At 42.4% G+C, this 144,179-nt stretch overlaps 2 protein-coding genes across 5 annotated transcripts; one reads left to right on the top strand and one right to left on the bottom strand.

Moving 5' to 3' along the window:
- The first annotated feature begins 10,642 nt into the window (after positions 1–10,642).
- Positions 10,643–12,953, top strand: HMGB2 (high mobility group box 2). Its single transcript, XM_072123841.1, has 5 exons — positions 10,643–10,804; positions 11,395–11,551; positions 11,638–11,786; positions 12,078–12,252; positions 12,438–12,953. The coding sequence occupies exons 2-5, from the start codon at positions 11,402–11,404 to the stop codon at positions 12,600–12,602; spliced, it is 639 nt and encodes a 212-aa protein (XP_071979942.1). The 5' UTR covers positions 10,643–10,804; positions 11,395–11,401; the 3' UTR covers positions 12,603–12,953.
- Positions 12,954–14,078: 1,125 nt separating this feature from the next.
- On the bottom strand, positions 14,079–117,436 carry GALNT7 (polypeptide N-acetylgalactosaminyltransferase 7). 4 transcript variants are annotated; one of them, XM_072123861.1, is made up of 12 exons: positions 117,047–117,436; positions 72,628–73,085; positions 41,095–41,261; positions 38,033–38,163; positions 37,277–37,356; positions 33,315–33,497; positions 30,489–30,606; positions 25,244–25,366; positions 21,558–21,776; positions 20,503–20,601; positions 19,817–19,945; positions 14,079–17,914 (listed from the first exon to the last, which is right to left on the bottom strand). In XM_072123861.1, the coding sequence occupies exons 1-12, from the start codon at positions 117,170–117,172 to the stop codon at positions 17,777–17,779; spliced, it is 1,971 nt and encodes a 656-aa protein (XP_071979962.1). In that variant the 5' UTR covers positions 117,173–117,436; the 3' UTR covers positions 14,079–17,776. The 4 variants fall into 4 exon arrangements, with proteins under 4 accessions (XP_071979962.1, XP_071979955.1, XP_071979974.1 ...); XM_072123854.1 differs by lacking the exon at positions 33,315–33,497 and adding an exon at positions 33,650–33,832 and having other exon boundaries at positions 117,047–117,435; XM_072123873.1 differs by lacking the exons at positions 33,315–33,497; positions 117,047–117,436 and adding exons at positions 33,650–33,832; positions 116,600–116,758.
- Between the last annotated feature and the right edge of the window lie 26,743 nt (positions 117,437–144,179).

Here is a 144,179-nt window from a genome sequence, read left to right on the forward strand (position 1 = left end):
CAGTGCACGATTCTGTGTAAATGACTATAGTTTATGAGGATCTGTGAGAAATGAATGACGGACAAATTGGATGTTATTCTCTGCAGATTTTTGCGGCTTGTTTGCGGGGTGCTTTAAGGGAAAACACACAAGAAATTAAAATTCAGCAATGCAGTTTTTTTTCCAGTACACGGCTGCACTAAATGCAATACCTTTTAATGGATCAGCAACCACATTTGTTTTGTTAAATAGACCATATGACTGTTGCATTAAATTTATTACGACTGTTTTTTTACTCCTGTTGTAAAATGTCCCTCCATGCCTGCCCACAGCGTCCCTGATTTACTAAGTTCTTAGATTTGGGGCGCTTCTCCACCAGGTCGGACTCTGATTTGGTGAAGATTGTAGCTATAGTCACCACCAGAAAACTGTCGGAGACTGTAATACATACAGCAGGCTGCAGTGTTCACACCCACGCCTGCTTCCTTCCCGCCCCTCTCTCCGCCCTGACATGCCCAATGTGGCGTGCAGGGTGGAGAAGCCCAAAAAATGGCGTAAATGGGGCTTGATGTATGGCCTCTTCGCTAGTTGTCTGGTGGTGAAAAAAGCAAACAATGCCTCAAATTGCATCCTGATTACTAGGATACACTTTGGATTTTTTAAGGGACAGGAAGAAAACGGATACCAGGCGTATGCAACTCGGTCATGAAAAAGCGTACGTTAATGTCCTTTATTCACGGCAGAGATTCAGCTCGGTTATGGGCATTAAGCCTTAAGGTATGCTTACTCATAACTTTTAACATTTTCTAAAGGTAAATTACATAAAGACATACATTTTGTACAGTGTAGAGTTTCAATTTGCAGTGTGTCAATTTATGGTAAATGATTTCACCCCTTAGGCTCCTTGCACACGGTGAGCATACAGTTGGGAACAGGCGCTGCTCGCCCCTCTCCTGCCATAGAGAAACGGTCTCCCGGCGCTTTAATACGTAAATATATGAGACATGTCCTATATTTTTCCCTGTACGGTCAATACAATGTAGTAAGACCGCATATGCTCATCACACCGTCACCGGGCGCCATAGGTGTCTATGGGAACCAATATCTGTCTGGATATCAGTCTCCCACACCTGTACAAGTGGCCTAATGCTATGCTAAGCTAAAATATCCCATAAACTGACCTGCTGTGTAGATTATCCATTTTCGTTGTGGATTTCACTTTTTGCAGTCGCAAGATAGAAAGTAACATTAACTTTCCTAAATGAAATCAAGGGACTTCATGATCCATAACCATTTTATTGCAATGCAAAGAATGAAACGCAGCTGAAAACCACAACGGAAACTAGTGATTTTAAGATTTTCCAGTTATTTCACATCTGAAAGATTCTCATATGTAAAAGTGGATGTTTTCTTCCATTTCCCACTGCTTATTGCTCATATTGGCATCCATTTTCATGGTTCCTCATAAACTATAGTCTATAAGTAATGGTTTTGACTATAAGACATGCACTACCTACTAACAGATGGGTCGCACGGTGTGTTAAAATAAGCTCCTTGGTCACTGATCTCTTTAAAAAAATATGCATTTAGTACAGCTGTGTGCCATCTTATAAAAGAGCCTTTACGGTTAGGATTCCACAATGGACACCAAACGGCTGCACTTAATCCAATACTCTTTAACGGATCTGTGCCCGCTCCCGTTATTTTAACGGTCCGTGCGAATGATCAGTTAAAAAGTAGTAACTTCCTAGTCAGAACCTTTTTTTTTACTAAAATTTATGATGATCCATCAAAAATGTACAATCTATTGAGGTAAATCGTCTGTGAAAAAATGGAGGTTAACGTGTGCAGGCAGCATTATACCTCCTCTGTGAAACAATGAGAGTTCAAGCAGTTACAAATTGCCCAAAAATTTTTTCCATGTCCAGAACATGAAAATTACAGGAGTTAAAAAAAAGTTCTGCTTATAGATCACACTTCTTGGCAGCAGAAAGTATCCTGCATATAAAATTATATATAAGCGAATTACTATGTATGTAATGTAACTTTGTAGAGTCTTTGCTGTGAACAAAATATCTTTGCTTTTACAGTTTTTTTTCCAGCAGAGTTTCCATAGATTCAACTTTCAAAGTTTTACAAGAGCAGCGATGAATAGTTGTAACCTTCCATGCATGATCCTACAATAAATGTGCGATACAGCTATTCATATGGGTGCACGGCTGTGTGTTTATATATAAACGCTAGGTGTTGTGTGCATATGGCTGTTCATTGTGTCTCTGGTGTGGAAACTAGGTCTGTCCTGGAGACAATGCACAGTGGGAGACTCCTGAACACTGGGAAGAAAAGGGTGTGTGTGTGAGGTGTGGACTGCAGGATGCAGATCATGCTATGCAGCTCAATGGCAATATAAAGAAACAAAAGCTGAAATGCTAAAAAGGGGCAAGGTGAGACTTCTGAAGGCTTCGTCAAGTCTATTCACGGCTTCGCATGCTTAGTTATCCGGGAGCTAACACTTAGAAAAGGCAAATGTTGTCAGAAATACATTATACAGCATATACATTCCAAAAGTTACCAGCACAAGCACTATGAGCAGAGGTGGCTTGCCTTAAGGCCTGACCAAAAACAAAAAAAACATTGGGGTTCATTTATTAAGGGTTTTGTGCCTTTTGTCTGGCATTCCCAGAGTTTTCTGTTCCGACAGATTTACATACTTGGCGCTAAAAAAAAAAGGAATCTCTCCGACACTCACAACTTTTTTTTGGGGGGGGCACAGCTTTTGAATCCCAACACTTTTCCTGCACTTCTTTTGGGCACATAATCAGACAACAAAAAGCAAATCCACCAACTTCTGAACCCCCTAATGAATGTCGTGTGTAATTTGTGACGTCGATTTCTTCTTCTTAAGTTGCACCAAATACATTTAAGCGTTTTTTTCCACAAAATAAGATAGGCCCTATCCACAGGATTGGGCCTAACTTGCTGATCAGTTGGGGTCTCAGTGATGGGAATCACTGAACGGGGGTCAGCAATCGACAATCTCCGTCAGCTCCATAGATATGAACCTGGCAGTCCGACCATATGTGACCGGCTGCTTCTAGTGATCACTGACCCCCAGCGATCAGCAGGTTAGGCCCAATCCTGTACATGGTTGGCGCACATTGCCCGCGGTCAGTAACTTTTATTTATGTATTTACTGTTACATTAGAGATGAGTATATTGAAATAATTTATAATTAAAGTTATCATAATATAAGAAAGTTCTGTTCCCTTTGCATTCCCTTCACATGTATGAGAGACATATACACAGTTAAGTGTGTTCTTCCTGTTTGTTGGAGACCATATTGCTGAAAATACATAGCGACATGAGACAAATTCATTACATCCTCTTTAAATTCTATCGTTTTATGTATCAGGAAAACATTTTCAAACATCCAGTTTTTAAAAGGTCCTTAAAGGAAACCTACCACTTGGGATAGGGCTTATAAGCTGGACATGCCGTGCACCAGCTCAGGGTGAGCTGGTGCCGGCGCTTATCTCCGTTATGTTTTTAAATAGTTTTAAAGTGTTTTAATAGTTTATTAATGTTTATATCCTTACTGGCTTTCCCACACCGGGGTCCGCGCTCGGCGCACCATGCGCGCTACCACTTCCTATTCAGATGCACGCACGGTCGCGCGCATAGTGCGCTGAGAGCGGACCCCGGTGCGGGAAAGCCAGTAAGGATATTAACATTAATAAACTGTTAAAACACTTTACAACTGTTTAAAAACATAACGGAGATAAGCGCCGGCACCCTGAGCTGGTGCACGGCATGTCCAGCTTATAAGCCCCATCCCAAGTAGTAGGTTTCCTTTAAATCAGGTAAAACAACCTCAATATACTTCACCGTATCATTTATTTAACTAATATGAAGCCAAATTGGAAGCTGTGAGAAAAACTAAGTACCCCCATGAATCAATAGCTTATATGGTCATCCATGGCCAAAAACTCACGGCTGAAACCTGGTTTCTGTTGTGGCTTTTACTCACAATTAAAATTCCCCAAATAGAATTGTCAGCAATGATTGACACATTGATGAAACAGTTTATAAATTTGGCACATCCTGCAGTCTGTGGAGCTCTATCAAGAGAGATATTTTTTTAAATTCAGCTTTGTGAGAGGCTTATATAAGGATACACCAAGGTCACAACTGTTTTATAAATTTGTCCTGAGTTGTTGCTCCATTTTGTACATCATTCTTATTGGAGGGACATTTTTGCAACTTTAGAAAATGTCACAGATGAATCTGGCTTTACAAACCAAATCTGGAGTGAGTGGCTTTAACAAATATGTCAATGGGCAACAAGTATCAATCGCTACTTGTAGTTAAAAAAAAGGTGCAAACTCACAGGAATGAATAGATGTGATGGCCTGCTGGGCCCTTTCATGAGTTAGGTGCACACTGTGCCAGCACAAGGGGTATCAGGGCCAGCATGGAAAACACTGGCCTTGATACATGTCCCCCTATAAATCCAACAAATTGCAAATGAAAATTTTTGACTTTCTGAAGCCACAATATTGTAACGCATGAGAAACTTTCTACTACTAACTTTTACTAACTAAAGTTACATGATGATAAAGTTACTCCTGTAACTGCTGAAGCTGCTCATTGACCTGGATCACCCAGGTACCAGGAGTGTATATTTTTATTATTTGATGTCCCTGTACATCTTTGATTTTAAATAATAATCTTTATTTATTTATATATATAGCTCCATCAATTTTTGTAGAGCTTAACAGATTCTGGGGAACATACAAATAAAATAAGACATTACAGAGTAACAACAGTCATGTTTTTAGTATCATTTGGGGTTTTACAAATAATTTTAATTGTTTTGTGTTACAACTTTTGAAGAAGTGGAATGCACAAAAACCTTTTCATTATTTACATGCACCCCATCTGCGACTATTCACTAGACCAGTGGTTTTCAACCGGGGTTCTATTGAACACTAGGGGTTCGGTGAGTTGGTCTCAGGGGTTCAGTGGAGCCTCCGCCACGCAGGTAAAGACACACACATATATGATCTGTCACTAAAGAAGTGTTCGGTGAATGTGCGTATGAAACTGGTGAGTTCGGTACCTCAAACAAGGTTAAGAACCACTGCACTAGACTGTACTGAACTGTACTTAGTGTACAGCTTCTGATCTATGCAATGTTGTAAACAGTAAAGAGCTTAGGATCTGGCTATATATATTTTATCAACACTGCAGACCTATACAATGTCCAACACAAGCACAATACAGACATATGTAGGTCCAGATCCACACTGCTTCTCCCCGAAAAGCAAAACCCCCAGGTCCACTCCTCACATATGCAATCCAAAAAAATATTTGATGGCAATATATAGATAAGTGTTCACTATAGCTTGTTAGGAGTATAATCTTTTCTTCCATAATGATATCAGAGTTCTTCGATTGTGCTCATTTTTGGCTCAGTCCTCATATAGTTCAGGTTTCATTGAAAATGATTCAAGACCCCGCAGGGCAGACGTGTAATACACATCCCTTGGGCCCAAATTTACTCAAAATTTAAGAGGATTTACTTTTTCAATTCACTCCCCATTCATTCATATCATTTACTTAAGTGGACTGAACTAATCGGGCAGTAATAGCTTTTAGTGCTTGATATCATATGATACAATAGCGATGGCGAACCAAGTGTCTGGGCGTCCGATAACTCCTGCCTGGAATTGTATGTATATCTTCCTCCTTGTGCTAGTGGTGTCTTGTTTCCAGTCTATGACTATTAGGCCCGTTCCACACTTGCGAGTGTGATGCGATGAACTCGCATCACACTCGCAACGCATGCTGCCGGGAACGCATGGCCCTGCACTGCTGCACACCCGAAAGTGTGGAACGGGCCTTAGTCCCTTGTTGGACATATACATGAAATGTTAGATTGACTACATGTGTGGCACCGTACCACCGCCGTGCCGTCATGGACGGCTGGGTGAATGAGCCCTTAGGCTACATTCACACTGGCGCAAGGGGGAGGTATATACGGCCGTAGTATATACGGCCGATATACTACCCCCATAGACGGCAATGGGCGCACGTGCGGCACTGTACCGCTCTGTACCTGGGAAAAAGATAGGACATGTCCTATCTTTTCCTGTATTACGGCGCCGTGCGCCATGCATCCCTATGGTGAGGGGCGGGGGTGAGCAGCGCTCACCTCCTCCTCCTCTCCCCGCGTGCTGCCGTGTGCCCGCCATGCTACGGTACGTCGTGTGAATATAGCCTTAGTCGGTATGTGTATTTTGGCAGGGAACCCACTCCTACTCCCAACTTTTTTGGTGATTGAAACAATAGTGTCAATATTATCTAATCCCACAAAACTGTTGAAGGAGATCCGCACCACAGCCCACCTCAGCTCTTTTAAAACAGTAAGGGGACTATGAATATGACCCCAAGTGACCCAAGAAAACCCCTTAAATCTACATTCCAATAATAATAGTGTCGGTACCCCTCTCTCTTTTTTTTTTTCTTAAGAAATATTGGATTACAGAGGTGGAGGGGCAAATTTTCCAAAATAAAATGTGGCTAATGCATCTAATCTTATTGCACATGAACCCACACTTTTAATAAGTAAATTGTGTACATGTATGAACATGCTTGTTTCGCCTTTATATTAGGACATTGATGGGGTTGCCCTACAGTTAATATACAGGGTAGATTTTCGCTTCTCCGAAAGACATGTGGATTCTCTTTGTAGCAGTAAGTGACTTGCATAAAGCCAACTCCCTGCTTGTGTCTGAGGACATGAGTGAGCAGGAAATGTGCTGGGTTTCAGTTTACACAATTGTAAGTCAATGAAAGAGTAACACAAGCCTGGGGGGAGGAGTAAGGAACAAAGAAACAGGAAAAGCAGCTGCCAGCTCCGCACTGGACACATTCCCAGAGTTTGCAAACATCTTCACTAAAGTCAGCGCCAGATTTATTAAATAAAATATAATTTTTTTTCTCGTTGATACATAAGTTCATACATGCTAGATAGAAGATCTAGGGGACAATGACTCTTACTGTATTCCATTATCCCTGCTTTCCCCTGTGATCACATTGTGCTGACATGGACCTAATTTGAGTCATTTTCTCCCTTCCCTGGGTCACCCCCGGCTCCATTGCGGACAGTTTATGAGCATATGGTAAGCACTGGCTACATTGTATTCTGCACGATTGTCTAGGCCTCTACCAGGCTCGTTGCCCGTGTGAGGAGGCATTGGGGACGTCGCTGCTTTCTTATTAAGATTTTGTGGTAATTGCTGTAGTTGTATTCTGGAATGAATATGACGTGTTACAATTTGTGATTTCCGAAAATTAAACTCTGAAGATATCTCTGTCACAAAGAGTCATTTCCAGTCGTCAGCCTGGTCATGAATGAACGCCGTACTCTTATGAATGTTCAAATCAGTCACATCCTACCATAGTAAAACTGGAAATCTCATATTGAGAAACATAACAGGAGGTTAAAGGGGAATGATCAGAAACATTGCTGCAACAAGGCCCCATTCACACGACCATATGGGGGACGTATGTACGGCCAGAAGCTAGTGGCCATACATATGTCCCCCATAGACGGCAATGACCGCACGGAGCGGTGCTGCATACCGCTCCGTACACGGGGAAAACATAGAACATGTCCTATATTTCCCTGTGTTACAGGCAGTGTGTAGTGGATCACTAGGGAGAGGGGAAGGGTCACATCTCATCCTCTCCATGCCCGGCTGTAGTGGGAATACGTTGGTGTGAATGCACCCTTATGTGTATGGAGGCTCAATATGGGACGGAAGGATCGATCACGTTGAATTTCTATATATGATCACTTTGCGACCAGCAGAGGTGTCTCTCTCCACTCCAAACACTTGCACGCTCTCTGCTGAGTCGGAAGAAATAGATGTCGTCTGAAAATTAAAACTATTAAAGTTGACTTGTTGACTATTGTTATTTTTGTCCGTGTGATATATTCTACATCCCGCCATTTTTGCAATGAATCAGTGTGGGAGCCTACTGTCCAAACTACAAATACTCCTGCAGGTCCAATTCCTGTCCGGGTATAGCTTATTATTAACATGAGATAGTTACTGGGTATCCTCTAACGTCTGTAATGTCTATAGAGGCTCTTAAAGGGGTTTTCCAACAAAGAAAAGTTAGGCCCTATTCACAGATCATGAAAACGAGGGGTTCAATGGGGTCCCATGTACCTCCATCGGACCCCTTAGTCACTCCGTCGGATTAATGGAGCAGACCGCCACACATGGCCGTTCTGCTCCATTAATCTCTATGGAGCTGACAGAAATTGGCAAGAGCTGCGCTGAGTGGAGTTGTATATAACATATCATAAAAGATGATATTTATCTACCAAAAAAGCAGCTTATCCTAAAAACTGTTAGCCCCCTGTACACATTGCTATCCTGCTGTTGTGATCATTTTCCCATCATTTGAAATCTTATGGTCTCATGTATCAGATCGTAGGAATGTAGAGGGTCCTGCTTCACATCTGAAATGATATAGAAGATAAAAAAGGAAATAATGAAAAAGTACTGTGCATGACTGGTGTGTATGGAGCCATAGAGACCCAAGTACAAACTCCATGCACACAGCTCTCACATACCATGATGATTCCTGGAGTCGCGCATACACAGCAATACACCACATAATAATCTTTCCCATGCCTGTATGTATCTTTGGAGGCAGGGGCAATTCATCCCCTATCCACAACTGCTTGGCCTGTGAGAGATTACAAGAACGAGGGTCCTTGGTACCCCCTTATCTTAACAGCAGCGGTTATGAAGGCTCCAATCATTTATATGGTACTTAGCTATTTCTAGCCATCCCACAAATTTGATTTCACCAGTGTTTTATTCCTTTTTTTTAAGTTTTAACAATAAAGGTAACATAGAATGGAGACAAAGTCCCATATATTCACGGTAAGCGATATACCTAGTGTTCCATACATTAGACTGTAAGCTCTTGTGTTACCCCCTCAACCTCATAGATTGTAAGCTCTTTTGTCACCTACTCATCCTCATAGACTGTAAGCTCTTGTGTCACCCCCTCATCCTCATAGACTGTAAGCTCTTGTGTCACCTCCTCATCCTCATAGACTGTAAGCTCTTGTGTCACCCCCTCATCCTCATAGACTGTAAGCTCTTGTGTCACCCCCTCATCCTCATAGGACTGTAAGCTCTTGTGTCTCCCCTCTCATCCTCATAGACTGTAAGCTCCTGTGTCACTCCTCATCCTCATAGACTGTAAGCTCCTGTGTCACCCCCTCATCCTCATAGACTGTAAGCTCTTGTGTCACCCCCTCATCCTCATAGACTGTAAGCTCTTGTGTCACCCCCTCATCCTCATAGACTGTATGTTCTTGTGTCACCCCCTCATCCTCATAGACTGTAAGCTCTTGTGTCACCCCCTCATCCTCATAGACTGTAAGCTCTTGTGTCACCCCCTCATCCTCATAGACTGTAAGCTCTTGTGTCACCCCCTCATCCTCATAGACTGTAAGCTCTTGTGAGCAGGGCCCTCACTTGTATTGTTTCATATGACTGTTGTTACTCTGTAATGTCTTATTTGTGTATATCCCCCAGAATCTGTAAGGCGCTATGGCATTTGATGGCGCTATATACAGATCATTATTATATGCTGGGCGTCCAGATAATAGTGTATTTTATAGACTGAATGTACCCAGGCAATAGGGGCCTAGGGGTGTATTTACATTCTGAAAAACCTCATGTGAAGTTGTATTTCCCCCTGGATGGATCCTGATATAGGGTTTCCATCACGAAAAATACTGAAACTGCAGAGAGTGGCCATATCTAGATCATCTATGATGAATACAGGCTCCACAGCAGAAATACACATCAGATTTTATTATAATATCATGTGAGGATACCCTTATTAACACTATGTAATCTATAATGGATTTAAGCATCAAAACCGTCACATGTGAATACAGTCTTAGATGGCCGAGCCTTGCATTAGAGTGATGTGTATTATTGGTAAAGGAAGCACTAGATATATATTTATGCATTTAATATCCCTCCACAGAAGTCTCCTGGCAGAGTTCGCTTCATATATGGGTCACATGCGAGAAAAAAACCCACAAAAGACGAGCAGGACCACAGGACGGTCAACGCAGGAAACCGCTGCGGTGTGAACAACTACGTGTGTGCGACCGAGGAGACCGCTAATGGAGATACGTAGTGTATAGACCAGGCTATGGCAGATAACATAGGCTCAATACGAGGGGCATGAGGCGCCACACGCTCTATTGTTTCTCTATAGCGTTTATTATTGTTGCTTTTCGAAAAGCGCGGCCGAGGCCAGCTACAGCCAATCGGCGACCAAACACGCCGCAGGAACCAATCATCGCCACACCCGCGAATTTTAAAACCTCCAAGCAGAACCAATCAGATGAAGCGAGCCCGCCCCCCGGCTCTCTTTAACCGGTTTTAACTAGAAGAGAGTTCAGCCGTTTCTGCCCCTCCTACGACGAAGGGGATGTGGGCGGGATCGGCAGACAAACATGCTAGTCAGTAGCACCCGCCTCTTTTAGTGACGCAATAAACATTTTAAGCCAATGGTTTTTGGTGGGCGTCTCAAATGTGCTTCCGAAAAGAGCCGCGCGTCCAATAAGTGCGCTGGGGCGACTGTAATCGCAGTATTCAGCAGGTTGCTGTGAGAGGTACAAGTGTGGAAAACAAGGCTGTATTGCGTCCCAGTTAAAGCATTTCAGTGCAGGAACACACCCGGAGCGGTCACCCTCTACTGCCTCACAGCTCAGGTAAGTTAGCGCGCTTTACTCTCTGCTGTAGTTTTATACTATAATCCTTTCTCTATCGCTTTTCTAGTTTGGTTTATGGGAACTTTTATGCTGTTTTGGTTTCTGCTTTTTGTGGTGACTCAGTAAATTTCGTTACTTTTAACTTTTAGTGTTATTTGAGGCGATATTTCTCCTCATTACGCAGTTAGCCGGGGAGGTCAGCCCGGCCCTGGTTTTCGCTCTGCTGCCGGTATAAGGCGCCTCATGTCTGCCTGAGGTAATGGCGGCGGCCGGTGTGGAGTAATGTCGTCTCCTCAGGGCCCCGGGTTATTCTATGTCAGAGAGGAGGGGCGGTCACGTGTTTGCCGCCTTCGCACTTATTAACGGTCGTTAACCCGTTGCTGGCTGCTCTCTGCCGCGGCCTTGAGGTGAATGGCGACGGTTAGTTAGTGATTTGGGCGGGAAGCCAGCGCTACGTGTGCGCGCCTGGACGAGGGCGGCCATGCCTCCACCTCAGCCACTTCCTAGTCCGGGCTCCTCCCAGATCCCGCCCTCTTATTTTCCCGGGTTTTACGTCGTCGTGTTACTCATCCGCTCCTTCTCATCTCCAGGTACAACATGGGTAAAGGAGATCCTAACAAGCCTCGGGGGAAGATGTCCTCCTATGCCTACTTCGTGCAGACCTGCAGGGAGGAGCACAAGAAGAAGCACCCGGACTCCTCTGTAAACTTCGCAGAGTTCTCCAAGAAGTGCTCTGAGAGGTGGAAGGTGAGGCCCAGGCACTTATCCTGTAATATTACTCACACATCCTGTCGTTGGGACTCGCTTACAATGTATTTTTATTATTTCCTTAGACCATGAATGCCAAGGAAAAGGGCAAGTTTGAGGATATGGCGAAAGGTGACAAGGCCCGATATGAAAGGGAGATGAAGAACTACATCCCACCAAAGAACGAGAAGAAGGGCAAGAAGAAGAAGGACCCCAACGCACCAAAAAGACCACCGTAAGTATCTGAGGCCTGAATATGACAATCTCTCTTCTTTTGTATTTTTGAGCTGGTATAAGAATCTACAATGCTCCTTGTTACTCTTGGGCCTAGTCTGGAAATGTATAATGTGGAAGATCACTATAAAAGGACATGGAAACATGTGACCCACCTAATAGCTGGAGGTCCTGTAAGCCATGTATGTGGAGATGCCTGTGGATGTACTTAACATGGGGAAAGCTGTATTTAATTGTATGTTGTAATTCATTGATCCATAGTTAACATCTATGCTTTTTCTCCCTCTTGTAGCTCTGCCTTCTTCCTCTTCTGTTCAGAGCACCGGCCTCAGATAAAGAGCGATACACCTGGTCTGTCAATTGGTGACACCGCAAAGAAATTAGGAGAGATGTGGGCTGAACAGACGCCGAAGGACAAGCAGCCATATGAGCAGAAGGCTGCAAAACTAAAAGAGAAATACGAAAAGGTAAGATCACTTAATCTTGGATGATAAATGTACATGTTGGCCGTGGTGTTTTCTGTATCCCGGAGTTACCCTGTAAAAACACTAGCTCACTAGTTAGACTATACCTTGTGCCTTCAGAGCTGGAGTTGCACAAGTGACTTGTAATTTAACTCAAGCCAAACCTTACACAATCTTTGTTTTTGTAGGATGTTGCTGCATATAGGGCAAAAGGCAACAGTGATGCCGGAAAGAAAGTTACTAGCAGGCCAGCAGCCTCCAAAAAGAAACCCGAGCCTGAAGATGATGACGACGATGAGGAAGATGATGAAGAGGAGGAGGATGAAGATGATGATGAAGACGATGATGAATGAATGCTTTGCCCGCTGTATAAATTGTGTTGAAGCTTTTTGTTTTGTTTTTTTTGCTAAGAATGTGAACTCAAGTGCAGCTCATTTTGTTAGCTTGGTTATACAAACTGTACAGAATTGTGTATAGGTAATGTGATTTCTTTAGGGAAAGCCTATATTTTAATATAAGGAGTAGCTGGAGGGCTGTTAGAGTTTAAAGCTTCTTATGTGGGATGTTTCTGCATATTTAATGGATTCTAAGGGGAGCCCAATGTTATGACACCCTATATACTTTAGTCCTGTAGACCTGGTGCATTGTACTTTTTTCTAACTTTTTTAGCAACCTTTTTTTTGTAATAAAATTATATATAATTACTTCTTGCTGTTTGCCTTGTTTGTAGTGCGTAAAATGTTGGGTTTCCCCCACACCATGGAGAGATAATTTGGCTTTCTCTAGCAAAATCACTAATAGACAGCAGTGATTGTGAAAATGCATTTATTGCCCTTAATAGAGATGGTGGTGGAACACTTTTTTTTTTTTCTTTTTCTCTTTTTGGAGGGGGTGGGGTTCTCAGAAGCCTTAAACTGCCGGAATTCATAAAATGATGAATGTACATGCATGTCCTACAACATGTTTTCTCAAGTGCTTATTTTCAAATGGTTAATTAAAAAATACTAATGCAGATGACAGATGTAGGGAGGCCACATGACTGACAATCTTAGTTTTTTTTTTTTCCACCAATTAAATTCCTGTGGAATAAAGTATACCTTTCCTCCTTTGTTACTCCCCTACATGGGCCAGCTCCTGCTGTTGCAGAGGAGCAGGCCTTTTGTGTTTATTCAGAAGATATCAGGCCTTCAGGAGTGTTCAGTCAGTACCATATCCACAATAGAGCTGATCTTTCCTGGGTTGAATGTTGGCCAAAATTTTTCACCACTAAATGTGTATGATGGGGAGGCAGGGATTCCTAGTATATGCAAATTTATTGCCTGCAAAAAGAATAAAGCTCCTGTTTCGTTTGAATTTTAATATCTATGTTTTTCTTTGCTTTGGGGAACGCTCCTGCTCTATAAGATGCTGCTTGCAGATAAGACTACAATCTGTTCTGCTGTATAAAAATCTTAACCACAGTGGTGGCACTTGGCTCTCCTTTACCAGACAGGACATTGTTACATTACCATCTGATTTATAATTGGAGATACTACTTTGAGCGCCTTGGAAGAGTAAAACAATGGTAATTCAATTGTACCCCTCTTATTGGTAATCTCTCAGGAAACTGCCAAGCAATGATCTGCTGCTTGAAATGAAGCATGTTGTGATGTATAAGTGGGTATGGGCACTGCTCTCTACAAAGGTTTTCCTTCACATCTTTTCATGGATCCTGTTATTAGGGTTTCTTTTTAGTGTTGTATATGGGTGGTCTATTTGGGACCCTAATCAAATACCTGATTACAAGGTGGGAAAAGACCCAACCTATAACACTAAAGAAAACACAGACAAAAAATTTAAAATATTTATTCTTGCACCTAGAAAAACAAGCAACCCCCAAATTAACAGGAACACCCCAATACCCATAGTAAAATGCATCAGTATCTGTACAATTTCTACAGAAACATACAGTGTATCAAAATCTGCATAAATCAAACTAAAACATGGAGAAAATGCATAGTGGTGGTCTCATCATGTAAAGCATAAAAAGCATGTGGTCTCTTCCAGACAACAGGACATCACAATAGAGCAGGGGCCTGCAACCTGCACGACTACAACTCCCAGGTGTAAGTGCTCAGGGCATGCTGGTAGTTGTAGTGTTAGAGATGTTATAGTGCTATGGCTTGCAGACCACTGGACTGTCTCACTATACACATGGAATTCACAGATTACATACAACGCGTGTGTCCTCTACATCTAGTGTATGTCATCTATGCAATATAAACCATAGTCTTTGTAGCCATCTCCAAAATTCTAAGGTTGGACATTCCATCCTCTGGGATGTATATAGTGAACGCTGCATTATTCAGTGGGATTCTCACACTAAGGACATTGTACATATACAGAATATCCATATAACATTGTAGTATTAGCCATACAAGATCAGACCGACAGTCACCAATAAGTGACCCCAGCACAGGAGGGTCATATCACATAGGATGCCCATGTAACCATCACTTATAATAGTCACTATCATCTTTGGTTTTCTTGTTGGATATTAGACAATATAAGGTTTGTATTGCTTTCAGCCTACTCTGTTGTCTCTTGTCAGCCACCTGTGTACATTAGGAGTAAGGTATTGTCCCTGTATATGCTTTATCATCTTCTATTAGTTACATCCAAGTTTCAGTATCTCATGTTATTCATGTCCTACGTTCTTTCTGATGGTAGACTGCCCAAACTTACTTCGCGGATGCATATTTCTAGTATAAGGACCAGGTTTTCTAATTTCCAGGAACTGCAGGATTCACCTGAAAAAGAACATATGAAATATGCTAATGGCTCCGAAAGTCTAATTAAATATGCACACCTTCAGTCTCTAAAGTTGAGCCGGGTCCTGCCTGTTGATCCTGAAACAGCTGGTGCAATCACCGACTGGTCCTGCCCTCCGGTGACGTCACAGGCTGTGGGGGCGTGCAGATTTCTGAGCCAAGAGCTCTGGCTAATTAGCATATTTTACATGTTCTTATTTGTGTGTATCCTGCACATCCTGGAGATTTAAAAACCTGTTCTTGATACTACAAAATATATTGGTCAAGTACTATTATCAGGAATTCAGATCAGAGATCTGTGCATCCAAACATTGATGTGTATTGTAAGTAGAAGCAGAATTGTACATTTTTTTTAATATTCCGGTATTATAGCTACATTCAGAGCACACTGTGTGCTGCACAGCCCCTACCCCCTGCTTTGAGTCACTGCTATAGCAGCTTCTGTTTATATACTACAGCAGTTGTTTAAGGGCTAGGGGCTGTATAACCATAAAGGTATGGTCACACAGCTTTCCAGGGCCAATACCTAACACTGTAGTAAATGAGATAAATGTGTCATTGTGCAATATTTTCTGCAACAAAAAAAAAGTCTATTGTGCATTTGTTCCCAATCTTGGAGCCTGGATGTAGGGCTGAGACTTATATATACTTTGCTGCAGACTGTACAGAGAACAAAGGTTCCTGCTCCAGCCAGTTGTCTTACATTTAGGCAGATAATAGTGGGAAGTAGGATGGGGACACACAAAGAAAGAAAATCTAAGTTTCTGTTTTACGTTTATTGCCAGACAAATAAGGACAAAAGGACTGAGGAGATGTAGGGGGGGGGGGGGGGCTATTGTTTAAAAATATTATTTTCTGTATTTAGAATATTCTGAAATTTTTGTATTAGTTTTTTAAAGGGGAGACCATCAGGTCATTAGGACCACATAATCGAAGCAGAAGTTTACAATATGTAAATCACCAGACTAAAGAGTGTCATGGGCTCCAGCGACATGTTCCCTCCATCCTGCTTATGGTGATGTTTGTTCATGATCAAAACTGGTTTGATTCTAATATTAGGCTGCGTAAGGACAACGAACACATTGTATTCCCTCTAGAGAAGGATCGATTTTACAAACAGCTTCATGTTAAACCCAGCTCGATATTAAGATATTACAGAATGTTTATGGGGGTAGAGTCATTGCTTCCTGGAAGCTGGATAACATTTTAACACGTGTATAAATGACAGTGAGACAGATGTCCTAAAATCCTCAATAAATAAATAAATTACTAGCACAGTACCATGATGGGGCTAACGACCTCTAACCTCTACATCAAGCGGGATTTATTACCTACAAAGTGTCAGAAAGTAGCACTTATACCGCCGGTCACGTGATAATGCGGAGATCAGACGCCAGATCTCGCTGTCAGTCCTACACCGTGTGATATTATCCATTATCCTGCAATCGTCCTGTTATTTGTTATCTGATGACGGACTGGGAGTCACAAGACCACGGGGAGTATATATTCACGGTATAAATCCCACCCACCACTCACAAGTTGTAGTATAAAATATGCTGTCACATCTGAATAAAAATAATATATGTCATGGAATTTACCATAGAGTCTAAAAGGAACCTCACAGAACTGCAGGCGTCTTATTGAAATATCCTCCATGATAAATGTATGGCTGTATATCACACACAGCGCACTCTGCCATGGATTTATAGCTCATTGTATCAGCCCGCCACGTGTAACCCTCCAACAGCAGCTTCTGGATACTCCTCTGTCTTGTATATACTACGAGCAGCTCGCAATGTGTTCCCATCACCACAGGGGAGAACGTTACCGTATGAGTAAGACGCATGCGCCGCCTGCCTTGCCATGGAGTAGTGCGTGCCGTCACCACAATGTATTTAGTTATGAGACAGTTTAACCTGAGATTAGCTGAAGTCCACGGCCTCAACTTTTCCAGTGTCGTAAAACAACACGAAAAGAACATGATATTCTGTCACTAACCAGAACCTTGTGCGGAGTGTGAGGACATGTTCGGAGTGTTAGGAGTGGACGTAGCGAGGCTATTATACAACCTGCACACAAAGTTGCGCCTTTAGAAGACGTCAATGATAATTAAGTGCGGGCTCCCCATTAAGAATTATGGCCGATCCCTTACACGCCCTATTGCATCCATCAAACATTCGGCAATTCTCTTCTCCTATGACACACGGTCATCATATAGATATACTATACAAAAAGAAATAAAGAGGCACTAAGATTTTTCAGATTTTTCCCCATTCAAAACAGCAGCACGGACTAAAAAAAAAAAAGAAAGAAAGAAAGAAGCCACCATCACGCAAAAGAAATCGTGGCAATGCTTTGGAAAAAGGAAAGTCAAAATCAAATGGAAATCTAGTTAGTCACCGAGACGCGGGAATCAAATGATTTTTCAAGTGTGTGTTTTGCTTTTTTTTTTTTCTTTAAAAAAAAAACTACCTTTCCAGCCCCTGAGTTATAATCCCAAAAATTATTGTCTTTAGCTTTGTTCCTACAAACAGAGCTAGAAGCACTTTACAAACATTATCTTGGATCAAGATGATGTAAACGTGTAAAAAGTTTAAGGTAAAAGCAGTCTTGTAAACATTGACTGCAGGATGACCCCCGTCCTAGTCCTGCAGATAGGTCTTCACTCTGGACGTTGCGTCTTCCAGGTCTCGTCTTCACGTCTTGTCCTTCCAGTTTTATACACTAAGGATGTTGTTCATTTCCCATTTCTGTGAAGTTTTGCTGGAGTCGCAGTCTGACAAGAACACTTTGTGAAGAACCTCGGAGCGATCCAAGCACTTCCCGGAAGGGATATGGGTGAATCTGTGTATGTTCTAGGGGACACAAACAGGGTTTTCATTTTCACTTCTACCAACATTAACACATTTCATGAAATGTATCTTACCCAAAGCTCTAGCCCTCGATTCTTTCTTTGGTTATGTACTAATGCCCCCATAATAGCTATAGAAGCCAGTGAGGCAAGAAACAAAAATAATACATTTTTTGACTTGGTACCTGCGCTGACAGAATAGTGTGTAATATGTGATAGTCGGATTTTGAATGAGGGAGTCTAATATATCGTAATACAGGTGTTTGGTTCATGCGGTGTACTAACCTCAATTCGGCGGTGTTTTCCAATTGTTGGAATCTTTGTTCGAAGTTTGCTTCTTGTTGTATTCCTATTGTGGCCACCTTCTATGCATGGACCGATGACATTAACGATGTGGGTGCTGTTTTTTCACTGTTGCACGCTCTTACTCCTCTAAAAATCCACGAAATGACAGATCAGTATGCAGAGCCCCGGCCGGCGGCTCCACTGAATCTGTTTGAACGGAGGTACTGGTGACGTCACCTCCAGCCCTGAGGAAGAGAGCCGTAGCTCTCGACAACGCGTCGGTGGATTTTCAAGTTTGTCCAACTCGACTATCCGTACTGAAGGTGACGTCACCAGTACCTCCGTTCAAACAGATTCAGTGGAGCCGCCGGCCGGGGCTCTGCATACTGATCTGTCATTTCGTGGATTTTTAGAGGAGTAAGAGCGTGCAACAGTGAAAAACCAGCACCCACATCGTTAATGTCATCGGTCCATGCATAGAAGGTGGCCACAATAGGAATACAACAAGAAGCAAACTTCGAACAAAGATTCCAACAATTGGAAAACACCGCCGAATTGAGGTTAGTACACCGCATGAACCAAACACCTGTATTACGATATATTAGACTCCCTCATTCAAAATCCGACTATCACATATTACACACTATTCTGTCAGCGCAGGTACCAAGTCAAAAAATTTTTACAAAGTGTTTATTTTAGTAGTAGTGGAGAGGCACACTACTTGTACCAGCGAAGACCCAAAACAAACAAAAACTAGTAACCATTTAAAACTCACACGATACTACAGCAGCGCCAGTGTATTAATAGTATTCTGTTTCAAAAATAATACATACTGACCCTGTTCTGGTTTTGGGCCTGGTGCCAGACTAGAAGTTCTGTGTTCAAAGAACCCACTTCATCCAATAACTAGCCACCAAGAACATGGGAGATCAAATCTGTTTTCCACTGGACTTCACTTCCATTGTTATCCCATGGTCCTAGAAGGCCAGTCATTGGATGAGACGGGTCATGTGACTCCCTGGAGCTTTCATTTTGGTGCAGCTCTGAAACAGGAAATCCCAGAGTGGGGCGAGTATTTGTTCTCACGGCCCCCTGGGTGTTTTCAATATTCATGAAAAACATCTTAAAGAAATTTACTGTGAAAATCAGGTATGATAAACCAGGGACACTTACTCCAGGCACTGTGAATGTGGTAATGTTACCAGTGTCCCTCCATGCTCTGGCTTCACAGGCTGTCACACTGTTCCCCCCTCCCCTCTATCAGCACTTCCCCTTCCTGATGTAATCTCACTGCTGCACAAGAAGTACAGAGGTGATTGGGGGGGGGGGGGGGGTAATGCTCCAGAACAGTGTAACAGTCTGAGAAACTACACCTTGGAGGGGCTCTGGTATCAACCCCCAGGAGCCCTTCTGATTCATTAGCATAATTATAAAAGTTTATTTTCGATTGAAGGAGACCATGGATAACAAATATAAGAATATTACCACAGTCACGGTGCCTGGATCTACGGGTAAGTGCCCCTCGTTTATCATGGTAAATTTCCTTTAAGGTGTTCATACATATTAAATTAAGCTTAATTCAACACAATAGTGTCACATAGTAACCCATTCATTGGCTTACCTTAAAATATTGCCATTCTTTGTATTCATTTAAATTACAATGTGTGATCATGGCTGCGGTGCCATCCTGCCCTTTGGTCAGACACTGGTCGTACTGCATCAACTGGTTTGCCTCATTTATCCGGAAAAGCTGAGAAAGCAAAGCAGCATTTTTGTTATTATTATAGTAGGTCTGACCATACACATCAGGGTGCTTCCACCCCCCATATATAAGCCTGCTAGCCTGGACCATGCATCTTATTATCCTGATATACACTTCATAGGAAAAGCAACAATAACATCATAAGGTAACAGACTTCACTATAGACTTAGTACAGGTCATTTTCTTTGCCATGATTTCCCATAGTGAAGGTTCTGGCATATAGTGACACACAGGCCCTATGAATCACAGGGGGCTCCGTGCCTCATACTGTCATCAGGAGATCGCTTACTGATCTCATATATGTAGTATAGCAGGGGCGTCATATAGTAGCAGGGGCGTATCTAGGAGAGGTGGAGACCCATAGCAGACTTCTGCTATACATAGGTACCCTTACCCTTATAAAAATAGCACCTGCTATGCCTGCTGATCTTGTAGTCACATCCATTGTTTCTACAGTAATAACATGGAAATACAGATATATATATATATATATATATATATACAGCTCCCTAATACTCCATGGATGATCCATACATCTCACTTACCTGGTTGCCGCCCATTCTATGGCATGGGCCAAGCTCCACCAGACCTCCGTTTGTATGGCCCATGCTGTCAATGCAATAGTTGGAATCTAAACCTCTAATCTGTAAAGAAAGAAGTTCAAAATGTTATTTTCATTCAATTCTTCAACACTTGAATAGAAGTTATTAGCTGACCCATCAGCCATGCATGATGTGCGTCATACTTTCTATGATACACATATGTATTATGCATTATACAGTAAAAAGCACAAATACTGAAGCACTTGGAGGTCTATTAGGTTGTATGTGGATTTTGATAACTGGATGCATTTATCTCAGGTGAGCCTAATATGTATGGGAGGCTATACTATAAGAATATGTGACCCTGAGATTCCAGCTTGTAAACCACTAGAGCCATCACAACATCGTCATCATGGAGGTGTTTCAGGCTTCCTTCAGAGTGATGCTTGAAGGATTGTAGATAATATATTCCACTAGAGGTCAGGGCGAGGAAAGCCTCGTGCAGCAAAGAATTCGGCAAAGTGAATGAGCAGTGCGTGTCTGTACTTCTCAGGTCCACAGCAATAAATGGATATCCCAACCACAGCTTATTGAGTGCTGGGCCTGGACCCAAATTACCAACTAGAGGAACACAACACTGGATGCAGGAGAGGAGTAAACAGCTCAATTACCGTCATGTAGGAAGAAGTATGGAAGCTGCTGCGGAGAAACATACAGTATTTTTCAGACTATAAGGCGTACCGGACTATAAGGCGCACCATCAATAAATGCCTGCTAAAACGTCTAGGTTCAGGGCGAGGATTATAAGGATGAATGACCAGCAGGTGGCAGACCTGTGCACAGTTCAAGGCAGCTGTTGTCTGTAAGTATGTTTCATATATAAGGTGCACTGGACTATAAGGCGCACCTTTGATTTCTGAGAAAATCCAAGGATTTTTTGTGCACCTTATAATCCGAAAAATAACTGTGTGACAGCAGACAGGACACTGCCATGAGCTGCAGCTCAGTAATACAAAAAAAGCAACTAATAATTTGGACATGAATGATGGAGTACTCACCTCTCCCCAGTCCACGTTTTTAGGCGGGAGGGGATAGCTCTTGGGGATATCGTACGCTATCTCCTCCATGAACCATTTAAAGCTTTTGCAGTTGTGATCCTCTCGGAACTTTTTCAACTCGCTTATGTCTCCGTAAGCCAAAGCTTTTGTTTCGGGACGACTGGCGTAGAAATAGTCTTTGTACTCATCCCACCAAACCTCCACAACTCTTACATAGTTCTGCAAGATGAAGCACAAGGTGGTTAATGTGCCACACAATGACAAGTATTCTATGTGTTTCTGCCAAGTTTTTTTTATAAAAGGCAATTCATTGTGTAACACTGGGTTTAAATGATCACAAGGTTAACACACTGTAAAGGTGAAAGCGGAATGTGAACGCTCCCTTAAAGCTGGTCTTTCCCACTTAAATTTAGTTTCAGTGACTAGTGAAAATATATTGTTGGGGGCTCTACTGCCGGGACACACCTTACACTTTAAAATAGGAGTCCTGAACCCCTCATTCTTACTTACAGTGTGACTTGCGTTAACATGTTAAGCACATGTTATACCTCCATCTAATGTCCATAGCGTGGGTTGTCGGGGGTGTAACTAGGAGAGGCAGGGCCCCATAGCACATTTCTGAATGGGGTCCCCCTACCCCATCAAATACATATCTGTATACTCACACATTTCTATACTCATGCACAGACATTTATACACTAATACAGTACTGTTGCAGTAGCTTCTGACTTGATACTTTTCCACAAGTGAAATAGTGCACATCCAGTGCAGCGTACATGAGCAGGATCTTCTATCACCGATGGATGTGCTGCCTCCTCCATACAATCTTATTCAGTTTAGTAATTTGAAGAAAGAGAAGAACAACTTAATGCCATATAAGGGTGCGTTCACACGTGGCAGTATCGCATGCGTTTTCAAACGCATCAGAGAAGCTGAAAAAAAGAGATTTAACTGATTCAATATCTGTTAACATTGTGCATACATTTTGTAAACACACTGTTAACAGCTACGTAATCAGGCAAATCTCTTCTCAGCTGTTCTGATGCGTTTGAAAACGCATGCGATACTGCCACGTGTGAACGCACCCAAATACATCCAGAGAAACAGCAAAGACACTCAGTGTACAGAAGACACCAAGAGCCTCTGATGTTTTTTGTTTTTTTTCCAGCATTTCATACTTAGCCAGTATAAGCCGGAGTCTATACAATTACCTATGATTTCTTCTCGCAGGGACGACAAGTTGTGGCAGGATAACTCTGGCTCTTGCTTTCGTAGGAAATAAATGTGGATTAAAAGGGATGTCCAATTATCCTGCCACAACCTGTCAAGCTTCTCAGCAGCATCTTCACTAAACAAATTACAAGTGGGAGCTACACAGACCAGGAAGCATCCGGAGGTGCAATTTAGTCCTTTCCTTAAAGGCTCAGAAAAAAAAAATATATATATATTTATATACACACTTGTAGATTTATGTGTGCACACTATTATATGTGCTTATGGGAGACTACAATGTACTAACAACTCTAAAGCAAGATGATAAGGGGAAAGAACGTATGAAGTACAGATGATAATTCTCCTTTTCTATCAAATCCACTTCTAACGCTGCAACACAAACTGAACATGTGTCCTTTCCTTTCACTGTATCAATAGCCGTACGGTCATCAGCTGTTCCACATTTGTCCACTTTCAGAAACCCCCAGAACAGCTGCTACTATTACTCCAGGGGGAATGTAATGTTACATGTCAGCTATTAAACTGTATCTCTGATTAAAAAACAACTCTCCATATATCAGTAGTGAAGTAAGTATAGTAAAGAAACTTTGTAACTTTTCTTATTAGGTAAAAATGATCATACTCCCCCCCCCCTATCTATTGCACTGAATCTACCCATAAAATACATACGGTACATAGAAATCCTCCCAGAACAGCTGCTTCCTACAGAAGTCTATGCAGAAGAAGACTGGCTGCTTAATGGTTTCCCATACACTGTAGCATATATAGAGCAGCATATAGGACAATATACAGCAATACTGAACAGTGTACCTGTGAATCCAGCACATTGGCAAGGAAAACATTCCATTCCATTGTCTGTTCCTATCTCTCCCTCTACAGCTCCCTCTTTCTCCTCCTGCCCCTCTTTGTATACTTCAGTTGGCAGAAACCTTTAGGGCGATGGGAGACGTGCAGTCTTGGCTGCGTTTGCAAACGCAAACCCAGACCAAGCCGCACCCACCGGGGCGGGCCGAGGCCCGATAGCATCAATGTTTCTATGGAAACGCCTGCGATCGGGAACGAGCCGCCAGTGTTTCGCTTTAATTTAATGCAAAACACCTGCGGCTCGTTCCCGATTGCAGGCGTTTCCATAGAAACACCAATGCGATCGTGCTGCGGCCCACCCCAGTGGGTGCGGCGTGGTCTGCATCTGTTTTTGCAAACGCAGCCAAGATGGCACATCTGCCATTACCCTTAGGGTGCAGTCTCACTGGGTGTTTTGGTTGTGTTATCATTGCATTTTGAAATGCATTACAACAGCTAAGGAGAGGTGATTTGCCTAATTACATTACTATTAACTTTTGTGTTTACAAAATGCAGTGCAAACACAATGTTAACATGTGTTAACAAGAAACACACGTAAACGCATTGTCGACACGTGTTAATATAACATGTTGTAAACATAAATGTTAACAATAATGTTAGGCAAATCACCTCTCCTTAGCTGTTGTAATGCGTTTCAAAACGCTATGAAAATGCAACAGAAAAGCCCCATGTGCCCGCGTACTTAACCTGATTTCTTAGAAATGTTTAAAATCCAACTCCTCCCTAGAAATTGATTTTTTAGCAGCCAATAGAAAGTAAGTGAAAAAAAGCAGCGGGAAGAGAAGAAATGGCTGATAATTAGAGAAAAGGCCACTCTTCTCTAACAAGATATATTACAAAGTTTCTTAGCGTCATCTGTACTGTAGAAAGGAATTCCCAATCTGCTTTTATAATAAATATTAATGCTTTAACTCACTTTTAAAAGTAAGTAAATGTATGCCTGGCTCTCTGCGAGGAAACTACATGGAGTCCATGTGTCATCATCATTATCTTCTCTCTGCTAGCTCTTCCTTCCCCCTCCCTCATGCAGCCATAAGCTGACCCTAAAGCAAATCTCGGCCACCTCTCATCAGCAGGTGGGAGAGTGCTAGCAGAGCAGAGAAGTGATAATGATGATGACATATGGACTCGGACGCCCCATGACGTGATCCAGTTTGCTGGCAGGGAGCCAGATATAACTTTCATTGACTTGTATAAGCGAGTGGAACCAGTAATGATAATTATTTGAAAATGTGTGTTCCTGATGAAAGGTTCCCTTTAAACGAACAGCTGACTCTCTAATATATATGGCAGGCGGAGTCTACCAGAACATCTCTTTGCGAGTGGTCTCTACTTTGTCCAATTTCATTACACTACAGAAAACCAATTAGGAGACAGCGTATCCTCTGATGAAAATCCAAAGTGATGTCAGCATCCAGTCTATTAGCATTTTATTCTTGGCCGTCTTCCACGAGGCTGTCATAAATCTTTCATGTACTGTACAGTAGTTTTATCATATTCAGTAATCCAGTATATTCAATTATGTCTTATCGCATCCCAATAAGGTCACTTCACGGTTAAAAATCACAGTTTTTCTAAAATAAATTTACCTTGAGTGTTGGCGATGATCCCACGTAAACTGGGGGAGGGTTTCCTTGCCACCCATGAAGTCGGTAGATGTGACCTACACGTGAACAGGGTGTGAATAATAACTTTCCTCCACATTGCCAGATCTGTAAAAAAAAACAGGATCATAATACAACTCATGTTATCCAGTTATGATTGTCAGATGACAATAATGTATTATATATCGTAGTCTAAGAAGTCAGATAGATGTTATATTATTAGTATTGTTATTCCCTTATGCTATAGGTAACATGTATAAGGGAATTTCTGCCAGGACAACCACTTATCATTATTAAAGATCATTATTTTCAAGATACTACTACTACTACTACTACTACTAATAATAATAAATAACAATTTAAGTAGAAAAAGCTAAAAAAGATCTCTCACTCTCTCTGTATACATATATCTATATCTATAGATCTCTCTCTCTTATATATATATCCTAGAACCCGGGCACACAGCGGTGATATCCACCCCCTGTATAATCCTGATATAATAGCCGAGTCCCTGGCATGGGATAATACACTGTACATAACAAGTCATTACTCGGCGCTGCTGTTGACTACTCTGTATAAATGACACGCTCCGTGGCACTTGCTTGTTACAGGCGTAGCCTTCAGTTTAACTGATATGGAAAAACACAAGCGCAGCCATAACACGGCTGTTCTCTATGCCTTGCTGACTCTCACAAGTGAAATCCTTAAAAACAGAGGCTAATGACTGGAACCCCCCCCCCCCCCCCCTCTCTCATAGCTATAAATACAATCCAGTAAGTGACACTAGGCCGGCAATAACAGATACTATATCCAGCCCTGACCCGGATTATTTCCTGCTTTATCTCGCTAGTGCGACTACCACCCCGCCAGCGGGATCATGGGGAAGGCTGCTCCCCTCTGCTGGCACAATGGGAGGAAGAGCTAGTTCTGGACTGTGTGTAATAGATATCAGACGCTCTTATAGACAGGACACTACATGGCACTTTCACCGTTACAAATGTTCAAGGGGAACTTGTCACATGGCACTTTTAGTTTGATCTGTAGGAAAATTAAGTAGTATGTTATAAAGCAGGAGGAGCTGAGGAGACTGTACAAAGTGCTCTTTCTGCAGGCAGCATGTTATACAGCAGGTGGAGCTGAGCAGTGTGTAAAATCTGCAGGCAGCATGGTTTAGAGCAGGAGGGGCTGAGCAGATTGTTTATAGTGTCCTGTATGCAGGCACCATGTTATAGAGCAGGAGGAGCTGAGGAGATTGTACATAGTGTCCTATCTGCAGGCAGCATGTTATAGAACAGGAGCAGCTGAGCAGTTTATACATAGTGTTCTATCTTGAGGCAGCATGTTATAGAGCAGGAGGAGCTGAGGAGATTGTACATAGTGTCCTATCTGCAGGCAGCATGTTATAGAACAGGAGCAGCTGAGCAGTTTATACATAGTGTTCTATCTTGAGGCAGCATGTTATAGAGCAGGAGGAGCTGAGGAGATTGTACATAGTGTCCTAACTGCAGGCAGCATGTTATAGAGCAGGAGCAGCTGAGCAGTTTATACATAGTGTCCTATCTGGAGGCAGCATGTTATAGAGCAGGAGGAGCTGAGGAGATTGTACATAGTGTCCTAACTGCAGGCAGCATGTTATAGAGCAGGAGGAGCTGAGCAGATTGTACATAGTGTCCTAACTGCAGGCAGCATGTTATAGAGCAGGAGCAGCTGAGCAGTTTATACATAGTGTCCTATCTGGAGGCAGCATGTTATAGAGCAGGAGGAGCTGAGGAGATTGTACATAGTGTCCTAACTGCAGGCAGCTTGTTCTAGAGCAGAAGATAATGCATAGTTTTGCAGTGTAACCTGTCATTTATTAATTTAAATATCTAATCATTCCAGGCTTAGGAGTCCAAAGCTAAGCAGTTGACAGCTTTCCCTGTTAGCGAGTGTGTACTGAGAAAACTGGCAATGGCTGAGCAGAACCTCCTACTGGACAATCCTAAACCTTAAATTAGAAAACATTTAAATGAATACATTTCTATTAAATGTTACACAAATATCTACATATCAATCTGTGAATCTAATCCTTTTCTATAATTTGCTGCCTGTAAATAGGACACTATGTATAATATGAGCGGGGAAGTGACACATGCAGGATATCGGGCGCACAATCTTAGTGAATCGCGGCCCAGTGCATTATCATCAGACAATGCACTTTCTGTGAACTCAGTCGGAGGGGTAAGTAAATCTCCTCACTATATACAATCTGCTCAGCTCCTCCTGCTCTATAACATGCTGCCTGTAGATAGGACTCTTATGTATAATCTGCTCAGCTCCTCCTGCTCTATAACACAATGCCTGCAGATAGGACACTATGTACAATCTTCTCAGAATCTCCTACTCGCTTTATAACACACTACCTGTAAATAGTAAAACTATGTACAATCTGCTCAGCTCCTCCTGCTCTATAACATGCTGCTTGCAGATAGAACACTATGTACAATCTGCTCAGCTACTCCTGCTCTATAACATGCTGCCTGCAGATAGAACACTATGTACAATATGCAATGCTCCTCTTGCTCTGTAACATGCTGCCAGCAGCTTACACAGCATTCATGAAGCCAAAATCAGTTGTTTGGGAAGTAAATATGGTTTTTCTTATAAATGAGCTTGATGGACACTATTTATATAAAATAAATGTCAATTGTTTATTATCATCATGTGGTTTCCAGGTCCCAAATTCTGTACTGACTAACTTTACCATCAGATCTCCAAATTTCATGCACATGTTTACTTTTTTTAAGATACAGTCTTCCTGCAGCTGTCACTGAAGAAACTCTAGCAGAGCAGTGCACACTGTCACACATTCATCTCAGCCACAGCACTGTGCAGCAATCTCCCCAACTCCCTCTAGTGGCTGCTGAGGTAACTGGAAGGGAACCTGTCACCTACTATTCCCCCACTAACATACCAGCCCCCCTCAGGTAGGGTATAAAATGTCCTTTATAGAATGTCCTCTTTTATGTAAAATAACACCCATTTACCTATAAAAAAATCTTGGCCAAATTCATATAAGAATAAGCAGAAAACTCATCTTTTGCCAGAGATGAGTCAGGTTGAGAGGCTGGAGGGGGAGATTCAGTTGAGACGCCTATAACTTGCGTTCTATAGCAGCTAGAACCATTGTTCGGAGGTTAGATTAAAGAACATTTCTCTCCGGTCCTGTATCTCTCAGAAGCAGAGATCTGATGCTATTTGAAAGATGACAGTTTTCCATTCATTTGCACACTTTTGGAACTCTGCATCAGGATAAGTAATCTCCAGGAGCTCTACAGCTATAGTTATAAAGTGTTTGAGATTATGTAGTGTAAAAGGGTTGTTTAATACAAAAAACAGGACTATATTTAACTCTTAACCCCGTCCTGTCCTAAGCAGCGCCTCCATTCCCTATTTGTAGGGATTGCAGTAGTGACAGCATGTCGACATTGGGTCACCAGTTTTACCCCATTAAACTAGCAGCCCCCTCAGGTTGGGTATGAAATGTCCTTTCTAGAATTTCCATCTTGTGAAATCTCACAAAGATTTGTTTACCAATAGAAAATCTCCCCTAAAGTCATGTGATCAATGAGTAGAAAAGAGTCATATTTAGAGATGAATCAAGTTTAGAAGTTGTTACTTCAGAGGCCCCTATCTTCTGTTCTATAGTAACTAGATAAGTGGCTTTTATGTCATATTAAAGATAAGAATCTCATCTTTCAGATCACGTCAGGCTTGTGTGACCTACAGAACCAGAGATAATACAAGCTGCCGATAAAGATCCAGTTCTTACCTTTTTTCATCGATACTGTAGCTCACAGAACCAAAAGTCTGATGCGATCTGAATAAGATCCCAATTTAAAGTGAGTGCAAAGACTTAAAGGTAATCTGATTTAACCAGAGTTTACCTCCATTAAACTGGCAGCCCCCACAGGTAGAGTATAAAATGTCATTTCTAAAATTCTCTCTTTGTTGTGGAATCTCACCTATTTACCTATAAACAAAACCCCACCTCTAAAGGCATGTGAAAATAAGCAGAAAGGAGTCATATTTTGTCTGAGATGGGTCAAGTTTAGAGGCTGCCATTTCAGATGTTCCCATCTTTGGTTCTAGTTTACCGTAAAACATCTCATCTCTCAGGTCGCATCAAACTTGTGGCTCTGTGAGCTACAATATCGATGATTAGGGCAGTTAAAAAAGGTGAGAATTGGATCCTTACCTCCAGAATGCATTCTCAACTATGTCGTCATTGCATATATCTTTGGTTTTGTAGACCACACAAGCCTGACATGATCTGGAAGATGATATTCTCATCTTTAATATGACACCAAAGCCATGGTTCTACATATTGCAGAACAGTGTCACTCCCCCTGCATCCTCTAAACTTAACCCATCTCTGGCAAAATATGACTCATCTCTGCTCGTTTTCACATGACTTTGGAAATTTTTTTTTAAATTTAAATAAGTAAATTATGAGATTCCACAAAAAAATAATTTTATACCCTATCTGAATGGGCTGCTAGTTTAATGGGGTAAAATCTGGTTAAATCAGCTTCAATTTCAGTGTTTGCACTGACTTTACATTGGGATCTAATTAGCCTTTCTAAAACTTTATCATTTAAAAACTGTGACACTCCTCCCCTTATTAGACCTTGTGTTAGTATTTAGCATAAGAACATATTGTGCCGTGTGTGACGGGGCCCATTCCCAGGCAGTACACCATCCACATTCGTGTGTGAAAGCAGTCAATGATGATTCTGCTATTACACTGTCACTCCCTCGCTGGAGCATATTCTCTGTCTGCTCTGTACAGTTCTGTTCCATGTCCCTGGTGTGCTGGAGGGGATACAGACAATGGAACAGCTTGCTGTAATTTGCATACAGGAAGGATATTACTGTTAACTAATTATAACTTAGACACCAGTAGCTGAAGTATTCTAGTTTTTTTTTTCTAAAACAGAACAAAAAGCAAATCATTAGGTTTAGAAACAAGACATAAAGAGACGGCAGCAACGAGAAAACCAAATCAACACAAACATTCCCATCAGCAGCGCAACCTGCCTGGTGCTAGACTTGCATACAAAGTCTGGAGTTTATTTATTTATTTTGAAAAATTGCTGTTTTCTCACTTTTCTACTATTTGTCTATAAAAAATAAAACACAATCGGTAACACAAACATCAATCAACAAAGCCTTCATTAGTCTTCAATACCTTGTAGGAAATCTCAAAGTTCTCTCCTCCCCAAATCTGAAGACCGGGGTCATAAAGACCCAACTCAAAGAAGAAATCTCTCTCAATAGCAAACAATCCTCCGGCCATGGCAGGAGACCTAGATAACAAATGCAGGAAATAAAACTTTTGTTCTGGATGACAATAATAGTAACATCATTATTATTAGAATCGGACAAGGCGTTATCAAGGCAAGAGTGGGGGGGGGGAGAATCTAGAAGAATGTAGCAAAGATGGTTATGGAAGGACAAAGCTGCACATGAGGAGGTGCTGAGGTCACTGTCATATACATATAGATTCCATTACATCTGCTGATGACTGCATATAGTGGGGATGAAGGGTGGGATTGAGTCTGATCTATAAAGTGTTCCACGCCCTATATCCCTGCTTATACCCCTGACATACAGTACTGTGCAAAAGTTTTATGCAGGTGTAGAAAAAATACTGCAGCATAAAAATGTGTTCCAAAGTAAAGGCATTCAAAATTGAGGAACCAGGAGTTCTGGAAATGATGATACAGCCTCCCCAGAAGCCCGATCTTAACATAAAGAGTCTATAGGAGTTAACTTAAAGTGATGGAAGTAATTGATTAAGCCTAAATCCACAGAAGATCTGTGGTTAGGTCTCCAAGATGTTTGAACTGGTATCCCTGACAAACTTCCTGCTGAGATCCTCCAAACCAACATGTTTGGAACAAACTTCTTGCTGAGTTCTTTCATACGAAGATGTTTGGAACAAACTTCCTGTGAGTTCGTTAAAAAAAAAAAAACGGTGTAGAAGGAATTGATAAATCTAGACCAGTGGTTGCGAACCTATGGCACAGGTGCAATTTCTGTGGGCACTCAGAGCATCATCCCAGGACACTTCATTGACTGTTTGGAACTCCAGGAAAAATGAAAAGGTTTAGACAGAAGATCTTTGGAGGTCCTCCTGTTGGACCAACCATTCTCCCTGTACAGAGAGACCCTGGAGAGAAGATGATAGTCTGAATTTGCCCTCCTTCTTTCAACTGTATTGGTGGCATCAGGCGGCCGATACAATTAAAAGATGTGGAAGGTAGCTATAAGTTACTGCTAAAATGCCATGTTGGCACATCAGGGTAAATAAGTAGATTTTGGTTGTTGTTTGGGCACTTGGTCTCTTAAAGGTTCGCCATCACTGATCTAGACTATTAACACTTCTACTTATGAAAGCATTTTTATATTTGCAGCTTTTTTTCCTCCACACCGGCCTAAAACTTGTTCCCACTACTGAAAGAAGTGATGGCGTGAACAGAGCCTTTACTATACTAGAATACTAGGTATGGGTATTAGTATGGCATAGATTAGGCATGTGGTGACTAAATAGCTGAGCATTTGTAACTATGAATAGGATGGAGAAGGTACAAATCTTGTGTATAACAATTACAAGCATTATGCCCATACATCTTACCTTGCCTTAAAGGGGTTGTTCACTTTCAACAAATAATTGATATGGTGTGTGTAAGGAAAATTTATGCAATATACTTCCTGTATCAATTCCCTGTGGTTTGCTAGATCTCTGCTTGCTGTCCTTCTATGGAAGCGTCTATGTTTCCTTTCAGCGGATAGAAATCTGTCCCTGGTCTTTTTATGGACATGCAGGTGCACGTCTCAGTACTCTCTAGGAAATATCGAGGAAATTGATACAAAAGGTATATTGTAAAATTGTATAGCATTCCCTGACCACAGCCAATAATTGATATGGTTGGCTTTCATTGTTCTCTACGTTTAATCAGTGTGATGTCTAGATCTCCAGAGTCCCAGCTCAAGTTGGATATTATATGTGTCATGGAATATAAGCTACTTCTATGGCTGCATTTACACAAACATATGCCCGCAAGGCTATGGCATGGCGGGCATGCGGACGGCACCATAGAAAGGAGGAGGGTTACATGGGGAAAGATTGCACATGTCCTACCTTTTCCCCCATGTACAGAGTGTAAAGAGTATCGCTCCATGCGGCCATTGCCGTGTATGGGGGACATATGTACGACCGCAAGCTTGTGGCCTTACATATGTCCCCCATACGGTAGTGTGAATGCAGCCTAAGAAATTCCATTCTTTTGCAGTCTTTTGTATTTTAATATGTCCTCTGACTATACTTTCCCCTTGACAGTGAGATGCACCTCTAGGTTTGTGTAGCACATATGCAGGGTTAGTAAAGGGGAGGGGGGGAATATTAGTGTATTATAATTAGAATGAAGCTAGAAGTTCTGTGCATAGAGAATATGAGAGAAGAGTCCATGACCGGCAGAGAGGACTGGCAGTGTGGTCCGGACATTCATCACTGCTAGGTCCAGGAAAAATGGAGTCCCACTTAGCCAGAAATAAATGCATATGTTAATTGGTAAATGCATTATAAGGTTCACCAGTCACCAGTATATTATCTCCTTACTGAGGGATATATTTATAGTGACAGAAGAAGATTATACATATAAAGAAAGACAAGTGACTTACTTATGGGGGCCTCTGATTTCCATTATAGAAAGCATATATGCTGTTCAGCACAACATATATAGCGAGACATAGGGACACGAGACAATATGTAACCCATCATGACATGTATTCTGCCTCCATATAACATACAGGATGAGCTATGTGATGGTTTATATGGTTCGGAACAGAATTTCTCTCTACAAAGCAGAGAAACATGTGACAGGACTCCTAGGAGAGACTGTAAGAGTCCGCCCCATACAAAGATAATAAAAGACTGGTGGCTAAGTGGGACACTGCAGGAAGGCTGATAGAGATGGATCAGTACATTGCATGGAAGCTGTTCAGTGATTACCGATAAGGCTCAGTTTTTGTTTTTCTCATATCCTTTTCTTTTTTGGTCAAAGGCACCCGCTTCCATAGCATACTCCAATCCCATGCTCCTCTAGCATACCCATCTTCATCACCTCCCCCTTGTGGTAATAAATGATAATTGTTGCCATCTATGACATCTATCAGAGGTACAGTGCATGCGGTTCTGTCGAGTGGTGGTGATGCGGGATGAGGGATTGACACGAAGGACACACACAAAAAGAATGATGGAGAAAGGGGAAAAAAAAAGGGACAAAAACAGAAAAATAAATATTTAGACACACGTGAACACAAGGGGTTAAATACACATTTCTTTACCAATATGGTTCAGTTCTATGCTTTCGCTTGGCCTTTTCTCTGTCGCTTAATGGAATTCGTTTCCATAACATGCTCCAGTCCCAGGCCCCTCGAGCAAAACCATCGCTATCCCCACCTTGCTGTGGCTCAATGGTATAAACATTGCCATCAATGTAATCTATTAGCGGAACAGTACAAGCAGTTCTGCCAGGAGTCCAGGAGCCAAAGCCAATTCACAACAAGAAAGGGCGTGTAACGTTAGAGATAGAAAGTGAGAAAAAAGCAATATCATTAGACAATAGCAAACACTATGCAGAAACAGAAGTATTAACCGTTTGTTCTGTACATATCGTGTGAGCCACATGATAAACATCAAGAGATATCCTGAGCATCAGTTACGTTAAAGGGGTTTACCAACGTTTCTAGTTATCCCCTATACACAAAATAGGGGGGAAACAAATAGATCAATGAAGAACACGAGAACGGGACCCCCTAGCAATCAGAGAACTGCATCCTGTTCTCATTAATGGGAGCAAGTGGATGAGAGTGCGGAGATAAACTAGCGCTTTGTTCAGCAACTTCTGACGCTCCCATAGAATAGAATGGAGAGGTAGAAGACGCTGGCTGCTAAACCGATTGGTAAGAACTTGACTCACGTTCTCTGGAGTGCTGGGGGTCCCTTTGTTGTAATTAGTGGGGGTCCCAGCAGTCAGACCCTCATCCATCAGCTTTTAACCCCAATCCCGTGGAAAGGAGACAACTTAAAAAGTTGCTACAACCCCTTTTAACATAAAGTTTAATCTGTGAACATTATAGAACAGAAATTACAGTAAAAGATGAGCAGATTAATATATAGATATGTAGATAAAGATTCCATTTAACTTAGTTACTAATGGAAATCCCCGCTCTTTTGATATTTAGGAGTCCAGTGGGTGGTCCTACCTATTGATTGCCAGCTTTCTTTGTTCATATGCTCATATAGCAAAAGCATCAAATCACTAAATGTGACAACACACTGACTCCTAAGCATCAAAAAGCATGGATTTCAATTAACAAACTTTTATAGAATGTTTTCATGTAAAATTCGCTTAGCCCCTTAAAGGAAATCTACCATCAAGCATGGATAAACCAGGGGCACTTACCCATAGATTCAGACACAGTGAGTGTGGTAATCTTCTTACATGTATTATTTAAGGCATCCTGCATTCTAAAATCAACTTTTTAAATTGTGCTAATGAGCCTGAAGGACTCTGGTAAAAACCCCAGAAAAAAACCCTCCATGCTGTAGCCTCAGAAGCTGTTACAGTTTCTCACCTTCCCACATATTCCCCCAGCACTTACCCTCTCTCTGCCTGCTGTAATCTCACTGCAGCACATTGTAACAGCTTGTGAAACTGCAACACTAAGGAGCTCTTGCAACACCCCCTTTAAAAGTTGATTTTAGAAGAAAGGAGGCCATGGGTAACACATATAAGAAGATTACTGCAGTCACAGTGCCTGGATCTATGAGTAATGTCCGTGGTTTATCATTATGGATTTTGATAGTAGTTTTCCTTTAAGTATGACAGAATGAGATTGGATAACATTAACTTGTTATATTCCCTTTTATTGTGGTTTTGCAAGTTAGCCCATTCCTATGGATTAAAGAGGTTTTGCCAAGTTGGGTTCAATACTATAGTAGCGTCCAGAATTGGCAAGCACAGCGCTCAAGTATCTCCGACACTCAGATTCACTAGAGCTGGAGATATCTGAGGGCTGTGCTTTGCAATTTCCAATTCTCCTACAGCATTAAATTGAGCGGCAAGATGCATACTCCACCCTTCTCCTACATCAATTAGGAACAGGAGCCCCATTCTTGTGATCCAGCCCCCACCGATCAGGTTCTTATCCTGGGATAACTTGGTACAACCCCTTTCACTTTCTAAAGCTAACTAGAAAATGTTTTACATTCATTAGTAGTCATTCTGTATGGTATTTGTATAGTTACTGCCCACATAGACCAGAAGTTATCCAGCGGATGACATCCTATATATGCCCTATATGGGCAGATTTCTATACCTGATACAGAACACGTGTATGCCGGCTATAAGTGCGCTCTTTTCATGGCTACACCACAATCTTCCATCGCTCTGTGGTTTCATGAGAGGGGTGCAGGACATAAACAGTGATTTAGAAGGCCATTTATTTAATCCAATGTTACAAGTGTGCGGGGAAATTAACTCCTATACAAATCTCAGCAATGAATGCACGTTCAGCAATAAACGGGGAATGCAAAACTAATCACAGCACATCCCTGGAAATAGAACATTTTCCAAGGAATCTGCAGCCCACACTGTTAACCATAATCAAATCTCGCTTGCAAAAACTGACAATGAAATTTTAGAGCTGTGCCAGCAGCGCTTCCTACTATTTCATTTCACTTTTGATTTGACGTTAGATATAAATCTATTCTCCATTAAGGTGTAATATGTGCGGTCAGAAAGCTTCCTTTGTGTCAGCACTAGATGAATATCTTCCTGTAATATATCCAGCAGTAAGATGGCCACACTCTTGTCAGCGGCAGCTATTCTCCCTTATCCCACCATATACATGCAACCTCGGGTCAGCCATGCGTGCATGTGTTCTCAGTGGGACACCACTAGCAGGGGCTTATCTCCTTTGATAACAAAGCACTGGACATGTTCAAAGCCAACATGTACAATCCAATTTTTATCATCTGTCAGGGCAGAGCCAGTGACATTATATATATATAACCTGGCAATACATGGGAATGGGAGGGTCAGGCTAACTTTGCTGTAATATGTATGGACACCTATCCATATAGCAGGGGTGACAGGTCAGGAACGAGTTGTATAAATGAAAAACCGAGGAGACAAAGTGTATTCTGCGGTCAGTTAAGTCAACTGTGCCAGATTTATCTGATGTTATACAGTATATAAAAACTATGATATATCTATGTATATATGTATAAAACTATCTGGCACTTCTTCTTAGGAAACTGTTACTAAAGAAATCTAACTCTTCTTACATTTAAAGTGGAAAAAGCAGTGAGCTAGAGACATGAATGATTTGAGAGAAGACATGATAATCACGCTGGACTCCTGACCCATGAGGCTGACCCAATTACCGGCCACAGGACATCAGAGCCTGGGCCCGAATATATGTCTGGAAGAGCTGTCAATCATTCCGTGTAATTGGCCGACACTGCAGCGCACCAAGACTTTGGCGTTACAAGTATTACAACGATCTGCTGCAATGTCATGGGGAGCATTTGAACATATTATATATATATATATTTATTCTCAATTCTAATTTTCATAGGTCTTAGGGTCCACACACACAGAAGCCAATGCCAGACACCTCCTACCACTTAGTGGATAAGACTGACATGTCTAATTCTGACATGTCAGGCTGTCCCTAGAGACTGAATGGCATGGCCTGAGTGTGATGTGAATGCAAAAGGTCACCCTAAATATTCATGTGTACTTATACACACCACAGAAGTCCATGTGTTAGAAAACACACATCATATGCTGTACATTACATGTCCTGTAGTGACACTGCTAATGTAAAGTTTCATTCCCCACATGTGTAACACTAGGAGGACATGTACACAGCTCATCACATCACATAGAGAATATACGTTACCTGTCTTTGGCTATAGGAGCTATCAGAGGGGCATACCAATTGATTCCCACTTCACAGTGTGCGTCTAGATAAATTAACACCTGCAAGAGATCAGATAGGACATTACAGATAAAGAAAAATGATTAATGCATTGTAAAAGCAAGGGTCACTTTCAGAACAAGTGCTTGTGCTTATATATGCGGATTAGTATTAGATCTGCCAATTATATTCCTCCTATAATGTATTTATCCCAAGGTTTTCCCCTTTTCCTACATCCCATTTTTCCTGGAGCCAGTGGTTGGACACTTACTGCTATGAAGTCTACAACAAAATATCGACTATAATTATCACATTAAGTAGTGACCGACGCGGGGACAGCAGGAAGTCGATCAAAAGATTATTAGGGGTTTTTGACCAAGCATTTAAAACATTTTGAGACTTTTAATTCTAATTACTAAGCCAGATACATTTTTAACCCCTTAAGGACACAGCCCTTTTGCTCCCTATAGCCCTTCATACTCATTAGCATAATTTTAAAAGTTGATTTTAGAAAAACTCAGGCCATGGATAACAAATATAAGAAGGTTACCACAGTCACAGTGCCTGGATCTATGAGCAAGTGTCCCTGGTGTATCATGATGGATTTTAGATTTCCTTTAAACTTACTAAAAATCAGGATCCCACTTTATATGAATATTTAGTTTGAATATGTTTTGCCTGGTTAAATACAATATAATGTGCTATATAGAGTATATGACCGGACCGCATACTACTTACCTGCCCTAGTTTGGCTTTGTGGGCTCCAATGCTTCTGGCTTGTATAAGCCCCTCTCTGCGTTCATTTCTAAACACCTTCACCAGCCCGTTCCATTGCTTGATATAATTGTCCAGTCTTGCCTTTAAATGTTCTACAATAAATAATACAGCAAAAATGTTACCAATATCTCTTGGTCCAGGCTATGATGGAGATGGCAGTAACAGGCCAGGACTCAGGACATGCAGGATTGTGTCTTATCAATGATGCTATTAGCACTGAACCTGGATGAAATAATCCATCAATCCTCGGAGATATGAGAGTTCTCACAATGCTCCCAGGATGCTTTCTATTTATATATACATTAATTTCATACATTTTTGGAAAAGTTTCTTTAGAACGAGAGGAAAGGTTGAAAAGTAATCTTTCCTCAGAAGTTAAAAGAAACCAGGGGCACTTACTCATAGATCCAGGTACTGTGACTGTGGTAATCTTCTTATATTTATTATCCATGGCCTCCATTATTCTAACATCAACTAATGAGCCACAAACGTCTGGGATAAAAGGGGGCATGGTGACATGATAGGGAAGGGGCTACGTGACCCATTGGCTTACTTACAACTTATCACTACACAGTGTAGCAAACATGCTGTGAAGCTCGGGTAATGCCTCACAGAGCCTTTCTGGCTCATTAACATAATTTGAAAAGTTGATTTTAGAAGGAAGGGGACATTGGATAACAAATATAAGAAGATCACCACTGTCGTGGTACCTGGATCAATGAGTAAGTGTCCCTGCTTTATCATGATGGATTTTGATAGCGGATTTTATTTAAGACTTAGCTGTATTGTAAGAAAAGAAGCAGAGTGTCAGACACAACCTTCACAGTCCCAGACAAGGCTCAAGGTCTGTAAAGTAGATAATCGTTGTGTCTCACTCTAGGCTAACATGTAAAAGTAGCTTCATTATCAGCTGCCGTGTGCTACATCAGTCTCTCAGGGAGACATCTGGGTCCTACAGTAAAACACTAATGAGTTCCTATCACCACCACTACCAACACAATTTATTACATTTCCTATAGGTAGGTTTTGCAATGACATTGAGTAACCGTTAAGGTGCAGGGGTAAGAGGAGACTGTACTATTTGGCAGCCCATACCAGTCACAAAGCCCCCCGATTGCGGTGGGTATACTCCTAGCGATCACATGGTCACAGTGGTTAATTTGACCCGTTAATTTTTAATCTGTTTAATTTACAACTAATATCTTATGCTGAATCATTGCTGTTACATGACTGTTATAGCGCGATCCCACCTATTTTGTCCAGTCCTGGTTGAACAAAACAGTTGTAGAGCTTGTGTTCTTATTGGCCAAGAGAACTGCTGGATTCACTCATCTGCTCACATACAAGAAGAGTTTTTTGATGGCACTGACCTACTGAGCATGTGCGACCACTATTCACTGGACTTACTAAATGGATGTTCCAAAAAAGTAGTGAAAGAATTAAGGAAGAGAAAAAGAAAAACAGCAGCCATAGCAGCAATACAGAGGAGAATTCTGTCCAAAATTTTCAAATTAAAAATGGTTACATTTGGCTGAAAAGAATTGTCTTATTGTAAAAAAACAAAATAACTAAGAAAAATAATACCCAGTACATTTATAGAGGCATCTGGCCTCTATCAGGCCACAGTTATCCTATGAACAAGTGAATTTTAAGCTATTGTAAAGGTGATGTGGTTACAGCGGAAATAGATTCTTTTTCAAATGTTCTATTATTTTGCTGATGGCTGAGCACAGAAAACGTGGGACAAGTGGTGGCAGCAGTAACCCGAACTCACTTGTAGCCAGACTGAAAGTGATCCATACACAGACTACACCAACAATGTCAGGCAGAGTGGTAGCCACCATAGATGTCAGATGGCCAGCCAGGCTGTGGAGCCATCTAAATCTTCAATTTCCCTAACAATTATAACTTCACAAAAATGGTAATGACTACGGCTTTTCCCCGTTTTCCTGGTTGCTCTAGCAGTTCTACCATGAAAGCTGGCGTTTCTGCCCAGTGCCCTTTTCTTCTGATCTGTAGCAGAGGAGCTTCACTCCTGAGCACATACATAAAGTGCAGCCACATTCATTCATGGATCTCTGCTTAATACACCCTGCTAACATCAGAGTCCAATAAGCGCTAACCTAACTGATGGATGTAACCTAACTGATGGATGTAACATAACTGATGGATGTAACCTAACTGATGGATGTAACATAACTGATGGATGTAACATTACTGATGGAAGTGTTCACTGGTGCAGGAGCCCGGGTAGCTGTGAGTGCAGCTGAGAAGTCCTCGCAGCTCCCGGGTCCGCTCCTGCCTCCGCTCTATGTCTTGACTCCAGATTCTGGTAAAATGCACCAGCACCCAGAGTAAAAAGGCCCCAAGTACTTGTCAGCTGTACTGTACTGCTCCCGGGTGCTCTCTGCTCATACAATCAGTAGCTGAAGTGCGGTGCAGGCAGCATAAGAGGAGCCAGGAAAGGAGAGGATTTATTTGTTTATCTGCTCTGTGTGTCTCCAGTATTGTTAGTTGTTTGCTCTGGGGGTCTCAAGTATTATTCATTTTCTACTCTGGGGGGGGGGTCTCCAGTATTTGTCTGTTCTGGCCTCTCCAATATTATAATTGTCTACTCTGGGGTCTCTCTATTATTATCATGGTCTTCTCTGAATGTAGAATTTGGTTGCTTGGGTATTTATTCCTGTACTGTGGTTCGTATAATTCCTAGGGAGGCATTTTGTACTGTGATTGTTGGTACATGTAGGGTGCTGATTACTGTTGTGGCCCCTTAAAGTTAAGTGGTCCCTTGGACCAATAAATGTTGCTCACTAAATCCTTAGATCAGAAATAGAAGAGACATTTAAAACGAAATGTATAATTTTTATGACATATATTTGTGGGGTCATAGTCGGCCCATTTTATCACAACTCTGACTCCACCAATATGGTCAGCGACTCCACAGCCGTGATTGGCAGTGATCTCTTGTCCAGGATGGGTTTTCCTAACCTCAATTGACTTAGGAGTTTTGGAGCAGAACCCACCTTTGTTACTGTAATCATCTATCATGACAATCTCAGCCAGGTATCTTCTCGGCGTCCTCTTGATAACACTGTGAACGGTCCTCATGAGTGTAGACCAGCCTTCATTATGAAAAACAATGACCACGCTGGACGTCAGCAGGTTCTCATCGTAATGCCAGTACTTGCACCTGGAAATGACAAGTTACAATCGTTATTAATTGTAATGACCAAAACAGTACATCAATCACTACTAGCCCGGCTCTACAGACGCATATATCAGAGAGATAAGCAGCGGCCAGACATGAGTAGCGTCACCTATCTATCCAGGAAATCACTCCTGACACCTTAGAACCATGGGGATTAAGACTGGACATCCCATAACATATCAGACACTAGTTTTCTAAATATTATAATTATAGCAACACAATATTTAAAGAGGACTTGTCACCCATAAAAAAGCACTAGGAGCTGCTTACTAAAGTAAGGAGTCCTTTCATCATACAGAAATATGATGCATGGAGTCTCTGTCAGCAAATCTGCAGCGCTGACACAATAAGAACTGTTTGCTGCATTTACACAAACGTGTGCCCACCCAGATATGTCGGGCGAGCTGGAGAGGAAAGGTGAGAGCTGCTACTCTCCATTGAAAATAGAGTCACACAGCTGTTTTTACAGATGAAGATAGAGCACACTCTTATCTTATTTGCAGCCACGGCGCCATAGACGACTATGGGGGACATATATTTGTCTGTATATTTGCAGCCGTGTATATCCCCCACATACGTTCATGTTAAAGCAGCCTTACAGTTTGGCGCTGCAGTTTGACCAGCAGACAGGGATTCTTCTGTTTGTTGCATAGACTTATGTCCATATCCATACAAAGGTCCTATCCATTCTGTAGCCGGCATAAGGATGCCCAGTCTCCTATCTGTCTCCTGTCCTGACATTGTATTCTCAATAAAATAACGATTCTGAGTCATTTTTTTCTTATACCACCAATATGTTCTGTTTGGCTACAAAATGTATATATATAGTGACAACTGGGTTTTACCAAACTCTTTTGACAAAAAGTGTGTTCCTAGGCAATCTTGTACTGGCAGCACTGATCGGACCATGGGGCACATTTACTTACCCGTCCCGTTGCGTCTGCTGATCCGGAATGTCCAACGAGGATTCGGAGCTGCCGCGATTCACTTACAACGTGCGCCCAATTTCTTGAATGTGTCGCTTCCCCGCTCAGGTCCGCCGGAGTTCACCATCTTCTTCCCGGTGTATGTGAGTGCTGATTATGCAACACAATTTGAATTTTAAATTATGCGGTTTGTCCGATGGGCACTCCCCCCAATTTGTGCTGCACGAAAGCTGGCGCCGATGTGCCAAAATCCGATCGTGTGCACCAAAAACCCCAGTGCAATTCAGAGCAAATCGGAAATATTCGGGAAATCCATCGGAAACGCTTCCGACATACCCTTAGTAAATGTGTCCCAATGTCCCCAACTGGTAACACGTTCATTCTAAAAATTGAGTAGGAATAACAGAGGGGCAGTGCAATGAGCAGATCCCCCCACATCATTATATTAATAGATATTGTACTAATGCTCCTCTTTACCACAGCTGTCTGTTATTTTGCAGTCAGACCCTTTCCTTTCTTTTTCTAAATAAAGAATATTTTTATGTAAGTGATATAAAGGATAATTTGAGTCGTGGTAACATGTGAGTATATAGGAGCGGAGCTCTCACCCCGGCGCAGTGATTATAGTAGTGCTGGGCGCAGATCCCTCCTAATAGAGCGCAGAGCACATAATTATCTCCCCGCACACTCGCTCACTGTTCCTAGTCAAAGGCCTCCTCTCCCAGCCAGTGCATTAAAGGAGAACTTGTAAGTACATGATTCTGCCATATGAAAGAGTCAATATGAAAGCTCCCCCAGAGATTAAATGTGGCATATTGTGGATGTGTATAGTGTAAGTGCCAGCAATCTTTCCTGTCGGCGCTGGAGAGCCGTGTTTGTCTTCGGTGCCCTTCACTAAAGGACATTGGCCTGCGATTATGAATGGCGCAGATCAAAGCTGGAATACATAAGGGGAGATTTATCAGGGCTTATTTACCACAAAACTGCTGTAGAAGCCCTGCAAAAATCGCAATGACTTGCAAAACGCCAGCAATTGCGATTATTTTCCCCTTCACGGCATCCAGATGACAAGTGTGTGTGAAGGTGGCGTGGCCGGTGACACTACCCTGGTCATGGGAACATTCACCTACGATGATTGCATGGTTTTTTTTTTTACACATACCTACGCCAGCTAGTAGTCTCTTGATGTATCCGGAACCGGAGGGGCGAGTTACATATGATAAATCTCCCCCTTACAGTGTGTCCCCCATAAAACTTAATGCCTCCCTGCACTTCTTGCTGATGTACAACACCTTGATCATAAGTGGAAATCGAAGTCTTGCTCTTCTGTAACTTTTGTACTTGGTCTAAATTCAAATGAAGAGTTTCTTAAAGGAAATCTACCATCAAAGCCCATCATTATAAACCAGGGACACTTACTCATAGTTTCAGGCACCATAATTGTGGTAATTTTCTTATATTTGTTATCTATGGCCTCCTTCCTTCTAAAGTCAACTGTTAAAATTATGCAAATGAGTCTGCAGGGTTCCTAGAGTTCTTACCAGTGCCCCTGAGCTGCAGCTATCATTTACTTCCTCAGAACTTTCCTCTCCTTCACTGCAGCAGAGGAAGTTTCAGCACACAGTGGGAAGGGGAGCCCAGGAGATCTCATTGGCACAATTAGAAAAGATTTTAGAAGGCAGGAGGCCATGGATAAGAAATATAAGAAGGTTTCCACAGTCACAGCGCCTGGATCTATGAGTAATGTCCCTGGTTTATCATGATGGATTTGAACGGTAGATTTCCTTTAAAGGGGTTGACCAGAATTAGGGATTTCTAAATATAGGTCACATATATACATCACTTATATATAGGTGATATATATAGGGTATAAAAATAACAGACGCACAATACTCACCCCTCTCATGTTCCAGTCCCTGTCGGTCTCTGTTTGAGGCTCAGACGCACCCGCTACAACCTGCAACTGCCTCTGTAACAAGTGGGCACAGCTGTCTGCCAAGCCTCTGTATATAGACACAGGTCAGCAGTGACTTACAGCGCTGCGCTGATGCATCGCAGAGGGGTGAGTATAGCACAGTTATTTTTATACTCCACCTCCCTAGGACCTACTTTTCAAAATTCCTGAAAATACCTTTAAGATACATTTGCAAAGCAAAGTTTAAATCACTGACCCGCTCTAAGGGCTTTTGCCAAGTGTGAATGTTACCCCCTATCCACCAGGGGTAACAAAGCAATGGGTAGGAGACCAACCACTGAGATCTCCACCAATCACAAGATCCGGTGTTGGGATGGAGCCCCCCCTGCCCATGGTCCGTATTAGCCTAGCACACACCGCCATGTATTTCTATTAGCTCATCCTCTTTGATGTGCCGCCTTTTCTATTGTCGTCGGTGCGTGAGTGGACCTGATGAAACAAGGGCCACAAACAACCCACCACTGAAGAGAAGAAAGCCCAATACATATCTTTTGGTTACTAAGCAGCTGTGTATGGCTAACTGTTTTTTGGGTTTCGTAATGTTATGAAACAAAAATCTGTATTGTATTGTTATATTGTTGATTTAAATATAATATCACAAGTAGACCTTTTTTTTAGAGCTATTTTTCTTGATGAATTTTTAAGTCCTATAATTTTATGTGTATTTAATAAAAAAATGGATGTTTATTTTTCATAATATCCTGCGCCTTTTGTATATTCACTGATAGCTTTGTCTGTAGCGGGAGCCATCACACAGCAGGATACTTTCATTATGAAATTGTTCTTCTGTGACCGATCCCATCAGAAGGGAATAGACTGGGAGCGCTGCAGTCTCTTATACATTGTATAGCGGCGCTGCTTGTGCTGAAGCTGTAACCAGGCCACGTGATGAATACAGGACATCAGCGGCTTCTGTGGCACAAGCCAGGCTCATCTTCAGGCTCTGATCAGCTGGAGCGCCGACTGCTCCGACATTGATCACTATTGATCTACAAAAGATACAGAGATTTATCAGAAGTGTCCGAGAGCAGAACTGCTCCACTTGCCCATGGTACCCAATCAGAGCTCAGCTTTCATTTCCCCACAGCTGTTTATAAAATGAAATCTGAGCTCTGATTGGTTATCATGGGCAACTAGCCTGCTGTTTGGACGTTCAATAAAGAACTGTAAGTTTATTTGCATAACATGCCTATGTGTAATCCCTGGATGGCTGTATCACCACCACGAGCCCCCCATCCTCCATCACCCAGGGATCCCTATATGCACACACCACCCGCTGGAGACCAGCCGGGCTGTGGGACAGCCCTCCGGTCCCCATACCAAGCACTGTGACATCAGCATGCCCAAGGCCGCATAAGCCAGCCACTCCGGTATTCTGGGTCCCGGCTGCCCCAGCCAACGAAGAGAGGCCAGGCCCCGGTGGGGGATATTACACAGTTTGCATCTGCTCTAATAGTGACTAATAAACCATAGTGTACAAATACTAAGCAGACCAGTGCCATTCAATATGTATACAGAAACATGCAGGTCTGTGTTACTACATAGTACATCCAGGATCAATGCTGGTAAAGTTCACTGGGATTTTCCGTTCAGACAAATTCAGTGAGTCAAAAGTGCAAAATGCAAAAATAACCTCACTGTGCGATGAACAACAAAAAGTAAATCCTAGTAATAACATAAGTGCATATAAATAAGCCCAGAATTAGAAATACTTTACAACCGAGAACGGTGACTCAAAGCATAGCCACACACTGCTGGTAACAAAGAGCAGAAACCATCTGCTGTACATTGTACATGTGCGGAGGGGGCCTGGAGGAAGCCCACAGCCCGGGCCTTGCCGAAAAGAAGAGGGAGAATAAAACAGCCCATACAGAGGGAAGACAGACAGCAACAAATGTCTGATTCTTATAGCAGCCATAAAAGCCGCCCCTTGAAAATTAATCTGCCAGCAAGGCCTGGTATTTGCAAGCATCTGAAAACAATCTATTAGTCTGTTTTTAACTCGATGGCTTTTGAGTCGGCTTTTAGTAGCCATAATGCAAACTAGGAGCACATCCCATCCAATTACATGTACTTCAGCGCCGCGCGTCCTGGAGGGACGAGACCTCACAAAATGTAAATTAAACAGCAGAAAAATATTCAGCATCCCCAGCAGATGCAAAATGTATCTGTAATGTAGATGACAGGTCCTGGCACAGACTTATAACCTATTCAGGGGAGATGAAGGCATAAAATCTAAAATATGACATCAATCTTCTGCATAGAAATGGATTTTATGTATGACATAGCTGCAGTCACTGCAGAACTAATGCCGCTGTAATACTACTACTGCTCCTGGTAGTAAGGTATTAATAACGGATGAATATCTGCACCCATCATAGTACATGCAGTTATATTCCAAGGATAAGGCCCCCTGCACACAACCGTATACTAGCTGTATGTACGGTAGCTAGTCCATCAAGTCCAACCTATAAGATTCCCATAACATGTGTTATTATTGCTCTCCAGAAAGGTATTCAGGCCCCTCTGGAACATGGACAAAATATCCACCATAACAACCTCCTGCGGCAGAGACTTCCACAGTCTCCCCTTAGTCGCCTTTTCTCCAAGTTTAGTAATCTTTCATTGTATTCTAGTCCCTCCGTTGACCTAATAAGCTTGGTTGAGAGTCAGCGGGGGCCCGACCCCTGGGCCCGCATTGATGATATCAGCGAGTGAGTGGAGACAGAAGCAGAGAGCTCCAAGCACTCTACGGAGGCCACACTCATCTCATCTACACTGCAATGAGAAAGCCAGGACAATACAGTGTATGGAGCTATCTACTTCTGCCTCCATACACTAAAGCCCAGATCAATTATTATGGATGTGCCAGTTTTCTGTTTGCAACTCGACAGAATTCTGCTGCATGTTCTATGTTTCCCCATGGGGCTCACAATCATCCTACCAGTATGTTTTTGGAGTGTGGGAGGAAACCAGAGGACCCGGAGGAAACCCACACAAATACAGAGAGAACATACAAACTATTTGCAGATGTTGACTTGGATTGGACTTGAACCCAGGACCCTTAGCACTATGAGGCTATAGTGCTAACCACTGAGTCACCGTGCTGGACCTGTGGGAGAGGTTTATCAATCTGTTCAGACCAGTATTCTGGAGTAATTTGCACCTGAAATTCCTTGTGCCATATTTATTAAGGGTTTTAGATTATGTTTGGGCATGTTTCCATCTTATTAGAAAGGGGCCTGGCCTCAGGAAAATGGACATAGGGTAGTCCGTGCGCCAGAATATTCAGTCGGAAACTAAACCAACTAATAGCAGGTGTAAAGTAGTAGTGTCCATAATCCAGCAGGATTAATCTGGCGCAGGATAGGACTGTGCACTTGTCTATTCACCAACACTTCCATAAATCCCCCTGCGTATTAAACCTTTCTGCTCCTTACAAGTTAATGGCTTCAGGTACATTACAGAGCAGCCGTCATCACTTCTGTTATTCCTCTTACACATTTTAATAAATCGGCAACAGTTTCTACAAGGTATGTGACACTGTGACCTCCGATTACAACTGGAGAGCCCCCCCCTCCATTATAAATCCCAGTCATCAATTTATATTTCTACTTTCTGGAAGGAATAGCAGCACTAAGCAAAGATGCCCCAGGTTTTACTCCTACTCACAAGGGCAGCTCAGGGTGAGCAGTGATGTAACTTGAATATGCAAGGCCCCAGTGCAAAGTCTGTGCCAGGCCCCCGACTATAATGTATGGTATATAGTAATAGTCTTCTCATATGGGAAAGTGACACCTTGTGGGCCCCCTAAACCTCTTGGGCCCGGTTGCGATCGCACCCTCTGCACACCCTCAAGCTATGCCCCCAAGGGTGAGTCTTTAAAGGAAGTCTACCATCAAGATCCATCATCATAACCCTGGGGCCTCCGTGCGGTAGCATAACAGGCTGTTACACTGTGCAGGAGCACTTCCCCCTCTCTGTGTGCTCTCTGCTTGAGATTACCATCAGGCAGTGGGAGGGGGAAGTGCTGAAAGAGTACGAGGAGGGGAGACAGTGTAACAGACTGTAAAGCTGCAGCATGTACCATTTTGTTACACCCACTAGAGCCCCTTAGGCTCATTAGCATGATTTTAAAAGTTGATTTTAGAAAGAAGAAGGCCATGAATAACAAATATAAAAAATTAACACGGTGCCTGGGTCTATGAGTAAGTGTCCCTGAGTTATCATGATTGACTTTGATGGTAGATTTCCTTAAAGTCTGTTTGACGTTTGTGCATCAAAAACATCAAAAAAGTATATGTCAGATGTACCATAAGCTTCAGGTCACCTGACAAACACCAAAAAAAGTGTTGGCCATCTTTGGGCCGGGGCCCTCTGCAGTCTGCATATTTTTTTCTGTAGTGTAAACTATTCAAGACGCTTGTATTCAGCCGTTCAGTAATTTGATGATGTACAGTGATATTGAACTCGTGCAAATACCAATGTATAAGGTCATAGCAAATGTCCATCAATGCAAATGTGACACGTCCAGCAGAATCAATTACAGATCAATAGTGAACGCTGCATTACTCTTGTAACAAAACAAAGACAGAGGGGCATAAAATGTGATGTCTTATATTAGGACCTCAGAGCAGCAGTGCATTACTCTCTGTTATCCAATGCGTTGAAGGTGGACTGGAGCCTGATACCAGCAGTGCACATAATAACATAATAAACTTGTGAATCGAGGATGTGCTGCGGACTAATAAAGAGAGAGCACAGGTTATGTCTTCGGTGTGATAAATATCTGTACTGTGCGTATCTGAGCCGCAACGCATGAAACCATCACCACTGCATCTCAGTGGTTTCGGGAAAATCTGTTGCTGATTTCCATTAGTGCATCCCATTCGGCCTTAGTGTATATATTAGGTGTTAGGAGAACATTCTCAGTAGCTACAGTGTTTCCACTGGTCATGATGTGCAGGTGACGTCATCTAAGGTCTTGTTACACTTGTACAGTGTACCCCATGTATGTATCTGATCACATGAAATCACAGCAGCCTCCATGGAGGATGGGGAAGAATTGAAGTCTTTGGAGCTGTGATGACACCATGATACTGCCGAGTGATCAGATACATACATGGGGTAGATGTTGCAAACATAACTGGATAAAAGACCTTAGATGACATCACTCTGTTCACATGACATACTGAAAGAGGCATGGGATATGGGAAGGTGTAGGTGGGAGGTGCCAGATTAGCAGGACACACCCCCTCTGATGCCAGGGAATATAACATCAAGTTGATTTATTGGGATGTAAGGGAAACCATTTTTAGCTAAAAGAAGGGTATCTGTTAGTTAATAGGCCTCTATGGGAACCTATCACTAGCTGTATATGGGAAAATGTGGTGACATGCCCCCTTTAAGTCTGTGTTGCAGTTCACACATTGCACTTGAATCACCCTTTGAAACAACTACATAAAGGAGGAAATCCCGGACGCTGATGCATTTAGACCTAAACGCGATCATTTGGGAACTGACAACACGTGTTTTGCCAGTTAACAGTGAAACTGTAATAAATAATAACACATTTTGAAATATTATAGGGAAAGAAGAGATGGAGGTAAGTACAAAATGTGTACTGGCCAAAAGAGGCTCCTACAACCCCATAGTATTGCCAAGCTAAGGTCCGACTGGACAATTCTATAAAACCTATTATTACCCACTGAAGGGAAAAATCAGACCCAACAAAATATACAATGCAATAATCTTTATTGAAACAAACTCATAAATATGTTGTTAAAAAGCAGCAAGTAGATCTGACACACACAGCTACTTACCCCTGGTGGGGCATTTTACATAAGGTACAAACAACTGTATATAACATAATAATAATAATAATACTACACAGAGTACAGGAAGTGTAAATTAATGTATGTGTAAAGAAACGGACCCGAGGGTAGACAATGAATAGCTAACACGCACCCATAGTTTTCACACAATGCCAACGTAGGACCCGGGGTAATGCTGTCCCCGTGGCGCGTTTCGGCTACTGATAGGCTTCGTCTGGGGGGAGGCTATCAGTACCCTTCAGTGGGTAAAAATAGGTTTTAAGTGAAGCTGTAATGAAGAACAGAAGAGCGGCCATGATAGTGATTGTTCTCTAGGAGGGTAAGATGCTGCAGTGAGATAGTCATTAGCATCGCTGCACGGCACTACGGGTGTCCGCCACATACTTTTTATGACATTTCCAGAAAATAGAAGATCACAGAAAGATGTTTCTATAAAAATATTACTGGGAGCAGCGGGCGCAGGGAATGTATTATAGGACATTGCCAATCTCAGCAGCTTCTACCTGTGCGTGTACTACACATACACATACACAGGACTCCTCTCATGACTAGGGTTCCTCCTGAAAGTGCATGAAAACTGCATTCAACCTGCAATGTCTCATGGCCCATAAGGCTACACAGGCAGTTACATAAAAGATAGGTTCTATAGGTTTGTTCTTAAGTTAAATTTGTATGTAAGTCGGAACTGTATACTTTTTACCAAAATCCAGAGGTCAGTTTGCAACTAGGGGTCATCTGTAAGTCGGGTGTTCTTAAGTGAGAGACCGCCTGTATATACTATGAATTTCTCCACTGTGACTAATAAAGGATTATCTTATCTATATATATGCTGCATCTCATATACACAAAATTCAGAGAACTTCAGCTCATCGGCCGTGTAACCAGGTCCTTATAACCTTCTGAGTGTTAGAGTGTGCATGTACATGCTGGCATTGGAAGGAATAGCTCATAGGACGGCCTTGTTGTACCTAATATCTCGGGAAGGACTTCACTGCCCCTCTGTCTCCATTCAATGACTACAGAGGTCACATAAAATATTCCAGAAATATTTCCCTTCCATAGTTATATGGCTGAGGTCTCTGTTAGCCTCTGATCTGTAGCAATTAGGATCTGGAGACATATAGGATACCTTACAATAGTAATGAAGGTGTCCTTGACTAGCTCAGCAGAAATCCTGCTAGATAATTGAGAAACCCATCAATAGGGCAGGATGGTAGATTTTTCTGCTAACATAAGCATTTTATAGTCTATAGATTCAAGAAAAGGGGAAGGGTCACAAGTAACACGTGTATTAGGTAATGATTACTTATACCTGGAGGAGATAATAGGGGCTTTAGGCCTGGTAAAAATAATATTGTGACCTACTATACAGCGCCCATACATTCCTGCTAGAGCAGTAATATCAGATAGTATGGAGACCATATATAGGAATGGTGGTCCATGTATGTAATGTAATCACTACATGTGGGGGAAGGTGTCTATGAGATAAACCACTCTAAGCTATTCACATAGGACACTTGTAGACGTGATCGCTGGGGGTCCCTGCAGTCAGACCCTCATCCCCTATTCTATGGATTCTCTTAATGTTCCAAATATTTATATGACATATATGTGACATTCTACATCATATAGACTGTAAGCTCTTGGCCCTCACAGCTATGGTACCATGTGAGCATGCTATTACTGTTATGTCTTGTTGTATTTGTATATGTCCCACATGATCTGTACAGCGCTGTAGAATATGATGGCGCTATACAAATAAAAATGTATTATTATTATTATTCATGCAGTGGTACTTACTAGGCCTATTAGCTTGTTAGCTCTACCCAATTCAGTCTCACCCCTGTTGTAATTTTTTATCAATATTTAAGTTTAAAGATATAAAGTGACCTCACTCCTATTGTTCCATATGACTGTTTGTACTCTGTAATGTATTATTATATTCGTATGTGTCCCCTATGATTTGTAAAGCGCTACGGAATATGATGGCGCTATATAAATAAAAATAATTATTATCATATGGACAATGAGCTCTGTGTCCTTCAGACATTAGATCACTGCCACCAAGCAGTGAATAGCCCCTCCCAGCAGGACGCATATAGGTCGCCATCTTGTGGCAGCATTTGTAACTACTCCACAGCATACCGGTCATAGAAATGATGTGCACACTCGAGACAGGGTTATAAAAAGTGAAATAACCTTTATATTTTGATATTTCATTGCATTAAATGGATTCCGCACATTATTTTTTTATATATAAAAGAATCCAAAATATAAAAAAAGATGTATGTTACTCTCCGGGATGTGTGATGGTGACGCTGTGATACTGAGGAGGAGCGGATTTGTCATCGGTGTGATAGGACAGTCATGTCAGCCTTTGGTTATCTCAAGGAGCCAAAGGCTTTTGAAATGTTAAATAGACTTTGATCACGACTTGTTTTGCTACTTGGAGACATCAGCTTTCAAAGGCAAATATGTCATTTAAAATTTTTTTTTTGGAATATATCAATGTATGCTCCTGTCGTAAGGATAAAATTCATAGTGATGAATGTATCTATTAATGTATCTATAATATATGAAGTGAATAGGTGAAAATTCCTATAGGACTGCTGGCAGGTAGAGGGTCGTACACTCCGAGTTACTAGGGCTCCTTGCTACATGCTCTAATACTCCATGCTACAATACCAGATGTTTATTGTTTTCCAATTCAAAGGAATTTCCAAACTACTAAAATTTATAAAAATTAGAGATCAAGCTAGGCAGAAGTCCTGAAGAACTGTTACAATAACCTTGATGTATACTGTCAGTATCATAGTGACTGAAAAAAGGTCCTATAAGTGCACTATGGGCAGTCCTTCCCCCTAAAGTGTTCCTATCACGAAAAGGGAATCTGCCACCAGATTTTACCCCCTTAAACTATTAGGTTGGGTGTGACATTTTATTTCCTAGAATTCCCTCTTTTATGTGAAATCTCACCTGTTTATCAACTTTATCAAAAAATATAAAGATGAGAAAAGTCATCTTTTGTCTGAGATGAGTCACTTTTAAAGGTTGCAGGGGGATGCCCATATCTGCAGTTCTGTACCTAGAAACATGCTTTCATTGAATTTCATCTTTCAGATTGTGGTTCTGGGATCTCCAGAACGGCAGCTAAAGAAAGGGAATGGGACTGGATCTCTATCTGCAGCTCATTTTTCTAACTATTTCTTTAACTCTGTATCTCTGGTAGTTTACAGAACCAAAAGCCTGATGTGATCTGAAAGATGAGATTCTTATCTTTAACATGACAACTCAATCACAGCGCTATATAACGGAAGATGGGGGCGTCAAACAACAACCCATCTCCATTCAGCCTCTAAAAGTGACTTATCTCAGGCAATATATCTCAGGCTCCTTTCACCTCGGCACAGGCTTATCTCAGGCTCCTTTCACCTCATTTGCATATGACCTTTTATAGGTAAACATGAACAATTTCACATAAAAGAAAGAATTCATACCCTACCTGAGGGTGCTAATGGGTTAAGTGGGATAACATTTGATGACAGGTTTCCTTCTTTACAATCCCTCCTTACTGAATGATGACTGTAGCAGAAGCTTAGAATTGCCACACAGAGTAGAGGGGAGGGGCAATGGAGCACTTTAGGGTGAAGGACCGCCCTCGGTGCACTTCTAGAAACACCATTTTTAGATCATAGGACTCCTACCTGTTTATTTATTTTTAAAGAAAAATATATCTCTAAAAGACATTAAAACAGCCCTAAGTGTAGAGGACTCCAGCTGAAAGCCCATAGCCTACAAATACATCACATCTGCACTGTTTATAGGGACATGTATTGGTCTTCATCTGGTGAATATAAATGTGCATTTCTCGTCCTATGATATCATTCGGGATGTAACAATCGTGGTGTCGTTTTTTCTAAGAATAACTGACAATACTGAGCGTTAATCTGAGCAATTATACTAAAATCTAGGTCACATTTTCATTGCGGTGCCGTGTCTCCAGCTTGATACTAGCACAAGAGCAATGTCTGTCAGGACTGAATGTTATAAAGAACGTAATGGAGGCAAAATATGCAAACTCGGATTTTCTACCGCTCAGCACTCTGCATTGTTATATGAGTATTGCTCCACTGAGAACAATTACTCCTATTCAACATCCAGCAGCAAGTGGCAGACACAACAGAATATCACGTATATCACAGGTTACTAGCCGGATTACAGCAGCCATGTCCCTAGCAGCCCATAGGAAGACACCGGACAGTATGCTCAAGCTTAAAGGAACACTAACCATATAAATACTTGCTAAAGAAAAAATATATATATATACACTCACCGGCCACTTTATTAGGTACACCATGCTAGTAACGGGTTGGACCCCCTTTTGCCTTCAGAACTGCCTCAATTCTTCGTGGCATAGATTCAACAAGGTGCTGGAAGCTCCTCAGAGATTTTGGTCCATATTGACATGATGGCATCACACAGTTGCCGCAGATTTGTCGGCTGCACATCCATGATGCGAATCTCCCGTTCCACCATATCCCAAAGATGCTCTATTGGATTGAGATCTGGTGACTGTGGAGGCCATTTGAGTACAGTGAACTCATTGTCATGTTCAAGAAACCAGTCTGAGATGATTCCAGCTTTATGACATGGCGCATTATCCTGCTGAAAGTAGCCATCAGATGTTGGGTACATTGTGGTCATAAAGGGATGGACATGGTCAGCAACAATACTCAGGTAGGCTGTGGCGTTGCAACGATGCTCAATTGGTACCAAGGGGCCCAAAGAGTGCCAAGAAAATATTCCCCACACCGTGACACCACCACCAGCCTGAACCGTTGATACAAGGCAGGATGGATACATGCTTTCATGTTGTTGACGCCAAATTCTGACCCTACCATCCGAATGTCGCAGCAGAAATCGAGACTCATCAGACCAGGCAACGTTTTTCCAATCTTCTACTGTCCAATTTCGATGAGCTTGTGCAAATTGTAGCCTGAGTTTCCTGTTCTTAGCTGAAAGGAGTGGCACCCAGTGTGGTCTTCTGCTGCTGTAGCCCATCTGCCTCAAAGTTCGACGTACTGTGCGTTCAGAGATGCTCTTCTGCCTACCTTGGTTGTAACGGGTGGCGATTTGAGTCACTATTGCCTTTCTATCAGCTCGAACCAGTCTGCTCATTCTCCTCTGACCTCTGGCATCAACAAGGCATTTCCGCCCACAGAACTGCCGCTCACTGGATGTTTTTTCTTTTTCGGACCATTCTCTGTAAACCCTAGAGATGGTTGTGCGTGAAAATCCCAGTAGATCAGCAGTTTCTGAAATACTCAGACCAGCCCTTCTGGCACCACCAACCATGCCACGTTCAAAGGCACTCAAATCACCTTTCTTCCCCATACTGATGCTCGGTTTGAACTGCAGGAGATTGTCTTGACCATGTCTACATGCCTAAATGCACTGAGTTGCCGCCATGTGATTGGCTGATTAGAAATTAAGTGTTAACGAGCAGTTGGACAGGTGTACCTAATAAAGTGGCCGGTGAGTGTATATATATATATATATATATATTTTTTTTTTTTTTTTTGGGTCGGTCTAGTGTGTGTAAGATTGTTCTTATTGGTCTTGTTTTTATGTATAATTATAAGGTACAAAAGAATTAAAAAAAAAAAATATATATATATACTTGGTTAGGCTTCTTGCACACTAACTTATGGGGGAATGTGATCCGGCCACACAATCTCCGTCTATGGCACCCGGTCACGGTGCAACGAGCACATGCTGTCTCACAGCACAGTACCGAGCCGGGCGACTGGATGCAAAATTATAGAACATATCTTGTATTTTGCTGTATTACGTTGCCTGTCACTCAGCTTTCAATGGAGGGGGAGGGGGAAGTGGTGAGGAGTGCTCACCCCTCCTCTCTCCTGCACCCTGCTGTATGCTTGCCCAGGCTAGTGAGAATGCGACCTTAGGCTCCAGTATTTTCTTGCAGAGAAAAATTGTGTCCTGCTTCAGCTGAAGAGTAACTGCACCTAACCAAAGCATAGGGCTAAACATCATGGTGTCCTACTGAAGACAGCACATATAAGAGACTGCTGCTCCAGCCAGTTGTCCAGAATCCTGTCATAGAACTAGGAGAAAGCATCCATAGTTGAGCTAACAAACTTATCCATATCCATGCGTCTTTCTCAGCTATAATTCTAACAAATTTCGGAGAAGTTTCTGAAAGTAGAAATCCTGAAACACCAACTTCCATGGGAGTTTCCTTGGGATGTCTTCCTTCAGAATATGCTACAAGTCTTTTCATTATCTCACATTTTGACCATGTGTGTATGCTCGTGTGGCCTGATTTTTAAATAAATGTAATCCCCTTTCCTTATGGCATAAGGAAAGCGATGAGCAGGTACTAGTATTTGTGAAAGTGATCCAGTGAGACCGCCCGTTGGACTCCCAAACGTAACTACTATTGATGGAGGACTTCTTATATGTCGGGAAGTAAGAGTTTTAAATTGATGATAAGGCTGCCTTGTAGGTATGTTGAGATTTATAGCCATGGATGCTCTACTAGGGGATTCTGGGAAAATAAGTTTTCCAGGATGGGATGAGGAAAACCACGCCAAGAAATCAAGCATGACCTACAAGAAGCCTAATGACATGTGCAACATCCCCCATCGGGGGCCTAGCCTTGTCTTGAGGCCTGGAGACAGCCCGGGGCCCAGAATACCGGAGTGGCTGGCGGCTGCGTCCTAGGGCGCACTGATGTCATGGTGCTTGGTATGGGGACAGGAGGGCTGTCCTACTGACTGGCAGGTCTCCAGCAGGTGTTGTGTGCAAGAAATTTGGAGGGAGAGGCTGATGTACTGGATCTCCCTGGGGCAACCTCTGAGTGTCTGTAGGATGAGTCCCTGGGTAATGGATGGGGAGCCCGTGATGGTGAGACAGCCGTATCCAGGGATCAGACGGAGGCAACGTTGTGCAAAATAACTCACAGTTCTTTATTGAACAACAGCAGGCAATGGGCCTAAACGGTCAACAGCACATTCGGATTACTGGAGTGATCATGGAGAGTGGTCCTCAGGAATAGGGCACCAGCATGGTAGTAGATCCAGGCTGGGATGGAGCTGTGTCCAAACTGTGGAAGCTGCAGCTCTGGATTGGAGTCTCCCGAGTCTGGTCCTGGGATTAGGTTAAGTGTCAGTACTGAAGGTGTACTAAACACTGTCTCTCTCTCTCTTCCCTCAGTCCATGTGCTGAGAGCATGTGCTCTCAAGAGAGTTGGTGGTCCAAGAGGCTGTGTTCCTCCCTGCCCAGGGGTTTTATTCTCAGGTCAGGTGGTAGCTTCTCTCCAATCACACTCCAGTTTACAATGAAGCAACAACAGTGCTCAATAACTTACACCCACTTAACTATTGCCTGTTCAGGCAGAATCTACAGCTGCTGAGATCTCCCTGCATTATCCCTCGGGCGAGTTGCGTAGGCTCACCAGATGGATCCTGACAGGTACAGGGACCTATTCGCAACTTCTACCTTGCCTATACGTTGGCAGGGGTGTTGCACATGAAGCGGGATTAAAACCAAACCGTTCTTGAAGAAACAGGTTCACAACTGTAGACAGCACTGTTTCGACCTGCTTGGGTATCTTCAGTAAAGTGTAGGAACTGGTTCGGCCGAGTGAGAAGCTTATGACTAGGGTCGGAAAAGTAAGAGTTGTCCTTATGGAGACTGCCAATTAAGGCTGCCTTGAACTTCAGATCCAGCAATGTAACAGTTAATACAGTGCGGTGTTGCAGTTCTAATGACAAATGGTAAGCGCTTACATCATATTTCTGTAGGATGCAAGGATCCCCATCCTGTGCCAGGTGTACCACTTGCTGTACACGCTCATGTGCAGTTAGCCTTATACTGAACCTTTTCCACTAAACAATGTATCATCAATGTGACCAGGTCCTCCTGCTCTATAACATGCTGATCAAATACTAGAGCACCTGATCAATGTGACACAAGCGATGGAGCGGGCTGACAGATAAAGTGTTGTCTGCACTGACAGGTGACCCATTCCTGATATAATCAACGTATTCATCATCTGATGAATAAACCTGGTAATTCTATTGTCACCTTGGCGTCTCACAGGATTATACGTCAGAAGAAAATATGTCAGCGATCCCCTCCCTTTCAGCAGGTGCGGCGGCCTATATATAGTAATTACTGTGCCCTGCAATCCTGCGAGAGTAAGATTAATGGAGCTAATTACACATAATGCCTGATATACCTGACCTACATGAATACAAATATCATTACAGGGAATAACCTCTTCCCCGCTGTCACCTCCTCCTCCATGTGTGACTCCAGGCAGCCGTGTACACAGGGTGACCTTCATTTCATCTGTGCTACATTCACCATTACACCCAATAAACTCCACCGCTCTTTCCATACTCATTTATTAATATTTCATGACAAATATCTACATATTTTATCTATCGCATATTGAATGATGCTTACACTACAAGCAGCGTAATAGATGCTGTATTGTTGGAAATTGTTCAATCTTCACGACTTATACTTTTCCATAGGGTATCCATCCTATCAGAATCCTAGGACAGCAGTGAAGACTGAACCAAAGTGTGACACCGAAAAGTTCCTCCATTTAACCTCTGCGTTGTGGAGTGCACATGACTGACATTAGTGGTCACCTACCTTCTGTACAGGGGACCCCCATACTTCAGCTTAGAGAAAGAGCCGTCTCTTTTTAGTAAACTGAGCCAAATCATCCAGCTCACTAAGAAGAGCCGGATTGCCCATCACCAACACCGTGCAGAGCACTTCCCCCTCCAACCAGTGAAGCTGCAGCATAGAGGGGCTCTGGTAACAAATTAGAATTCCCAGTTTTGTGAAATCTTGACTATCCTATTTTTAAAAAAATTACTTCCAAGGTCACATGAAAATGAGAAGAGTCACTTTTTGCCTAAGATAAGTGTATGTATAGAGGCTGAACTGGGAGCATCACTTTAGGACGCTCCTATCTTTTGTTCTATAGTACCTAGAAACATGCTTTTGGTGTTATATTGAAGATAACAATCTCATCTTGCAAATAACATTGCAGTTACAGAAAAATGCCAGGATTGGATTTTTATCTGCAGCTCACATTTTCAGCAATGTTTAACTTTCTGTATCTCCTGTACTGTAGATCGCAGAAACATAAGCCTCATGTGATTTGAAAGACGAGATTCTTATCTTTAAAAATCCCTAAACAGTAAGCAGTGACTTCTCTTGTCCGACCGTGCTGGACTTATGCAAAAGACTCAACAAGGAATAACCAAGAGACAGCGCAATGTAGTGTCATAAGAAGAGATAATCCAGCACTTTAATATTATTAGGAATAAACAGACATGTCTCAAGAGCTGTCCGGACCCCTTTAACCACCTGCGGTAAAAAAAACAGGGTGGAAAGGGAAAACTAGGCGGCAGTGAGGGAATTCTGGAAATGACTAAATTGCTTGTTCCAGTTCAATTACTAATGCGGCTTTCTGTGACAACATTTTGCACCACAACAGGCCGGCTCTCCAAGGGTGTACGGAGGAGGAGGATGGTGACACGATCTATAAATAGAGCAGAAAGATGGCTAACCAGTCACACCGTGTGTACATGAGGCAGGGGTACAGGGCCACATACGTATATGGGTGGCACCATGAGAATTTTACCTCAGCCTATATAATCATGCAAAAACATATTCATCAATTGGTATTCAGGGCGAGTTACATTTCATAAGGTGTGAGAGCGAGATGAACTAGCTATAAATAGGTGAGACGCATAGGGATTCAGTCTTCAGAGGCGTAGTATACTGTATATATATATATATACACAGAAGGATCTGATGGAGAATCAGAGCCTGGCCCTGGCTATCTATTAGTCAGTCACCACAGTGAGGGCACACAAGTCCTGCTGTCTGTGTGGCAATAAGCCCCTATTCCCTTCATACTATTAGATGGGAGGTGAATATATATCAGGTACTGAGAGTGCCGATCCGTAAACAGCTAGAAAACGTCTCACACATCACATAGCAGAGGTCACAAAATGCTTGTGTAGTAATCCACCTCACAAATTGCCTCATAAATATTTAGCGAGCAAAACTCAATGGCGCCGTGTCATTACTATTCCTGTAACTCCTCACAAAGTGTCCTGCATTCATGAGAGAAACATGAAAATGTATACACAGAAATGTGTGCATAACCCGCATCAGCCTGCAACAGTGTAATCAGGAGACACAGGACCTGCAATCAGGAGACACAGAATAAGGAGACATAGGACCTTCAAATCAGGAGACACAGGACCAGGAGACATGGGACCTTTAATCAGGAGACACGGAACAAGGAGATATAGGACCTGCAAATAAGGAGACAAAGGACAAGGAGACATAGGACCTGCAATCAGGAGACAAGTAACCAAGAGACATAGGACCAGGAAATATAGGACCTGCAAATCAGGAGAAACGGGACCTGGAGACATAGGGCCTGCAAATCAGGAGACACAGAACAAGGAGACATAGGACCTGCAAGTCAGAAGACACAGAACCAGGAGTTACAGGACCGGGAACCATAGGACCTGTAATCAGGGGACATGGGACCTGGAGACATAGGACCTGCAATCAGGGGACATAGGACCCACAATCAGGAGACACAGGACCAGGAAACATAGGACCTGCAATCAGGGGACATGGGACCTGGAGACATAGGACCAGCACTCAGGAGACATAGGACCTGCAATCAGGGGACAAAGGACCTGAAGGATCTAAAGGACCATAGGTTCCACAACCAGTAGTCACAGGAAAGGTTCCCCTTAAGTAAGTCTTGTAATATGGCAGGGGCCCACAGAAGAAAAAAAAACACAGGATAATGATCACTTTGACATCACTGCCAATTTGGACCTCCTGGACTGATTTTATCTCCCTTTGGAGGACCCAGCCTATGACCTGTTTTTTTGGCCTGCGTCTCCAGTCAAGTGTTAATGTTTTTGTGATAAATGTACCATAGCTGCTGCCATCATGGTTGGAATGACATGGGTGTGACATGACGTCTGCAGTCGGGCACACCCTTCTTCAAATGTGAGGCACAAGTTTGTCATCTGGTTGGTATTTGCTGACCTGCCTGCAGAAACTCGAACTCTGCCTTACAGAGTGAGAAAGATGTGATTTTTCTTCTAGAAAATACAACAAGGAGTCATTTAGACCAAAGGGAAAGCTATAAAACAGAATATACTAAATGGGAAGAGCAGGGAGATCTATTATCCAGTGCTGAATCATACTGTCCGCTCACAGCCAGGTACCAGGCCTGAACACCACTCTATGTGGAATACAGAACACATAGCTTACATTATAAACACGTCCTAAACATAAAATATAAAGGTGTTCTATGGATAATATAATATATATATTATATTCCATGCATTCCCTTAGGCTATGTTCTCATCATGAAACCAAAAACACAAAAGATAGAAGCTTGTCACCAAAAAATGTATAGTTAAAAAATTATTATCTTTATAAATGCAAAAAAGTGTAAAAAATGCAATACATTGAAACAGCACTGAACGGCACTTTGTAAATACGAAATGTAAGTATAAGTACCTTATATACTCGAGTATAAGCCTAGTTTTTCAGCACAAAAAATGTGCTGAAAAACCCAAACTCGGCGTATACTCGAGTGAAAAAAAAAAAAATATATCTAAACTCACCTTTCCGGCGACCCCTGTATATCTTCTGTGCGATCTGTCCGCCAGCGGCGGCAGGCTATATACACTGGGGCAGGGTCTGGCAGGCTATATACACTGGGGCAGGGTCTGGAAGGCTATATACACTGGGGCAGGGGCTGGCAGGCTATATACACTGGGGCAGGGTCTGGCAGGCTATATACACTGGGGCAGGGGCTGGCTGGCTATATACACTGGGGCAGGGGCTGGCTGGCTATATACACTGGGGCAGGGGCTGGCAGGCTATATACACTGGGGCAGGGTCTGGCAGGCTATATACACTGGGGCAGGGGCTGGCTGGCTATATACTATGGAGCAGGGGCTGGCTGGCTATATACTGGGGAGGCTGTGACCAATGCATTTCCCACCCTCGGCTTATACTCGAGTCAATAGGTTTTCTCAGTATTTTGTGGTAAAATCAGGGGCCTCGGCTTATACTCGGGTTGGCTTATACTCGAGTATATACGGTACGTAATAGTTTCAGTAACTGTGCCAAAAACATATGATTACAAGTACAAGGTATACAAAATACTGTTTGTACAATTTGCTCCAGCCTTCTTCCAAGGAGTTAATGTTCACATCATGGTTTTTGGCCTCCGTATATATTCGGGTATAAGCCGAGTTGTGCCAACGCTCGTCGTAGCTTCTTCTCTCCCAGTGGCTTCCAGACAGAGGCATGTCTGCCCGCACTGCCTGGAAGCCACAGGGAAAAGAAGAAGTCAGAGCACCGGGGGAAAATAAGGCTCTGGGCATTTCATTATTGTGGGGGCTCTGCTGGACATTTTATTAGTGAGATGAGGCTGCTAGGTATTTTATTAATCAGGAAAGGGTGTTGAACACTTTATTAATGAAGAGATGGTGCTGAACATTTTGTTAATGAGGGGATGCTGCTGGAAATTTTATTAAATTGTAGCAGCTGCATTTCCCACTCTAGGCTTATACTCGAGTCAATAAGTTTTCCCATTTTTTGTGGTAAAATTTGTGGCTTATACATGGGTTGGCTTATACACAAGTATATGTCAGGAGGACTCCAGGTCTATACAGGCAGTCCCTGGGCTACATACATCTTAGGTTCTGGAGGTTTGTTCTTAAGCTGAATTTATATGTAAGTCAGAACTGTATACTTTATAATAAAACCCCAGTCAAAATGTTTTTGGTCTCTCAATAAAGTTTAATTGGAGATGCCTTTCATAACTGTTACAATTGATCATTCTAGCCTACGGCTAAAGTACAGTAAATTACCAACATCCAGAGGTAGTAACTAGGGGTCATTTGTAAGGTGGCTGTTCTTATTTAGGGGCTGAACTTACTACATCGGTAAATCACTACAAAAAACTAATAAAAATGTATAATGCAAAGTGAGATAGAAAAATGTTAAAACTGTTAGCTAGCAGCCCTGGAGAGGTGTGTAACCATACCTTTGTGCATTGTGTTAGCAGCAGCAGGACTGTAAATAATGCATTTATATTCCCTAAGTTGTAGCTGGACTTGGAGCACTCTGGTTCAATGATGTGTGAGATCTCTTCATCTCACACACCAGTACACCAGTGTTCTAGCTACACTCCTGGAATATAAACCCATATATCACAGTCCTGCAGATACATACCAGTCAGTCCCCGGGTTACATACAAGATGGGTTCCATAGGTTTGTTCTGAAGTTGAATTTGTATGCAAGTCGGAACTGTGTATTTTATCATTGTAATCCCAGCCAGAACTTTTTTGGTCTCTGTGACAATTGGATTTTAAAAATGTTGGGTTGTCATAAGAACCAGGATTAACACTAAAGCTTCATTACAGACACCTGTGATAACTGTTATAGCTGTTTATTGTAGCCTAGGACTAAAGCACAATAAAATTACCAATATCCAGAGGTCCGTTTGTAACTAGGGGTCGCATGTAAGTCGAGTGTTCTTAAGTAGGGGACTGCCTGTACATAAAGGTACGGTTACACAGATCTCCGGGGCTGTTACAGCTCTGTTTAGTTGAAACTGCTGACAGATTCCCTTTAATATCTGTAGTAAAAATGTGTTTACATGATGGGCTGCGTGTCCCATCTGTGTCTCTCGTGTTTCTGCCAAAGACAAGATCTAATCCTTTCCTTTGGGAAATGATTTTCTTCTTTCCTTTGGGATCAGTTTCCTTTTCTGGGAAGAAATATGCAGATTTGGCCATGTAAAAATATTCACTAACCGAAATGTATCTGTCAAGGCCAAATATCCAGCTAATAAGTATACTGTATATTATTAGCTAGAGCCTGTTGCTTCTTCGCTCTATGAATGCATATTTGCATTTTAGCATCTACATAGTCTCCTCATGTAAACCAGTGGCGGAGAGCAGTATGCAGGCAGGGAATTGCAGACACTGCATGCCTAGTAGCCGGGGACTGTGATAGCAGGAGTAATTACCGCCAGCTTATTTCATTAAGCGGTATCAGACATGCAATTATTGTAGTGATGTAATTAAACAACTCATCATATTGCTGCTGCTGAAAGCACCGGCTCTACGGTCGAGCTGTTCCGGGCAGGCTTCATAGCCGAGGCATGATTGACTGGAATATTAAAACTTCTGTTTAGAAGATATTCAATTCAATTTATGAACTCAACAAAGGGTTTGCTGTGATTTGTGCAGAGATGAGTCCTTCTAAGGCGTCACACGGATGGTGGAGGAGGCTGTATGGCGGCACATAGAGCCCCCCCCCTGCGCTGTCCTCCACAATACTGAGCCGTTCTTGTTCTATCGTGCTCGGTCGGGTGCCGTATTGAGGAAATGTCTTCATACTACAGCGTGACATGGAGCGTAGCGTTCATTTTTCTGCCAGGTTTCTACAGGAAAACTTGCGGAGAAAGGCTCAACTAGGGACCTTAGCACCTCTGTACATACAAAACCTCAAGAGATTGGTGTGAGTCGGATCGGCCTACCATGTAACATTTACGGGCACCAATGGTAGAGGTCAAAGGTGTGATCAATACCGAATTGGGTGAGAAACTTAGGACCAGTGATCAGCTCATTTTGGTTGTCTCCATGTAACAGCAGAACAGCTTCCACTCAAATGATTGAGAGATGAGCTGCAATAACTTTGCCACTATTTAGAAATTGATTGCAGATCTGTGGAGGTTAGCAACATACATAGAAGTTAGTAAGCCGCTCTATGGCCCAGTTCACACCTGTGTTTGGAGCTCCGTAATTATCATTTGTTTCCAAACTATAACAATTGCTGTCTAACAGGTTTGTTAGAATGGCCTTCAATGGCTTCCCTTAGTGTCCGTTTCAATCATGGTTGTTAGAGCCTTTGTTATTTGAGTGGAAAAATTTACGGAAGCTGCAGCGCTAATGCAAAGCTAATGTACCGAAAAAATAAAAAAGAGATACCCATAGAGTAGTAAACACACAGTAAATATTAGATGGCCCACTAGTACCCGTCCCCTGAGGTAAGGAGGTTACCTGTGGCAGGCTTCATTTTGGAGGCAGCACAGACTCCTAGGCTCTAGAACACGGAATGTCCAGTGTCGTAGATTGTCAATGAGGAGAAAAAAACGGACGTGAGGCGCCAATCCCATATGTAGAATAGGAATTCTACCAGGGCTATTACCAGGGGTAATGTAATAGCCAAGGGTGATCTGTTTCAAGGGAGGACATCCCCCTTCTTCAGACCCTAAAGATTTGAACATCATATAGTTAAGAAAAAAGTAGGGGGAATTAAGGAAAACTAATAAAAAGCATATAAAAAAATCTAATAAAAAACAAACAAAAAAAGGCCTATATTTACATGTTTTTTATTCGTTTTTCTTAATTCCTCATACTGTTTTCTTAAAGCGGTTTTCCCATGAACAAAAGTTATGCCCTATCCATGGGATAGGGCCTAACTTGCTGATCAGTGGGGGTCTCAGTGCAGGTCACGAAAACCAGGGGGTTCGATCGCTTGGCGATCTCAGTCCAACGGACCCCTTGTTTTCGTGATCTGTGTGGGTCTCAGAGCTGAGACCCCCACTGATCAGCAAGTTAGGCCCTAACCAGTGGATAGGGCCTCACTTTTGTTCGTGGGAAAACCCCTTTAAGAAAACAGTAGGAGCTATAAGAATTACTATATGATGCACATTTTTATATCTCTGAAAATATGAAGATATACATATATATGAAACCTACAAAATAATTATGTTTTCATAGTCACAAAGTGGTTGCAGATTTCCGTCTCTATGTAACAGCATTGTGACCCTGGGACACAGATTTGTAGATGCCATTTGTCCTTGGCTTTTGTGGTATAGATACTATAATACTATAGCTGAAGCCTTCCACTGATCCGTGAAGCTTCTAATACTCGGGGAAGAGCTGCTCCGGACACATACGGAGATCAAATTATTTGCTTCAATGACTGAATTACTAGATCTGCTAGAATGTCAGTAGGAGATGGTGAAAAGCTGTGTGCACAGACTCCAGCGGCCTGTGCTTACACTGACCTCCCTCATCCTATTATTGTCATTAACCCTTACCCCCAATATGTCGTCCTGACCACTCAGCACCACAACACACTCAGCTACCTGTCATTACAGGATTTTCCTCTAAGCCACAATACTCATGACGATTCGGGGTCTGTACATCAAGTGATAGAGGCACTCAGGTATAAATCTGTCCAAACCTGGCTCAGGTCACCGGAAAATATGGTGATTGTGAGCCATATACCACCGCAGCAGAACAGGTTTTCTTGCAGCAGTATCAGCCCATGGGCGGCAGAATAATTATCCGTAGTTTGCATTGTTTTTCCCATTGCGGAGAGCTTAACCTCATGTCTCATGGAGAGGGGAAAAGCTTTCCCAATTAACAATCTATTTCTATCCACAGAATAAATCCTCATACACACCACGTATGATGGGCTAGGCCGCAACCCAGGCAATCATACAGCCGGGACCAGGAGGGGTAAGAGCTCCTCACCCCTTCCCTCTCCATTGAATGCCGAGCGGCTGCAGCGTAAAAGCAGCAAAACATAGGACATGTCCTATACTTTGCAGCACAGCCCTCTGGCTTGGTCACAGGTTGCCATAGACGTCTATGGGGGCATTGATGCTGCTGCAAATTTTGCAGCATTATTACCGTCCCCGAAGAGTTTGTGTGAATGGGGCACAAGGACCAAAAGTCTGATCGCCTGGGGATCTGCCTGGTTGGACCACTACTAATCATAAGAACATGAAAAACAAGAACAGAAACACCTACACTGAGGCTATCTACAGCTGCGAGACAATGAGGGGACATCAAAGACAAGACAACATTTAGAAGGCATCGTTAGGGAACTCTAGAGTGCCATTGCTACTGAGCGGGGTCAGCTTAGGAAATACAGTGCTTCCCCTTATTCTTTAGCTTTCAACCGTCCCAGATCGGGCGGGACAGATGGATTGTAGATGTGACATAGATAGAAATGAAGGCCGACTCCCTGCATCACCATTGAGCCCCTGCCGCAGCCGTGCGCAGCAGAGGCTGATGGGCACAATGTGATGACATCATTGCACCTGCTGGATTCAGCACTGCACATAGGAGGAAGCTGGACTGCTGCGGATGAACAGGAATAAGTGACAAGTTTTTAAAACTAATTATACAGCAAGGAAAGTGGAGGGGCGTCCAGTGAGGGGGGGAGAGATAGGCAACGATAACTGGGGGAGCAGAGAAAGGGGGCATTATACATAGTACTTATGGCAGGTTTAATGTTGTGTGGGAGTTCTAGGGTGTGGGATAAGGTACACGACGAAGGGCTTGGCCTAGAGCACAAAAACACAAGTTTGGAGGCATGGGTAAGGGAAGAAGCAACAGGTTAAGGCCTCAATCACATGATTATTTGTCTCTCCGCTGAGCCTTCCTTCAGAGGGTTATATCTGAATATGGAAAACGAGGCTTTAATGAGACAGTGCCGTCTAAATCCCTACATACAGAGAACGGATGTGTTTAGGAAATTGGCCAAAACTATGAGAAGTCATCCAAAGACCACAAACAAAACCTAATTGAGCGGATGACAAGGAAGGATTTTCATAACAAAAAAGTAATCTCGTGCTCTCAGGTGCGGCACCTAGAAATCCTCCGCATACACTGTTGTTACTGGGATTTGCTAGTCTGTCTTGGTTTAATTACCAGACCTGGCGCGCTGACAAAGCCGGATTGTAACCTGCCAATAGTGCAGATTAGCGCTGGCACATTCATTCCTACACAAAATCCCCCATAACCTGTGTGCAGACTTTCCGCTAGGATCCTTCCCTACACAACTCGTGTTACTGTATCACATCTTACAAGCCAGTTTAAAGGGACATTTCCTAATAAACATTTCTTATAACATATTCGCATATATAGCCTTCAACTTATATACGGTTTGCGAGTTGATTAATGACATTTGGACCACAAATACACACAAGGACGCATTGTTTGCCGTCTGAGAATAGCCTGTGTCTGTAGACTTCCGCATATACAGAATTGTCAGATACATGCTGTGACTTCTTACCATCACAGCACTGTCATCTGTATAGTGGCAGTCCTTGGTATTGCAGCTCAGGTCTATCCACATAATAGGGACTAATCTGCGCACGGACCATGTGACAGTGTCCTGTCAGATGGATGCTGAGCTCATGGAAGCCCAGGTACTGCTTCTAGTACCTGATTGTCGTTGGTCGCGGGTTTCCAGAACACCAATTTAATTATGGCTAGTTCATTCATGGTTTCCAGGGCCATCCTTACCCAAGGGATGTGTTATATCCAAATCGCTGCATTCTTGCATATTAGCCACACCGTTACTTTACATAACAACGTGACTTTGCGGTGTAAAATTACATGTAAAAGGCAAAAAAAAAAAAGCTTTGACAACAAAGCTCAGAGCAAAAACCAGACGAGCAGCATTCCCAGCTGTCCCCTCAGGAGGACGGAGTCAGCCAGAAACAATGTGACGGCCATGGAATCTGTGCGAGCGAGAAGTCACCGCAACACAGAAAGCCAGCACTGAGGCCACACATTCATCTCAGGAGCTGACCACCACATGGCATCTATATAACTCAGGACAACTTCTCCCTGCAACCTGGAGAACAACCTGCACCCAAACACGATTATATCTTCAAATCTTTGTTCTCGCAATCTTATGACTGAGCATGGTAAAAAAATTTAAATGTAGGAAGGAGAAAACACAAATATATGTTATATGACATGATATTACCATTGCCTTGTATAAAACCTTGTAGGGAACCATATGTAGAATTACTAGTACAGGCAGTCCCCGGGTTACGTACAAGATAGGGTCCGGAGGTTTGTTCTTAAGTTGAATTTGTATGCAAGTCGAAACTGTATATTTTATAATTGTAGATCCAGAAAAAAATTTTTTGGCCCCAGTGACAATTGGAGTTTAAACATTTTTTGCTGTAATGGGACCAAGGATTATCAATAAAGCTTCATTACAGACACATTACAGCTGATCATTGCAGTGTGGGACTATAGTAAAGCATCCAGAGAGCTTCACCAGAGGTCAGAGGGGTCTGTCTGTAACTATGGGTTGTCTGTAAGTCGGGTGTCCTTAAGTAGGGGACCGCCTGTAGTACTAAGCATTGCATAGCGTTTGTATACAGCTATCCTCACTCAATAAAGGGCTTGTCTAACAGTTTTCTGGTGTATAAGCCCTGAAATAAACACAATTCCTTACAAATCTTCAGGAATTGTGAATATTTCCCCCTTTACGCCACGTGGTGTGAAGGGATCAGTGGTAGAGAGGGAATAACAGGTCTTCCTGCTCCTGCACCAGTGATATAGCCTGCTCCTGTTCAGGCATAGTAATAAGTGCTATCTACACCAGGGCCAGTGCAGGATAAATCAGGAGGCCAGAGGGACACAGGTTTTATCATACACTGGCACAGCTAGTGCCAGCATATGAATAATGCCCCCTAATGTGTCTTAACAGGAATCCATCACCAGTTTCGATCATAATAAACAACAGACAGTGTTAGGTATCGAGCTCTGTACCTTTGTGTGTGTAGTAAGGAGCAGCAGAACCATGAAAAGTCATCTTTTAACCCCGGTTTCCAGCTTCTGCAAGTTCTCTGGGCTGGCCTGAAGAGTTGTGAGTATCCAACAAAAATGCTGATCCAACTTCTAGCAGAGGGGAGGGGATGTGGATCTGTGCAGAGAGCAGAAAGCTCTTCAGGATGAAGGACCTGCCCAGAGCCCCTCCAAGACCTGCAGAGCTAGAGTATAACTTCACTTTTCACAGTCCTGTAACTACCAATAACACACACAGGTATTGCTACACAACTTTACAGGGCTTCTACCTAACACTATCCGCAGCTTTGTAAAACAGGGACACTTACTCATAGATCCAGGCACCGGGACTCTGGTAATCCTCTTATATTTGTTATCCATGGGCTACTTCCTTCTAAAACCAACTTTTAAAATTAAGATAATGAGCCTGAAGGGCTTCTGGGTGTGTTACCAGGGCCCCCTCTGTGCTGCAGATTAACAGGCTGTTACAGTATGCAGAAGCACTTCCCCTTTCTCCTCCCACTGAGGGAGAAGTGCTAGGGGAGCGGGGAGGTGGCCGAGACAGTGTAACAGCCTGTGGAGCTACAGCATGGAAGGACTCTGGCAACGCCCCCCCAGAGACCTTGTGACTCATTAGCATAATTATAAAAGTTGATTTTAGAAAGGAGGAGGCCATGGATATAAATATAAGAAGATTACCACAGTCACGGTGCCTGAATCTATGAGTAACTGTCCCTGGTTTATCATGATGGATTTCCTTTAAGCCTATATACATTAAACAGACGCCAGAGAAGCCTGACAACTATTTAAGTGCCTGGCGGAGTCCAGAGAACACATTCATGAGCTGCATTTGGAAATGTATTAAAGATGCAGTAAAAAGGATCTTCTCCTGTTTGCAAGATGCCAATACCATGTAATGCTGGTGAACAAAGCAAAACACGTTACTCATTCCCGATCGCAAGTGTTTAGGCCTAAACGCATCTGGATTCGGGAGACTGAGGCCCGATTCACACGCTGTAGGGAGGAGTTTCACCACAGTGTGTGAGTCCGGCCTGACTCTCCCCTCAAAAAATTTGGGAATTTTCGCCTGATCCTTTGTTGTACATAGAGCTTAGTTGCCACCACGTGAGCAGATAACCCACTGACAACATAGAATAAATATACTTGGGGAGGGGAACCATTTAGCCTCCAGTAACCAAAAGTATATGCTTTATTCCCCTCATACGTCATATGATGATGGTGTGTGTTTTCTCTATGATCTGTACACACCACCGTCATGTGTCTATCATGGAGCCAAGACGGGTATGACAGGTCCATTCTCAACTTAGGCCATGACACATCCACATGGCGCTGCAGATGACACCTTTCTAGCGTCCCGCTCATACGGCTTAGAAAAATTTACAGCAATCCACTGCTTTCCGGCAGCAGTTTCCCTCCCTCTTCCACGGTGATTAAGTCACTTATGTTCGGTGTAAACGTCTCTTTTGAAGTGACTTTTGTGTTTGAGAATCTAGCAAATAAATACGTCCGTCCTGTATTACTTCTGAAAGAACAGTGTTAAGTGGGGGTGAGGTAGGAGGGTGCTCAGGGCAAAGTACTAGCACAACGCACCCAGCATGACAGGCCTGGAGAAGAGGGAGCTGCTTTGCTGTAATGTATAATGAAAGAAGCGCAGAATTTTTGTGTTACAATCTATTCTACATTGTCTACAGGCAACGGCTTTGATTTGTAACTCTGGCAGTCTATTATTCCACCGCAGCTGCTTCCCCGCAAAAGAGATGTTACACTTTCTATTGTAAACCATAAATCATGCGGCCATTGATCTGAATGTTTTCGACAGTGGCTGTATGATAATTCCAAGGCAAAAATATTTCCTAATGCAAAGAATGTTTATTCAATGTGAAATACTGCCGGGGTTTATTACTGTACAAAGGAACAGAAAAGATGTGCATTTACATATGCCACTAGTCATGCCAGCCATATACAGGGGTGGCACAAGGCCGGAAGCCAGGCTCTTTACTAAGATCATCGCTTATCATAGAAGGGAGACTTCACCTTGTAACAATGCATCTTATCTTCTTCATATGTCACTTCTTCTCCTTCCTCTACACAGGAGCTTGTGTGGGATCTACCAATTCAATTCCACCAAAATGTAAAACTACCCCCGAACCAACTAAAATAACAGCTGATGTGACCTGCAAATGTACCAGAACCTTCGTTCCTATTCACTAATAAAAGAAACATATGATAATCTCTTAATCTATGTATATCCTGTCAAAGAGCCCAAACTACAAAGACAAGTAGGGTGCAAAAGAAGAGGCAAGAAAAGAGCGCAAATCACAGCGATACAAAAGAAAAATGTGATAAATGACCCCTGTGGAAAAGTTAAAAGGAGTCTACAATTTCGACCATGTTAGAATCTGCAGGCAGATGTTGTAGAGAAATGCACGTTAATTTCAAACATTATTTTATTATTTCTGTTGATTAGTCAGATTTCATGATATTCCCAGATTTAGTCGTATGCTAATGAGGCAGTTGTTGAACCCAAACAGTGTCCTTAGCACCCGGAGAACTGTTATTCCTACCTATATCACTTACCTCTTCTCCCAGTGTTGCCTCCTGCTTATCTGACGCAAGGGTAGTGATCCAGGTGTGCACAGCAGTATTCTGGGTGCTGAGGGATGACTTTGGAGCACCAACTGCCTTATTAGCATATGGATTAAAATGGGAATTTCTCAGAAAAAGCATAATGGAAAAAAAATGAAGATATTTTTGAAATTACTGTGCATTTCTCTACAACACACTGCCAACTATTAGGGGGAGGTGGTAGACTCACTTCAACTTGTGTCATCATAACTTTAGAAATCTAAACTCAAAGAAAATACTTACTCTTCATGGCGCAAGTCGTTGATTGTTCGGTCTAATGAGATCATGTCACTGGCGACCATGTTAAATCCAAATTCTTTAATGCTGGCCTGGATGGATTCTTTGTAGTCTGAACCCAAGATGAATGGCTTTCCTCCTTCTCCCGGTCCACCAACCACACCCTGGGGTTCAGGCTCTACAGTTTCAAAATTTCCCAGCACTCCTGAACGCAACACTGGCTCTGGATACACATGTTTTTGGGGCTTAAAAGTAAGAAACTGTCGTTGCATAACGTTCTGCTGATTATTAACCTTCCCATCCAGTCGGTCTTGATCATTTTGGATCTTGTTCTTCCTCCGGATAGACTCAAGGTCTACTTCTACGCCCTCGACATGGGGCCATGGCACAACGGGCTGGAATTCATTTTTGGGGGCTAAGTTATTTTCCAACTTTCCAGGCTGAGGGAGATTTGCGTTTTCTTCCTGAAAGAGATTATAATAGGGAGTATAAGAAATAGGTTCCCATAGAAATGATTCAAATGGTCCTCTAAAAACCATTATGCACATAACTAGAATTCTCAGCTATGGCATAAAATTTCATTACACCAACGCTGACCTACAGGATGGATGTATTCAGCTACCAGCAAGTAGGTCTTTATTTTGTGGAAGCAATTTGAATACATAGGTCACCCATATTTATGAGGCTTTTCACGAAATTAAAGGTCAGAGAGTCTTTCAAATTGAAGAGCAGGTTTAGAGGCACTTTAGAGATTGTCGAATTGCATGATTACATTGTACTAATATGTTATTAACCGAGCTTCTCTCACTCGACAGTAGAAAGCGATTTGATAATAGCCATGGCTACTACAATGTTCCAAGACCCGACATCCAAATACAAGCCCTCGTAAAGGAACAATCCTGCATTTACTCAATGCTGAATACATATAGACCTGTAGAAATCCTACACAGAACATATGCATCCTGGAGCTAACGGAAGGGGTGAGGGGTTACAATTAAGAGATAGAGAGAGAAGTGTTGTGGACAAAGTGGGGTTTAATCCAAATGTCAGGAAAAATTTGCTTAGTCAAAATGCGTATTTCCTTTGGATTAGGTCTTTTGCGTTCTTATGCGGCTTTTGCGTTCTTATAAGTTTTAATAAAGTTACGGCTGAATGTGGAAAGGAAAACCCGGGGAACACTACATTACATGTCAGGTCATGCTGAGAACCAATAAGCTGCTCTCCATTAACACTTTTCTAGTGTATCTATAATAACTTATCTGCTTATAAAAACAAAGATGTAGCTGTGTGACTATTGGCTACTGGGGGCTGCGTGACTATTGGTTACTTGAAGCTGTGTGACTATTGGCTACTGGGGGCTGCGTGACTATTGGTTACTTGAAGCTGTGTGACTATTGGTTACTGGGGCCTGCATGACTATTGGCTACTGGGGGCTGCGTGACTATAGGCTACTGGGGGCTGCGTGACTATAGGCTACTGGGGGCTGCGTGACTATAGGCTACTGGGGGCTGCGTGACTACTGGCTACTGGGGGCTGCGTGACTACTGGCTACTGGGGGCTGCGTGACTATAGGCTACTGGGGGCTGCGTGACTATAGGCTACTTGGGGCTGCGTGACTATAGGCTACTGGGGGCTGTGTGACTATAGGCTACTGGGGGCTGCGTGACTATAGGCTACTGGGGGCTGCGTGACTATAGGCTACTGGGGTCTGTGTGACTATTGGCTACTGGGGACTGCGTGACTATAGGCTACTGGGGGCTGCGTGACTATAGGCTACTTGGGGCTGCGTGACTATAGGCTACTGGGGGCTGCGTGACTATAGGCTACTGGGGTCTGTGTGACTATTGGCTACTGGAGCACACAAAACTATTGGTTTATCTGGGTGCTGTGGGACTGTGGTCTAATGAGGGCTTTTTGAATACAGGCTACTTGGGGATCTTTGACTGTTTCATTGCCAGAAAGAACTGGGATCTGCATTTTACAACAATGAACAGTGATGGAAACGCATATATACTCTCAGTAACCAAATTTTTGTAACGTTTGCTCATCTTTAGTTACAATCTTTCATCTTATTACAAACAGTGTAGAGAGAGATTGCTGCTCAAGCCAGTTATCTTGGTACTAGACAACTTCACGGTGGATAGAAGGAAGTAAAGCATAACTGACTTTCTGGGACAAGCATTCAGTTATCTCTTACCTAATTGTAAATATGGAATATGAAAGAAACCAGGGCCAATGAAAAGTAGGAGATAAGTAAGAAAGCGCTGGAATACAGTAGATTTTAATTTTATGTTCCTTATGTTTAGTAATCCATACAGATGCCCTTGGCACATGAGGTCTATTCTGTTGCCAGGTCACAGATTAAAAAAAAAAACTCCAAATCAATATTTCCAATTAAAGTATCTGTAAGACATACACTTTTATTCTTTTATTCACACGTGTAATCCTCCGTCTATGGGGAATACAGTAATGGCTGACACTGACCCTGAACTGTACGAGTGACAGCGCGGTGATAAAACACACCCCGCTCTGCTATCATAGGAAATGTTTAAACAGCTCAAGTGTAGTTAAGCACAAAGCAATTGATCGGAGCACCTTAAAGAGGAGACGAACAAAGTGCAATTATTTCCAGATAGTAGCACGTCTCTGAAGTATACTCTTTACTCATTGAAAGTCACTCATTAAAAAGTACTTGATTCTGCAGAGGCCATGATTAATATTAGCTGAACGGGCCCTGACTGGAATATATATATACATCCCCTTCAATATTCCGTACAAAGCAGATTCCTAATAAGTTTCTCTCTAAATCCGGTCATCATGAAATACATTTATTTGGCATGTTGGGACGTCATTGCCACAATCGGTGATGCTATTGTCAGACATTCATAACTCCCCTATTTATGCTGAATTTTTATACACACTATACAGGTGGTCCCTGACTTAAGTACATTGAGTTACAGGCGACTCCTAATTACAGATGGACCTCTCTGCCCACTATGACCTCTGGTGAAGATCTCTGCATGCTTTACTTTAGTCCCAGGCTGCAATGATCAACTATGAGGTGCTTGTAAAGAAGCTTCACTGATAATCCTTCTTCCCATGCCGGCACAAAACTTTGAAAATTCAATTTTCATAGGGACAAAAAAAAAAGAAAAATAGTTTTTATATGTAAAGCGTTTCCAAATATATTGTATAATAAATATAATAATATATACAGTAGGGAAAAAAAATGTATTTAGGCAAAAAAAATGTATTTAGTGCAAGTTCTCCCACTTAAACATATGAGAGGCCTGTAAATGAGATCACTGGTAGAACTCAATTATGAGAGACAAAATTAAATAGGAAATCCAGAAAATCACATTGCCTGATTGTTAAAGAATTTATTTGCAAATTGTGGAAAATAAGTATTTGGTCAATAACAATCTCTCTCATCACTCTCATAGTTGCATTATACCAGTGATGGCAATTACAGGCCTCTCTTATCTTTTTAAGTGGGAGAACTTGCACAATTGGTGCCCCCCACTGTAATATGTTGATTAATGTACCTATTTATCCAGACTGATTCGTACGGGGATGGAGGGGAGTTTTTGGGGGTCCCACATCCATTAAGCCAGTGCAGCTGAAATTGACCAATTTTCATCTAATATGTATAAAGGTCGGGCTAAGAGATGTTGAGAAAATCTCAGGAGCTAATTATTACAGAAGTAAACAGGGAGCAGGCATCTCCATTCCTTGTAATAGTCAGACCAGGTTACTGAACTAATCTGCAGTTCAACCATTTCACAGAGGATGGCGCTATCTGCCACCTGCTCTCTGCTTATCTGCTGATCTGTGTGGGGTACTGGGTCTAGGGACCCCCCACCAATCTGATATGGGGGGGCCTCTTCTATTAATATGGTATAAATATTCTTAGCCCGATGAAGCCCTTTAACAAGGGGGCGCTCATCACCATTTGTTATTTTAAACTGCTTAACAATTATTCCTTTTCTGCGGATCCTGGCTGGAGGGGCATATGAACAAAGCTTTCATTTTTGTCAAGAGAGAGAGGTTTTTTTTTTGTTGTTTTTAAAAGGAATAAAGAGGATTGCAGTTAGCAACAACTAAAAATACATAAAAATGTCCTCAGCGCAAGGTCAAGATTTCGTAACCTAAATTTTCTTTAGAACTTTTCAAGCCCTGCAAAGCAAATAACTTTGAAGCAGCCTTTGAGAACTTAAAGTACAGAATAATGTTTCGAGGCATAAAAATAACCCGGCTAAAGTTTTTCAAATGCGAAGCAATTTGCAGTTTAAGCTTTAAGAAATCTGTCCAGGACTATTTTACGAGCGCCTGCGTGCACAAAAAGCTTCCATATATTCTTCCACCTGCATTGTTCCATTTATAGGTTTAACCGAAAACATTTTATTGCAGACAATAATCAAGACCAACTGCAGCGAGCCGGAGGAGGGAGACAGGATTCAGAATATCTGCTATCTCCACACGGGAAGAAAGAAGACATCCTTAATTAAACTTAGGGGAAATTAAATCTTACAATAACAACCCGGAATAATAAATATTTCAAGAAAAAAAAAAAGAAGTCAGAACAGGATGCAATCTTGGTAATCTTATTAATTAGCAACATTCATATTAAATAAGTGAGATTGCAGCTTCCTTTCATTAACCAAATGTGAAGGAGGGTTATTTCATTGATATAGGACATTATGAATGTCTTGAATGAACACAAGACATGTTGGCACATGTAGACGTCTCTCGACAAAATCACAAAAACTCACTGTTAAGATCATACATATAAGGCCTTACATCCCACATTGAGGTCTATTGTGAACCATCACGGTGTGGTGAGGCACTTACATGCCCCATGACTTTGCCGAGTGGCCACGAAAATTATATAGCAGGTCCTGACTGCCCGAATGGCTTCATTTCCTATGGCACCGTTCACCCTGCCAATGTCCACTGTCCAAAGCGGACCTTTAAGAATGTGTGGAGTGTGAGTCCTTATTTTCCAAGACAACTAGGCACTCCATGATGTTTTGGTGTCACACCCGAGGTTCCCAGTATCACTCCATGGATGACGGATATACCGGCCCTAGCTCTTACTGATCTCCAATGGGAATTCCCATAGGTTTACTTATGGAATGCTGGAAAATCAGGTTTGAGATCACATGGAAGGGTGGAATAATGGACCTCAACCAATCCCACCACCTTAAATAACTTATTGATATATCGGGAAATACTCTGTGGAGAACATGTAAAATTATGTTCAGTATTTGACTATGAGGTGATGCAAAGATAACAGTTGAATAGCCCTGGAACCTGAAATGCACAAATATAATTAAATGTGGTATCTGGTATCACAGTTTTTTTCTCCTGGCTTGTAAAACTCTTGTCCAGCGTGGCATTTCCCATCACCGCTGGTCTCTGTTAGTATACACGCTGCATCACCGGAAGTTTATATTACACAGGTCAACAGAGACGGGAAGCAATGAGGTAGACAGGAGCACAGCACACAGGTAAATATAAGGTTTTTTATTTTTTATAAAACCTGGAGCAAGTACTAAAAAAATTCCAGACATCCCTTTTCACGAGGCGTGGTAGATGAGGGACCTGCTATCAATTTTGCATTGGGGATCAGGAGCATATCATCGATAGTGCCATGAATATTGTATATTGTTATATATTCATAAAATATTACTTGTAGTAATTATACAACTGAAAATCATCTACTTTCAACTATAGGCAAAAAAAAAATATGTTAAAAAACCCATCAGCTCTCACATTGCGTAGCAAGACTCATTAAAAGCTTTTTGGAAGAGATCAGGTTTTATTCTATTATTTTTTTGTCACACGGAGGATTACAGTGACAGGTAACACCTACACAAGATAACACAGGGTGAAGGATTCACAATAGGCGATGGTCACAACTCTCCTCCACCCCCTCTCGAAACAGTCTACAATGTGGCTGCATCTCTCTAAATACCATGAAATACAGCTCACGCAAGATGACTGCTCCAATAAGTATGTACAGACAAGAGAAATAAATACAAATCGACAATAAGAATATGGAAACTTATTAAAAAAGAAAAGGGACACGTTTCAGTATCCAATTTCCGTTATGGTGGCCGTAAGCAGTCATTTTAGACTCTCCAACAGCCATGCATTTTATTTGCAGCACATCCTTCTGCACATGATATAGTCAAAGAAATTATTAACACCTGCTTCTAAGCTGATTTTTTCAGCACAAAAAATGTGCTGAAAAACACAAACTCTGCTTATATTTGAGTAAAAAAAAACAAAAAAACAACACGACTAAAAACAACGTCACAGGCAGTGACGTCAGCCGACACCGCTGCAATAGTATTGTGTGTGCCGGCAGCCGCAAACGGACCAACGTTGAAAAGTAGACTGGCGGGGCGCCGGAAAGGTGAGGTTCAGTTTTTTTTTTAAATCAACTGTCCGGGGGTCCGGCTCCATAACGGGGGCGGGGGGCCGCCTACAAAACAGGGTAGGGGGTTGCCTAAATACTGGGGCACAGGGACTGGCAGGCTGTGCACCGGGGCAGGGGCTGGCAGGCTGTGCACCGGGGCAGGGGCTGGCAGGCTGTGCACCGGGGCAGGGGCTGGCAGGCTATGTACTGGGCAGGGGCTGGCAGGCTATATACTACTGGGGGCAGGCTGACTATATACTACTGGGGGCTGGCTGGCTATATACTACTGGGGGCTGGCTGGCTATATACTACAGGGGCTGGTGGCTATATACTACAGGGGCTGGCTATATACTACTGGGGGCTTGCTGGCTATACACTGGGGGGGGGATATGACCAATGCATTTCCCACCCTCGGCTTATACTGGAGTGAATAGGTACTGGAGTTAATACTCGAGTATATACAGTATTTCTCTTCCGCTTACTGGCACAAGACGTCAGGATGTATCTTGCTCTCCTGCAATAATAATCCTACAGTAAATCTTACAATTCTTCCAATGTCATGACAAAAAGTTGTATCAGAAAAAACTAAGCCTTTTTTATTTTACCGCAAAAACAATCAAAGTAACTCTTGACAAGAATTTATGGCTTCAGTAACAGAAATAAATCACACAAGCCAATACTGGGATCAGATTTATAAAGCTTAAGGATTTCAGGGAGTAAAAAGAGCAGTCAAACATCTTTATCTGTAAATGCAGCAGATCTCCAGAAAATCTCACTCACTGGAGACCTTGGGGAAGCTCTGCACATTACACAATTGGAATACAGCAAAGAAAAGAACCGTACCAACGTGGGCGAGAGGTGCCAGGCTTACTCTGCAGCCACACACAAGAGTCACCTGCAGCTGCCAGCTCCCTGCACATCATCACTAATGAGTTCTCACTAACATACTGTGGATATAACAAGTCTTTAAGTTTAAAGAAAATCTATCACCAAAATCAACCATAATAAACCAGGGACACTTACTCATAGATCCAGGCACTGTGACAGTGGTAATATGCTTATATCTGTTATCCATGGCCTCTTTCCTTCTAAAATCAACTATTAGAATTATGCTAATGAGGCCTGTAGGGCCCTAGGAGTGTTACCATTATCTCATCAAGCTTTAGAGGACACATACCGTAAGGGGGAGATTTATCATATGAAAACCGCGCCTATGGCGCCCGATACATCAAGACACTACTAGCTGGTGTAGTTTTGTGTAAAAAAATAAGTGTTCCTGGTTTATGATGATGCATTTTGATGGTAGATTTCCCTTTAAGGAGGGCGGCTTGAAACATTGGATAAAATAGTTCAAAGTCTACTTAATAGAAGTTCCCGTTGTGATGCAGTGTGAAAGGGGCCTAAGGCTCTATACATATCTCCACTACTAATTTTTGTTGTTGGGCTCCATCCTCTTACTCCATATTCGTCCCCCCACTCTTGACAGACACATGCACGAGAACACTTTCCTTACACAGATGGCAGGATACTAGTGCGACGGCGCAGGGAAAGTGCACAAGATTTTCAGACAGCCGTCTGATGTAATTGGCTGTCTGCAAAGAGTGGGAGGGAATGAGGGACGAATACACAGTAGGTGGGGGGCGGGAATATTTTACTAGACAGTCATGAGGCGCTCAGGTGACATCAGCCTAAGCTCCTCAGACTCATTTATATATTTTTATAAACTTAAAGGGGTATTCTCATCTGGACATTTACATTTAATTTAATGCATTTGCCATTTGTAAACATTTTTTCAATTGGATGTTATTAAAAAAATGTTCCTGTAGTACTTTTGTCCCTTAGAAACGAGATAGCTTCCTCGGATACGACCACCTCAGATTTTGGCAGCAGTGACCAGACATGCGCTATTGAGTCCTGCCTGACCACATGGATTCAGCGATCATTACCACAGGACGGTTGTGAGACATTTCAGTAACTCCCGGACATTTCATATACAAAAACCTTCTGTTTCTTTGTGCAATCGCTCCAGCAGAGGTGGTCGTATCCGAGGAAGCTATATCGTTTCTAAGGGACAAAATCACTACATTTATGAGAAATTTTCTTCACTCAGGAACATTTTTTTAATAACATCTTATTGAAAAAATGTTTATATATGGCAGATTAATGAAACAGAATGTGAATGCCCAGACGAGAATACCCCTTTAATTTCATGGCAATACTGAACCACAGAAAATGAGGAAAAGTGATGCCAGCAACCCCTAGCGAGTGTGCATGTGAGGACAGTTTACCATCTGTAATCTTATTGTAGATGTCCTCTAAGGAGAGAGCTATTGTTTTTAGTAGAAAAACAGATCCATATTCCATTTTTGTGGTCTGTATGTCATCAGTGTGTAAAGCATTGACAAGTCCACAAAAACAGTCTGTGTGTCATTTGTATGTCAGCCATTATTATGGATCCACCAGACAAAACTAGAAATGGAAGGCTGACAAATGATGTCTGTAGCTTGTCAAAACCTTTTCAGGTGTTACCTACCTATAACCCGAACTGCATATGACACCTGTGTGCCATCAATATCTTTCATGTTCTGATAGACTTGTAAATGAAGGCCTAAGGCGCAAATGTGGGCAGGAATGGGACCTCAGAATAAGTTTCAGATCCAACTCGAGGAGATCTTTAAAACCTTTCTTTTTTTGTGCATTTAAAATAAATCCAGGTATGCAATAAATCCACTTGTCTACGCGTTTCGAGCAGGTCACCCGTCCTTTATCATGACAGTCATGATTCATTCATGATTTATTGCACCTGAATTAATTTTATATGCGCAAATAAAAAAAGAGTTTTAAAGATCTCCCCGAGCGGGATCTGGAACTTTTTCCTTTGTTGCTACGCCCGTGCAGTGGGGTGAACCGTGCTTAAGGGGATCTACTACAGGAAGCTTTTGAGCTGGAACATTTACCCTTATATTGCAGGAATGGGACCTCCTCTGAGTTTTCGACAGCCAACACATAGATCTGTGCATGGGTCCTTTGAAAATAATGTGTCACTGTGTCATTCCCTAAAAACCTGATAGCACAAGGACAAAAACTGTTTCATGGCTTCACCATGTAGTCAGGAAAAAATAAGGGAGGGGGGAATCAGCTACAACAAGATGGTCGGAACACTGGCATACTACTACCCCCATTATGGATCAGATTGTTAACTTATCCCACCAAAATGAAAGGGATCAACACGTGTTTCCTTAAAGTGTCCGTAAAAGGAGTCTACCTGGTAGTCCCTTCAGATTGTGAGATCAGCATAATCTGTCATTAAAAAGTTTATGTAAGTTCTCAAAAACTGATCTCATTTTAAAAGATGTTAAACGCAACATTAACAAGTTATTCAGGCGTGCCCAGAGCCGCATCCCATCACCACAGCACACAGACTGTATGAGAACATTACATCTTCTTGCTGTAAGACAGAGTCACTAATACCCAAAATACTACTAGTCATACGCTATATTGGGGAAACTAGCAGAAAAATGGACATTGATGTGCTTGGAAAAAGAAATGATATTAGAAGCAGATGCGCTGTGAAGGGGCTGTACTCACTCTTACATCTGCATACATTCACACTTCTGCCGTGTAGCACTGATCTAATTTTATAGCAAAAAGAGCTTTACTAAAATTAACTGGAAAAGAACTGCCTGATGACAAGCTGCAATATCCCTTCTTTTCAATCTGCACATTCGTACGTCTTGATTCATGGCCAAATGTCCCGCACAGAATCAGTGATACCGCTCCAAGAAAATTCACTTACTCAGGAATGATTATACCGTACCTTATATTTTATATATGAACTTATAGCTTGGCCTAAACTGTAACTGCAAAGGGAAAAAATAAAATGTAATTCAAGCTCTTAGTATTATCTGCATAGGGTTTAGTTACAGTGAAAACACATTTATTGAAAAAGTTTTTTCCTGTAAAAAAATGTGATAAAAGACAACATATCCCCGTTGTTGGCAGCATATTTTCTAAAAAATTGATTGTTTTCTGAAAAAGAGCAGAAGGATGCCATTATATTAGTTGCGTCTTATATGGGGGGGGGGGGGGGGTTTGAGTAGGCAGAAAGAGGTAAAGATGAGATTACCTGCTCGGACATTCACACAGCTAATGGGTGGGGGTTGTGAAAGTCACACCCAACCAAAGTATTTTGCATAAAAACACTAAAAGCTAATATATATGATAAAAACTGCATCTTTTTTCTCTTTGTTTCCATCCCCTTTCTAAAAATCAATTTTGTTTCCCCAAGACTCATCAGCTAATATATGCCGTAAAAAGAAGGATCACGGATACACAAAGTTACCGCAGCTAACAGTAAGTTTTCAACCTCACCAAGTGTGATTTATGCACATTACTATTGTTCTTACTGCTGTATAACATCCTCATCGTAGATCTTTCTCTAATTTTATGAATCAATGCCTGCCACTATGACTCTTCCATGGTGGTCATTCAGTTTTTTCTCGGAGGTCTGAGCAGTACAGCCTGCTAATAAATTTGGGACGCATGTTCTAGCAAAAAAAAAAAATCCCATCAGTTTCTTAATTCTAAATTCCAGATCTAGTTTCACGTAAGTCACAGAGCAGATCTTACAGCCAGTTTTATTTTATTTTACAAGTCTTCAAATCTTTTGCTCAAACCAACATTCAAGCACACAAAGGAAAATGTCTAGACTTTTTATGACCTACAGGTCCGGTGTCCCAGTGGAGCTGCTGTCATTCATAAGCCTTTTATCCTTAAGCTGCAAAGTGACATAGACTGAAACATTTGGGCAACTATTAAAATAAATCCCTTGCCCTCAATGTAAAGCCAAACGAACTAAAGGAAAAACCAACTAAAAAAATGCCTTTAATAATGTAACCCTTATCACTATACTTTGCCATGAATACGTGGGTGACATTTATGAATGGATAACACTGGAACGGGTGGTCCAATAGTGACATAGTTTTGCTAAAGGGGTAAAAAAAAAAATACATTTAAAAAATCAATAGACACATCAGAAATTTCTCACCTTTCTCTATTCTGATGCTAAGTGGCTAACTTATTTATAATTAAATGGCAGGATATTCCCGCTCATACAATAAGTGGATGAGGTTGGTTAGTAATTGGCATTTCTTTTATATAGAAAGCAACAAGGACCAACTAAAGGCCAGTACAGAATGTGGGTGATGTGGGTGTTTACCATTTAAAAAAAAAAAAACTTTCATTATTTTTTAACCCACTTTGAGCTCTTTAAAATGCTTTTCCTGTCTGGACAACTACATCAAACATGTAAGAGCAGCCATATCCCCCTGGTTTCCCACCTTTCTATCATTTTGAGTTTGGATATCTTTATACATATGAGCTATTTCGAAAAACAGAGGTCTTCTTTCTGCACCACATTTCTAACGGAGATGTTTGTGATTTTGAAAAGTGATTGTCTGAGATCAAAGGGGTGGGGACTATAAAAATGACAAATGCACTATACTCACCCCTCTATGGCGCTTCGGTGCCTGTCACCGGCGGCTTCTGTATACAGAGACTCAGCACTGACGTCACTTCAACAATGAGTGCACCCGATACAGCCTGCAACTACAGCTTTAAACCACTGCTGACATTGCATCTCCGTGCCGAACCAGCGTACCAGGGAGAGGTGAAAAAACTGCATCTTTCCCCTAGGACCTGCGTTTTAAAACACCTTTTTATAAAAAAAACCTTTAAAAGGGAACTTGTCACCACATTTTTCACAAAACAGCTAGTGACAGGTTCTCATGCAGCCCAATTAACTAAATGACACCCTTCTTTCTTTTAGCCAAAAGATAGTTTCCCTCATATCACATAAAATCAATTTTGTTATCTTACTTGGCATCAGCAGTGAGTCAGAAGGGGCATATCCTGCTTCGCTGAGTCCCCCGGCTCCTTCTCAGGGTGAAGTCATCTAACGTCTTTTACCCACTATCATTAGAAAAATCTACCTCATGTATGTATGTGATCACATTAAATCAAAACATGCCTCCATAGAGGGAGGGGAGTAGAAGTAAATGGAGGAATGCTGTGATTTCATGTGAACAGATACATAAATGGGGTGGATGTTGGAAATGTTAGTGGGTAAAGTACTTTAGATTACATCAACCTGGTCACATGACATGAAGTGCTCAATGGTAAAAAGGAGGCATGAGACATGGGAGAAGCTGCTGGGCTCGGCCAAGCAGTACATACCTCCTCTGATTTGCTTGATCTCGTTGTATGCCAGGTAAGATAACAACGTTGATTTTATGTGGATGTGAGGGAAACAATTTTTAGCTAAATAAAGGGTGGCGTTTACCGTATATACTCCTGTGTAAGCCAAGTTTTTCAGCACAAAAAATGCGCTGAAACCCCCACTCGGCTTCGTGATGCTCCGTGTGGCTTCTCTTCTTCTTTCTCTCTGCCGGTCTGCGCCCACTATGATGTGGCGGTGCTGCCGCTGATTACGTTATATTGCATGGTCGCGCCTCTGCTGGCTGTCACAGCAGAGAGAAGAAGAAGAAGAGCCGCAGGGACCGCCGGAAGGCAAGTATGTAAGTTTATTTATGTTGTGTTTGTATGTGCAGGGCAAACTGGGGGCTGGTTATATACTACACAGGGCTGTCTATATACCAAAGGGGGCTGGCATATTGTATACTACAGAGGGCTGGCAGGCTATATACTGGGGCAGGGGCTGGCAGGCTATATACTGGGGCAGGGGCTGGCAGGCTATGTACTGGGGCAGGGGCTGGCAGGCTATGTACTGGGGCAGGGGCTGGCAGGCTATGTACTGGGGCAGGGGCTGGCAGGCTATATACTACTGGGGGTAGGCTGTAATATACTACTGGGGGCTGGCTGGCTATATACTACTGGGGGCTGGCTGGCTATATACTACTGGGGGCTGGCTGGCTATATACTACAGGGGCAGGTGGCTATATACTACTGGGGGCTGGCTGGCTATATACTACTGGGGGCTGGCTGGCTATATACTACAGGGGCAGGTGGCTATATACTACAGGAGCAGGTGGCTATATACTACAGGAGCAGGTGGCTATATACTACAGGGGCAGGTGGCTATATACTACAGGGGCAGGTGGCTATATACTACTGGGGGCTGGCTGGCTATATACTACAGGGGCAGGTGGCTATATACTACAGGGGCAGGTGGCTATATACTACAGGGGCAGGTGGCTATATACTACAGGGGGCTGGCTGGCTATATACTACAGGGGCCTGGCAGGCTATATACTACTGGAGGCTTGCTGGCTACATACTGGGAGGCTGTGACCAATGCATTTCCGACCCTCGGCTTAAACTCGAGTCAATAGGTTTTCCCAGTTTTTGGTGGTAAAATTAGGGGCCTCGGCTTATACTCGGAAAGGCTTATACTTGTGTATATACAGTAGTTAATAGGGCTCTATGGAAGCCTGTCACTAGTTATATTTGTGTAAAATATAGTGACAGGTTCCCTTTAATCATAATGTAAAGGGGCAGTGCAGGATAGAAGCTGGCTTTCCATGTAGGGTGGCCCAGGGGTAAATGTGAATATTGCCATGTTTATTGAACAAGTGACACAAACTGCAATGATTTTTTTATTCCTTACAATGATGTCAGATGTAAATGTGCCCTGGAGCTTGAGCTTATTGGCAGACAGGCTATAAAACCCTATCTCAGTGACATTACCAATACAAGTCCTAAGAGATTGTCTCATAATTTATAGCGTTCCAGGAGCTGTGGCCAAGGTTAAGACATCTAAAAGGACGACTATAATGGATATTTTTAATTTCTTCTGGAAATGAGACATGTCAGAGCGGTTTTCTAGGAACAGATGCTGCGGGTCTTCCTCCAGTGACTGACACACAGATCCCAGCGCTCGCTCTGTGTACAACATACAAAGGATGACACAAATGGCTCACGAGTAGCATTCTCGCTTGCAGCAATTGTAGAAGCGTACATACAGCAAATTGTCAGGTCTCTTCATTACACCCGATAAAGCAATGTTGTTCCACGTCTGGCTTTCTAACATTCCCTTGGCCTTGGAGCAAGCTCTGAATCCTGAAAAGTATCATATACTTTCGAGCAACTTAAAGATTACTGTAAAACATCCATAGGGGTCACTCTGAAATTTCAACCTGCAAAATGACAACCAGTGGATTCCAGTAAGCACCAATAGCAGTTCCCCAGTATGTTCGCTGCCTGCATGCTGGGAACCAGTGTAAACCAATGGGTCAGCACCTAATAGGACCAGGAGGAAACCCACGCAAACACGGAGAGAACGTACAAACATTGCATACTGCAATTTTTTTTATCACTGTATGGACATCCGTGATAAAAACAGATGTGTGTACAACCCCATAGTGTCAAATGGGTCCGTGTGATATCCGTAAAAAAACGGATAGCATACAGGTATTTAAATTGCTCTGACAGGTTTTCTTTAAAGGAAATCTACCATCAGAATCCATCATGGTAAACCAGGGACACTAACTCATAGATCCAGGCACCGTGACTGTGATAATCTTCTTATATTTGAGTATGAATAAGCTCGATTTTGATGGTAGATTTCCTTAATGATGAATTTCTACCCTTCTGCCTGATAATTACAGGTAATAAATGAGTAATGCATCCAAAATGCAAACATCCTGAAAAGGAATAATTCAAATAATGATATTCTATTAGAAGAAATAACACGCTCTGATCACTGGCTCGCGGTGGGATCTTTATAGGATATCAGCCCTGGCCTCTATTTTGAGCAGAACAGATTATACAGACAACCATGGTTTGCTGGTCAGTGCTCCCGCTGGAGAAAATCTATCCACATATCATCCTCAGAACTGCATGGGTCCATAGACACTAAAAGAAATCCAAGTTCAGAAATCACAGTATCCATCATTCAGATGCATGAACTGATGGCTTAGGCAACGTGCCACCCATGCAAGACATGTCATTCAACGCGCAGATCCCATTTCAGCTGCAATCAATTTCCGCAACCCCAGAAGGGGCAGCCACATCGGATTGGTTAAAGTGAAATGAGAATGACCGTATCACTCATGTAGCTGTCTGCAGAGCTGCGCCACGGATTAAAATGAAGACAAATTTCCTCACACAAGGCAGAATAATAGGAAAAACAAACCAGGCATAGTGCTAATGTACAGCCGCTGTGCTGCATCCTATGTACCGGCAGATCTATGTCCCCTACATAGATGGCGGCTTCTACCAAACAGCACAAAACTTAAATAAGAGGATCGGAGGAGGCTATATAATAATGTAAAGATGGTGATTAATAGATTAGTAAGCAGAGCCGTGAGAGCAGCTTATAATAGCAGAATCACTATCATAAATCTCCGACATCCTGAGATGTATATGGCCAGATGAAGGGCAAATGAGGTTAACAGCCCGATTTTCAATCTCCGTGAAGTTCCATTACCAAAGAAGAAAAAGCAGAAGAGTAAACATTGCCAGAGAAATGGCTTATGTATCACAGATAATTCACTATCAAGTTTTTTTTGCCCCTCATTAAAGGGATATGGCCATATATATATATACATTGCTTCAATAGTTTTTTTTATTAAAAAACTGTTCCTGTGTGCAGATAATTTCCTATAAATGTAGCTGTCCTTGGATACAACCACCACCACCCTCTTCCAGCAGTGGCCAGACATGCATTATGGAGGTGTCCATCCACATGGATTCAGTGTTCACTACCACAGGACGGATGTAGGAAATCTAGTATCCCCCGCCCATTTTATATGCACACACTCACTGCAGCAGTAGTGGCCGTATCCAAGGACACCAATCTCATTACTAAGAGAGCATATGACTACACTTGGGAACAATTTCTTCACACAGGGACAATTTTTGTAATTACATCCAATTGAATATATATGTGTTTGTTTGTATGTGTATATATGTGGCAAATGAATTAAATTAAATGCAAAATGTTATTTTTTCACATAATAAATATACTGTGCAGAGCTTTGTGGATGAGGGTGATTCAGAGGTCGCACTAACATATTTCCAGAAGGGTAATAATACTCCTCTTACTATTTTTGAGGAGTATTTTTAGCCGGGAAGGAGTATGACATTTTCAGTAATACAAGTATATAACTCATGGCTGTATATAATGTTGATAGACGCTATTTATATAATCTTGTGTCAATATCTTCTGTGTTTAAATAGCAAATTGAGGCAGTTATAGTGATGTTACATCATGCATTGCCCAGACTGGAGCTGACGCCACCAACCCCCCAACCACAGCCGCCGAATCCTCCCACCACCCGACTGTGGCCCGCCGAGACCTCCCACCACCCGACTGTGGCCCGCCGAGACCTCCCACCACCCGACTGTGGCCCGCCGAGACCTCCCACCACCCGACTGTGGCCCGCCGAGACCTCCCACCACCCGACTGTGGCCCGCCGAGACCTCCCACCACCCGACTGTGGCCCGCCGAGACCTCCCACCACCACACTGCGGCCCGCCGAGACCTCCCACCACCACACTGCGGCCCGCCGAGACCTCCCACCACCACACTGCGGCCCGCCGAGACCTCCCACCACCACACTGCGGCCCGCCGAGACCTCCCACCACCACACTGCGGCCCGCCGAGACCTCCCACCACCACACTGCGGCCCGCCGAGACGTCCCACCACCACACTGCGGCCCGCCGAGACCTCCCACCACCACCACACTGCGGCCCGCCGAGACCTCCCACCACCACACTGCGGCGTTTTGGTTTTTTTTTTAGGTTTTTTTATTAATTGAATTTGCGTCTTTGTCACTTTTTACGTGTTTTTACTGTTTATGCAGTCCTGTTTCACATGCACCTCATGCCACCTCAGCACTCGCCAGCCACGCAGTCCCACGTAACATATACCTCATGCCACCTCAGCACCAGACATGCAGTCCCACGTAACACACACCTGCCACCTCAGCACCCGCCAGACACGCACTCCTACGTAACATATACCTCATGCCACCTCAGCACCAGACATGCAGTCCCACGTCACATATACCTCATGCCACCTCAGCACTCGCCAGCCACGCAGTCCCACGTAACATATACCTCATGCCACCTCAGCACCACACATGCAGTCCCACGTAACATATACCTAATGCCACCTCAGCACCAGACATGCAGTCCCACGTCACATATACCTCATGCCACCTCAGCACTCGCCAGCCACGCAGTCCCACGTCACATATACCTCATGCCACCTCAGCACTCGCCAGCCACGCAGTCCCACGTCACATATACCTCATGCCACCTCAGCACCAGACATGCAGTCCCACGTAACATACACCTGCCACCTCAGCACCCGCCAGACACGCAGTCCCACGTAACATATACCTCATGCCACCTCAGCACCAGACATGCAGTCCCAAGTAACATACACCTGCCACCTCAGCACCCGCCAGACACGCAGTCCTACGTAACATAAACCTCATGCCACCTTAGCACCCGCCAGACACGCACTCCCACGTAACATATACCTCATGCCAACTCAGCACCAGACATGCAGTCCCACGTAACATACACCTGCCACCTCAGCACCCGCTAGACACGCAGTCCCAAGTAACATATACCTCATGCCACCTCAGCACCAGACATGCAGCCCCACGTAACACACACCTGCCACCTCAGCACCCGCCAGACATGCAGTCCTACGTAATATACACCTAATGCCACCTCAGCACCTGTCAGACATGCAGTCCTATGTAAAATACACCTCATGCCAACTCAGCACCTGCAAGACATGCAGTCCCATGTAACATACAGGTCTTCCCTGACCTTATCACATCCACTCCTGTCAGGCCCCCTCACCTCCATACACTTGTATGCACACAGTGCCTGTACACGTTCTACTTGCAGCAGCCATTACAGCTCTACTTCCTGTGAGGAGACTGCATAGTAAGCCACGCCCATTTCCCGGAGGCTCCGCCCCCTCCCGTGACATCACGACTACCCGGAGCAGCTCCATTCTAGAGGCTACCAGCGCTGTAGTGTGAGCTGAGCGGTGCCGGCCCGTGCGCTGCCAGTGTCATGTCCTGCACACCATTGCTGTGCGCTCCGGACCGCTCAGCCACACACTACAGGGGATAATTGCCAAGCGTACTTTTACGCTTGGCAATTATTCTGGGGAGTAATGGCGCCTCATCATGCGTCTATGACGCTTGGTGAGGCGTTAATGCGATCTCTGGGGTGATTAATGTAAACTGCATTCGAAAGGAGACTGGTAACCACTTCAGTGACTGACATAGACTGGAGACATTTTGTCTGAAAGCGTTTCGTCTGAAAGACAAACCTGGCTTCTACGTTAAGAATGGATTGTGGAGGTGAAAGTAAGTGGAAGATCGATTAGTATGGAGTTACAGTAGAGTCCCCATTTTTATTTTGCATGGCCTATTTACAGGAACCACTTGAGGCTCAAGTACCTGGTGCAACCCTTGAGAAAGCCACTCCTGGGTCATCCTTCGTGGTGTGCAATATTGGGCCACTAACAATGGACCTGTGTCAACGGTGTGTGAGGTCCAGTCACACTCTGATGACAGTACAAGAGACTACCCAAGCTACAAACATGGGCAGGAATAGGACTTGCTCTAAAATGTGAGTTTGGAGCAGATGATGCATGCATAGGGCGGTGATAGCCACTGCCGTGTGCCCATTGTAATACACTGGTCCATGCACTTGCCAGCTAGGAAATGGCCAGCATCCACTGACCGTGGGTGGAGAATCAGATTTCCATTGGCGTGGAATGACCTTCATCGCTGTTTGTAGGAGATGACTGGTCCGTAAATTTTTTGTAGGAAGATATAGGCAAGTCAAACATGTAGCGGAAAGTTGGGATCACAGTACTAACAACTGTGTGGATCACTTGTAGTACCGTATCCCAGTAGTGTCCGAGGCAATGACAGTGCCACAAAATATGGGACAAGGAGCCCCAAGGAGATCCACATCGCCAGCACATGTCAGGTGCCGAGAGGAACCCTTTATGCAAAAGGAAGGGTACACTATACCACCCTGTGAGAACTTTGTAACTATTCTCCTGATGTTTGGAAGCTGTCAATGCACATAGAGATAAAGAGAAGCATGTCACCCACTGGGCAGTGGAGAGTTCAGTGTCCCAAGATCTACACAAGGAGGCGGTTGGAGGCAAGTAACATTTATTGGCCTATTCCTGCCTTGTATGACTCAGATGATTCTTTTTTATGGGTTATCACGACTGCCTACCTAAGCACATAGTCTATAATTTCCGACACTCTATGCCAGTGATGGCGAACCTATGGCACTGGTGCCAGAGGTGGCACTCAGAGCTCTTTCTATGGGCACTCAGGCCATCACCCTAGGACAGAGTTCACCAAACACTTCCAATCTTCCTGCAGTCCCAGGCAAATTAAGAGATGCTGCTCTCTCAGTGCTATTCGACACTTTGTTGGCTGTTTGGAACTGCAGGAAAGGTGAGGTTTTGACAGAACCGCATTATCTTTGGAGGTCATCATGTTGGACCCGACCATTGTTCCTTTACAGAGAGACCCTGGAGAGAAGCTACAATGATAATATGAATTTGCCCTCCTTCTTTTAACTGGTGGCCTCAAACCGCTAATACAATTGCAAGATGTGAAAGAACAGGTAGCAATAAGTTACTGCTTAAAATTTCATGTTGGCGCTTCACGGTAAATACATGGATTTCGGTTGTAGTTTGGGCACTCAGTCTCTAAAAGGTTCGCCATCACTGCTCTATGCCAGTGGTGGCGAACCTATGGCACAGGTGCCAGAGGCGGCACTCGGAGCCCTTTCTGTGGGCACCCAGGCCATCACCCAGGAATGAAGTTCACCAGACAGGACTCAAAGAATCTTTATGCAGAATCTTCTTGCAACGATAGACAAATTTGCTCTCCTCCTTTTAACTGCATTGGTGTCCTCAGGAGGCTGATACGATTGAAGGTTGTTAAAGAACAGGGAAAAATAAATTGCTGCTTAAATTGCTTTTCAATAAATAAATGAATTTTGGTTGAAGTTTGGGCACTCAGGCTCTAAAAGGTTCGCCATCACTGCTCTATGCTATAGATCTGGATACTTTGCTCTCTATGCCCTGGATACTCTATATTCTACACTAGGCTCTCACCTTATTTTTATTAAGCAAATTCAAGCTCTCTATGAAATATTATCCTCTTTCTTTTACCCACTTTGTGTCTTCAATGTGACCTAGCTGGATGGAGGCTGTGGTTAATGTGATGTAATATACTATTATTATATAACGCAAAACCATTACAAGTAACTACATTGATAGCTGAAGACGTTCCTCTGTAAATAGATGTACCCACTTCACATACAAGGGCACAGCAGTCTAGCGAATACTCTCCCACTCAAGAAATGGAGTCAAATCTTTCATGGGTTAATGTATTATGTATTGATGCTGCCTAAGAAGCAAATCACATGAATGGCAGACAGTTCCCTATTATTCAGAACAGACGGAGCATTGTAAGGATTCCTGTACCATTGCTACCTACAAACAGGACTAGCGAACCCCTGGTGTTCCCATCAATTTACATGTTTGGCTTGTCTGTAGTTACGTCCATAAGGAACGATTGGCAGGCGCCTTTTGAAAAGACAAAAACATCTTATTTATTCCTCATAAAGGAAGTTAAAATTGTGCTATAAAATCTTCTATTACCCCCATCACATTGATCCCAGGAGCATACGAACCAGTCCCTAGCTTCCACAAGAATAGTGTCACAAGTTTTTTTTTTTTTGGCAACAATGTTGTAGCTTCATGCTCCAAATTATAGATATTGCCTGTACTGAAAAAAAACAAGGGCCTCTGCAAGCAGGATGTAATTCTAGCAGATTGTCCACAAGGAATTGCATATGGAGTATCCCCTGCGGAATACAGTATCTGTACTGTGCCGGCAATGGATTCTGCATGGGAACTGACAAAACCTGCCACACGGGAAAGAGAAATCTACAGAATCCACAACAGATAAAAAGCCACAGTCATCTCATGTCCCCATGTATTTCTATGGATAGTGGTTTCCGTGTGTATGACCTCCCAAGCTGTAAAACGCAGGTCCAAGTCCTGTCCATGTTTGCGGCTCAGAAACTTTTCTCTCTTGTTATCAGCACGTGACTGGACCTCACACAACAATGAAACATGGGCAGCATAGAGCAGATCACGTGTCCTTCAATTGTGGTTCTTCTTAGGGTACAATCACACTAACGTTAGCGAGCTGTAGATGGAGAGATGAGCGCCGTGCTCACCCCAACCCTCTCCAAAGAGCAGACATGTCCTATAGACATGTCTTATTTTTGGCTGTGCCATAGACGTCAATGGGGACCAATATGCAGCCGCATATCGGTTCTCACAACATTTGTGTGAATGTACCCATATACAGATAGGCTAACTTGTGGATCAGGGTGGTATATAGCTGTGTACAGCGGTTCATGCCCATATCCACATGCATAAAAAGTTTAATGATTTCAAATTCTGACGTTCTTTCTCCTCAAAGTATTTTTACTTTGAATAAGGTCAAACACAAAAACTCCACCTAGTATTGAGCAATTTTTGTAAAGAATCTGCAAAGATTAAAAGAGTTTTCTGACACTTTGCAAAACCACCCAGGAGCAAAATTTGCATAAAAATAGAGAAAAAAAACCCTATAAAATATTAAAAGTGCTGGTGTCACCTACACTGAGATGGCATCTTTATTGTACAGGAGATTGCTTCCAATGCAAACCAGGAATCTGCCATTGAAACCGTGCTGCATTAATATGTTTGTTTTACCTATTTTTTCTATAAAAACATATTTTAAAGGGAACCCGTCACCACTATTTTCACAAATACAGGTAGTGGCAGGTTCCTATAGAGCTCTAGTAACTATCTGACACCCTGCTTGTAGCTAAAAATTATGCCCCTGAGATTCCCATATATTCAACTTTATAGTTTTATCTGGTAACTAAGCGTGGCTACAGCGAGTCCAGGTGGGCGTGGCCTCCTCGGGCTGAATCCAGCAGCTCCTCCCCATCCCTATCTCTGTATGCTGCTATAATGTCATGTGACCAGGGTGACATCATCACAGGTCCTATAGCTTTTGTAGCATTAGGAGCTGTACACTAAGCATATATGTCAGGAAATCACAGCATATTTTATCACATGAAATCACAGCAGCCTGCATGCAGAGGAGTAGAAGTCCATGGAGGCTGCTGTGATGGTTTTATGTGGTCAGATATGTAGATGGGGTATAGTTTTCATATTAAGTAGCTCAAGGACCTTTGATGATGTCACCCTGGTCACATGATATTAGGCCACGCCCCCCATGGACTCGTTCCAAAGCTGCATAGATACCAGGCAAGATTATAACTCTGATTTTATGGGGATCTGAGGGGAATAATTTTTAGCTACAAACAGGGTGTCAGATAGTTACTAGAGCTCTATAGGAACCTGCCACTACCTGTATTTTTGAAAATAGTGGTGACGGGTTCCCTTTAAAGACGATGGGGGTAATATGCCATGTCTGTCTTTGAAGTTCTGCTGCAGTCAGATTCATTAATGTGGCTTAGGTCATTGATAAAGCTGTTTGCATAGTTCTTATGCTTTTTGATTTGTTTGTGAAAGTCGCATAAAAAGTCGCAAATAACTATCAAAATTCGCAGCACATAGACCAGGGTGGGGGCAGGCATCAATTTGTGCCAAAACAAAAAGTCCCAAACCATGAATTAAGTCCAATTGTGAAAACTAATCTATGCAAATAAGTGACTTTGCACTGTCCTATGTTCATTTGGTGTAATGGAAAGTTGCAAACCTGTATTTGTACCACAACCACGCCAAATATCAAACATATCAAATGATACTTCACCTCCATTGATTTTGATGATCTATCGATAGATATCAGAACAGGTGGGTCCAAGTTTCCAGTTAGTGTTCACAACTTCTGGACCAAATAAACAGAACAGAGTTGGCCGACTCAAGTGACTTGAGGTTGGCCATTAAGTTTAGAGCAGTGGGGTCCGGGACCCGCTCTAGTCAGCTGTTTTCTGTATACAGGCAGTCCACGACTTAAGGACACCTGACTTACAGACAACCTGAATGTTTTACTTTAGTTCCAGACTGCAATGATCAGCTATAAGGTGTCTGTAATGAAGTTTTATTGATAATGTTTAAAATCCAATTATCACCGGGACGAATAAAAAACATTATGTCTGGAGCTAAAATTATAAAATATACAGTTCCGACTTACATACAAATTAAACATAAGTACAAACCTAAAGAACCCTAATCCGGGGACTGGCTGTAGTGTACTGTGACTTTTTACATTATGTAGCGCCCCAGTCTGTACCATTGCATCTATCAGCTGATTGGTGTGAGGCCTGGGTGTTGGACCCCCACAGATCTTCTAATATTCACCGATTCTATAAATAAGCCATTAATTGTCATTTCCCGTAACTTCCTAATACACAATCACAAATCTGCTTCCATGAAAGCTCTGCTTGCCAAGTTTCACATTTACCATTGTTAAACTTCAATTAATAGCTCGGTACACTGTGCATGACCCCTGGAGGCATGTGCTATATTACAACACATTTGATGTTTAAATTACAGGGAGTATACACATAATTTTCCATCTAAAGCCTCATTATGGATATATTACCCACAAAAGACGATTTCCGAGATCCCCAGCCAGTTCTCTCTTTTTAGTTTAAAAACAAAAACATGAAGGTAAAAAATACATTTAAAGGGAAAGTACAAAATATTAAAATAGAGAGAAAGATGACATTTGGGGAACCTTTCCATTTTTTATTGCAGTAATCCATTATTGAAAATACCTTATTATGGCAGTAAAATGATGGGCTGCGGCACAGCGGGGGATGTGTATATGTAGGCGCATTACTGAGGAGGTTTCTGACTTATTATAGTTACCTTGGAGGTCTCTGCTAAAATGGAAAATGAGATATTGAGATTGTACGGTAAATCATTGAAGGATTAAAAATCACATTCACCACCATGTACCATTATTATATGAGGACGATGGGATCTCCATTCCTGTCCGATACATTAACACATTTCTAAATTTTCGCTCTCTTTCTACAAAGTTTTGATATTATCCCCTTTATTAGGGTTAAAAGGACTGTACTAAATTTGCAAGTTAGGGGGCAACAAAGTGATCAATGATGGTTCTACTGCTGGGATCACAGGAACGGGATCCACAGTTCAAGGGTCCTGTCCTCATTATTAAGTGGATTCAATACTATGGGAGTGTCGGACACTGCCAAGCACAGTACTCATTTACTGGCTATGGGAGTGTTGGAGATAGCAGGGAGCTGTGCTCAGCAATCTCTGACACTCCCACAGTAAGAATTAAATAGAACAGTACGATGCATACACCACCTGACATTATACCCATTGGTAAGAACGGGACTCCAATTTATCCGATTTCTGGGAGTCTGTTCATGTAATCAGTGTGGATCCAAGCAATCCGATAGGTAATAACTTGGTACCATTGGTTAAGGGATAACACTCAAATTATGGGTGTCCCACTACTGGAACGCTTTTTTGATCGCATAAATGGAGGTCCTATTCCCGCAGATATTTACAATTCAGTTCAATAGAGCAAAACGTGATTCATTTCTGCCTCTACCTACCTACCTACTGAAAGTCAATGGCATCACTTGGGTTTTGTTGGTATTAATCATACAATGGATCCAGTAGACATCCAGTATAACATGAGCTGAGACGTGAACACCGGTCCCGCTAGTCATCCAGGCGCTTGCCTTAGTCTTGCTCTCAGCATATCCCTGTATCTAGCCTTCTAGCCTTTTTATAATAAACAGCAGAATACTATTTCCATTACAGCACAAATTGAATATTTATAACCACTGGAAATAAAAAAAACAAGCACCGAGATAAATAAAAATCAGGTAGTCGCCAGACAGCTTGTGGCGTATCATCCTGCAGATACGGTCTCCTGCATTACTGTGATGTATACATCATACCTGTTGTGTATACAATGATTATTCTGGGCTATTATTTATTTACATGTTTAGTTGCTGTTCTCCTTTATTGCATTTTTTTTTACAGCAGAATCCTAATTCTCCACCTCATATTTCTGCAGTGGCATTAGACATGTAGCCATGAAGTATCCTAGATGTGATGAAAGTAAAAGCATCATTATGTTATCTGGATCCTGACACCAAAGTTCTCCTTGTTCTGTGTGCCGATTCTGCGGCTTAATTGGCCACCATTGTGAGGGAAAGTCAGCCGTGCGAAACAGACCAAAGTCTAAGTGGCATAGAGGGAGAGATACCGACGAGCAAGTGCAGCCCAGAGAAGACCAAGGTTTATGACCTGATATTTCAAAGGAAGTGAACCCTTCATTTCAAAGTCCCTTGTAAATTGATATAGTCTGCGCACATTGCGGTAAGGTGCTAGGGGGTTTACTCCAGTCCAAATATGCAACATTTCAACAATCTAGAATGTTAACATGACGTGTACATCTTAATATTCATATGCTGTAACCCTGTATGACTCATATGAAGACATACAGAGCTCTTTCACATTTTATATTCTATACAAAGTTTGCTCCATCTGACTTTGTAGGTTTGATCAAAGAGTCCTAGCAGAGTTTTACAATCACATTACAATAACATTAGAAATGCAGGGATATTGTTAGGTTTGCAAAGCATTAAAGGAAAACTACCACCAGGATAAAAGATTATAAACCAAGCATACTTACATGTAAATGAGGGCTCCAGGTTCCATAGTCGTTAACTGAGCCAGGAGCCTCTCAGACTTATTTGCATAATTTGTAAAGCCTTTTTTCAGAAAAAAACGAGCTTAATAAGCTAAAAATAGAGGGGATCTGGGCAGAGGGGGCACAGACCACTATGTACTTGTGCTTGGTTTACAATCCTTAATTACGGTGGTATATTTCCTTTAAGGTGGTGACCACTAAAATTCATGAAGTGCGGTGTTCAGGCCATGGCTCATACTGCTCATATGGCAGATACCACTATCATGTACCTGACACATTTGTGGTAGCCATGATCAGGATTGAGTTTACCTCCGAAACGCGTAGGCTGATGCCCTGACTATCTGCTCTGCCTTTGAATGTATCTTGATACCACCTGATGTAGTTTTTAATGTAGGAAATAAAGTGAGTTGATTTTACCACTTGTGCTATACAAGTGCTATACTCATAATAATGATTATAATATAGTCACTAGTATAGTATAGCAATATATACCATCAAGGGAAAAAGTAACTGATAATGACTATACCAATCTTACAAAAGAGAGATATATATCTTTTGTAAGATTGGTATAGTCATTATCAGTTACTTTTTCCCTTGATGGTATATATTGCTATACTATACTAGTGTCAGGGACCCCGGATGGCTCCTAATAGATACTTTTATATGATTATATTGATTAAGATACATGCATAAAAACTAAATATCTGAGGAAACAGGTGCAGGACACAGGAGCCGTCCGGGGTCCCTGACAAACCAGAATGTTTAATGTAACATATATGCGACAGCCTGACTATATCTGTCCTACACAACAATGCTCTAGTTATGATCGGAGACTGGATGCCAACGATTACCCAAATAGGTATAAGCAGGTCGCAAAGAGTAATAAGTAGATTGGTAGATAAGCTACATATTACAATATAACGGCCCGAATAATGGCAAGGAATAAGAAATTATCCGGACAGCAAGGAAAAACTTACAAGTAATAGGCACATCTGCAGGAAGACTCCAGATGACGACACCTAGACTCGTGTTTCGGCTTTAAAAGCCTTTCCACTTCACAAGACCCCTGAAGTAAGACTTGTGAAGCCAAAACGCCCGCCAGGGTGTCGTCATTCCGGAGTCTTCCTGCAGATGTGCCTATTACATGTAAGGTTTTCCTTGCTGTCAGCATAATTTCTTACTTCTTGCCGTTATATTGTAATATATAGCTTACCTAGCAATCTACTTATTACTCTACTTACTTGGGCAATCATCTCCGATCATAACTAGGGCACTGTTGTGGTGGACAGATATAGTCACACGTGAAGGTGCAACTGTTTCCTCAGTAATTTAGTTTTTATGCATATATTTCAAGTCAATATAATAAAGATTTATACTTTTATATGATGTACGTGCTGTGGCTTGAGTACTTTTTCTAAGATTGGATCAGTATAAAACAGCAGAACAAGGCTTCTTGCACATATACGTGTGCCGTTCCGTTGTATTTTGTGGTCCCTGTATCATCAGTGTGCAATCCTATGCAGAGCGATATGTCTGCTAAAAAGATCCCTATGTCATCCACAATTTATGTCACTCGCTTGTCCCAACTGCTTAAAGGGTCACATGATTGTGGTACCCAGCAATTTATCCACAAGTCACATAGATGACGGATCCCGGAAAAATAAGATTGCCTGCATGGGTCCATTGAAATGACTGTGTCAGGGAGCGATAAATTGGGGATTCGGTAGCAAATTCTACATAGGATATTTGCCCAGTTAAGCTTTTCTGGATAATAATGGACAAAGCATGGATTTTTTTTCTGATATCCTATGAAATAAAACTAGCCCCATATAAAAAAAAATAAACACATAATCTCCCTCAGCCCGACATCTCCACATCTCTGCAACCAATCTCTATAAAAGATGATTTATAAATAATAATAATAATAATGAATTGGAAACAGGGCCAGGGAGCGTTGTGCCTGGCAGCCTCCTTACACTGGAGCTGGCTGCGGCCTGACTGGGAGAACCAGGCAAATTGCTCTCTCTCTCGTGGTAAATGGGATTTGGCACTACTCAGGAGTCGGCTCAAGGAGACTTGCTAATCATCTATATGACTTGAAAAAGAAAGTAAATTTGGATAAATTTATCTTCTTAAAATGCTAAACTCAACAGTTTTTTTTTTGGTTCAGAGGTGGTAAAGATAACAATTCGTAGTAATAGTGAAGACCACACATATATCAGCAGTCGCCATAGAGCTGGACTGTCTCCTTGTCAGTATGAGTAGTGTGCAGGTCACTACTTGCCCAGTACGGACCTCAGACCTACATACAACATACCGAATACCGCTGAGGCCTGTGACTGCCTGCAGAGGTCTCATATGTCCATATACACATCACAGCTCTGCTAGCGCTGAATCACATGAGTATACAGCATATATAGGTTTAATCTATTCTGTGCACTAGGCCACGTTTCCTTATAACTTTGGTAAGAGGACAAGAGTATGAGGAAATCTACTATCAAAACCAAGAATGATAAACCAGAGACACTTACTCATAGATCCAGGCACTGTGATTGTGGTAATCCCACTATATTTGTTATCCATGGCCTCCTTCCTTCTAAAATTAACTTTATAATTATGCTAATAAGTAATAAGGGCCCCCTGGTCTTTACCAGAGGCACTCTGTGTTTTAGCTTTACAGCCTGTTACACTGTACAGGGGCACTTCCCCCTCCCACTGGTTGCTGAAAAATTCCTCTGCTGGAGTGAGATTACATCAGGCAGAGGAGGGAGGGGGGGGAGTGCTGAGAGAGCAGAGCAGTGTGACAGCGTGTGAAGCTGCAGCACAGATTTGATTTTAGAAGAAAAGAGGATGTGGAAAACAAATATATGAAGATTACCAAGTCTGAATCTATGAGTAAGTGCCAATTGCTTATCATGCTCGATTTTGATGGTAGATTTACTTTAACACATTGAGGAGCTCTGTTGAAGAGCTAGTACACCTTAAGGGGTTCGCCGTAGATAGTAGTCAAGGTCTAAATATTCATAGATAAACAATATTAAGTCTGCGCTGGAAAAACGGCAAATAACTAGCGGCCAATAGTAATCTATTGGTTTCCATTTGGATAACTCATGCAAATTCACCTCCACAAACATCATCTACAGGTAGAACATCTCTTATATGACATCTAAAAGGTTCATTAGTGTTACTAGTTAATTGCCATTTTTCCAGAGCAGGTCTTAATATTGGTTATCTATAATTCTTTTTCTATTTAAGGGGAAGTAAGTGGGTTATCCCCATATAGACGAGAGAAGCTACTCATATTGTCTCTCTTATGGTATCCTAATGCATTCTACTTCATGTTTGGGTGTTCTAATATTTTTCCTTACTTAATGCTCCAAGCTGGAAGGTATATATTAAGTATTTTCAAAACCAGCATGACATGGCTCATGTTGGCGCTGTTCAAACTTTAAAATGCTACTTTACACTTAGATGATAGAGATTGAAATGCAGCCTACAGGAGCCTCCCACATGTCATTTATCCCATTGTGAGTGATAGAAAACAGACAGGAATAGCAGGAGTGGGTGCTGAGGAGTGTCATGAGATAGAGTTGTGTTGAATAAGGACACATTGTGGGGAATTTATCACCACACTTTCTGATTTCTTGTACTTCTTTTGAGACTATTTTGTCTCAGTTTAGATTAAAAAAAGTCTCTACTGACGCAAAAAAAGTGTCCAAAAGTAGCACAAGAAACCAGATAGTGTGGTGATAAATCTCCCCCACTGAATGTTCTTACAGTGCTTCCATCGCCCACTGAAGAAAGATATTAGTGGGCGTACGTTCTGTAGAGGCGCCTTTTGGCATTGCTGCAGTTTCTCCTGCTCCTGTTCTGATCGCTGGAGCAGGATCCAACTGTCAGACAAAGCCGGAGACCCTAGGGAGAAGGTAGAAATGGTTAATGATCGCTTCTGCCTTCTTCTTTCTTTATTGTACAACCCTGAAGAAGGGCTATAAAGTGAATGCAAGAACTGGCTCTGAAAGGGTTAAGAAGCTCCTGGGTCTGATCAGAACTTTCCTGGACAACCCCCCCCCCCCCCAATTGGGGGCTTGATTCCCCCTCTAAATAGGAGTCTTATAGATGCCCCAGTTATAGTGGAAAACTTGTAGGAAAAAATAAATAAATTCTACATTACATTAAGGTTTGAGCCCTGAATGCAAATGAGTCACAGGGTGGAGGAATATTCATGCGGGCCTGACCATCCCTGACTCGACTATTGTCTTAAAGGACAAATATATTATACACAATACCTTCATAAGTGTCGCTCAGACTACTGATGTATGTGGGCTACGGAGAGGACATCCTAACATGACCCTTCCCTACCCCTGTGGCTCAGTGCAGGTCACTGATATACAGAGTCCCAGCAGGACATCATAGTCATCTGGTCACTGCTCCGGCACAGAGGTTGGTGGTGATTTGTGGGCATAAATTCTCATGACATGTTCCCTTTAATGGCAGCGCTGCAGATGATATAGCGGTTGTGCCAACATGCCAACTCCTGCCTATAAATAAATAACAGGAGTGGGTCCTCCAAAAGTCAGGAAGTAACGGTAACTAATATACAGTGGAAGCAGAATTGGGGATATAGTTAGTTAGTCCTGCCAACATTGTAATGCTAAGAAGCCAACCCCTATTTATATACCCAATGCCGTATAGCAGTGTGACCTATTCAAAGCTGCTTTGTTAGAGAGATCTTACCCAAAAGACCTCATCATAAGTCAGGGGGGTCAGTCCATTGGGTACCACTGGTCTGTCATGTGACCATGTCACCACTATCATTTTTTGTTTTTCTCTTACAATAGAAAAAGGGAAAACCGGGAAATGAGCAGACCCAAAGTTCAATTCGGGTTTCAGTTTGGTTTTGGATATTACCAGATGGGCCAGGGGGGGCCAATCATGGACATGGCTGGTAGCAACGTGTGTCATATGCCGGATTAGCCGGAAATAAGTCCGGGTCGTGCGGCCAAACCCAAACTGAGACTATGTGTCTTCTCATCTCTAGCAACCTCCAAGCTTGTCCTGAAGGGGTTGTCCTTTTCTTTTTACTCTCTATATACAGGACAGGAGATTACATTCTGGTCTGAGGGATCTGACTTCTGGGACCCCCTTTATTATGTAAATGGGTGGGTGATGTCATACGATCCCTTGTACACCTGCAGGATACATGCTCGATCTGCAGCTTCATCACTTATGTGTAAATATGACCTCTGTTTTCATGATTATGGAGGTCCTAGTAATTCGCACCCCTGCCGATCAAAATTTCAACCCCCATCATGTCAATAAGGAATAAGGGTGAAACGGATTTAAAAATAAATAATTTCACAGTATCTTATAGAATGATAGCTCATATCTTCCGAAAACAGTGTCACCTTGTATTCCATGTTCCAAGATTTGCACATGACATTACAACAGAAAACTGAGAAGTAATGTGAAAACTTCCTGTACTGAATAATAGGATCAGGAAATGATGCGGACATAAGGGAACATGTTTGCGTTACACGTGTAACATACCAGTGCTGAAGTTTGGATAGGTTAATTGTCCTCAACTATTTCCAAGCCGGAAAATAAAGCAAACAATACTTTCAAAGGAACAATATATATGTCAGTGCCACGTGTCCCTAACAAGGTCATTGCATAACCAACCACCACCGCCTTGTAGGAGTTTACACGGCATCTTTATAATGTAACTTACATGTGCAGAACATAAGACAGTGCCACATTTATCCATCATAAAGGGAGAAGTTTAGGTATTACTAAATATTCTTTATCGGTGGAGGCCAAAGCTCCCTGATGGAAATAATACACAGTGATTAAGAAGTAACAGAAATCCCAGTCAGCAGCAGAAAATAGTTGCTGAAATTGCCCAAAATGTTATTCGAGCATCCGAAACAACATCACAAGACCGTTTCACTAGCTCCAATTCACCGCTGAGTCAGCAGAGTTATGCAGATCAGTTTTACTTGGGAAAAAAAATAAAAGCATTTTATGTTAACCGTTAACGCTTTTTTTTTTTATTGTACGGATATCAATTATGAGGATCTGTCACCGACTTTTGGTAATAGCAAAAGCTTGTATTGTAGTTAAAAGTCACTGACCCTGTAAAGGTAACTATGGTCCGTATGTTATATGTGGCGCACAGATTCATTTGTCAGAATCGGTTTCAAGGTTTTGCTTTCACTGGCCCCTGCAGCAGTTTTTGTCTAACTTACTTGCTCCACTTGTACTCCACGACACAACATGTACTCCACGACACAACATGTACTCCACAACACAACACCACATGTACTCCACGACACAACATGTACTCCACGACACAACATGTACTCCACGACACAACATGTACTCCACGACACAACATGTACTCCACGACACAACATGTACTCCACGACACAACACCACATGTACTCCACGACACCACATGTACTCCACGACACCACATGTACTCCACGACACCACATGTACTCCACGACACCACATGTACTCCACGACACAACACAACACCACATGTACTCCACGACACAACACCACATGTACTCCACGACACCACATGTACTCCACGACACAACACAACACCACATGTACTCCACGATACAACATGTACTCCACGACACCACATGTACTCCACGACACAACACAACACCACATGTACTCCACGATACAACATGTACTCCACGACACCACATAACAACATGTACTCCACGACACGGCACCACATGTACTCCACGACACCACATGTACTCCACGACACCACATGTACTCCACGACACAACACAACACCACATGTACTCCACGATACAACATGTACTCCACGACACCACATGTACTCCACGACACAACACAACACCACATGTACTCCACGATACAACATGTACTCCACGACACCACATAACAACATGTACTCCACGACACGGCACCACATGTACTCCACGACACCACATGTACTCCACGACACAACACCACATGTACTCCACGACACCACATGTACTCCACGACACAACACAACACCACATGTACTCCACGACACAACACAACACCACATGTACTCCACGACACCACATAACAACATGTACTCCACGACACGACACCACATGTACTCCACAACACAACACCACATGTACTCCACGATACAACATGTACTCCATGACACCACATAACAACATGTACTCCACGACACCACATGTACTCCACAACACAACACCACATGTACTCCACGACACCACATGTACTCCACGACACAACACAACACCACATGTACTCCACGACACAACACAACACCACATGTACTCCACGATACAACATGTACTCTACGACACCACATAACAACATGTACTCCACGACACGACACCACATGTACTCCACGACACAACACAACACCACATGTACTCCACGATACAACATGTACTCCACGACACCACATAACATGTACTCCACGACACGACACCACATATACTCCACGACACCACATGTACTCCACGACACAACGCAACATGTACTCCACGACACAACGCAACATGTACTCCACGACACAACGCAACATGTACTCCACGACACAACACAAAGTATTGCGGCTGCACTTTATCCGCTGCAACACAAAGTTCTGCACCGAAATGGTTGTTCCGGTGCACAGTCGGACCATGCGCCCCATTTATCATGCAGTGACCGAAAGAATTGCACTGCACGATCTATGTTAAAGGTGCACCAAAAAAAGTTTGTGCCCTGTCAAGAGCAGTACAGGGGCCGCCAGATTCATGAGGAACATGCGCCACAATTCCTGAAGCGGGAGCCCTCTGCACACTGCACCTAGTGCAGTTTGCGATTAATGTGGGCCAGTGTGTGCTCACTGCACCGTGACCAACAGACCTCCATGGGGGTGGTGATCTCGCCACAAATTGGCCTTAATATATCATTGTGTCTGTGCCTGAACGTCTTTGAAGCTTGCACATGTATTTATGAATTGTATGCGCCACTTTTGTGTTGCGGTTGCTCTTTGCCCGATACTTTAGAAAACTGTAAACCAAAAGCGTGTTAATGGTTAGTCAGAGTTTGCACCACATTTATTACCGGGCTGCACCACAATTCTGCAGCATGAAGCAGAGTGGACCAAAAAAAAGGTGCAACTGGTTACATCCTAAAAACATATCACATTTACTAAGAGCGTGCGACACTATTAGATTATCTGGCGCAAACTGCACAATAGTGGGGCACACTGCACTAAGGCACTTTGCACCAGTTTTCATATACCTAGGCCGTAGTGTGGCCAGATTATAAGCCCCTATATAGTCATGTGAATGAGCTCTTAGTCTTAAAGTGCTGACATGCAGGGTCCTTATTGCTCTTGATGAACTGTTTAAAGGGTTTTACCACTACTGACACCGATCCATAAGGTGCCTCATGTGAATCCAGAGCAGGTACGTATGCTTTACCTGTGGTATATTTATATCTACGCGACCACCGGCAAGCACCCTCGATTAACAATGAAATATAAAGATCCTTATTACATAATCTGACAGGGGAGCTGCCCTATTATCAGAATGGCCACTACCAGGCTAAATTTCCAGGCTAATGTCAATTGATTTCCGCCTCTGCCACTTTAGAAAGAAGAGCTGGTTGTGCACACATTTCACCCTACATACATTTTTTAGTCCGCCGTTGTCTTCTGCGAGTACAGCAAAGCTTTTATCAAGGAGTAATGGTGTGTTTAATTAAACAAGCAAGGGTGAACACACAAGAAGACAGAATACTGTCTCTGCATATTTATAACGTACCCTTCCCAGCGATGCCTTCATATATTAGCCCTGGTCTTTAATGTATTCAGATGTCTTGGGTAATATAATAACTTTCATATGACCAGACATGGCTTTTTGCCATATGTAACCTGTGCTGCAGACCCTATGGGGGAGATTTATCAGAAGTCTCTGAGGTAAAACTGCTCTTGTTACCCTTGGAAACCAATCAGAGCTCAGCTGTAATTTTATAAACAGCTGTGGGGAAATAAAAGCTGAGCTCTGATTGGTTTCCATGGGCAACTAGAACAGTTTTACCTCAGACACTTCTGATAAATCTCCCCGAGGGTGCATTCACATGTGAATGCACCCCCAATGATCACAATCTCTCATGTAGGGGGTCTGTATCTAGCAAGATCAGTAGTCACAGCTGAAGACAGCATCACAGCTGAAGACAGCATCACAGCTGACGACAAACCTTTCTTTCATGGTCGTCAAACCTGTCCAACAAGAAGCCCTAGAAGTTTTAGAATCTGTACGCACAAGAAACATTCATCACTAAGACTTTGCACAAATGCAAATTTTGGGGAGGGTCTCCTCGTGGATAAATCCTTTTTAAATACGTAAACCTAATCTGTACAACGCCTCCTGGAACTGTCAAAATAGGCTATCAATAGATCAGACCACGTCACCATAGCTCTGCAGCAGAACAATAGCGTGAAACAACTTTTCTTTACTTAGTACAAGCAGCTCCCAGTTTCAGGTAACAGGTGGGTCCCCAGTAAGGGAAACAAGGTAACAGCCATTGTATAATCTGGGGTTGGACACACGTCGTTTTTGCCAACGCTACACTCCTGATAAATGATTACCTAGACATCATCTCAGTCAGGGAGGACTAATCCCCACAAGCCAACTCGCCTAGAAGTATGTTGCTGACATAACTTTTCTCCCTCCATTGATGACTACATGACCCAAGCTTTTCAGTAATGGCACACCCACACCACCAGTACATTATTACACTTCTCTTGGTAGTTTCTATTCCTCTGAGCACCTAGTGATCAATGCTTTGATGGTGCTCTATCAATCTTTGTTAGTGATGATGTGACTGCCAATCACTGGGATTGCATGCCATCTTTAGTGGCACCACAGACACATAACCACTGGCAGTCTGAAAAATAATGACTTGTAGATGACTACCCAAACATTTCCCATAATTATATTAGATTGATAAAAGACACAAGTCCATTAAACCTATAACTTTAACTCCTTCACACTCTGTGACGGATATATTCGCCACAGAGTTATGAAGGGTTTATGAAGAGGGCTCACGGACTGCGCCCTCTTCATACAGAGATGGGCTTTGCTGCATATCGTAGCACCGATCGCAGTTGTTAACCTCTCCTCCCAAAATGCCAAATCTATCAAAATATAAAAACGGTTATTGGCGGCGGTGACCTCCGAGACGGGAAATGACACCCAAATGTCTGAAATGCGACTTTTACACCTTTTTATATGACATAAAAAATGTCGCACAGTCCTCAAAATGATAGCAATGAAAACGTCGGCTCATTTTGCAAAAAATGACACCTCACACAGCTGCGTGCACCAAAGTATGAAAAAGTTATTAGCGTCAGAAGATGGCAAAATTTTTTTTATCATTTTCGTACACATTCGTTTAATTTTTGAAAATGTATTAAAACGCAATAAAACCTGTATAAATTTGCTATCACCGCGATCGTACCGAACCAAAGAATAAAGTAGAGGTGTTATTTGGACGAAAAGTGAAAGTCGTAAAAAACTAAGCCCACAAGAACATGCCCGCATGTGACGCACATGTGGTTTTTTTTTGGAATTTTTTTCCTGCTTCCCAGTACACGGCAGGGAATAATAAATAACATCACGGGAAAGTAAAATTTGCTACGCACAAAATAAGCCCTTGCACCGCTCTGTACATGAAAAAATGAAAAAGTTATGGATTTTTGAAGGTGGAGAGCGAGAAATGAGCGAAAAATCCCTGCATCCTTAAGGGGTTAAGGTGTTAATTGAGAAGAAGATAATAACTGGCCCGTAGTTGTGTGATTTCCTAATATGGCAGTCAGATTAAATCCCTGCCTCTATGTCCCACTACATGTGATGCTTTTATGAAAGACATCCGGGCTTCTCTTGAATGTAATAAGAGTCCTGTCTATGACGGTGGTGAAACCGTCCTGCATTAGGATGACGGGAATGTCCCCACGTCTTTTACAGGCCTAAGTGTAAAAAGATCATTAGAAAGAACTCTATTATTTGTACTTTGTAGTTACATAATCCTCTATTCCAAATTAATAGCCACAAAGCTGATAAACCTGCATTGTATAGGTGCTTAAAGCATAACTAAACTTTCAATAAAAATGCAAAACTCAAAAGAGCAGATGATAATGTAAACTTTGTAAGACACTTAATAACCAAATTTGCTCCAGTGTCCTTCTTTGCCTCTGCCTCTGACTATTACTTCCCATCCAACCCCTGCGTTCACCAAGCTCCATTTCTTTTTCCATTTCCAACATATGCAAATTAGCCCGTGGGGCTCTGCAGAGCACCACCAGGTTCCGCTCTGATTTAATTTATTCATGCCCCAGGGCAGACGGCTCCACCCCAGGAGCGTTCTGAGAGCCAGTGACATCACTGACTCTGTTTTCAAATCAAGTTAGCCTGCAGCGCATCAAATGTGAAAATCTTGTGCATGCGCGTGGTTAACTGCTTGCTGTCCGGCGGGAGATTTGAAAACCTGTGACATCACCGGCTCTCAAAAGGCTCTTGGGGCCGTGCCAGCCTCCCTGGGGCGTGAATAAATTATATATCACAGCGGGACCTGGTGGTAATCTGCAGAGCACCACAGGCTAATTTGTATATGTTATAAAATGATTCTCCAAAATGAGGCCATCCAGAGTTATAGGAAATGAAGCTTAGTGAACCTGGGGTCGGGGAGGTAAGTGATAATCATATACCATTAGGTAATCTGAGGGTAGATGTCCTTCAAACATAATCTACCATCAAAAGCCATCATGATAAACTAGGGACACCTACTCATAGATCCAGGCACCATGACTGTGGGTATCTTCTTATATTTGTTATGTATGGCGTCCTTTCTTCTGAAATCAACTTTTGTATTTATTCTAATGAGCCTAAGGGGCCCGAGATGTCGTTTCCAGAGCCCCTCACTGCTATAGCTTCACAGGCTGTTACAATGAGCAGAGCAAGTCTCCCCTTCCCCTGCATTTCCTGCTGCTAGATTACACAGGCAGAGTGAGGAGGGAGAGAGCAGGGGGAAGGGGCAGCATGTAGCATTATAGCAGCATGTGTATCAGCAGCACTGAGGGGCTTTGGTAACGCAACCTGGGGCCCTTGAGACTAATTAGCATTATTTTAAAAGTTTATTTTAGAAGGAATGAGGCCATGGATAATATGTATAAGAAGATTACCACAGTCCCGGTGCCTGGATCTATGAGTAAGTGTCCCTGGTTTATCTTGCTGGATTTTAATGGTTTTAAGCCGTTTGTACAGTCCTGTATCCACTGGCAGCTGAGGGTTAAAGGAACCTGATAAAGTGTCTGATGACTTAACTCTTTACAGTCACTCCTTGTCATTTAGGAAAATATTCTCCAGTCATCGAAAATATGATTTGTCGCATTGGAGATTTCCATTTGGCGTTTGCTGGAATAATTAAAAGTTTTATCTTAACAATAACATCAATTGGCCACCCCCAGTCCTATGGAATTGAATGAGGCGAAAATGTGTGGATCCATCTTACACATAGTTTTCTGGGTTTTTTTTTTCCACAATAAAATAAGAACACTTTTACAGGAAAACTTATACTCACTGTCAGAAAAGTAAACCCTCCTGCTCTGTACAATGGGTTGTTCAACGTGACCACAGCGTGTGACACATAATAACAGCGATAATAGCCGCTTGTTTAGATGGGTCAGATGAAGCCATCATTCTGTCTAGGTACATATAGCAATTATCGTTACAACTGGCGGCTTTCACTTGGATCGTTGAGAAAAGTAACTTTTAGTGAGAAACGATATCCAGATAAAAATGGGTTGAATCAAAGTGGACAATCGGTAAGATAAGCCACTGCAGACACTAGTGAATTGTACTGTAAAGAGCCCCTGTCACATCTCCTGACATGTCTAGTAAATACTTTTATCCCAAATTCAAGGGCATATTGTCTTCCATCTGTAACATACACTCACCGGCCACTTTATTAGGTACACCTGTCCAACTGCTCGTTAACACTTAATTTCTAATCAGCCAATCACATGGCGGCAACTCAGTGCATTTAGGCATGTAGACATGGTCAAGACAATCTCCTGCAGTTTAAACCGAGCATCAGTATGGGGAAGAAAGGTGATTTGAGTGCCTTTGAACGTGGCATGGTTGTTGGTGCCAGAAGGGCTGGTCTGAGTATTTCAGAAACTGCTGATCTACTGGGATTTTCACGCACAACCATCTCTAGGGTTTACAGAGAATGGTCCGAAAAAGAAAAAACATCCAGTGAGCGGCAGTTCTGTGGGCGGAAATGCCTTGTTGATGCCAGAGGTCAGAGGAGAATGGGCAGACTGGTTCGAGCTCATAGAAAGGCAACAGTGACTCAAATCACCACCCGTTACAACCAAGGTAGGCAGAAGAGCATCTCTGAACGCACAGTACGTCAAACTTTGAGGCAGATGGGCTACAGCAGCAGAAGACCACACCGGGTGCCACTCCTTTCAGCTAAGAACAGGAAACTGAGGCTACAATTTGCACAAGCTCATCGAAATTGGACAGTAGAAGATTGGAAAAACGTTGCCTGGTCTGATGAGTCTCGATTTCTGCTGCGACATTCGGATGGTAGGATCAGAATTTGGCGTCAACAACATGAAAGCATGGATCCATCCTGCCTTGTATCAACGGTTCAGGCTGGTGGTGGTGGTGTCATGGTGTGGGGAATATTTTCTTGGCACTCTTTGGGCCCCTTGGTACCAATTGAGCATCGTTGCAACGCCACAGCCTACCTGAGTATTGTTGCTGACAATGTCCATCCCTTTATGACCACAATGTACCCAACATCTGATGGCTACTTTCAGCAGGATAATGCGCCATGCCATAAAGCTGGAATCATCTCAGACTGGTTTCTTGAACATGACAATGAGGTCACTGGACTCAAATGGTCTCCACAGTCACCAGATCTCAATCCAATAGAGCATCTTTGGGATGTGGGGGAACGGGAGATTCGCATCATGGATGTGCAGCCGACAAATCTGCGGCAACTGTGTGATGCCATCATGTCAATATAGACCAAAATCTCTGAGGAATGCTTCCAGCACCTTGTTGAATCTATGCCACGAAGAATTGAGGCAGTTCTGAAGGCAAAAGGGGGTCCAACCCGTTACTAGCATGGTGTACCTAATAAAGTGGCCGGTTAGTGTAGTTCCTCTGTTATTCAGCCTAGACAATTCTAAATGCATTAACAAAAAGGGGTGGCAAGAATCTAATACAGTCAGCACAAATTAGATATTTGTACAGGCAACATATGCCCGCCTGGCCAAAACGGTCAAAAACGGATGCGTTTTTAAAGCGCATTTGTTTTTAAAGGGACAGAAAATGCATGCTAAAAAATGCACCAAAAACACAATGTGTGGCATCACCCTTAGGGCGATGGCATTTTTGGTCCGTTTTTAAGCACGGATGCGTTTTTTATTGCGCAAATTCAGAAAACCTGTCAAAAACAGATGAATTTTCAAAAAACGCATGCGTTTTTTAATGGATTGCTTAAAAACGGACCAAAAACGTTTTCAAAACACCACGTGTGGCATCACCCTTAGGCGGCGTCCACACGCAGAATTTCTGTTGCGTTTTGAACTGTAACTCAAGTGCTGCAAGAAGGGGCCAGCCCGATTACAGATGCAATTATAGGGTGCGGTCACACGTCATGTTTAACGCATGCAATATGCAAATGTTAACTATGTTAACCCATACTTAACAATGTGTTAATGGTTGTGCTTTGTAAACACAATTGTAAACAGCTTTTTAATTAGGCAAATCTCTCTTCAGCTTTTGCAATGCCTTTTTAAATGCATGCGTTAAACGCAAAGTGTGACCGGACCCATACTGAAACGCTTGGTATCGGTTACAAGCGCCACGTTTTTCATTGTTTATATGCAAAGCACTTGAAGCACGTTTCCAATCGCAGGTGTTTCAATGGAGATGCAACCAGCGGGTCCCTCCCACGCAGCATTTGCGTTGCGTTTCAAAATGCAACACAATTGCTGCTTGGGAACATGGACTCACGGAGATGAATTGCAATCAATGAAGGGTGATGAGTGTGATGCCTCACATGGCGTTTTGAACCCGTTTTTGGTCCATTTTTAAGCAGTCCGTTGAAAAACGCATGTGGTTTTTGAAAACGCATCCGTTTCTGATGGACTGCTTAAAAACGGACCAAAAACGGGTTCAAAACACCGTTTTTGGTCCGTTTTTCCCAATTATCTTAATAGGTAAACAGGTTGTAAGCAGCCAAATGCATAGTAAACTGCCAAAAACTGACTGAAAACGGATGTTTAAAAACGGATCAAAAACGCCATGTGTGGCATCACCCTTAGACTTGTTATTGTTATTATTAGTTTAATGATAACGGAAGCAAATAATGAGGGTCCGCGTTCAGGTGTGAACTGGGCCTCGACAAATCAAATATAAGCCATAACTGGAGCTATTAATATGCCTAAAATTATTCTTACCCAGTACATTATTGGCATTGTGACTACACCTCTAGATGACTGACCCTATATGAAGTGGCAGCCACAGGGACAGGTCGGAGCAGATAAGAAGAATTTGTCACTTCACACTTTCATCAACTTAGAGCTTCCAAACCCCTTTGGTACCATTCGCAGATTTCTGTCACTGAGAAATCTCTGACAAAACATTCGAAACAATGGACCATTCACAACAATGGCATTTTGCCTAGAATGGTTTGTCAGAGACTTCCAGTGATAGCAACTGCTATGTGGCTGCAGAGAGGAATGAAAAACCTGCCTGCTGGAAATCGCTGGAATAACTATAATATATCAAAGATCAGACAATTCAGTACACAGCAACGGATTTCCAGAGCCGGGACAGCGACTCAATCAAACTAAAGCAAGCGGAAACCTACAGCAGCTCTCAGCCATTAAACATAGTAACCAAGGGTCATGCCACACGTCCCGTTTTCAGTCCGTTTTAACGCATGCGTTTTCAGTGCGTTAAAACGGACTGCAAATGGGACATGTGGCGTCAACCTTAGGCTGCTTTCACATTTTGCAGTTAGAACCGCATGCGTTAACATCGCGTTGTCTATGCGTTTTGTAAACGGAAACGTTAACAGTAATGTAATTAGGCAAATCACCTCATCTCAGCTGTTGTAATGCGTTTTAAAACGCAATGAAAACACAACCAAAGCGCAACGTGTCAACGCGCCCTCAGGTTTAACTGAAATGTGTTTAGGCACCCTAACGGTTACGTTTTGGCAAATACAATGGAATCGCAATGTAACCTTAGCATGTAATCAAGGCTGAAGTCCGTGGAATGCGTCAAAAAAGCAACGCAGGATGCGACGAATCGCGTGAATTCACCCTCAAAGTTGTTCGTTGTTGCATTACTGAGATTCCGGAGTGGAAAGACAAAGGTGTCTGCTTTCGGACAACCCACAATGATCCAAGGTCGGTACATCCCACTTAAACGCGCTTGGGTCCGATGTTCAAAGCACATAGAGGTGTACTGACCCCTGCTACACTGCATGCAGTGACAACCCAAGCCACCAGACTTTCTACACAGTTATCATGACGGGACAACCCCATCAAATGTCATTTCTAGGCAATTATTTCTTTACACAAATTAGCATCAGGTGGGCAGAGGTATATACAGGCAGTTACGGTTACGTACAAGATAGGTTCCATAGGTGTGTTCTTAAGTTGAATTTATACGTAAGTTGGGACTGTATATTTTATATTTTATAATTGTGGATCCAGACAAAAATTTTTTTTTGCCCCATTGACAGTCGGAGTTTCAAAATTTTTTCTGTAATGGGAACAAGGATTATCAATAAAGCTTCATTACAGACACCTTACAGCTGATCATTGCAGTCTGGGGCTATAGTAACATCCAGAGAGCTTCACCAGAGGTCACAGGGGGCAGAGGGGTCCGTCTGTAACTATGGACCGCCTGTATTGGGGGATATTCACTGGGGCAGCATTCACATGTGGTGCTTACATTGTGTTTTAAAACGCAGGAGAGGAGATTTGCCTAATTATGTTACTGTTAACATTTGCATAAAAAATGCACTGTAACGGTTGCGTTTTGTAAAAGCAAATGTTAACAGTAATGTAATTAGGCAAATCTCCTCTCCTCAGCTGTTGAGTTGCGTTTCAAAACGCAATGTAAACGCCACGTAAGGCTGTGTTCACATGTTTTGAAACGCAATCCAGACGTGTGAACGCAGCCTTAAATTTACCATTATATATTCATCGTCCCTGTATAGGACAGGGTAATCTGCTGCGCTCATCTTTTTACTAAAAACTAAACACAAAGAGGGCACTTTTGGCTTTTATTGGGCGAGTGAGCACACGCGGCGTACAATGTACATAACATGATGGATTGTCGCCTAAGGCCGTGTTCACAACGACCGCATTGTGACCACAAATCTCCCTATTGACCTTAAAAGCGACCATGGCGCTGCTGGTTCTGATCCTTAGTGGGGGGTCAGGCTGGGATTTTTGGATTACAATGGATTTGGTCATATTTGCCAGTTCATGATGCTCGTACGCGACAAGTATGATTTTATTTTCCTAATGTTTCAGAAGCCGGTCTATAGAGTACATCATATTACCGCATATATTCGCCGGTAGTGACACCTCTGTACCATAGACTATATAGAGACTACATGACATGAGGAGAACTTGCTGAGTAACTCGGCTCCAGCACACAATGCACAGGGGTCCTGGCACCCCCGCTAATGTTATGGCGGATGAATACACACATCTGCGGGTTACACTACTGCCTAGAGGTCCATGGGCGGAGCGATCTCCCAGCGGGATGTAGGTTCGGTTGTGGACGGTGTAGAGCGGTGTATGAGCAGCAGGCTCGCTCCCCCTCCCGCCGCCCCTCACGGCCATTGGGAGATGTGACGGTTTGTCCGTTGGGGGGCACCAACTACCCAGAACCCCACGGGGCAACCAACTGGAGGCGCCTCCCTCCCCGAGCCCCCGGAGCACGTATAGAGCGCCGCCGTGGCCGCTCTGATGCTGCGCAATACGGCGCCGAGCAGCGGCTCGCGGCATGAAAGCCAATTAAGGCGATTAGCGATAATTAATGAATCCACCGTCCCCCCGGCAGAGGGACCCGGCCTGACAATGTAGCAGGCCCCTGTGGTAATGGAGGTCGGCAGCTAGTAATGACATAGCACGGCGGCACAGCCGCTACTCACCCGGGCCACCTGGGAGTGCGGGGGCTCCGTCCGGCCGGAGGACATGGACGACCAGAGGATGAGCAGAGCCAGGAAAGTGGCGAGCACCAGCAGGCTGCGCAGGAGGAAGCCGGGCTTCAGCCTCATGTCTGTGCTCCGGGAGGCTCCGTGTAGTCACTCACAGGCTGGAGAAAGTGCGGAGAGCGCTGTGTACACGGACTAGTTATGACATGGTACACACAGCGCGGCCGCTATAGATCCGGGGCTGCCTCATCCTCCTCACACTTGTCATACACACAGGTGTGAGCCTCGTCTCCCTCTCACACACAGCAGTGTGGGCTCTATTCTCCTCCTCCTCCCCGTGCACTGTCCCTGGCTCCTTCCTCCTCTCCTGTCCCGCTGCTGCCCCCTGCTTCACCCCGCCTCTGCCACACATCAAACTTTTCTGGCGTCCCTGTGAGGTGTGACTGTCCCCTCGTGTGAGGGGGTCACCCCCTTGCTGTTCCCTCGTGGGAGGGGATGACCCCCCCCCCTGTCCCCTAGTGTTAGGAGGGGGTGACCCCCCCCCCCTCCCCCCCGCTGTCCCCTAGTGTTAGGAGGGGGAGACCCCCCCCCCGCTGTCCCCTAGTGTTAGGAGGGGATGACCCCCCCCCCCGCTGTCCCCTAGTGTTAGGAGGGGATGACCCCCCCCCCCCCGCTGTCCCCTAGTGTTAGGAGGGGATGACCCCCCCCCCCCCCCCCGCTGTCCCCTAGTGTTAGGAGGGGGTGACACACCCCCCCCCCCCCCCGCTGTCCCCTAGTGTTAGGAGGGGGTGACTCCCCCCCCACCCCCCCCGCTGTCCCCTAGTGTTAGGAGGGGATGACCCCCCCCCCCCCGCTGTCCCCTAGTGTTAGGAGGGGATGACCCCCCCCCCCGCTGTCCCCTAGTGTTAGGAGGGGATGACACCCCCCCCCCCCCCCCCGCTGTCCCCTAGTGTTAGGAGGGGGGTGACCCCCCCTGCTGTCCCCTCGTGAGAGGAGGGGGGTGACCCCCCTGCTGTCCCCTCGTGAGAGGAGGGGGGTGACCCCCCTGCTGTCCCCTCGTGAGAGGAGGGGGGTGACCCCCCTGCTGTCCCCTCGTGAGAGGAGGGGGGTGACCCCCCTGCTGTCCCCTCGTGGGAGGATGGGGTGACCCCCCCCTGCTGTCCCCTCGTGGGAGGATGGGGTGACCCCCCCCTGCTGTCCCCTCGTGGGAGGATGGGGTGACCCCCCCCTGCTGTCCCCTCGTGGGAGGGGTGCACAATATGTTTCCCAGACGTGTCATCTGTATTGTATACAGCGATCTCGTGTTTCAATGATCCTATTCCTGTTTGTATTTGTGGCCTGTGCCTTCCCATAGAAGTTTATAGAAAAATATTATGTGAAAAATGCTGATGCCACACAGATGTCGGCTGTATTTGTGGATTAGTTGCTAGGTGACACAAAATTTTAGTGACTGGAACAAGCCCATTACACAATTTGCCAGCCTTTTGTAGCATATATGATGGTAAATACATTGGACATACAGGTAACACACGGACCATATTTGTGTCTATGAGGGGGAGAAACTCTGCTATTTAAGTCAATAATGGGGGAGAGTTATCAGAAGTGTCTGAAAGCAAAACTGTTGTAGTTGTTCATAGCAACCAATTGGAGGTCAGTTTTTATTATAATTGCTGAGCTGTGATTGTCATGAGCTTGCTTGCAGACACTTGTGATAGATGGACAGCACTCGTATGCCTTACTAGTGTGGTCAGTTTTTGTAGCATGTGAGCCACGCTGGGTTGTATCTGTGTTATGGCATTTTTCTATGTGCATTCATTTCTTTTATATTTTACTTACAATAAATCAGCCAAGTTCTTTACATCTTGTGTGTACTGAGCTTAGGCAGGGATTTCCTGAGTCAACCCCTGGCAGAAGCTTGGCATGAAGGGGTGTTACATTATAAGATCACTTACCTATCACAGAGATAATTATTTCTTGTAACTGGCGAAGCCATGTATGTTGTGTTACACAGAATCCCTGAGGGGCTTTTGTTTTGGCATAGTGAAGTAATGTCAGTCCCCTCCAGGCTCCTAGGGAATCTCCATAAGACCACATGTAGTGACACAGACCTGTGTAATACAGAGCTACATGAAGTATGTGGTGTAATTATTCTGTTTACAGTTATGAGCAGGAAGCCTACAGCCATGGAAGTTGGATTTCACTGAACTACTCCGTCCAATACACGCAGAAGACGTTGCTGAGGCAGCTTAATTTTACCCTGTCTCCTCATAATCAAAGGAGTTGCGTAGTTCACGTACCATTCTCCTTACCTTTTATAACATCCACACCATGTGGATAGATCCCGAAGCAGCTGGGAAATGACTGGCCAATCTGTACATTTGGCTAATAGAGCGACCTTTGTGACCACTGAGCTGCATGACCTCTATATCCTGCCTATAATAATATGAGTGATTCTCTCTGGAGTAAATTATTGTGAGCTTTCTAGAAGGGTTACGAGGTCATGCCCACTCATACACACCATCCAAGCCAGGGGAAAAATTTACAACTCAGTCACAGCATAATACTGTACCATGTTGTGGAATTCGATAGCAAAAATTATGGAAATACACAAGGTTTTGAATTGTCCCCTAAGGATGTGATCTCCAGAACAGACACTAGAGCCAGCTTCATTACATTTAATATATAGCTTTCTTACCCACGATTATTGGCTACTTTTATGCATACTGGGAAATTCAGATTGGTAAATGGAACAATAAAAGTCAGAGGATTTTTCACAAATGGATTTCAAATAAACAGCATTTATTATTGGCCTCAAGAGACCTATGTTCTTCCTGCCAAAAGCTATGGAGATTGCGAGTTATTAGTGGAGCAGTACATATGCCACAGTCCCAGGAAGGTGTCATATTATCTCCGCCAGAAAATCCCAATTTTTGTTTCTATGACCTCTTGAAAACGAACAGCACGCACACAAAAAATGCTTTTCATTACTGCAGTTGTTTCTCCTTATTAAAGGAACTCTGTTCTTGTTATGTTTTTTTGTGAAACATAAAGCCAGCCAGGACAGCTTCACTGTTATTTGGCCAACAGGGCATGCATCAAAATTTGAGGTATTTATCAGAGATGGTATAATGGATCGTAAGTAATAAAGGTATTTTGGAAATCAAAGTGCTATTATTTTTTTAAGAATGTTACCTATAACATTTTTATTTTTCTGTCTATGGTTCTATGACCTTTTGAAAATTTTGTCTTTCGGTCAATGTGAAGGCTCTTTTTTGCGTTATTATTTTTATTGGTACCTGTCATAATTTTTCCACAAATACAGCTAGTGACTGGTTCCCCAAGAGCCCTTTTAACTAAATGACACCCTTCTTTTAGCTAAAAATTGTTTCCTTCTCCCACACCTCCATGGAGGCTGCTGTGTTTTCAAGTGATCAGATATATACATGTTAATTTTACTGAGCAAAGGACCTTCAAAGACATCACCATGGTCACATGACATGAAGTTCTGTAGAACTCTCACCGTTCTATTAAGGCAATGTGATGTTTGACTCAATGAGGGACGTTTCGGTCTTAGACCAGTGCAGAGTAGAACTAGACAGTTCTATGCTGCGGCAGATTAATCCCTGTATCTAAGGCTGGATGATTAATCTGGTGCTGTATAAGACTGATAACTTGTACTCCGTACCTCCTTTTAGCTGGTCTAGTTTACTGTTACACAAATGGAATTTTTTGCTGCATGGACTTTATTTTATGGTCTAGCATCCTAGTTACTGAGGGCTTTTTCATAGGAGTCAGGAAAACAGCCTAAGGGCGCGGTCCCAAGTTGCATTTTAGCTGCGTTTGCAAACGCAGACCAAACCGCACCCACTGGGACGGGCCGCGGCCCGATCCCAACGGCGTTTCTAACTTTAATGCAAAACAGCGGCGGCTCGTTCCCGATCGCAGGCGTTTCCATAGAAATGCTGATGCGATTGGGCCCCGCCCCGGTGTGTGCGGTTTGGTCTGCGGTAAGTCTTGTTGAATATCGGCAGGCGGTCCCTAAGTACTAGTTCCATACAGCAGCATGTCCTAGCAGTGAGACCTGTCGGTCAGGAACAAGGAGGCAGGGCAAGGCAAGTAAAATGTTATATGCAGAACTCCATTGATAACATTGGACTCACATCAGGTGAGTTGCATAAGTTTGCAGACTTATTTTTAACATTCCAGCCATGGCAAAAGAACCATTTATGGACAAGGGCAATGTTTCTAATCAGTTTATAATCGGCTATTTATGTGTGATGGTGCTGTCACCAGCTAAGATCACACTGCACACTCCACAGACCAGCTAGGCAGTAGGAAAAAAGTCCTCCAATATCCATCATCCAGCCGTTTCATGCTTTGTGCTGGGTCGAACTAGCAAATAAATTATACAAATATCATTGATTTACATAACGCAAGTATATTAGTGCAGTCACACGTCGCGTTTGACGCATGCGTTTAAAAAACCATGCTGCAACAGCTGAAGATAGATTTGTCTAATTAAATAGCTGTTAACACTTGCGTTTGTTAATAAAAATGTTAGCGCATGTGTTAACATTTGCCTTCTGTAAATGCAAATGTTAACAATTTATCTCTCTTCAGCTGTTGCAATGCTTTTTTTAAAAAAAAACACGTGTCAAACGAAACGCACAATTGCGGCACAATTTGGTCCCTTCTCCCCTTTTCTAACCTAATAGATGCCACTGTTTTGGTATGAGTCTGTCTTGTGAACACTGTTGTTTGGTAATGGCAAAGTCACAGGGATTTGCAGTGCCACCTAGTGGCAGTAATCAAGTGAAGCATCCACCGTATTTGTACAGCAGCTCAAAATGTAACCTACTGCTGCAGCGCTTGAAGCCATGTAGCTTTAGTCACTAATCATCAATACTATGTAGGTGAGTGTAAAGTAGATCTTTAGATATAATTTGCATTAAAAGTACAAACACATTATCTAAAACTGAAAAACTATATAGAAAACTAAAACCATTTGTATTTTATCCTAACATAAGGATGAGGCCACAGAGTAGTCACTGTATGTGCTTTTTTGTCTTCTTTAAATCATATGTCTTTGTTACCTGCTGGTTAGGCTTTAGAAATGAAACAACCAGGATATATACCAGGAAGTCCACCTTGTAGATATCTACGTGGCTGTTAGGTCAGGAATTTTCCACCTGCAGCTACCCCACCCTCTCAGGTGAAAGAGCAATCCTGGCGTTGTCTTCAGATATGTAGCCTTGTACAGCATTCCTGAGAACAGACAGGTGCATCAGTCACTATTTTTTACTATGCGTGTTGTATTATATCACGTTTTTTCAGGTTACAGCTTTGAATATATGTTACAATCATAGCCATATTTGATATAAATATTTAGATTAAAAAAAATAGTTGAGAGAGATTGCATTTCTTTTCCTCTCATATTGGGCTTATTGTTATAGATTGGTAAAGATTCTGTGCCGGTCTCAGTCCTCCCATACCAGTGTCTATGTTTAAGAAATTTTAATAAAAGATATTGTGAACTAAAATAGCTGTGAAAAATGCAAATAAAGTATAAGGAACCCCAGTATAACAATTATTTTAAAGAGATTTTCTTCCTTAATGCATATCTAAAGTCTGTAATCAGCACAGTATTATGGCCCTGGCTTATCATAGTGGATTTCCTTTAACTGGTTGTCGCCAGAGGACATTATAAATAATCATAATTAGCGGGCTGCTAAAATACAAATCATAGAAAGAAGTGTTGTGTCTAGAGATGAGCGAGCACTAAAATGCTCGAGTGCTCGTTATTCGAGACGAACTTTTCCAGATGCTCGAGTGCTCGTCTCGAATAACGAGCCCCATTGAAGTCAATGGGAGACTCGAGCATTTTTCAAAGGGACCATGGTTCGGGAATAAAATGTGTTAATTAATTGAAAAAGAATGTCTTCTGATAAGTTAGCAGATGTATGCAAACATCTGCAATCTATTCTTCACTGTTCCGCGCGTATATTATCTCCCGACAAGTTAGCAGATGTGAAGAACAGTGAGGAATAGAATAAAAACAGTGAACACAGGATCATTTAAGTGAAAAACACAGTGAAGAATAGATTGCAGATGTTCTGCACATCTGCTTACTTGTCGGGAGATACGCTGTCCCGTGCCCCGCTGCTCTCCGTGCCCCGCTGCTCTCCGTGCCCCGCTGCTCTCCGTGCCCCGCTGCTCTCCGTGCCCATGTCTCCGTGCCCCATGTCTCCGTGCCCCATGTCTCCGTGCCCCGCTGCTCTCCGTGCCCCGCTGCTCTCCGTGCCCCGCTGCTCTCCGTGCCCCGCTGCTCTCCGTGCCCCATGTCTCCGTGCCCCGCTGCTCTCCGTGCCCATGTCTCCGTGCCCCATGTCTCCGTGCCCCATGTCTCCGTGCCCCACTGCTCTCCGTGCCCCGCTGCTCTCCGTGCCCATGTCTCCGTGCCCCATGTCTCCGTGCCCCGCTGCTCTCCGTGCCCATGTTTCCGTGCCCCATGTCTCCGTGCCCCGCTGCTCTCCGTGCCCATGTCTCCGTGCCCCATGTCTCCGTGCCCCGCTGCTCTCCGTGCCCCGCTGTCTCCGTGCCCCATGTCTCCGTGCCCCGCTGCTCTCCGTGCCCATGTCTCCGTGCCCCATGTCTCCGTGCCCCATGTCTCCGTGCCCCATGTCTCCGTGCCCCATGTCTCCGTGCCCCATGTCTCCGTGCTGCCGCTGCCCCATGTCTCTGTGCTGCCGCTGCCCGATGTCTCCGTGCTGCTCCCCGGTGTCTCTGTGCTGCTCCCCGGTGTCTCTGTGCTGCTCCCCGTTGTCTCTGTCCTGCTCACCGTGTTCTTCAATGTGTTCTTCACACATATATATTGTTCTTCACATACTATTTTGTTCGCACCGTTCCGCGCGTATCTTCCGACAAGTAAGCAGATGTGCCGAACATCTGTAATCTATTCTTCACTGTGTTCTTCACTGTGTTTTTCACTTAAATGATCCTGTGTTCACTGTTTTTATTCTATTCTTCATTGTTCTTCACTGTGTTTTTTTAATTAAATGCTCGATCTCGAGCAGGGGAAATACTCGTCCGAGCAACGAGCCGTCTCGAGTACCTTAATACTCGAACGAGCATCAAGCTCGGACGAGCATGTTCGCTCATCTCTAGTTGTGTCCTGAAGGCCCTTTTAGGCTGTGTGAAGACACACGTGGCGTTTTTAGGCCGTTTTTGGGCCGTTTTTAGTTAGTACGTTTTTACATAGTTAAAGACGCATCCGTTTTTGGCCGGTTTTTTATTGCGCAATTTCGGAAAACGGACAAAAACGCATGCGTTTTTAACGATGTAAAAACGGCCTAAAAACTCCACGTGTGTCTTCACCCTAAGGGTGATGCGACACATGGCTTTTTTTTTAAACATGCGTTTTCAGTGCTTTTAAAAACGCATCCGGTTTTTTACTGTTTTTGTCCATTTTCCCCAATTATCTTAATAAATACACAGGTTATAGGCAGCCAAATGCATGGTAAACGGTCTAAAACGGATGAGTTTTTAAACGGACTGAAAACGCGTGCTTAAAAATGGACCAAAAACGCCATGTGTGGCATCACCCTTAGGCATTAAGATTCTGTCATTAAATAAGAGCTGTTACAGATTAGCAAGGTCGGTCCGTAATAATAGTACATAGAAAAAAATCGGATCGCTCTCCCAATAACCTGAGTACACTCCTGCAGACAGGCCGTGTGGTGGTGCATGCTACCAGATCCGTAATAATGGACTGCAGAGTGGCCTGTTTCATGAACTGACCACAGTGCCGAGAACGGAATTTCATGCATCAAAGTGATATGATGCAAGGAGTCCCTCCAGCAGCGACCTCTAATCCTAAACCCAAATTGGATAATTGCATGTCTTTCATCTTTTGGTGATAGATCCCTCTTTAAAAATGGACACTGCAATTTATTTTTCACAAATAAGGAACTGAAATGGCAGTATGTACGGTGACCTTAACTAGATTTTCCTTCCCTATTTGCTCCTGTACAGAGAGAGAAGTGCTGAGCGCACTGAATCCTCAGATCTGGCAGTAATGTAAATGTTGGGGCATGCTATGTGCTAGCCTGTGTTGCTTTGCTTGTACAGGGCTTAATATACATGAATAGGGCAATGCTCCGTTTCCTGATATGAAAGATGGCAGCTGTCACACATGGCCAGAACACACTCCAGACCACCACTTAGACCCTCCTAAAGATTTATTATACTGCACACCATATTATTGAGGAGAATTAGAAGCTACTGTCCATTTACTTTTTATTGACCTTCTCTGCGCGTGGAAAGGTTGAGAGGCGCGCTGCAGAGCAGACATGAATACTAACCGGGTTTTATAGCCAAAATGTTCCAAGACCGCAATAAACAATACTTCCACTTCATAGATCCTTCTCTGAGATTGTTTTTCTTCTATATGTATTGGTAACATCTTCAGTACAAGAGGGACCAACAATCCGAAGAATAAACATAAGTTGCTGACTTTTCTGGCACTAACTGAATGTTGGTTTTTGATATTTCCAGGAAGAGTAGGGGAAGTCTCTGTTGTGTAGTTAGATGTGCTTGGACTCCTGCCAGAGTGGAATCGGAAAGATTGTATATGGCAAAGAATAATGAAAATGATATCTAACACTTGGAAGTCTGTAAATAATCATTTTTAAAGTGGAAGTCTAGAATCCATGCTTTTACCTGCGTGTATATATGACAACTGGATGGCAGCTTTCATTTATCACCGCCGTTGGTAACCTCACCATGGTTAATAATCATTTCATTATTTCTGAAGTGTAAATCATCTCCCCAATTTTCCGGTTTATATAAACGTAAGAGAATTTGTGCAAGCAGCAAGCTAGAATACGTGCACACGAATGTATAGTTTTGCCCTGGAGTAACCTTTGTGTAAATGGCCAGTCTCATGTGTGAACTGACCGCAGGTCATATTCCTGCTGAGCCCTTTCCTATTCTCATTGTCGTGTCGTGAGCGGACACCGCAAGCTGATCCATATGTCCAATGTACTCGGTTATTGCCCACGTTTCCTGTGCAGGTAGCTTACGTGTAAGAAAGCTGCAGCCTGATTTTTTAGAGGGCGTTCCCACGTGGCGTTTTTGTCGTGTTTTTAAACACATCCAAAACACAAGTGGATGGGGTCTTGTCCAAAACACACATATCATATGAGTTTTGGCTCCCCCCTTCCACTTGCATTTTGGATGTGTTTAAAAAACGTGACAAAAATGCCACGTGGGAACACGCTCTCAAAGAAGGAGGCAGAGAGTCTAACAGTGAAGTCAAGCTCACCTCACTTCAGAATGCCCTCGTCACTGTAATTGATGGACCGGCATCCAGACGCATCGCTAACCGGATCTCCTTCATAGTGAGGTGAGGAGAGCTTGACTTCAATACTGAGCTCTCCCCCTCCATGACTGTATACAACCAATTTACATCTAACTTCAAAGTTGATGTTCAGAATGTTGCCATCATCACAGGTTCCCTTTAAACACCCACTGACAATGTGGCTTAGCTACAGTCATGAATAAGCAGTACCATAGCAGGTAGAGGGAGGGGGTAATGCTGATGGAGGAGGGTGAGACAGTGTAACAGCCTGTGAAGCTACAGCACGGAGAGGCTCTGGTAACCCTTCTGACTCATTCACATCATTTTAAACTGCTGCATGAGAAAGGCAAGACTTTGTTTTAATTACCCCTGAGGTTTTCTAGTGAAGCTGTAAATTTCATCTAATATGCACGTGGTGTGCGAATTATTAAACAAGCATTGTCCCAGGAAATAAAGTATATATTATCCCTTCTAACAGTATGGAGTATTTCAGTGAAGCACACACATAGACATATAGAAATATTAATAGTTCCCTTACAATGTTTTATGCCTCAGATAACTGTCCCCAAGTCTGGCGATACTTATTTTACTGCATATCAGACTTTACCTCCCCCACAATCCTTTCCCAGTCATCCGTAATCACAGCAGCCATTGTAATTCATTCAGAAAATAACAAGCGCTGTGTGAACAGATGAGAAATAGTTTTTCTTTTAAAGATTACGGATTATTCCTGTGCAGAACACTCATTTAGGGAGTTTACAGATCCATGAGCATAAGAAATATAATAATCTCTCTGCACCATTTAATTATTTAGCTACAGGACTGATATATCTGGAACAGACAGAATTCTCAGACTTTTCAGGGATAATGTATAATCTGTGAGACATATTGCTGTTTCCTCCCAAACTCCCAGAGATTGACTGATGGGTCACCTGGGGACCTATGAAATTGGCTGTAGCTTGGGTGTGTGTGTCTGAATTGTGAGCACTGATGTAATCAGGAACTGCTGGGGCAGAGGGGAGAGTTAAGGCTGCCATGGGCCCTGTGCTGTATGAATATTATATCCCCTACAAGTCTGGAATTCACTTCCTATATATGGTACCAGAATCAAGCTTTGTTGGGAATGGAAGATGCATCCCCTCTGCCTTCTTTCTGTCTGCAGTATCAGGACCTTTAAATGATTTCATGGGTGCAGATCCTTTATATTATCAAATTTGGTGGGTGATTTGGGTGCCCATGGCCCCCCTAAAAGCCTTGGGCCCTGGGCTGCCGCCCAAACTGCCTATGTTATGATTGGGCAGCACGGTGGCATAGTGGTTAGTATTACAGCCTTCTGGGACTGGAGACCTGGGTTCATGCCCCAGGTTCAACATCTGCAAAGAGTTTGTATGTTTTCTCAGTGTTTGTGTGGGTTTCCTGCAGGTCCTCCGGGTTTCCTCCCACACTCCAAAATATACTGGTAGGTTGATTAGATTGTGAGCCCCATAGGGGACCGATTTGGCAAACTCGCTGCGTAATCTGTGTGCACTATATAAATAAAGGAATTATTACATATGCAGTATGGCTTAGTTCACATTGTAAGAAAACATGAACACTTACTTTGTCAAGATCCCCTAAAACAACTAAAAGAGAGTTCTAAAATTTTAATCCCCTGGTGATGTTTACACAATTTTACTCAGTTTTATTACTGTTTTAGCTCCTTTAACTTCACAGGCTGTTACACAGCCTGAAACTTCTTCTGTGGCAGTGAGACTAGATGAGGCAGGAGAGACAGTGTAACAGCCTATGAAGCTACAGCACAGAATGGCTCTGGTAACACCCCAGGGCCCTTCTAGCTCATTCACAAAAATTTAAAAGTTGATTTCCGAAGGAAGAAGATATCTAAGAAATATAAGAAGATCACCTTCTGTAAAATTCATCATTGTATATGAACCCTTAGCAAGACATAAAAGTATGGCACCTGTTTTTAAGCACACCCCTCCGCGGCCCCTAATGTGCAGGTGGTGGAAAGGGGGAAAATAATCGTAAGTGCTAGCAATAAGCTAGCATTTGCAATGTGTCGTGCAGAGACCCTGATAGTTACATCCCACGGACTAAGATAACAATCTTTGCAATGGACAACAACCTGTAGGTTAAAGTTCTGAAGAGGTGCTGGGTTATTAAAACAATGTTACATGTGGCAGTCTTGATCACCTTAGTGTGGATTAAAGAAGGTGTTGAATATATTTTACACCAGCAGATACTAAATGTGTTCTATTCAAAGACTGGGGTTTGTGTTAAAAACCATGTTCAGTTCCAATTAACACTTTACCTCTGTAAAGAGATGCAACTGATAAGCGCTGTAAACATTATGCTTGTTTACGGTTTAGGGGTTGACCACTTATAGAAAACTTTAAAACAGTAAGTATACGACTCTAGTATGGTCACCCATATTATACTTACTCTGTTAAAGTTTACTGTTCACCATTGGGAGTCACAGGTCACATGACCACCCAGGCAGCAGGACTCGGGACTTCCTGCCATGTCCTGTGTCCTGCTGGCTTTTAACAGATGATGGGGACCATGCAGACATTACTATATGCACTCTCACTCTGTCATATCAACTCCCATATTACTGCTTGTAGGGTGCGCCAAAGACATCTACACGTCTCTCAAACCACTCATATGGGTAATGTCTGCATGGCCTCCTCCACCGTCAGCAGGTAGTGTGGTGTTAAAGGATGCCCAAATCCTGCTGCCAGGAGGCACCTTACCCCCAGTTCTCAGCAGGGCATGGAAAGGTTTATAAGGGCATATATAATATGGGTGACCCGATCAGGGTTTTATACTCACCCTATTAAAGGGAACCTGTCAGCAATTGGCCTAATAAACCATTTCCAGAATATTGTAAAGCAGAAGGAAACCTTCTAGTTTTTGTTTCTTTCATAGTCCAGTGTGGTGACATAATCCAGAAAATCAACTTTGAAGTGAGCTGTAAATTGGTTGGTATAAAGTCAAGGAGGTGGAGAGATTAACACTAAAGTCAAGGGGGGGGGGGCTCTGAACACCACCTCTTCTGTGATTGATTTGTGCATCAGACTTCAGGAGATCCAGTTAGTAATGTCTCTGGATGACAGACCATCAATAACAGTGATTGGGACTTTCTGAGGAAGAGGGAGCTTGACTTCAGTGTTAAAATCTTCCTCCTTGACTCTATACAACCAATTTACATCTCACTTTTAGGTTGATTTTCTGGATGATGCCACCACACTGGGTCATGAAATACACATAATCTGAAAAGTGTTCATGTGTATGACAACATATTGGTAGTGGTCTATTATGTAACTTTCTGTTGACAGCTTCCCTTTAAAGTTTTGTATAATAGGCCTTTACTTTACTATTGTTGTGAGGGGCCCAGATATGCCACCTATAGGGCCCCAGATCCTGGTAATGATGGACTTGCTTACAAACATTTGAGCTGGGATTAATTATTATCCTAAAGTCTATCTGAATTACCTAGGCTGCTCCTGTTACATGTAGGTGCATAGTATCAGTATGAGGTAAAAAGGAATGATGTCCTGTCACAGTCCCTGATATTTAACATCACACATTGCTATTTACCAGGGAATGTTGTAAGTGGCAGTATAAGAGCATAGCATTTATAAATCCTGTACTAACACGAGAGCTTTCACTGCATTATTTTGTAGGCTCATCTATCATGAATAGGATTATATGTAACACTATCAGAGACAGCGAGCAAGAGCCAAGGAGAATGAAATATTATATATTGTTGTTTTATTATTTTTTTGTATTTTTTTCTGCAAACAGTGGTACGATATCACACATTTAGCATGACTGTGCTGTTTATCAAGGTGCCTGTAAACTTAAAGCACTTAAATAGAGTTACTGAAAATCTGAAAAATGCCACAGAGTACAATTTCGTAATCCTGTACTATAGTAGAAATAAATCAGTAGGGATTACTTTTGGATGAGTGTTCTGGAGAAGAATGAGAAACGAAACATTAGAAAGCATCACTAAAGTAGTATTCATGTATCTCCTGTGGACTATAACCAGGGTCAACTCCAGGTATCAGTAGGCCCCTGGGCGACAGAGCCTCAGTAGGCCCCTATGCATGGATATTTCAAATACAGCCCACTTACGTTTATTTTATATAAGGCCAGGAGACTCACAGTGTTTACTATCTGGGGCAGATGTGGTTCCCCTCAGCTATTTTTGCCTTATAAAATAGGTTTTTGTTTTAACTGATCAATTTTTCTATGGGTTAATATTAAAGGGAACTCGTGAGGCAAAATAACCCCCTAAACAAAATATATTTTCATAAACTGCCATTTAAAAGCATTGCCTCTATCCCTTCATTGTCCCTCTACATGCCTGTAAACTTAAGCAATGAGGTTTTAAAGCTGTATGCAAATTAAATAAAGCACAGACACTAGCAATGCTTTACTATACATTACACACAGACCTGAGCAGGGGGAGAAGAAGGGAGGGGTAACAGGGGGTGATGTCACTGCCTCTGACCATGTGACCAGCCTCATTTACATAATAAAGAAAATATGATTTTACAATGATTAATGTATGAATTGACTAGATAAAGGCTGGAATGGGATCCATGTGAGCTGCTCCAACAGGTAGTAGTGACAGGACAAGTGACACAGACCTGATGACAGGTGTTTTCAAGTTTCAAGTTTTCATGTCTTTGTAGTTAATTTTTGTGTTGCTACTAGTGCATACTATGCTGTAACCACTTCTAACAGACTTGACATTGCCAGTGGCGTTACAAGACACAAGTTGGCCCCAATGCACACTTTAAATTGGGGTCCCCCCAATCGTGCTGCCACCCCCCACTCCCAAACATTACACTTGAAAATACACATATATGCTGCACCAACATATACTAAAAGCACCATACTCATACACCTAGTATGTAGTGTCCAACAACACTCTCCCTTATAATACTGTCTTACAACCCCCTCATCGATAAGATGTCCAGCAGAAGTCTCCATTCAATGAAATGTCCAACAGCAGCCACAATTCAATACAATGACCAGAAGCAGCCTCCCCTTAATAATAACATGTCTAGCAGCAGCCTCCAATCACTAATAAATTATCAGTTACACTCTCCCGTCGTATAAAAAAAAAATAAACTCAGTACTGCGCTCCCGTACTCCTGCTTCTTATTTTCCCCACCCAGAGACAGGCAGAGACAAGTCTGTGCTCTCTGCCCGCACACACTGTATGTTGTTACATAGACATGCCTCTGCCCAGGCAGTCTGATAATCAATTGTATGTGTGTCTTATTCTTAGGCTGTGGGCCCCTTCCATCCCCGGATCCGGTCAGGGTCACAACCTCTCCAACCACGATTGTTATGCCACTGGACATATATTCTGTTGATAAATTGTATACTCTCAGTAGAGATATTAGCGCACCTTTTGCATAGTGCTTGGGTATGTGTAATCTCCCCCCTCTTTTCACTTGTTTGCTCATATATAAAGGAGAAGCTCTCTTTACTGTTTGCCAAGTGCTCCATTTCTGTGGATTGCATCCAACAACTCATATAATGATTGAAGTCTTGTGAATTCTTGGATAAAGTGATTTTTTTATTGTGCACAGTACTCCACTTATAAGAGAAATATTATTGTGGGTATTGTACACAATAATACACTTCAATAGATTGTTGACCTTTACAGCTAATATAAGATATTACTCCAATAAGACACTCTTTGTAATAAAAATGTTGTGAGAACTGTATTTAATTTTTAAAATATCTGTAATGCATCATGACATGGATTTTATAGGGTCTCTGGAGTGTATCTACAAATTACATGTTGGTATAGCTATGCTGAATACAGTCATTGCATCTTACTCAATAACACTTGAAGTGGCTTTGATCTGAAAAATGTGCAAAACCACAAAAGCAGGACTGACACATCTCCTCATGTTCTGGGGACATTTTGAGTTTTTAGCTCACAGTTAAAGCCTTCAACTAGTCGCAAGGTCTGAATACAGCTCTGACATTGTAGATAAAATTACTGTCCCAAATTGGTTTTAAATGGGTTTAAGGTGTTGATGAACCTGTTGATGATAGATGCAGGTCACAGCTTTGGGATCGGCACAAATTGCGGAAATATTGTTGAAAGATATAATGCAAATAAGTTCATCACAGGGATTTTGCATTATTGCTTTAAAATAGACCCATGCACTGAGACTTTGGTAATCTTCTTTTATTTGTTTTCCATGGCCTCCTTCCTTCAGAAATAAACTTTTATAATTATGCTAATGAGCCAGAAGGGTTTTCGAGGGGCGTTACCAGAGCCCTTCTGTGTTGTAGCTTCACAGGCTATTACACCCCCTCACCTCTGATTCCTCAGCACATCCCCCTCTCTCTGCCTGATTGCACTGCAGTAGGGAAGAATGTATTTATATGATACAAACAAAAATAAATGTTATTATTTTTGTTCAAATGCATTCATAGCCTTAAATCAACTGTGCCCAATGTTTTTTTGTATAAAAATCCAAAGCTCATATCTATTTCCAAAATCATTTTTAAAAAAGTAGCAGGCACCTTGCCAGGACACTCACTGAATCACAAATTGCTTGTTTTCTCCAAAATCTCCGTCAGCTCCCTTATTCCCCCTCCCTCGGGAATTCTCTTCAATGAGTCAGATACCGTCTCCTGGTGACTTTGCAGTAAGGCAAGGTGCAGACTCTGCTTTCCTGGGTGCATTGGGGGTTTATATCATACGCTGGTGCTTGTGTGTCAGCATATGATAGCCTTGCAAACCCTCAGGCGCACCAAGATATAACAAGAGGCTTCGGCCTCTTAATGTATCAGATAGAAATTAGCACAGCGTGGGTCAGGAACTGCCCTGCTGGTGCCACCTTTACAACCCCCCATGGCGTGGAGGTGGTGCAAAGAGTAAAATAATCGCAAGTACGCTAGCATTTGCGATAACTTGTGGGCTTTTACACTTTGTGGCGTAAAATTCCTGATAAATAAGCCCCATTGTGTATATGTTGGAGGCCCCTATAGACCCATCTCAGTGGATCCACAGCACTTTACTTTTCTATGTGACGAGGCAACAAGCCAAGGTAAAGATAAACTGCCTAACAGATTCAGTTTAAGAAAAGTCACAAACCTTAAGTTCTAAAAATATTCTTATTTTATGGGGAATGTCATTATTTAATGACACAAACTTTCAACAAAGATTCAAAAGTAAATAAATGAAATAAAAAGTACAAATATTTCAGGCTCTGCACAGCTGCTCCAGTGTTGGATAACGTGTAAGACAATTAACCTAATGCGATGTCATCTATCTTCCTGTGAACAGAACCCTGTAACCCTTCAGTATATTAATATGGATCAAATTCAATTATGTAAGCGCACTTATCTGGGATAATATGTTTACTCTGACGGATGTGATCCCATTATAGCAGTACATGTATGGGTTTAAGTAATGTGAAGCCCCAGTCCATTGGAGACAGATTTTGTTAATGGCATTTAGGCTCATCATTACAGGGTGACTTAAATAAAAAAAGCACAACGGGGTGAAAAAAAAATCTCTGCCCTTGAAACAATTCCCCAGCCATGTTCTTCTCATACACTTCAACTTGTTATATATCTAAATGAAATATTCATTGACAGCTGCCGCTCTAAGCTGCCTCTGGTTGAACTAATGTAACTCCTTCTAGGCAGCTTTCTGGAAGCAGTAAATTCATAACCACAATGTAACAATATAAGATCGCTGATTGCTGCATTAATATTAATGACGTATTATTAATTAATAATGATAGCAGGTCTGTCCATGTATTCATTATTCTTTATGTGAAATTTACAGCTAGGTAGTTTTATTTTAATTCTCTGCAGTTAATCTACTTAAAAACCTACTTAAAAACCCAGCGCTTTAACCAAATTAAATGACTACTACAATACGTTTCTGAGTATTTTTGATTAGAATGCTACCAGTGTCCTCTTTACAAATACCAGGATATGACTTGCAAAAAGGAAGGCAACTCCTTATATTGCTAAAGGATAAGCCATATATGCTATTCAGCTATTCAAGCATTAAACAAAAGGGGACCACAAAAGGATATAATTTACACCAAAAATCATCTGAAAATATGACACATGTACAAATCTTTATTAAAGCCAAAGATGAACATGATAATTAGACAGACATTTAAAAACATAATTAATAATTTCTTTATTTATATAGACACAGATTACACAGTGCTGCACAGAGTTTGCCAAATTGGTCCCTGTCCCCTATGGGGCTCACAATCTAATCAACCTACCAGTATGTTTTTGGAGTGTGGGAGGAAACCAGAGGACCCGGAGGAAACCCACGCAAAGAAGGGAGAGAACATACAAACTCTTTGCAGATGTTGACCTGAATGGGACTTGAACCCAGGACCACAGAGATGCAAGACTGTATTGCAAACCACTGAGCCACCATGCTGCTCTAATTGACCCCTTAAAGACACAGCCATTTTTGTTCCTTTTTCACTCCCCACCTTCAAAAATCTATAGCTTTTTAATTTTTTATTGCTTATTTCTATGTAACAAATTATACTTCATTGTGATGGTATTTATTATTCCATGCCTTGTACTCGGAAGTGGGAAAAAATTCCAAATGTGGTGAAATAAGTGAAAAAATGTATTTGTGCCATTTTGTTGTGGAGTCGTTTTTTTACGACTTTTCTTTGGTTAAGTATGATCATGGGATACAAAATGTTTATTTTTTTTTTGTTTGAATAGATTTAAAAAATTTTAAACCTTGTGTATGAAAAACAAAAATCAATTTGCCATCTTCTGATTATGATAACTTTTTAAAACTTCGGTGGATGGAGCTGTATAAGGTAATTTGTGAGATGAGCTGGTGTTTTAATTGCTACCATTTTGAGGACTGTATAACCTTGTGATCACTTTCTGTAAAAACTTTTAGATGTGGAAAAGTGCCATTTTGGACTGGTTGTGGAAAGCCAGGGTGGACAAGTCCCTATGTCCTACTAATTTCCCTACACTTAGGGCATCCATATCCTTGTGGCAAGGTTTGTTACAATCCCCTAAATAACCCCCTCAGATATAGAGATGTCCTTCTTAATACCGTCCAACTGACTCAGACTTGGATACATAAGGGTTTACTGACCATAGGTGACCTTCATAAAGTATCAGTTATACTTCCCTTTAGTAAAATCACTTCCATATTTTATATTTCAAATAAAGAATTCTTTAAATACCTTCAGATCAGACATTTCTACTCAGAGCATGACATGGGTTCAACCTATCCTCCGACTCCCTTAGAATCCTTTTTCTATGACCCTCTTAAAAAGCGTGAAGGTGATCTATGGCGCTCTCATAAAAGTCTGATACAGAAGGATCCATTTGCTTTTGTCTCTAGATGGGAAAAGGAACTACACAGCAAATTCTCACAACAGTGGTAAGAGGTGTTCCTTATGAGCTCTTAATCATCCCACTGCATCAACCACTTAGAGATTTCCAGGAAACTATTGTACAGGTGGCATCTGACCCCATTTTGTCTTTCCAAAATGTATCACTCTTCTTCAGCCACATGCTGGAGATATAATAGAGAGACCGGTTATGTCCATGGACATGACCCCTTAGGAAGTTGGATAAGCTGGTGATAAGCTTGAGCAGGACCGTAACTACAGCAGTAGGAGCCATAGAAGCTGCTATGAGGCCTGGAGTGTGAGGGGGCCCCATTATCTGACCTGCCACACTAAAGAATGGAGCATGTGACCCTTTATAAAAGGATAGATTTGTACGACTTGGTAACTAGGTTACGTTCCCATGGATAGCATAACTGTGGTGATCTTAGCGTATAGGTTTATACACAACATTAACCGCTGCCTGTTGTTCAATGGATTAATTTAGCACATTCATCTTTGGCTTTAATAAAGATTTGCATATGTTTTTTCATATGATTTTTGGTGTGCATTATATCCTTTTGTGCCCCCCCCCCACTTTGTTTAATGCTTGGTTTATGTACCCCCCCCCCCTCTTTGTTTATGTATGCTATTCAGACGAATGGCCATCCTATACATAATCTCACAAGAATGAGCTGGTTGTGGTGTAGTTAAGAGAAAAAAAACCTTAGAAAGTCAAATGTCATTAACTAAAAAAAAAAATAATATAAAAATACAACAATGAATGTAAACAAAAGGAAATAAAGTAGTTAAATATTACATTTTTTGCTCTGTGACCAATTACAAAGACATTGGGGCAGATTTATAAAAAGTGTCCTAAGTTTCTAAGTGTCCTAAGTGTCCTAACAGTGCAAGGATAGACCAGATTTTTTCTGAAATAGGTAATTTTACCAGAATTTTAACAGATTGGTGCCATAGTGGAAGTCTATGATACAATAGTGGAAGTTTGGCTGCGCTAATGTACAATCCTATGCCAGGTCCTGTCTGGTGTAGAAATGTACTATCCCCTGAGCCTGTTCAAGCATGAACGGGCACAGGCTATAGTGAGTGTCATTCATGGGACAGAAACACACCCTCCTCCGCCCCCGCGCCAGCCCACTCCAACGTAGAGCAGGGTATTAATAGTATTTCATGGCAGTTTGCAAGAAATTGCAAACTGCTATACAGTGTCTTGAAACCCATAATGGGAAAACGCACCCAGATGTCCAGAACTCCACTTTATTGTTTGCAATTTTGCCTCCCACATAAATTTGAATAAAAAGTGAGTCATTAGTTGTCCAAATTGTATCAACGAAAACATCATCTGATTCCACAAAAAATGTTTATATACGGTATATATATATATATATATATATATATATAAATTTGGTATCTCCCCTGATGAAACTGATTGAAAGAATAAGAGGGAACAGTCTTTTTTGCCAACTCCACCCAAATTAGATTTGCTTTTCCAGCTTCTCAATACATGGGACAGCATATTAAATGAAGCCACTAGAAAGTACAACCTACCTCACAGATAACAAGCCCTCATATAGCTTTGTAAATGGAAAAATAAAAAAGATATGGGTTGTGGAAGGAGCGAGGGAAAAATGTCAACACATAAACCTAAAATAACATGGTCGTAAAAGGGTTAATGAATGTAGCACATTTATCTTTTATTCTGTATCTTTAGTAAAATAATAAACCACATGATGTCTGACTTATTTATGCTCTTACTTCACTCAAGGTTAACTTCTGTTATTTTCACATGAAGCCAACATTATCTAAAATGTTAGAGCTCAAAATAAAAAATAAACAGATGTCTCATTAACCCCTAGGCGCACCTGGACGTTATAGTACGTCCCCGGGGCTAGATGCTTAGCGCACGGGGACGTTCTATAACGTCCTGCTTCTGGCACCGGCTCACGAACGGAGCCGGTACCAGAAGCAGCGGCTGTCAGCTGTCTAGTACAGCTGACAGCCTGCGCTAACACCCGCGATCGGAGCCGGCTCCGATCGCGGGTGTTAACCCCTTACACGCCGCGGTCAAACATGACCGCGGCGTGTAACGGTGTTAGCGCTGTGGATCGGATCCCCCGTGCCGCTTACCGGGGGATCCGATCCTCTGCCGGGCAGCTCCGAGGACTGGCATGTGCCCCGGAGCTGCCCGGTCTCCATGGCAGCCAGACCCCTTCCGGGTCTGGCTGTAAACTGTCTGAGCATGCGCAAGCTTGCTCAGACAGTTTACACTGCTCTACAATAAAATAGTATTGTAGAGCAGTGTATTGAACTTAAACCAGTGATCAGAGCATCACTGGTTTAAGTTCAAGTATGTATAAGTAAAAATATGCAAAAACAGTTAACACTACACATTATAATAAATAAAAAATTAATACATAAAAATATAAGCCCCTAAAATGTCACTTTCCCATAAATACACTTAATAAAGTATAAAAAACATAAAAACACAAAAAAAACCCGCATATTTGGTATTGCCGCATCCGTAACAATCTGCATAATAAAACAGAATCGTTACTGGACCCGCACGGTAAACGCCGGAGGAAAAAAACGCAAAAAACATTCCGAAAAAAGATAATTTTTAATTAATACCCTATAAAAAATGCTCTAAAAAGTGATTTAAAAAATGTTATGCACTCCAAAATAAGCCCACTAAAAAGAACAACTGTTCTCGCAAAAAATAAGCCCCTAACAAGATTTATCTGCCAAAAAATAAAAAAGTTATGCATATAAAAAGATGGTGATGCTAAAATGAATAAGATTTTCTCCAAATTAGTTTTTATTCAGTACAATTGAATAAAATACACAAAACCCCCACATATTTGGTATCCCTGCGTCCGTAACAATCTGTATAATAAAACAGAATCGTTATTAGATCCGCAAAGTGAACCCCGTAAAAAACAACCTAAAAAAACTCTCTCTGCTAAAGATGATTTTTTATTAATGCCCTTTAAAAATGCTCTAAAAAAGTGATTTTAAAAAGTTACGCAATCTAAAATAAGACCACTAAAAAGAGCTATCATTCTTGCAAAAAATAAGCCCTTAAACAGATTTTTGAGGTGAAAAATAAAAAAGTTATGCATATGAAAGACGGTGATGCTAAAATTAACAACAATTTTGCCAAATTACTTTTTATACAGTAAAAATGGGAAAAAATAAAAAAATATATATAAATGAAGTATTTTCATAAACGTGGCGACCCAAAGAATAAAAATAATATACTATTTTCATGGTATGGTTAACGGCCAAAAAAAAAAAACACATAAAAATTTTCCTAAAAATTGATGATTTTCATTTCCTCCACCAACAAAGAGTTAATTAAATCTCACCAATTAGCTATAGATGCCCCAAAATTATGTATTAGAAAAGTGCATCTCATGTGGCAAAAGAAATAAGCCCCTATAGGTGCACAATAAAAAAAAGAAAAAAATTATAGCCTGTACAATGTGACATAGCAAATCTGATTTGAATGGCGCCTCCTTCCCTTCTATGCCCGGCCGTGCGCCCATACAGCAGGTTACCACCACATGTAGGGTATCGGTGTACTCGGGAGAAATTGCGTATCAAACTTTGTGGAGCCTTTTTTCATTTTATCCATTAGAAATGTAAAATTTTCCACCCAAAATGGGTGTATTGTGAAAAAATATTACAATTTGCAGACTCCACCTCCATTTTGTTTTAACCCCTATAAAACACGTAAAGGGTTAACAAACTTCTTAAAAGTGGTTTTTCATATGTTGAGGGGTGTAGTTTCCACAATGGGGTAATTTACGAGTCTTGCTATTATTTAGGCCTCTCAGTGTCAATTAGAAGTTGAGCAGGTCCATCTAAATACAGGTTTTGGTGATTTTACAAAAAATGTGAAAAATGGCACCCAAATTCTGAGCCTCATAACATTCTAGTAAAATATGTGGAATCTTAAAAAACCATGCCAACATAAAGCAGACATTTGGGAAATGTAAGTTATGAATTTATTTGGGTGCTATGACTTTCTGAATCAAAAGTAGAGAATTTAGAACGTTGAAAATAAAGAATTTTTCAAAATTTTTGCCAAATTTTGTTTTTTTTCATAACTAAACGCAAAAGATTTCATCCAAATTTTTAAACTAATTTGAAGTACAATGTGTCACGAGAAAACAATCTCAAAATCCCCTGGATATCTCACAGCGTTCCCACGCTATAACCACTTATAGTGACACAGGCCAGATTTGAAAAATGGGGCTGCGTCCTTTAGGCCAAAAGATGCTGTGTCCCGTAGGGGTTAAGATGTTACACTTTGAAGACTTATACAAAGGTTTTCATTGACTGAAAGACTTAAAGGAAATTAATCACTATGAAAAAGTAAAAAACACCGAAAATACTCAACTACGCTCCTCTTGTTGATCCCGGCACTTGTCTTGACACGGTCGGGATCACCTAGAAAAGAGACTTGTATAAAGCAGCCCAGAGTGTGGGGACAAGATGTACAGTGCTCCGGGCTGCTAATTATGCCTAAGATTCTACATATTCCTATGACGGCAACAATGTCTGAGTGGTCCTATACAGACCAGGTCTACTGTAATTCCTCTTCCTGCACCATTTATAAAGGGTCACTCAGATGGAGCTCTTATAAAGTGCAGGTAGACATGTACAACCCTTTGGGATCTACATGAAGAACTTACCAAAAACAAGAAAAGAGTGGTTTCTAAATATCCAGCACAGAAGTCTTACGAGTAAGTTTTTAAAGGAGCCTGGGAGTCCACTACCTCAGACACCCTGACATATCTAATAACTACCCTTATGATGCCCTAGGTAACCAATCCATTGGACAGTTTCTATGCAATTGAGTCTTTGATCTTTTCTAACCAAAAAATGTGCTTAATTGTCTTAGGAATGGGTGGGTAGTCCATATTGGCCCTAGGGCACATAGTATCTAATCCCCATACATGAAAATCAGGTATGGTGTGCTTATAAAGTGCCCAATATAATGCTGTTTTACTTGTAGGATGATCTGGGAGACGTTAGATAAACCTTAATAATAAAAATTAACACCAGTGTGGTGTATTCTGCAGGAAGCTAGTTATAGAGCAAAAGAAGCTGCACCTACTGATATACTATGTTATTGGAGAAGTTTATGGATAACTTTGAATGTATCCCTTTATATTTCAGCTTTTTCTATGATTAGAAACTGTAATTGAGATAAGGGGGGTCAAATCAGTGATTGCAGTACTTTTTTTCCTCAAAGGGGTAATTCAGTCTACAACAGACCTACAAGAAAAGACCAACTTGATGACCGATGGGGGTCTCAGTGGTGGGGCCCCCACAGATCACGGGAAAGAGGATCCCTTGAATCCCCGTGGACACCAAAAGAATGGAGCAGCCAGTTGCTCTGTTCACTGTCTTTGAAACTGACTGAGATAGCCAAGCTACACTCTATTCTTTTGGGGTACAACTGGGGGGAACAACAGACATCTGTTTTCATGATCCGTTGGGGCCCATCACTGAGACCCCCACCGATCATCAAATCCTGATAGGGGCTAACTTGTTTTGACTAATCAACCCCTTTTAAAGGAGCCATACACAATATCCAGGTAAACTTTGTTTTGTACAATACTTTATGAAAAGTTAAATTGTTGTTGTGACTGGTATATCCAGACTATATTTCTGTGTAATAAAGTGACTTTTATATAGCTCTGTTAATTTAAGCGACATTATAAGTGCACCAAGTCTCTAATGTCTGTTGGTAATTGATGGTTTTGTTAAAAATGTTGTGCTTGCTTAAAATCATAGTTATTGTTATTAATAAACCAAACATTTGCTACAACAATTTGATGGATTATCTTACATTATGGTTTATTTTGTACAAGACAGACTAAATGAATGGCTGTTATTGCATTGAAAGTCAGATTTAGACAAACCAAAAGAAATATTTTTCAAGCTAGAGAACAGTGAAGTCCAGTTATGAAAATACAATGAACGGCATAAAAGGTTCTGTAAGTATCTTTCATGTGAATAGAGTGGTGCATATTTCCTTCCACGGGACTCGGAGCATGTGCTGACTGGAACGTTCGGACTGAAACTGAAACAAAGGGTTTCCTTTGTGGTGTTCCTCCAAAATAAAAAATCTACTTTGAAGTCATCTGTAAAATTATTGTATACAGTATATTACATGGATTATAATACAGGTGGTAGCCTGGGGCTCATGGCCACCCAACAAATTTTATTCTGAGAAGAAACCTTTACCCATAAAATCCTCATAATCTGTTCCTCCTCTCAATACACATGTACGCGAGAGTATTTTCAGGACCTTTGGAGGCACTAATAGGAAACAGGGAGATCTTGTACCTCACTATTCTGTGCAGGACACGAGCAGCCTGCTACATTCACTGTCACATGACCTCCTCCCTGTGAGCCGGGAGCAACAGCCCCTCCCCTCCCATGAAGCCAACTCAGAAACAAAGTGTAAACAAAGTAAGGATTCATAGGGCTTATCAGGACATGTAGAGGAAGCAGCAATTGCAGCAATTAGGCAATCTGAGGGCTATAGCAAAGAAACTACTGGATATAGGTAACAAAGATAATAAGCAAAGTTGTTTTACATCCCAAGAGATATTGAGGGAAAAAAACCTTTAAAGGACACCTGTCATCAGATCTGTGTCACTTGTCCTGTCATTACTACCTGTTGGAGCAGCTCACAAGGATCCCATCCCAGCCTTTATCTAGTTATTTCATACATTATTCATTGTAAAATCATCTTTTCTTTATTATGTAAATGAGGCTTGTCACATGGTCAGAGGCAGTGATGTCAAACCTGTTACCCCTCCCCTCTCCTCCCCCTGCTCATGTCTGTGTGTAGTGTATAGTAAAGCATTGCTGGTGTCTGTGCTTTAGCTACTGAAATGCTGCATCCTCCTAATACACATGTGTGATACAGACATCAGCTACACAAGTACCTGACATGTTCTGGTATAACATGGCTGCCTGGAGCTGTTGTATCTCTCCTATACACACAGGCTGCAGGGGGTGTGGCCACCAGCACCAGGAAGCACATCATTATACAGCCTCACATCATTATACAGGCTGTCAGTCATGTGTATAGGAGTATCTCATACACACAGGCTGCAGGGGACACCAGTACCAGGAGGCACATCATTATACAGCCTCACATTATTATACTGGCTGTCAGTCATGCACTGGGGGTGTAGCTGTACCTCCCACTCATGAATAAGCTGGACAGCTTGAATATGATAATGACTCATTGGACATCTCACAGGTCATTTGCATACAGCTTTAGGACCTCATTGCTTAGGTTTACAGGCATGTAGAGGGACCATGAAGGGATAGAGGCAATGCTCTCTTATGGCAGTGTATGAAAATATATTTAGTTTAGGGGGGTAATTTTGCCTGACGGGTTCTCTTTAAGTTACTCTTTAACTGAAGTCAAGCTCACTACTTCTGAGAAAGCCTCCTCCACTCTAATTGACGGCTCTGCAATCAGGGACATATTTATACAAATCAATTAAAATCTGGTGAATGATGTCAATAAAAGCAGAGGAGCATATGAGGTGCTGAGCTTTCAACCTCCCCGACTTTATAAAACCAATAAACATCTCACTTCAAAGTACATTTTCTGGATGATGCCACTACTGCCATAATATAACAAATTCAAGGCACTTAGTATAGAACAATAGAAAAATTCAAAAAAAAAGTAATATTGGGTTAAAACAAGCCAGTCATGAAGTGGTTCATTTCTGTATTAAATGTAACATGGATGGGGTAATGGGTCTTTCTTTTCCTCCAGCAGAGCTATATCTTTGTATATTAAGAAATCAGGATTTCAAACACCCTTTTAATGTTCTGTTTAAAATCAGGTTATTTGCCAACATGTACACATCTATTATTTATACTACAAGCACAAATATTTATTTAGCTGAATATGCACACCTTCTGCAAACAGGTTCACTCCATGGAAACACATGACCAAATTACAATTACAAATTGGTTTTAATAATAAGGTGTGAGTCGGAGGAAGCCTGGCAACAGAATATATCATAGGAATAGTATGTGCATAGCTAAGACACATCATTACACACGCATTGTATAAAGCTGCAGACTTTTATGCAGATTATAACCTATGCAATGCAAAAGTTGAATACAGGATATATTGTGATTATAATACTTTGGCAAACAGACATATTTAGCTAGCCAATTGTAAAGGTTTACTTAAAAAAGTTATTGTACGCCAGTTTTCTGGTGTAAAAACATTAAAATAATCACAATTATTAGCACACCACCAGTAACTATTTCCTCTTCACGCCAGGTCTACACCAAGTGGTTGTGGAGCGGTGTG

The sequence above is a fragment of the Engystomops pustulosus genome, chromosome 1 (assembly GCF_040894005.1).
Source record: "Engystomops pustulosus chromosome 1, aEngPut4.maternal, whole genome shotgun sequence".
Classification (NCBI taxonomy): domain Eukaryota; kingdom Metazoa; phylum Chordata; class Amphibia; order Anura; family Leptodactylidae; genus Engystomops; species Engystomops pustulosus.

Coding starts and splice junctions, on each gene's coding strand:
- HMGB2 (XM_072123841.1), top strand. CDS start 11,402: ATGGGTAAAGGAGATCCTAACAAGCCTCGGGGGAAGATGTCCTCCTAT. Junction 11,552..11,637: donor AGTGCTCTGAGAGGTGGAAG/GTGAGGCCCAGG, acceptor TTATTTCCTTAG/ACCATGAATGCCAAGGAAAA. Junction 12,253..12,437: donor TAAAAGAGAAATACGAAAAG/GTAAGATCACTT, acceptor TTGTTTTTGTAG/GATGTTGCTGCATATAGGGC.
- GALNT7 (XM_072123861.1), bottom strand. CDS start 117,172: ATGAGGCTGAAGCCCGGCTTCCTCCTGCGCAGCCTGCTGGTGCTCGCC. Junction 73,086..117,046: donor CGCACTCCCAGGTGGCCCGG/GTGAGTAGCGGC, acceptor AATCTCTTTCAG/GAAGAAAACGCAAATCTCCC. Junction 21,777..25,243: donor GATCATCGCCAACACTCAAG/GTAAATTTATTT, acceptor TTCATCTTGCAG/AACTATGTAAGAGTTGTGGA.